The following is a 144,179-nucleotide window of genomic DNA, read 5'->3' as shown; positions in this document are numbered from 1 at the left end:
GAGTGGAGAGAAAAAGGCGGGAATGTATTTATGGGGGGTCATAAACCTCCCCCAACAGGGCAACGTCATGACACCTATCTTTTATTTCGCCATCTACTGTTATATCCAACGTTTTGCCATCTTCCATAAATTGTGGCAGCAAATTCGTCATAGAAATTGTTAGAAAGAATAAGATGAAGCTCCGGTAATATCATCCTGAGACCCAGCAATATATTTTTTTACTCTCTAGTGAACATCAGTTCTTGGTCCGTATCTCTGAGGCCATACAAGCCACTGTATTAAGTCTAATTGTCCCTTTAGAGGACATTCTGGGCTTTTCAATGATATCACATGTGTGGGGGTGTGAACATGCCAACTTTATCTTCCTGGTTCTTTAAAAAAATCTGTCAAAATGTACACATTTTATGGACATTTGAAAAGAAGTGTGTAAAATTATAAATTATAATTTTTGTGAGTTTGATATTTAAATTGTTTCTAGTACTGTAAGTTAATATCTCAGAAATAGTTAAGTGAGTTGTCAGGACTGTGTAATAATTTTTCACATTAAATAATCGCTAAATAAGAGCTTAACAAGAAACGTCCTCTGTAGTGGACACAAGGATGCTGCAGCTAGTTTTTCACCTACTGTACCCATTGACTGTAATGTTCATTTTTTCTTATTTACATCCTAATGACCACTATAGCGGACAATTTTGCACTAACAATAAAAGACAAATAAATAAATAAAAATCACCCCAAACACTTTACATTGTAATGGACATGGTGCAACATTTGATAGGTAGGGTGCTGGCAGGCTTCGGCTGTGGTACAGCAAAGCCAAGTCAGTCGTGCTCATGGTTTCCACAGGGGAAGTGAATTGATAGGCTACAATGACTTTGCTCGTGATCATGCATGCCACAAATGACATGCAACTAACTATAAGTTCCTTGAATTTTCTTTCGCCAGTGCCTTTTCATTAGACACTTGTGGTTTCTAGCTAAAGTTACACCAATCAAAGCAGTGTAGTGGGACAGAAGGCTGTTTGGCTCATCTCAAGTGGTGAAGAGGAAGAACTTTGCAACTGTTTCAATCCCAGCCCTGAAACGAAACATAGGATGAACATTACTTGTACATCATATCATAGGAAAAGACACAGCATTCATACAGATTTGCACAAACTGGGCAATTCGGACTTGTCACTTCAAGCCCAAATATATCATACTTTGACTAAAACAATGACCTATTGACTTAAATTGCTGTGCAACATCATGGGTATGTTCTGGCCATCGTCTTTCAGCTTGAAAAAGTGGATTTCTACTCGTGTGGGCGTTTATGGATAGTGTAAGATTTTAGCAATTAAGTCATTTTTCTACTTACCATAGATTTTTTTTAAATATGGAAGAAGCCATCGATGATGTCACCCATTGTTTCCTATGTGAAGTCTTAGTGCATTTGAAGATCAGGAAGTGTCATTTTTGGAAACATTCCATGCACAGTTTGAGCTACTATATCAAGTGACGTTGCAGGCTAGCTCAGTGCTGCCCCATCTCATTGACTATGTCAAATTGAAGACCTACCGGGGTACTGCAAGCTTCCATTAGCAACTAAATGATCCTTATACATTTGTCTGTGTGTGATTTTAAAGTAATTGGTTCAAATACATATAACTGGTGGAATGGAAGCAACTATTGGTACAATGATTGTGTTTGAATTATTATTTTTTCAACTAATATTGACCACGAAGATCGCCATACACCCAGACTTTAATGGGGATCCTGTTTTTTGCAAGCAATGCCTGCAGTAATCTAGTTAGCCTTGAACTTCAAATCCTCAATGAGAGCGGGGCAGTCGTTCTTCCTTGCTACTTAATCATAGTCAGTTGAACTCATGGATACCATTTTTATGTTTCTGTATGCAGTTTGAAGGAAGTTTCTAGGGCTAGTGCAATGACTGGAAGTCTATGGGAACAGCTACCTTTGCCACCGCTGCTGAAAAAAATCCTAGGCCGAAACACTGCCAGGCCTTGCAGTCAAGGGAGAAGGAGAAAGATAAAGGAAGGGGAAACAGGAACAGGTAATGGCATCTGGCAGACATCGGACCCAGTCGAGGAAGCCCATCACAGCCAATCAAACAGCTTGGCTCCTACAAGGGGATAATTACGTCTAGTCTTATTTTGACAACTGCAATTGATGCAAGCAACTGGGCTCATAGAATCGCATACAATCTCTGATTGCTGGTGTTAGCAGACTAAATATAATAATTTAAAGCCTTGAATTGAGCAGAGATCAAAGGGTCGGGAATACCAACCGCAAACTAACCAAATCAATCTATTAGTCAATCAATGTGCTAATTACCTCCTAATAAGGCATCTCAATGCTTTGAGACGGGTCTGCTGCTTTCATTCACACTAAAGCGATGTGGACAACCCCACAGCTGCCTCTGTCCGATTATCACATTCATTTTTCACAGGCAATGGAGCGCGATTCATAATCCCAATCCATCCCAATGAAACCATATGGAGCCAAAGGATCGCCAGAAAGGGATGCAAGAGAAAGATTATTCCCATATCAAACCCACTCGCCCTGGGTAGGGGGAGAGCTGCAGAAGAGTGGGGACTGAGAATAACGGTACGGCTACGCCGGATGCTGAAGTACAAACGGTCAGGTAAGAAACAGTGAATAGGCAGAAACTATTTTGACAGAGTCACTGTATAAACAAACATCCGAGACAGGAGAAAAGGAGGAAAAGAGAATAGATAATAGAGGACTCAGGTTCGGAAAACCACCTCACACACTCACAGACAGAAAGAAACACACACTGACCCTGGAGCTTCCACTGGGGATGACTGCATGTCTGTGTAAACATTCAACAGTCCAGACAAGACAATGCTGACCAGACTCCATACTGTCTCTGTAAGATATTGGGGTGGCGGTATCCTGGAGGTTAGAGAGAGGGGCCGGTAACCCCTGAGCTGCCTGCGAGGACATCTGCAGGGAGTGATCTGGTATCAATATCCCTGTATACTACATATCACTGTTATGCCCTTGATCAAGGCACTTTACCCCTAAGTGGACCAATAAAGCAAGTATTGTATTGTATATAGAAGACACGAAGGGGAGTGGTTGTTTGTGTGTGTGTGTGTGTGTGTGTGTGTGTGTGTGTGTGTGTGTGTGTGTGTGTGTGTGTGTGTGTGTGTGTGTGTGTGTGTGTGTGTGTGTGTGTGTGTGTGTGTGTGTGTGTGTGTGTGTGTGTGTGTGTGTGTGTGTGTAAGTAGGGATGGCACGGTTATTCGAATATTATGTTAGCCGGTAATAGCTGGCTTTTGTCCAATATATTTTTTTATGAAAAGCAGATAAATAAAATGCCACATGCCAATAGTCCAGGAGAAGAAGAAGAAATCCTATTGGAAATAATGCTTTTTATCTTATTCATTGATGGAAATACAAGTTGATGGAAATACATTTAACTGGTCATGTTTATCAGTCTATAGCTTAATTTGCATAATTTTGTGTAATTAAATTGGCACTTGTGAACAGTATTTTCGTTATGTATCTTATTTATCACACAGGTACAGCATACAGATAGATACAGAGCCTTTGAGTGGAAAATCTGTATGACAGCACAAGAGCTGCTGCTGCAGCATCATGTGGTGCTTTCAAGAGAACTTGGAACTCGGAAAAATGCAGGTCAAATCATGACGTCGGTGATTTTCAGGTCGGAAAGTCGGAGCTCTAGAAAGAGGTACCGAGTTGTAATCCGAGTTGGATGACCGTTCAAAAGATTGTTCTCAGTCAGAGTTCGTTTTTTCTCAGTTCCCAGTGTTCTTGAACGCACTGAGACGGAAGTCAGAGATTTCAGAGTTCCGAGTTCCAGTTGTTTTGAACGTGGCATCAAACAGCAATGGAAGTCAAGCTTCATCAGCATTTTGAAAATATACTTAATTGTTTGAAACCTGAACGTTGTAATACATGTTACGAGTCATGTCTTAGGGCTACCTTGCTTCAAATTAGCCTATTAGATATCCTGTCTTTCTACATTTCTAACAGATATTTTAATCTCTGTCACATGGAACCGCTCGCATGTCGCAGTGCCTTTTTGACAACTGTGTTTTCATGTTAATTGCATTGTGGTCAGGAAATTCGCGCATAGCCTGCCTACTGCTTTGCGCGCAGGGTTGCCATGTCCGCAGTTTTCTTGTCAATCGGCCTATTTTGAAAAAGGATGTTGTGGGTGAAAATGTATTCGTCGCAGGTTGCAGGTTTTTGGGCTACTTCTAATTTGTATTGTGTCCGCCATGGCATTCATTTTTATTATATATATTTCACTGTGACCTGCTGCAGGCAGTGAGGCAACCTGTTTCTGAGTGAGTGAGTGAGTGAGTGAGTGTGTGAGTGGGGAGTGAGTGAGTGCGTGAGTGGGAAGTGAGTGAGTGCGAATGGGAAGTGCGTGTGTGTGTGTTGAAATGGACGTTATGGAACTCCCTCACATGCTTCTGTTTCGGGAAAAAGTCCACAATGAAACTGACATTACATTTGGAGAATGATAGCTGTTGGCCTATGTAGGCTACTGTAGCCTACCATTTGATTCAATAAATATGTTGAAATGACCATATCACTGGAGTTTGTCCCACCTGTGTAGCCAACCTGATTGATTGAATAAATAGCCTATAACTTCAGTTTATTGTTGTTGTAGTCTTGTGTTATTATGCAATTATTAATGGCCATGTTTAGTTAATGAAATTGGAAGTTATCAATTGTGATCATGATCACAGTTCTATTGCAATTGCCATCAGCTGTTATTAGAATGCATTAGATAAGGTAAGAGTCAGTCAGATTAGGCTACAGATAAAATAAAATAAAAATTTAACACTGGCTGTTGTTGACAAGCATTGGCCTATTCAGTTCATATCTATATTATTAATATTTGATTCAGTGATTGACCCAATCCACAGTAGCCTGTTCCAGCAGGGCAACAGAAGCACTCCTTATTTCGAAATTGCCTCGCTATTCATGTTGAATAAATGTGTCTGTCAATTGATCTAAGCAAGCTCCTAAATTGTTCATTTAACATGTTGTCTACATCTTGCCTAGGCTACTGTAGGCTATCTGGAATTAGATGTAGGCCTATCAGGGGCTGTAGGCTACTTGTATCTAGCTAACCAAACCACAATAAAGTTTAATTACAATCATAAACCCAGATTTTTGTCAGTAGTCCTAGCCTATGCCTATTGAAATGACAAATCAATCTCCCGAATGGGTCATTTATAATGGTTTGTAGTCTTAACATCTGGCACATCATAAAGTCGCAATTGCCAGAGAATTGCCTAACTTTCATTGCACAGAGATTTTGAGATCCTCTGTCCAGCTTTCATCCCTCTAACTGTCCTGTTGGATGTATCTATAGTTATGCATATGCAGGGGCGCCGCCAGGGATTTTGGGCCCCGTGAAAAAATATCACATTGGGCCCCTCCACCACAGGCCACACCAACCATGCGCAATTGCTGTAACCACACACCTCCAGAACCCAATCGACCCATTCAAAGCTTTAAATAACTACCTTTGCAGGCTTGCAACTCTCTTGTAGTCCAATATTTAGTGTACGATATTTACTGACAGTGAGCTGTGAAAATATAACACTGTGCAGTCATGCATGCAACATTCTGCATACAGTGGAATTCACTATTTGATGCAAGACTGATACCCTCTATAAGAAATGTGCTAAAGGCCATCTTTTACAGTCTAAATGTAATTTTAATGGGAAAAATCTTGAATGGAAAATTCTCTTAACATTAATGAATAACTTAAAATAAATATAATTTAAATATACATTAATCTCTTCAATAAAAATAAATTAACCAACTACTTCTCAGATAGTTCAGTGTGTCAAATCGGAGGGCCTGTTGTTCGGACCTCTGGCAGTCTCTATGGGGGTGCCACAGGGTTCAATTCTCGGGCCGACTCTTTTCTCTGTATATATCAATGATGTCGCTCTTGCTGGTGGTAATTCGCTGATCCCCCTCTATGCAGACGACACCATTCTGTATACTTCTGGCCCTTCTTTAGACACTGTGTTAACACACCAGATGAGCTTCAATGCCATACAACACTCCTTCCGTGGCCTCCAACTGCTCTTAAATGCTAGTAAAACTAAATGCATGCTTTTCAACCGATCGCTGCCCGCACCCGCCCACCTGACTAGCATCACTACTCTGGACGGTTCTGAGTTAGGTATTTGTAGTTGTCCACATATTCTAGGTGTCTGGTTAGACTGTAAACTCTCCTTCCAGACTCACATTAAGCATCGCCAATCCAAAATTAAATCTAGAATTGGCTTCCTATTTTACAACAAAGCATCCTTCACTCATGCTGCTAAACATACCCTCATAAAACTGAGTATCCTACCGATCCTTGACTTCGGCGATGTCATTTACAAAATAACCTCCAACACTCTACTCAGCAAATTAGATTTAGTCTATCACAGTGCCATCCGTTTTGTCACCAAAGCCCTGTATACTACCCACCACTGCAACCTGTATGCTCACCACTGCAACCTGTATGCTCTCGTTGGCTGGCCCTCGCTTCATATTTGTCGCCAAACCCACTGGCTCCAGGTCATTTATACTCTATACTTTGCTAGGTAAAGCCCCGCCTTATCTCAGTTCACTGGTCACCATAGCAACACACACCTGTAGTACGCGCTCCAGCAGGTATATTTCACTGGTCATCCTCAAAGTCAACTCCTCCTTTGGCCGCCTTTCCCTCCAGTTCTCTGCTGCCAATGACTGGAACGAATTGCAAAAATCACTGAAGCTGGAGACTTATCTCCCTCACTAACTTTAAGCATCAGCTGTCAGAGCAGCTTACCGATTACTGCACCTGTACACATCCCATCTGTAAATAGACCACCCCTTATTGTTATTTATTTTTGCTCTTTGCACCCCAGTATCTCTACTTGCACACCATCATCTGCACATCGATCACTCCAGTGTTAATGCTAAATTGTAATTATTTCGCCACTATGGCCTATTTATTGCCTTACCTCCCTAATCTTACTACATTTGCACACACTGTATATATATTTTTCTATTGTGTTATTGACTGTACATTTGGTTATCCCATGTGCAACTCTGTGTTGTTGTTTGTGTTGCACTGCTTTGCTTTATCTTGGCCAGGTCGCAGTTGTAAAGGAGAACTTGTTCTCAACTAGCCTACCTGGTTAAATAAAGGTGAAATAAAAGAGTATTCATTTTTTAGAAGAAAAAAGCAGGCCTATTTTTTAGTTTTTTCTGGCTGTGTTTAAAATTAAACAAAATGATCTGTGACATTGCTACTTAGCCTACAAGGATATTCCATTACAGTCAACATTTTAATAAAACAGTTTTATGAGACTTTTTATGAGTGCTCCCAATAAAGAAGACGGACCAGTAGCCTACACACGTTATTGTCGGTAGTAGTGAAGTGGGAGATTTCTAATCAATGCAAAGTGGAATAGAACTAAGTTCTATTCCAGGTGGCGAATCGCATCTCTGCATGTCTGGCAGACATATCAGTGTGGATGATGGATCACCACCTCAAGCTGAACCTCGGCAAGACGGAGCTGCTCTTCCTCCCGGGGAAGGACTGCCCGTTCCATGATCTCGCCATCACGGTTGACAACTCCATTGTGTCCTCCTCCCAGAGCGCTAAGAACCTTGGCGTGATCCTGGACAACACCCTGTCGTTCTCAACTAACATCAAGGCGGTGGCCCGTTCCTGTAGGTTCATGCTCTACAACATTCGCAGAGTACGACCCTGCCTCACACAGGAAGCGGCGCAGGTCCTAATCCAGGCACTTGTCATCTCCCGTCTGGATTACTGCAACTCGCTGTTGGCTGGGCTCCCTGCCTGTGCCATTAAACCCCTACAACTCATCCAGAACGCCGCAGCCCGTCTGGTGTTCAACCTTCCCAAGTTCTCTCACGTCACCCCGCTCCTCCGCTCTCTCCACTGGCTTCCAGTTGAAGCTCGCATCCGCTACAAGACCATGGTGCTTGCCTACGGAGCTGTGAGGGGAACGGCACCTCCGTACCTTCAGGCTCTGATCAGGCCCTACACCCAAACAAGGGCACTGCGTTCATCCACCTCTGGCCTGCTCGCCTCCCTACCTCTGAGGAACTACAGTTCCCGCTCAGCCCAGTCAAAACTGTTCGCTGCTCTGGCACCCCAATGGTGGAACAAACTCCCTCACGACGCCAGGTCAGCGGAGTCAATCACCACCTTCCGGAGACACCTGAAACCCCACCTCTTTAAGGAATACCTAGGATAGGATAAAGTAATCCTTCTAACCCCCACCCCCCCTTAAAATATTTAGATGCACTATTGTAAAGTGGTTGTTCCACTGGATATCATAAGGTGAATGCACCAATTTGTAAGTCGCTCTGGATAAGAGCGTCTGCTAAATGACTTAAATGTAAAATGTAAATGTAACTTACGGAGTTAAATTGGCTAAATGAGAAAGAGTAGGCTACAATGCTCCACCAAAATGTAGGCTGTTGTTTTATATGAAGTGAGTTGTTGTAGACAGTGATGGGAAGTGCAGCAAAATAGCGACAATTAGCCACTTAGCTAGCTAACTTAGCTGCCTACTTTAGCTAGCTAGCTAGCTAGCTTCTTTGCAACAAGTTGATGCAGTCAAGACAGGTATTCCCAGATGGTATGATACATACCGTATGGCAGCAACAAGTATGACTAACTAGTGCGAGTTGGTTTGGCTACTTTCTCTCACACAGACCTGCTCCACCCTTCTGCTGAAACAAGCAGTGTCTAGTGCACCAGCTCTCTCTTGAGTTGCGTGAGCAAGTCTCCATTGAAGTTTCAAATAATAATTATTTATTTATTTAAACATGCATTTCGACTATCCGGATATCCCAAAAATTATCATGATATTATTTGAATACTGAAATCATTTCAAATAGACACCCTTAGTTTGTAGATCGACTGAGGTGAATGAAGCTACATCAACCAATAAGATAATGGCTGGGCTCCGAACAGCATGTTAGAAATTTTAAATTGCATAGAAATGCAGTAAATGAGCTTCGACTTTCTTTAAATTTCCCCTTCAGACCTCACTAAAACTCAGACCTTGGCAACGGTGCTGTGTATGTGTGCCTGTGTGTTGTGTGTTTGTATGCATTCAAACAAATGTGTGTGTGTGCGTACGTGTGTGCATCTGTGAGTGTGCGGCTGTGTGCAGTTGTGGTATAGGAGAAGGCATGGTAATCCTGCAAAGCTCTGACGATCGATAGTGTTAGTGAGAGGGCTCCACTCAGGTTATCCCCCCTAAGCCTATAGCGTAGGACAGATCCCCCATGATTACTGTGCTGTGACATCACTACGGACAGCAGACAATAGAAAGACTTGGTGACCAACGTTTTCTCATAATAATAATAATATTATTAACCGTCTGACAGATGCTGTGTGAACGTTTTAATAATGTCTCAATTCCCGAAAGATTTGCTAACCGAGCGTTAGAGGTAAATAGCGTCTGAAAAACCCACACCTCATAAATTTGACCCATAAAGTTGTTTGAAAAGTTCCTTCATAGGTCGCTGAGCCAACCCACTGACGGGCAGAGTGAGACGCCATAGATGTGTGCGCGCGCACTGAATAACACACACACACACACACACACACACACACACACACACACACACACACACACACACACACACACACACACACACACACACACACACACACACACACACACACACACACACACACACACACACACACACTAGGAGGAGAGAGAAGAGCGGAGACTACAGCCCAACCCTGCTTGGTTTGTTGTTTTCAAAACCTATAGGATGTCAGTAGACACAGCAGGGGGGAAAGGAAATCAACCTGTGCGGTGTAGAAAGGTACTTTTAAAATATACCCCATTACTGGTAATATTAGTTGTTTTAGTAGTAGTATTAGTATCACTATCATACGAGAGAATATACGTAACAAGGAAGTGGTGATGGATATTGAGGTTGGCATATATAAAGCCAACCTATGAAAAAACCTGCCTAATCTTTGGGCTTTTGAATGGGTGGGTACCTTAAAACTACAGTAGGCCTCTGTTATTCTAAAGTAATAATAATATAGTATTTTCATAGCGCTTTTCTGGAACCCAAATACTTTAAAAGTAAAAGTCTTCTGTGTGGTATTTTGTTATACTGAAGGTGTGTTCAATTCTGTTTAGTACTGGTTGTTTTATTACATTGGGCATTTTATTGCACAAGGTGTATTGCTTAAGAAGTATTTTACTGCATATCTGGCAAAACATAGCAGCTTGGCAGACCAGTCTACAACCCAATATCAGTCAAACAAGCTCCAGTTGGATCAAACTGGATTGAAAACAGCCAAGGCGAGGCATGCCTTAAAGACCAATCTGATAGTCTTCATGGGTTCCGTTAATAATGGATGTGTATTGGTATGTTTCTCTGACATATTGTCGGCTATTTATCTTTATCAGAAAATACATCGGCCATAACTCAATACAACTGGGTTTTTTTCAGTGTTATGAGAAATGTGGTTAATCTGTAGTTTGCCAATCAAAACTACTATTTGTAATCAGTTTTGATTAAGGATCTGTTTGGTACAGGTTCATTTTTCGCACTTGCGGAAACACACCCCCCCCCCCTAAAAATCCTGTTGAAGAGGGGTGCAGCGTAGAGGGGTAGGGGATGGAGGGGTGGAAGGCTGGGGGGATAGAGGAATGGAGGGCTGGGAATGTGGAGGATTGGGAGAAGAGAGCTCTATTTATCCTTTCGAGTCCCAGCATGGGGGCTCGCAGCAGGCCTTCCTGACCAGAAGGTTGTGTGTGTGTGTGTGTGTGTGTGTGTGTGTGTGTGTGTGTGTGTGTGTGTGTGTGTGTGTGTGTGTGTGTGTGTGTGTGTGTGTGTGTGTGTGTGTGTGTGTGTGTGTGTGTGTGTGTGTGTGTGTCTGTTTGCTTGCGTGTGTTTGTGTGTGTGAGTACACGAGTGTGTGCGTGCATATCTGTAAACTGATGTATTTAAACTGTAGTGCTTCGTTTTTATGTTGTAAATGTCTGAAACGTTGTGTGCTGCTGTTTTAATCTCAATGAGACTAGCCTGGTAAAATAAAGGTGAAATATAGGTAAAATAAAGATAAATAAACATAAAATGTGTGTTTAAGTGTGCATGCATGACTGCACTCGTGCATGTATGTTTGTGTGTGTGTAGTGGGGAACACTTCAGGGAGGGCTGAGGGGTGCTGTCCAGGGGGGTTGGTTTTGTGGGGGTTATCAGTGCACTCCAACATGCCGCTGATTCCCAGAAAAACACAGATCTCTCATTCATTCTCACCTCCTGCTCTGAAGCTTCCATCCCTCCTTCACTCAGCTGAGGAAACGATCAGTGACTGCTGCTTTTAAAAAACAAACATAGATTCTACTATGGAGTCCATGAGCTCAATTCAATCCAATCAGCTTTGCAGTACTGTATTAACACAGTAAGGTCTGTGTACCATGGTCAAATAAAATTACATAAGGGTTATGGTACTGTAAAGACCTTCTACCACTACTAGGTAGACTCCCCTCACAGGTAGCTGCTTCTAGTTCTCTGAATAAGAGGTATGTGAGCGGACAGTAGATTGTAAACAAAGACGCTGGGTAAACATTGCTTTGGCGGGTTCTCCGACTGAGCAGCGATGTCTCTGACTAAACTCCTGTTGAGTCTCATAGTTTACACCAGGGCCGTGTTCATTAGGGCAGGCAACAGAAACCGTTTTAAAACAACGGAAAACAAGAATATGCGTTTATTGGACAAGTCCAGCCATGTTTTAGTTTGTTTTATTCCATTTGGTACTTTATGAGCACAGCCCATGTAAATGGTACTCCACTGTGTGAATGCTGCTTCACTGTTATTCTTTTCTCAAGGTTTATGAGGCCTCAGCTGTTCTCACATACAAATTTGGTAATAAAGCCATGCTCACATAGATGTTTTCACAAATGTTTGGGGATGTGTGAACTATGAATATGAGCTGGCGGGAGTTGGGAAACATTTTCATGATGGCTCAAGAGATCCCATAATAATAACTGGACTTCGGCTACCATGCCACCGTTACAGCATTCATATCAAGAAGTCATGTACTAATATGAATGCCACATTACAGAAATGACGTCCCGGTTATCAAATATGACATAATTCCATGTGACTGAACATGACACGAACATGATTCTTAAAACACTTCCTAATTTCCCCCTCAGTGGTCTGCTACACATTTTTCCTCATTCCTTAATCCTGAGGCATGTCACTAGAAATCCATATCACTCTTTTTCCACACATGAACCGTCGTTATTGAAGTATTCCTCAATGTTCCACAATATTCCACGTCACTCTGGCTAAATCTACATTTGAATATTTCAATATCTCTTGGGACCACCTCTCTTTCTCTATCTCCTCATTGCTCTAAGCCCCTGTGGAAGGCTATCAGTTAATGGGTGATGTAATTTGTCAGCCATGTGCGACGCAGACTTTATTAAATGGTTTAATAGTTCATATTCCATGCTCAGGCCCACCCAGCATATGAGGGGGAATAGAGGGGAATCCAAACATAAATCAGTTCATAGGGTCACTCTAAGCCTGGATCCAAACACACACACACACCCAAGGCTTGAGAGGGATAACCTGCGTGCGCGTGTGCACGGCAGGGCCTGGGAGGGGATATACTGTTGAACGGCCAGCCCCTGTCAGATATATTGGGTCTTTTACTGCCGTTGGCTTGTGTTCCACTTAACGCTCCTTACTTTAACACACACAGTATTTCACTCAGCTGCCTGCCTTGCAGCACACTGCTCCTCGACTAATCCTAAGGGTCACTGCAGAAGCCCCCCAATGTCACTGTAGCAGGGGGCACACGGGCCCAGAGACAGTGTCACACGCAGAGCCAGCACACACACACACACACACACACACACAGACTGAGGACACACACACATGCTCAGCATATAGTACACTGAGTGTACAAAACATTAGGAACACCTGCTCTTTCCATGACACAGACTGACCAGGTGAATCCAGGTGAAAGCTATGATACCTTATTGATGTCACTTGTTAAATCCACTTCAATCAGTGTAGATGAAGGGGAGGAGACAGGTTGAAAAATGAGTTTTAAGCCTTGAGACATGGATTGTGTATGTGTGGCATTCAGAGGGTGAATGAGCAAGACAAAATATTAAAGTGCCTTTGAACGGGGTATGGTAGTAGGTGACAGGTGCGCCGGTTTGAGTGTGTCAAGAACAGTAATGGGTTTTTCACACTCAACAGTTTCCCATGTGTAACAAGAATGGTCCACCACAAAAAAAAGTACATCCAGTCAACTTGACACAACTCTGGGAAGCATTGGAGTCAACATGGGCTAGCATCCCTGTGGAATGCTTTCGAGGGCAACACTAAAACACTTAAACTAACACACACACACACACACACACACACACACACACACACACACACACACACACACACACACACACACACACACACACACACACACACACACACACACACACACACACACACACACAAAGTCATTCAAAGTCATTCAGCCAGCAGACCCTGACTAAGCAGACCTGATGTTGCTACCTCATCGCTCAACAGTGGAGGGAAATTGTAAAAGCCTTATAGGCTGTTTCCATTCTTTTAAGAGGCTCATTAGTGCTGTGGTGAAATGTGTCCGGTGGAGGACATGTGTCAAGATCCCCTCGCAGCCAAAGGCATGGCTCGTTAGCCGTAATTAACATCTTCACACCTTCCAGCCAGGCTGTTAATCCACACACACAGATGCAGAGAACCCCCCTCCCCCCCATTCACACACACACAGGCCTGGCTAATACACCAGGCTGTGTGACACAGGTCTTATATAATGTGAGCTGGTTATGGAAAGCCTGTGAACACGATAGCCCCACTGAGCTGCAGAGGATTGCTGCTGTGCTCAAGCAGAAAGCCACAATGTTTCCCCAGTGACCGATAGCCCTGTATGTGCCCTATCTGTCTGTGTGTGGGATGATGCTTCTCTTAGCTAGTAGTGTGTGTGTGTGTGTGTGTGTGTGTGTGTGTGTGTGTGTGTGTGTGTGTGTGTGTGTGTGTGTGTGTGTGTGTGTGTGTGTGTGTGTGTGTGTGTGTGTGTGTGTGTGTGTGTGTGTGTGTGCATGCCTATGTCTATAGCTCAATCCAAATAACCCCCTTAGCCATCCCTTTCAAGTCGGAGTGGTTCCAATTCAACTTTGAGCGAGGGGTAATGACTTGAAGTGCTTCCTACTGGGTATCATGGTGTTGTCGCTGGCAGTACTTGGAAAATATTTTCTCTCACATTATTTTATTTAAAGTATGTTAGCAGTCTACACAAGAAATAACTAATACTGATAACCCTCTAGATGTCCCCTTGATTCTTCAACGAGTCAGATGCGAAAGGATACACTTCAGACACCCAACAAGGCCAACATCTCCATCATTCGCATGAGAACGAGATGGAGATATCGTGGACGGAGGTCGAGGTGCCTTGTAAGTGGGTAATCTGCCTCTACCATCAGTCCTATTAGACAACGTACAATCATTGGATAACAAAATAGCCGAAATACGATCACAAATATCCTACCAATGGGACAAAAACTGTAATATCTTATGTTTCACCGAGTCGTGGCTGAACGACGACATGGATAAAATACAGCTGGCGGGATTTACGCTGCATCGACATTATAGAACAGCTGCCTCCGGTAAGACAAGGGGTAGCGGTCTGTGTATATTTGTAAACAACAGCTGGTGCACAAACTTTAATATTGAGGAAGTCTCAAGGTTTTTGCTCGACTGAGGGGGAGTATATCATGATAAGCTGTAGACCACACTATTTAAAAATAGAGTTTTCATCTATATTTTTCGTAGCTTCTATTTACCACCACAAACCGATGCTGGCACTAAGTCCGCACTCAATGAGTTCTATAAGGCCATAAGTGTAATCAGCCTGTGTGTAGCTGGTTTGGAGGAGTCAGGCGCAGGACAGCAGATATGAGTAATGAACGTTCTTTACTCAAGAATACAAATATATACAACACAATAAACTAGCCCACAATAACGGACCGTATACATACAATCACTCACAAAAACCATGGGGGAACAGAGGGTTAAATAATGAACAAGTAATTGGGGGATTGAAACCAGGTGTGTAAAACAAAGACAAAACAAATGGAAAATGAAAAGTGGATCGGCGATGGCTAGAAGGCCGGTGACGTCGACTGCCGAACGCCACCCGAACAAGGAGAGGGACCGACTTCGGCGGAAGTCATGACAGTACCCCCCTTAACGCGCGGCTCCAGCAGCGTGCCAACACCGACGTTGGGGACGACCCGGAGGACGAGGCGCAGGGCGATCCGGGTGGAGACGGTGGAACTTCCTCAGCAACGAAGGGTCCAGGACGTCCTCCACCGGCACCTAGCATCTCTCCTCCGGACCGTACCCCTCCCACTCCACGAGGTACTGAAGGCCCTTCGCCCGATGCCCCGAGTCCAGGATGGCTCGAACAGCATACGCCGGGGCCCCCTTGATGTCCAGAGGGGGTGGAGGAACCTCCCACACCTCAGACTCCTGGAGTGGACCAGCCACCACCGGCCTGAGGATAGACACATGGAACGAGGGATTAATACGGTAATCTGGGGGAAGCTGTAACCTGTAGCATACCTCGTTCAGTCTCCTCGGACTTTGAATGGCCCCACAAACCGCGGACCCAGCTTCCGGCAGGAGAGGCGGAGGGGCAGGTTTCGGGTCGAGAGCCAGACCCGGGACCCCGGTGCGAACACCGGGGCCTCACTGCGGTGACGGTCGGCACTCGCCTTCTGCCACCTCACGGCACGTTGCAGGTGCACATGTGCGGCATCCCAGGTCTCCTCTGAGTGCTTAAACCATTCATCCACCGCAGGAGCTTCGATCTGGCTCTGATGCCAAGGTGCCAGAACCGGCTGATACCCAAACACGCACTGGAAGGGAGAGAGGTTAGTGGAGGAGTGGCGGAGTGAGTTTTGGGCCATCTCTGCCCAGGGGATGAACGCCGCCCACTCCCCTGGCCGGTCCTGGCAATATGATCGCAGAAACCTACCCACATCCTGGTTTACTCTCTCCACCTGCCCGTTACTCTCGGGGTGAAAACCTGAGGTGAGGCTGACCGAGATCCCAGACGTTTCATGAACGCTCTCCAGACCCTGGACGTGACCTGGGGACGTGAACCAGGTCCCTCCTGCCGTAGGGAGACCGGGCAAAGGGAGGAGACGGCAGGACTTAGAAAACCTATCCACAAATACCAGGATCGTGGTGTTGCCCTGTGAGGGAGGAAGATCCGTCAGGAAGTCCACCGACAGGTGCAACCACGGCCGTGGTGGAACGGGTATGGGTTGTAACTTCTCTCTGGGCAGGTGCCTGGGAGCCTTGCACTGGGCACACCGAGCAGGAGGAAACATAAACCCTCACGTCCTTGGCCAAGGTGGACCACCAGTACTTCCCACTAAGGCAACGCACCGTCCGACCGATGCCAGGGTGACCAGAGGAGGGTGACGTGTGGGCCCAATAGATCAAACAGTCGCGGACAGCAGACAGAACGTACAGGCGCCCAGCTGGACACTGGGGGGAGTGGGCTCTGTGCGTAACGCCCGCTTGATGTCCGCGTCCAGCTCCCACACCACCGGTGCCACCAGGCAAGACGCCGGAAGTATGGGAGTGTGATCCATGGACCGCTCCTCTGTGTCATACATCCGGAACAGTGCGTCTGCCTTAGCGTTCTGGGAACCTGGTCTGTAGGACAGAGTGAAAACAAAACGGGTAAAGAACATGGCCCACCTTGCCTGGCGAGGGTTCAGTCTCCTCGCCGCCCAGATGTACTCCAGATTCCGCTGATCAATCCAGATGAGGAAAGGGTGTTTAGCCCCCTCAAGCCAGTGTCTCCACGCCTTCAGAGCCTTGACAACAGCCAACAGCTCCCGGTCCCCCACATCATAGTTTCGCTCCGCCGGGCTGAGCTTCTTCGAAAGGAAAGCACAGGGGTGGAGCTTTGGTGGCGTGCCCGAGCGCTGAGAGAGCACGGCTCCTATCCCAGCCTCGGACGCGTCCACCTCCACTATGAACGCCAAAGAGGGATCCGGATGAGCCAGCACGGGAGCTGAGGTAAACAGAGCCTTCAGGTGACCAAAAGCCCTGTCTGCCTCAGCCGACCACTGCAGTCGTACCGGTCCCCCCTTCAGCAGTGAGGTAAATGGGAGCCGCTACCTGACCAAAACCCCAGATAAACCTCCGGTAGTAGTTGGCAAACCCTAGAAACCGCTGCACTTCCTTTACCGTGGTGGGAGTCGGCCAATTACGCACGGCTGAAATGCGGTCACTCTCCATCTCCACCCCTGAAGTGGAAATGCGGTACCCTAGGAAGAAGACGGACTGTTGGAAGAACATACATTTCTCAGCCTTGACGTACAGGTCATGCTCCAACAGTCTACCAAGCACCCTGCGCACCAGAGACACATGCTCGGCGCGTGTAGCGGAGTATATCAGAATGTCGACGATATACACCACTACACCCTGACCGTGCAGGTCCCGGAAAATCTCGTCAACAAAGGCCTGGAAGACTGATGGAGCATTCATCAACCCATACGACATGACGAGGTACTCATAGTGCCCCGAGGTGGTACTAAATGCCGTCTTCCACTCATCCCCCTCCTGGATACGCACCAGGTTGTAAGCGCTCCTGAGATCTAATTTTGTGAAGAAGTGCGCCCCGTGCATTGACTCGATCTCACTGGCGATGAGAGGCAGCGGGTAGCTGTACCTCACAGTGATCTGATTGATACCCCGATAGTCAATACACGGGCGCAGACCTCCATACTTCTTCTTCACAAAAAATAAACTCGAGGAGGCAGGTGAAGTGGAGGGCCGAATGTATCCATGCCCCAGGGATTTGGAGACATATGTTTCCATAGCTGCCATCTCCTCCTGTCACAGAGGATACACGTGACCCCTGGGAAGTGCTGCGTCTACCAGGAGATTTATCGCACTATCCCCTCGTCGATGGGGTGGTAATTGAGTCGCCTTCTTCTTACAGAAGGCGAGAGCCAAATCGGCATATTCTGAGGGGACGCACACGGTGGAGACCTGGTCTGGACTTTCCACCATAGTCGCACCGATGGAAACCCCCACACACCTCCCTGAACACTTTCGTGACCACCCCTTGAGAGCCCTCTGTTGCCACGAAATATTGGGGTCATGACAGGCCAACCAGGGTAGGCCCAGCACCACGAGAAACGCAAGAGTATCAATAAGGACGAGACTGATTCTCTCCTTGTGACCCTCCTGCGTAACCATGTCAAGTGGAGCGGTGGCCTCCCTAATTAGCACTGACCCTAGTGGTCGACTATCTAGGGCATGCACAGGGAAGGGCATATCCACAACAAGGGGGATTCCTAAACTATGGGCAAAAGAACGGTGAACAAAATTACCAGCTGCGCCTGAATCTACGAGCGCCTTATGCTGGGAATGCGGGGAAAACTCAGTAAATTTAACAAACACATACATGTGAGCAACAGGGGGCTCTGGGTGAGCCTGGTGCCAACTCACCTGGGGTGACACGATCGTGTCCTACCTGCTTCCTCGACTCCCTGAGGAACCCCCCAGCACCACCAGTAGTGTGCCCTCTGCGGCCACAGATGGTGCAGGGAATGGCCCCTCCTCCGGTCGCCCTAAGCGCAGCACCTCCCAGCTCCATGGGCTTCGGAGCGGAGGTGCTGTGGGATGGAACTGACAGGCCCCGATCCGGACGTCCGCGGGTAGCCAGCAGGTTGTCCAGCCGGATGGACAGGTCCACCAGCTGGTCCAATGTGAGGGTGGTGTCTCGGCAGGCCAACTCCCGACCGACGTCCTCGCGCAGAATGCACTGGTAGTGATCGATCAGGGCCCTGTCGTTCCATCCCGCGCTGGCGGCCAGGGTCCGGAAGTCCAATGCGAAATCCTGCGCGCTCCTCATCCCCTGCCTCAGGGGGAACAGACGTTCACCCGCCGCTCGATCCTCAGGCGGGTGGTCGAAAACTGCCCGAAATCGGCGGGTGAACTCTGCATAATGGCCACGTCTCCTTCACTCCATACGGTGTTGGCCCACTCCAGGGCTTTGCCTGAGAGGCAGGAGACGAGAGCGGATACGCTCTCACGTCCCGAAGGAGCCGGGTGGACGGTCGCCAGGTATAGTTCCAGCTGGAGTAGGAACCCCTGGCCTCCGGCAGCCGTCCCATCATACTCCCTCGGGAGAGCGAGCCAAATCCCGCTGGGACCGGGTGAAGGAGGTGTGGACAGTGGGGTCGGTGGTAGTGGGGCTGGGTGTGGCACTGGAAATCCTCCTCCTCTCTCCCAACGATCCATCGTCTGCAGCACGCGATCCATGGTGGTGCCCAGACGTTGCAACATGGTCGCGTGCTGCAGGATGCGCTCCTCTATCGCCACAGGGAGGACGTCTGCTCCTGCTCACTCCATTCTTGGGTGAGTGATTCTGTAATCGGCCTGTGTGTAGCTGGTGTGGACGAGTCAGGCACAGGACAGCAGATATGAGTAATGAACGTGCTTTACTCAAGAATACAAATATATACAACACAATAAACTAGCCCACAATAACGGACTCTATACATACAAACAATCACTCACAGAAACCATGGGGGAACAGAGGGTTAAATAATGAACAAGTAATTGGGGGATTGAAACCAGGTGTGTAAAACAAATACAAAACAAATAGAAAATGAAAAGTGGATCGGCGATGGCTAGAAGGCCGGTGACGTCAACCGCCGAATGCCGCCCGAACAAAGAGAGGGATTGACTTCGGCGGAAGTCGTGACAATAAGCAAACAGGAAAATGCTTCTAGTGGACAGGGGCTTTAATGCAGGGAAATTTAAATATGTTTTACCTCATTTCTACCAGCATGTTAAATGTGCAACCAGAGGGGAAAAAAACTCTAGACCACATTTACTCCACACACAGAGACACGTACAAAGCTCTCCCTCGCCCTCCATTTGTCAAATCTGACCATAATGCTATCCTCCTGATTCCTACTTACAAGCAAAAACTAAAGCAGGAAGCACCAGTGACTCGGTCTATAAAAAAGTGGTCAGATGAAGCAGATTCTAAACTACAGGACTGTTTTGCTAGCACAGACTGGAATATGTTCTGGGATTCTTCCGATGGCATTGGGGAGTACACCACATCAGTCACTGGCTTCATCAATAAGTGCATCGATGACGTCCCCCCCACAGTGACCGTACGTAGATACCACAACCAGAAGCCATGGATTACAGGCAACATCCGCACTGAGCTAAAGGGTAGGGCTGTCACTTTCAACGAGTGGGACTCTATAAGAAATCCCGCTATTACCTCAGACAAACCATCAAACAGGCAAAGCGTCAATAGAGGACTAACATTGAATCGTACTACACTGGCTCGGACACTTGTCACACTTGTCGGATGTGGCAGGGCTTGCAAACTATTGTAGATGACAAAGGGAAGCACAGCCACGAGCTGCCCAGTGACACGAGCCTAACAGACAAGCGAAATTACTTTTATGCTCGCTTCGAGGCAAGCAACACTGAAGCATGCATGAGAGTTCCGGATGACTGTGTAATCATGCTCTCCATAGCCGATGTGAGTAAGACGTTTAAACAGGTCAACATTCACTAGGCTGCAGGGCCTAATCGATTATCAGGACGTGTACTCCGAGCATGCGCTGACAAACTGGCAAGTGTCTTCACTGACATTTTCAACCTGTCCCTGACTGAGTCTGTAATGCCAACATGTTTCAAGCAGACCACAGAGTCCCTGTGCCCAAGAACACTAAGGTAACCTGCCTAAATGACTACCAACCCGTAGCACTCACGTCTGTAGCCATGAAGTGCTTTGAAAGGCTGGTCATGGCTCATATCACCACCATTATCCCAGAAACGTTAGACCCACTCCCACTCCAAGCCCCAACAGATCCACAGATGATGCAATCTCTATTGAAATCCACACTGCCCTTTCCCACCTGGACAAAAGGAACACCTACGCGAGGAAACTATTCTTTGACTACAACTCAGTGTTCAACACCATAGTGCCCTCAAAGCTCATCACTAAGCTAAGGACCCTGGGACTAAACAGCGCCCTCTGCAACGGGCCTCCACCAGATGGTAAGGGTAGGTAACAACACATCTGCCATGCTGATCCTCAACACGGGGGCCCCTCAGGGGTGCGTGCTCAGTCACCCATGAATGCATGGTCAGGCATGACTCCAAAACCATTATCAAGTTTGCCGACAACACAACAGTGTTAGGCCTGATCACCGACAACGATGAGACAGCCTATAGGGATGAGTTCATAGACCTGGCTGTGTGGTGCCATGATAACAACCTCTCCCTCAACGTGATCAAGACAAAAGGAGATGATTGTGGACTACAGGAAAAGGAGGACCGAGCACGCCCCCATTCTCATCGACGGGGATGTAGTGGAGCAGGTTGAGAGCTTCAACTGTCCACATCAGTAACAAAAACACCAAGACAGTCGTGAAGAGGGCACAACAAAACCTATTCCCCCTCAGGACGTGGCTGCAGTGGAGCAGGTTGAGCTTCAAGTTCCTTGGTGTCCACATCACCAACAATCTAACATGGTCCAAGCACACCAAGATAGTCGTGAAGAGGGCACGACTAAACCTATTCCCCCTCAGGAGACTGAAAAGATTTGGCATGTGTCCTCAGATCCTCAAAAAGTTATACAGCTGCACCATCAAGAGCATCCTGACTGGTTGCATCACTGCCTGGTATGGCACTCGGCCTCCGACCGCAAGGCACTACAGAGGGTAGTGCGTACGGCCCAGTAACTCACTGGGGCCAAGCCTCCTGCCATCCAGGACCTCTGTACCAGGCGGTGTCAGAGGAAGGCCCTAAAAATTGTCAAAGACTCCAGCCACCCTAGTCATTGACTGTTCTCTCTGCTACCACACGGCAAGTGGTACCGGAGCACCAATTCTAGGTCCAAAAGGATTCTTAACAGCTTCTACCCCCATTCTATCAAATGGCTACCCAGACTATTTGTATTGTCCTATTTTACGCTGATCCTACTCTCTGGTTATTATCTATGCATAGTTACTTTAACTCTACCTACATGTACATATTACCTAAATTACCTCGACTAACCTGTTCCCCTGCACATTGACTCTGTACCGGTACACCCTGTGTATAGCCTCGCAACTATTATTTTATTTGTTATTTGTTATTTTTAACTTATGACATTTTTTACTTAACATTTATTTTTCTTAAAACGACATTGTTGGTTAAGGCCTTGTAAGTAAGCATTTCACTGTAAGGTTTTATTCTGCACATGTGACAAATCAAATTTGATTTGACATGCAGTCTACTACTCAATGGGGAGGTCATGAACGGCAACAACACTGGGACACAGTGCTCTTCGCTCCTGCATGACAAGCACTAATGTCCGGCAACCCTCTAAGCACAGAAAAGCACAAGATTGAACAGTATATATAAATATAAAGTGCATTCAGAAAGTATTCAGACCCCTTTACTTTTTCACATTTTGTCTGTCTGCTTTGGTTTGTTGTCCTGTTGGAAGGTGAACCTTCGCCCCAGTCTGAGGTCCTGAGGGCTCTGGAGCATGTTTTCATCAAGGATCTCTCGGTACTTTGCTCCGTTAACCTTTCCCTCGATCCTGACTACTTTCCCGATCGCTGCCTCTGAAAAACATTCCCACAGCATGCTGCTGCCACCACCATGCTTCACCGTAGGGAAGGTACCAGGTTTCCTCCAGACGTGACGCTTGGCATTCAGGCCAAAGACTTCAATCTTGGTTACATCAGACCAGAAAATCTCGTTTCTCATGGTCTGAGAGTCTTTAGGTACCTTTTGGTTGCTTCCGCCTGGCCACTCTACCATAAAGGCCTGATTAGTGGAGTGCTGCAGAGATGGTTAACATTCTGGAAGGTTCTCCCATCTTCACAGAGGAACTCTGGAGCTCTGTCAGTGTGACCATCGGGTTCTTGGTCACCTCCCTGCCTAAGGCCCTTCTTCCCCGATTGCTCAGTTTGACCGGGCGGACAGCTCTAAGAAGAGTCTTGGTGGTTCCAAACTTCTTCCATTGGGGATCTTCAATGCTGTAGACATTTTTGGTACCCTTCCCCAGATCTGTGCCTCGACACAATTCCTTCGACCTCATGGCTTGGATTTTTTGCTCTGACATGCACTGTCAACTGTGGGAACTTATATAGACAGGTGTGTGCCTTTCCAAATCATGTCCAATCAACTGAATTTACCACAGGTGGACTCCAATCAAGTTGTAGAAGCATCTCAAGGATGATCAATGGAAACAGGATGCAGCTGAGCTGAATTTCGAATCTCATGGCAAAGGGTCTGAATATTTATGTAAATAAGATATTTCTGTTTTTTATTTGTAATACTTTTGCAAAAATTACAAAAACCCTGTTTTGGGGTATTGTGAGTAAAATGTTATTTAATCCATTTTAGAATAAGCCTGTAACGTAACAAAAGGTGGATGTCTGAATACTTTCAGAATGTACTGTGTATTATTATTATTATTTATTTTTTGCAAACAATGTAACAAAATGATATTTGAGTTAATAAAGCCACATACAAATAAGGTCTCTTTTTTGCTTTCTTGAGTAAGGCAGCTCCAAAATGCAGGTGTTTCAGCCTAGCTCAGTGCTTTCTGTGGTGGTAGGTTAGCCAGCGGAACATACATAGTGTAAGGGTTGGTAATGTTCTCTAGTTGCACCGTGATTGGCTCAGTGTTCTGTAACTCATGGGGACACTACGTCACCGCAAAATCTACAGGGAGAGCTAGAAAGTTCAATCCCCTTGGGTGCTGCCATAGATTTACATTAGAAGTGCCCATCAAAGAAAGCTCAAGGTCAATGGCCACAGATAAAATTACGTCAAATCACGTTATATCTACCGTAGCTTTGACTAGACTGATCATGTCAACATCATACTTTCAAAATCTTAGCTAGCAAGCTAGACAAGCAGTCATCATCATGAATCAAGTCGACAATCTACTGGCAAATCCTTTTCAATCCTTGTCATATGAAGAGAAATTATAGATAAAATGTATCAGTGCTCATCGGCCATAAACATTACACAAAAAGTTGGAAAACGCAAATTCAACAATGAGTGGTTTGGAAGGAATCAGTAGCTAACTGTAAGAGTTGCAAAGCAATGACTAGCCTGCTATCCGGTGGAGAGGATGTGTGGTCCAAGTCTGGATTTAAGGATCTCTTTTCCAAGTTTAAAGGATAAACATTCACATGCATCACAATGGGCCAGGAAAAGTTGAATACATTGGCTATGCTGTCAATCCAGCATGGCTTCTGCTGTGTTCAAAACAACTGGAAACTTGGAACTGGGAAATCTCAGACTTCAGTCAGTTCAAGACAACTGGAAACGAGCTCCGATTGGGAAAATACCTTTTGGTCATCCAACTCGGAATTCCAAGTCGGGAACTCGGGCCTCATTCTAGAGCTCTGACCTGAAGATCACTGACGTCATGATTCAACCTTGTTTTTGTTCCTGAGTTCCCAGTTGTCTTGAAAGCACCATAAATCCAGAGAATGCATGACTTTGATGAAAAAGTTTGATGACAAAAATTTGCCCACAGCAAGGACCGCCGTGCCACCTTCCTGTTCAACTGAGCACAGCACAACAAGGTGAGTCCAAAAAAGTATTGTATGCTTCTGCATCAATTATGTAATATCCCAGAAAGATGTGTATACTGTGGCTAAGAAAGTAATACTGCGTAAAGTGTATGCTGTGTAGTAAGCTGTTAGTAGCCCATGTGCCTCACCCTAATAATTTGGTCCCTTACCCCCTCATATATTAGCCTACTGTTCTGACTTGGTGGTGCACATATAGCCTATAACCTGTTTTAGAGAAATGCCATCTGTAACTTCCTGACCAGAGTTCTTATGTGTTTTGCTTGTTTAGTGTTGGTCAGGACGTGAACTGGGTGGGAATTCTATGTTGTGTGTCTAGTTTGTCTGTTTCTGTGTTCAGCCTAATATGGTTCTCAATCAGAGACAGCTGTCAATCGTTGTCCCTGATTGAGAATCATATATAGGTGGCTTGTTTTGTGTTGGGGATTGTGGGTGGTTGTTTCCTGTCTCTGTGTTTGTGTTCTGCACCAGATAGGACTGTCTCAGCTTTCACGTTTGTTATTTTGTTATGGGTTAATGTTCACCGTTTATCTGCTGATTAAACATGTTGAACACTAACTGCGCTGCATTTTGGTCCTCTCATTCATCCCAGGAAGAAAGCCATTACAGAACCACCCACCTAAATCGGACCAAGCAGCGTGAGTACGGGCAGCAGCGACAGCAGCAGTGGTACAAGGAGGAATGGACATGGGAGGAGATTCTGGACGGAGAAGGACCCTGGGCAGAGCCAGAGGAGTGTCGCCGCCCCAAAGCGGAGCTGGAGGCATCTAAAGCGGAGAGGCGGCATTATGAGGCACTAGCAAGGCAGAGCGGCTGGAAGCCCGAGAGGCTCACCCAAAAATTTCTTGGGGGGGAGGGGGCTAAAGGGGAGTGTGGCGAAGTCAGGTAGGAGACCTGCGCCAACTTCCCGGGCTTACCGTGGAGAGCGAGAGTACGGGCAGACACCGTGTTGTGCGGAAGAGCGCACGGAGTCTCCTGTACGTGTGCTTAGCCCGGTGCGGGTTATTCCACCTCCCCGCACTAGCCGGGCTAGAGTGAGCATTGAGCCAAGTACCATGAAGCCGGCTCAACATATCTGGCCTCCAGTACGTCTCCTCGGGCCGGTGTACATGGCACCAGCCTTACAAATGGTGTCCCCGGTTCGCCAGCATAGCCCAGTGCGGGCTATTCCACCTCGCCGCACTGGCAGGGCTACGGGGACCATTCAACCAGGTAAGGTTGGGCAGGCTCAGTGCTCAAGGGAGCCAGTACGCCTGCACGGTCCGGTATATCCGGCGCCACCTTCCCGCCCCAGCCCATTTCCTCCAGTTCCAGCACCCCGCACTCGCCTTATGGTGCGTGGCCCCAGCCCAGTACCACCAGTGCCCATACCACGCACCAGGCTTCCAGTGCGTCTCCAGAGGCCTGTTCCTTCTCCCCGCACTAGCTTTAAGGTGCGTGTCTCCAGTCCGGTACCACCAGTTCCGGCACCACGCACCAGGCCTACTGTGCGCCTCAGCAGGTCAGAGTCGGCCGTCTGCCCAACGCCGCCTGCACTGCTCGTCTGCCCAGCGCCGTCTGAGCTGCCTGCCTGCCCAGCACCATCTGAGCCATCCGTCTGCCCAGCGCCGTCTGAGCCATCCGTCTGCCCAGCGCCAGCTGAGCCATCCGTCTGTCCAGCACCGTCTGAGCCGTCCGTCTGCCCAGCGCCGTCTGAGCCGTCCGTCTGCCCAGCGCCGTCTGAGCCGTCCGTCTGCCCAGCGCCATCTGAGCTGTCCGTCTGCCACGAGCCTTCAGAGCCGTCCGTCTGCCACGAGCCTTCAGAGCCGCCCGTCTGCCACGAGCCTTCAGAGCCGCCCGTCAGTCAGGAGCCGCCAGAGCCGTCCGTCAGTCAGGAGCCGCCAGAGCCGTCCGTCAGTCAGGAGCCGCCAGAGCCGCCAGCCAGTCAAGAGCCGCCAGCCAGTCAGGAGCCGCCAGAGCCGCCAGCCAGTCAGGAGCCGCCAGAGCCGCCAGCCAGTCAGGAGCCGCCAGAGCCGCCAGCCAGTCAGGAGCCGCCAGAGCCGCCAGCCAGTCAGGAGCCGCCAGAGCCGCCAGCCAGTCAGGAGCCGCCAGAGCCGCCAGCCAGTCATGAGCTGCCCTCCAGTCATGAGCTGCCCTCCAGTCATGAGCTGCCCTCCAGTCATGAGCTGCCCTCCAGTCATGAGCTGCCTTCCAGTCATGAGCTGCACTCCAGTCATGAGCTGCCCTCCAGTCATGAGCTGCCCTACAGTCATGAGCTGCCCTACAGTCATGAGCTGCCACTCAGTCCGGAGCTGCCACTCAGTCCGGAGCTGCCACTCAGTCCGGAGCTGCCACTCAGTCCGGAGCTGCCATTAGTCCAGAGTTGCCCCTCTGTCCTGAGCTACCTCTCTGTCCTGAGCTACCTCTCTGTCCTGAGCTACCTCTCTGTCCTGAGCTACCTCTCTGTCCTGAGCTACCTCTCTGTCCTGAGCTACCTCTCTGTCCTGAGCTACCTCTCTGTCCTGAGCTACCTCTCTGTCCTGAGCTACCTCCTAAATCATGTGGGGGCCTTGGGGAGGATTCTTAGGCCAAGGTCGTGGGCGAGGGTCGCCACTCAAAGGACGCTAAGGAGGGGGACAAAGACAGTGGTGGAGTGGTGTCCTCGTCCTGCGCCGGAGCCGCCACCGCGGACAGATGCCCACCCAGACCCTCCTCTTGAGTTTTAGGGGTGCGTTCGGAGTCCGCACCTCAGGAGGGGGGTACTGTAACGTCCTGACCAGAGTTCTTATGTGTTTTGCTTGTTTAGTGTTGGTCAGGACGTGAACTGGGTGGGAATTCTATGTTGTGTGTCTAGTTTGTCTGTTTCTGTGTTCAGCCTAATATGGTTCTCAATCAGAGACAGCTGTCAATCGTTGTCCCTGATTGAGAATCATATATAGGTGGCTTGTTTTGTGTTGGGGATTGTGGGTGGTTGTTTCCTGTCTCTGTGTTTGTGTTCTGCACCAGATAGGACTGTCTCGGCTTTCACGTTTGTTATTTTGTTATGGGTTAATGTTCACCGTTTATCTGCTGATTAACCTCTAACGAGCCTCAACCCCGGATCCGGGATCACCCCCCACCCCCCCCCACACTGATTAGCATCGCTAGCATAGCGTCACAATTAAATAGTAGCATCTAAATATCATTAAATCACAAGTCCAAGACACCTAATGAAAGATACAGATCTTGTGAATAAAGCCACCATTTCAGATTTTTAAAATGTTTTACAGGGAAGACACAATATGTAAATCTATTAGCTAAACACGTTAGCAAAAATCACCATTTTTCTTTGTCCACCATTTTCTCTCAACACCAGTAGCTATCACCAATTCGGCTAAACTAAGATATTGATAGCCACTAACCAAGAAAAAACCTCATCAGATGACAGTCTGATAACATATTTATGGTATAGGATAGGTTTTGTTAGAAAAATGTGCATATTTCAGGTATAAATCATAGTTTGCCATTGCAGCCAGCATCACAAATCTCACCAAAGCTCCTAGAATTACTACAGACAGCAACGTGTATTACCAATTTACTCATCATAAAACATTTCTTAAAAATACACAGCACATAGCAATGGAAAGACACAGATCTTGTGAATTCAGACAACATTTCAGATTTTCTAAGTGTTTTACGGCGAAAACACAATAAATCGTTATATTAGCATACCACATACGCAAACGTTACCCGAGCACTGATTCTAGCCAAAGAGAGCGATATCGTATCATCGCCAAAATATATTAATTTTTTCACTAACCTTCTCAGAATTCTTCAGATGACACTCCTGTAACATCATATTACAACATACATATACAGTTTGTTCGAAAATGTGCATATTTAGCCATAAAAAACCGTGGTTATACAATGAAAATAGTAGCAAAACAAGCCTGGAAATGTCGGTCGCCATCTTTGAGTGATCTAGTTTAATCAAAAGCTAATCATATACTTGACTAAAAAATACAGGGTTGACAGGAATCGAAAGACAAACTAGTTCTTAATGCAATCGCTGATTTACATTTTTTAAATTATCCTTACTTTTCAATACAGGTTGCGCCGAGCGAAGCTATACAAAACAAAATGGCGGCGTAAGCGTGTAACATTTTTCGACAGAAACACGATTTATCATCATAAATTGTTCTTACTGTGAGCTGTTCTTCCATCAGAATCTTGGGCAAAGAATCCTTTCTTGGGTCTAATCTTCTTTTGGTCGAAAGATGTCCACTTGTCCGTCGAAATGCCCACTAACGTACGACCGGGACCCCCAAACGTGCCCAGCGCTTCAAAGTGCACAACAAAGCAATGCCTCAAAATCGCACTAAAAGGATATAAATTGCTATACAACGGTTCAAATTAACTACCTTATGATGTTTTTAACTCCTATAACGAGTAGAAACATGACCGGAGAAATATTACTGCCTACACTAATGCTTGGAAAAAGTGCAGGTCGGTGTCCACCGCGCGCCCGGTGCATCTGGAAAAGAGTTCCTACCTACAGGTTTTTTCCATTTATAGTGGCTGTGATTGCGCAATCGATACCGTTCAAAGCGTCATCACGTAAAGGCATCCAGGGGAAGACGTAAGCAGTGTCCGTATCCTCATAGCAATAACAGTGGCCTTTAAACTGACTCCAGATCAGGGGCCAAAATGTGTGAAATCTGACTCCATGTCAGGGAAATTGCTGTAGAATGAGTTCTGTTCCACTCAGAGACAAAATTCCAACGCCTATAGAAACTAGAGACTGTTTTCTATCCAATAATAGTAATAATATGCATATTGTACGATCAAGAATTGAGTAGGAAGCCGTTTCATCTGTAGAGACAATTATGCTAATTTGAAACAGCACCCCCTATAGTCGCAAGAAGTTAAACATGTTGAACACTAACTGCGCTGCATTTTGGTCCTCTCATTCATCCCAGGAAGAAAGCCGTTACACCATCATTGAATATTGTAAGAGCTTTTATTGTTTGCCTATATGCTCCCTTTATTTATCCTACGGTTCTGATTTGGTATACAGGGAGAATACTGTAAGAACTGCCCATGTTCTGAATTCTGTCGCTGTACATTTCAAATTGCTGAATAAATAGATATATTGACTTCGTCCGTCCTAGCTCGCTCATTAATGTCTTAATCGAAATTACAGATGGCCTCTTATCCGCTCATCGTTCCCTTATGCCATAGTTTGTAAATCTCAAATGTCAGTAGAAACCACATTTGTTTAAGCAAGTCAGCCATATCAGCTATGTTTTTTTTAAAGGCAAATGAGGCGGTTTCGCTGCCATACAAGACAGGTGTAACGGTGGTTAGGATTCACTCCATGGTGAAAGCTCTGCTGTTGGGACAGCTTTATGTAAGCCCTAACAGTTTGTGGGCACCGTTTGTCACCGTTATAGTGCAATTAATGTATTGTATTGTATTGTTTAGCTTTGTGTTGTGTTGTGTAGTGGCTTTGCTGGCATGCATCTAAAAAAAATGTTTTTCCAACAATTGTTTACAGACAGATTATTCCACTTATAATTCACTGTATCACAATTCCAGTGGGTCAGAAGTTTACATACACTAAGTTGACTGTGCCTTTAAACAGTTTGGAAAATTAAAGAAATTTATGTCATGGCTCAAGAATCTTCTGATAGGCAAATTTAGGATGTATTTCAAGGCCTACCTTCAAACTCAGTGCCTCTTTGCTTGACATCATGAGAAAATCAAAAGAAATCAGCAAAGACCTCAGAAAAAAAATTGTAGACCTCCACAAGTCTGGTTCATCCTTGGGAGCAATTTCCAAATGCCTGCAGGTACCACGTTCATCGGTACAAACAATAGTACACACGTATAAACACCATGGGACCACACAGCCATCATACAGCTCAGGAAAGAGACGCGTTCTGTCTCCTAGAGATGAATGTACTTTGTTTTGAAAAGTGCAAATCAATCCCAGAACAACAGCAAAGGAGCTTGTGAAGATGCTGGAGGAAACAGGTACGAAAGTATCTATATCCACAGTAAAACGAGTCCTATGTCGACATAACCTGAAAGGCCGCTCAGCAAGGAAGAAGCCGCTGCTCCAAAATCGCCATAAAAAAAGACAGATTATGGTTTGCAACTGCACATGGGGACAAAGATTGTACTTTTTGGAGAAATGTCCTCTGGTCTGATGAAACAAAAATAGAACTGTTTGGCCATAATGACCATGGTTATGTTTGGAGGAAAAAGGGGGAGGCTTGCAAGCCGAAGAACACCATCCCAACCGTGAAGCACGGGGGTGACGGCATCATGTTGTGGGGGTGCTTTGCTGCAGGAGGGCCTGGTGCACTTCACAAAATAGATGGCATCATGAGGCAGGGAAATTATGTGGATATATTGAAGCAACATCCAAGACATCAGTCAGGAAGTTAATGCTTGGTCGCAAATGGGTCTTCCAAATGGACAATGACCCCAAGCATACTTCCAAAGTTGTGGCAAAATGGCTTAAGGACAACAAAGTCAAGGTATTGGAGTGGCCATCACAAAGCCCTGACCTCAATCCTATAACAAATGTGTGGGCAGAACTGAAAAAGCGTGTGCGAGCAAGGCCTGACTCAGTTACACCAGTTCTGTCAGGGGGAATGGGCCAAAATTCACCTAACGTATTGTGGGGAGCTTGTAGAAGACTGCCCAAATCGTTTGACCCAAGTTAAACAATTTAAAGGCAATGCTACCAAATACTAATTGAGTGTATGTAAACTTCTGACCCACTGGGAATGTGATGAAAGAAGCTAAAAGCTCAAATGAATCATTCACTCTACTATTATTCTGACATTTCACATTCTTAAAATAAAGTGGTGATCCTAACTGACATAAGACAGGGCATTTTTACTAGGATTAAATGTCAGGGATTGTGAAAAACTGAGTTTAAATGTATTTGGCTAAGGTGTATGTAAACTTAAGACTTCAATTGTAGGTCTTCATTGAACGCTATCTACATTGAACGCCACACATTGGCTGCTACTGTAGGCTGAGTGATAGAACAGATATTTCCATGTTAAAATGTTATGGGATGCATTTTCTCCATTCTTTTTGATGGTAGGCCACTCTGGTAGGTCTACATTATGATCAAATAGCCACAGTAGCCTACTTGGCCACTGTTAAAACCGTAACTTAAAGTGGGTACAGCCTCAGTGTTCACAGTAAATGTGCAGCAGAAGTTGCAGAGATTTCAAGTTTGCACTCAGCAGACCTGAAATTTGCTCAGCTACGTAGTAGCCAATATCAGGGTGACAGTCACAGTAAGCACACGCATACAATGCATGATGAAACAGTACACCCATAGTCAATCATTTTAATAAAAAATAAACAATCATCAGTTATAACTGAAAATGTTCAACTATGTGTGTAAAACTAACAGTGAAATACGACTCAGACTCAACCTCTGGTTTAAAAACAGAAGTCCAAACTCTCACGGTACCATAGCTCAATGTATGGTAGTTGCATGGTAAGAAACGTAAAGAAAAAAAACACAGCTCAATCAAAACCATCTAACCTATAGCAGAGCACTTTCGACACACCCACTACTTTCCTTTTGACACACCCACTCGTACTTACTCCAGTTGCCATATTGGGATGCAGCTACCCTCTTCTCCTTGAGTTGACCCTCCAAATTAAGTCGAATTGACATGCAGAATTTATATCGCATGGTTATCCAAACTCCCATGAAGCTCTGCGACCCGAGGCTCTAAAGTGGATACAGGAAGATAGTTGACCAAAATACTAGGATGGAAGCAGAGGTAAGTAATTACAACTTCATAACGAATCGTGCGAAACATACAATTAAGAGTAATATGTAAGTTAATGTACAGACAAACAAGTATGCATATTTTTGGGTGATAAAATTAGTTTACCAAAATTGCAATTTAACAAGCTAGCTGATTAGCTAACATTAGCAAACAAGCTATACATTAATTTGCTATATTGGCATTTGACATTTGTATGAATTGTAATTCATGTTGTTTAAAACCTCTACTTCATCACCCTCCCTGATCCGGGATCCTCCTCATCAAAAAAGCTGACTAGCATAGCCTAGCCTAACGGGACAGGGATATCATATAATATAATTTTCATGAAATCACAAGTCCAATACAGCAAATGAAAGATAAACATCTTGTGAATCCAGCCATCATTTCCGATTTTTTAAATGTTTTACAGCGAAAACACAATATGTATTTCTATTAGCTAACCACAATAGCCAAACGCATATTTTCACAATGTTTCCACCGCATAGGTGGCTTTCACAAAACCGACAAAATAGAGATAAAATTAGTCACTAACCAAGAAACAACTTCATCAGATGACAGTCTTATAACGTGTTATACAATATATTTATGTTTTGTTCGAAAATGTGCATATTTGAGGTATAAATCATAGTTTTACATTGCAGCCACCATCAAAAATAGCACCAAAGCAGCCAGAATAATTACAGAGAGCAACGTGAAATACATAAATACTCATCATAAAACATTTATGATAAATACATGGTGTACAGCAAATGAAAGATAAACATCTTGTGAATCCAGCCAATATTTCCGATTTTTTAAGTGTTTTACAGCGAAAACACAATATAGAATTATATTAGCTTACCATAATAGCCAAACACACAAACACATTTATTCACCGCAAAGGTAGCTTTGGCAAAAAACAGCAATAGATATAAAATTAATCACTAACCTTTGGACAACTTCATCAGATGACAGTCTTATAACATCATGTTATACAATACATTTATGTTTTGTTCGAAAATGTGCATATTTAGAGCTGCAAATCGTGGTTATACATTGTGAATACGTAGCAACATTTCCCCAGAATGTCCGGAGATATTTTGGACACTCACCTAATCTGACCAAAGAACTCATCATAAACTTTACATAAAAATACTTGTTGTATGGCAAATGAAAGATACACTGGTTCTTAATGCAACCGCTGTGTTAGATTTTTAAAAATAACTTTACCACAACATACAGCTTGGGTTATTGTGACATTGCTCACCAACACGGCGGAGAATAGACATCAACATATTACACAGAAATACGAAATAACATCATAAATGTTGTCTTACTTTTGCTGAGCTTCCATCAGAATGTTGTACAAGGAGTCCAATATGCATATTGTATGATCTAGAACAGAGTACGAGGCCGTTTCATTTGGGCACGATTTTTTCCAAAGTGAAAACAGTGCCCCCATATTGACAAGAAGTTAATGTTTTGGGAACTCCTGAGCAATCCACCAAACCAGGCTGTCATCTTGTGAAACCCAGTGGATGTAAAGAATCTAGCTAGCAAGCTGAAGTATTTACTGCAAATTGTATGTACAATTTTGAAAGCTTGCCTTACTGTTCTTTAGAAAATATTTCAAAGTCACTTGTCATTGTTCTTTATTGTAGTAACGTTAACGTTGGAGATTGAAGATATTTGCCAATGCATGTAACAGTGGCTCTTTTCTTGCTTATGGTGTAGTGGAGGATACAAATACCTGTAAGCTATGGATGTGTACCCAGTTAGCAATGAGCACCTGGGAGGCCAGCATCCCTCCAGAGTGGTCGAGCGCCATGCGCCAGCTTTTTTGCCCATTGCCTCATACACGGGTAGCCCGCGATATTGTCAAGCAGCATTTTCCTCACAGCCCACGCACCCTTATCCCGACCGGCGACACTACAACTTCCAGTCGGAGGCAAGACGCTTATTTCAGCGTCAAGCCAGCGGCATACCTTCTCCCTGTCACCACTTACTTTTTATATATCTGTATTATTTAAGATACAATGGATGCCATGTCCATTTGAAAAATGTTTCTGGAAAAGTCCAGTAAATGATTTTGTGTGTGCAAAATATATCAGATAACGAGTGCCAGTCCTGGTCACCTGGATCCACTGGTGACGACAAATCACTTATGCTGCAATGGCAGCATAAGTGACATAGTGGCAGCATAAGTGATGGCAGCATAAGTGACATAGTAATCAAATAAGTAAAAAAGGAAAGCAATCAAATAAGGGGCATTGTAAATATATAACATACTAATAAAAATACTAAATAAACTAAATCAAGTACAAGAGGCATGCAGATGAAAGAAAATAAGATTTAAAAAATGGCCAAATTGGGAAATAGCAGGCTATGGACACATGTACATAGTGAGTGGAATAAGGTACAGTACAGTAGCAGGGTAGAATTATAGGAAACTATATGCATTAGTAGTGCGGTAAGGTGACAACTATTACATTGGTCTGGTAGACCAATTAAATAAATAAAACAATTCTGTGTGTACGGTGTATTAATAAACGGTAAGTGTATGGTAAGGTGTAGTAATCAGCCCAGGGTTCAGCTGTTGGAACAGTCTTGTGGCTTGGGGTAGAAACTGGCTTTGAGACAAGTGGTCAGAGACTTGATGTTCACCCTCACTGCAGTGGATCCCTCTCCCCTGTGTGCCGCCACCTCCTGCCTTCACAATCATAGGCCCCTTTCAGGTAACAGGTGGCCTGAATCTGGACCACCTCATCCGTGACATCCCGCGTTGCAGGCTCTTCCGAATGGCTCCTATACACAAATAAAGAACATTGAGTTACATTTTAAATCGCACATGGTCTTACACATGAGTTTAAGAATTGAGTGTAACAGATTTAATAATGTCAAAACATACTGTGAAGAGTGGTCTTCAGAAACAAGTCCCTGAAACAGGCCTTATACCCTGCCCCAGTCCAGGTTGAGACTATGGCAAGATGATTTGACAGAATGCAAGGTAGCTTCTGCCACACTGTCGACTTCCTCAGGTCATTGGCACGCATTACAGCCTGAAACCTGAGCTACAGTACAATATGCAAAAGAAGTAATAGAAATGACACACTATGTTAACATATTTCCCTCACCCACCTCCTATATTTTATATACATACAGTATATTGGGACAGTCTGTAGAAACAGATGGCCTATACTTCCAATAAGTATGTACATTTAAGTTGGTGACAGTTGTGTTCTTACCTTCAAGCCTGCGGCCCAAACTTGGCACTGCTGGCACAATAACGTTACATTGAAATGAAGTAAATACTGTGCCAGAAAGAACAGATAGGCAAAGTCTCATCTTGGCTAAGTGAATGTAATGTTACATACCTCCATGGCTATTACATCCACATGGTGCTGTGGTGAATATGATGCTGGGGCTGGCCATTGACCTAATTGAAAGACACACCAGATTAGCTACATAAATAAAGAGGCTTTTTTACTCTTCTGATTGAAGCTATATACAGTGCATTCAGAAAGTTTTCAGACCCCTTTACTTTTTCTAAATGTTGTGTTACAGCCTGAATTTAAAATGGATTGAATTTAGATTCTTCTGTCACTGGCCTACACACAATTCACCATAATGTTAAAGTGGAATTATGTTTTTAGATTTTTTTATAAGTTATTTCTGTTTTAGTTTTTTAATACATTTGCAAAAATGTATAGAAAACACTTTTCGCTTTGCCATTATGGGGTATTGTGTGTAGATTGATGAAGAAAACATTTTATTTAATCAATTTTAGAATAAGGCTGTAACGTAACAAAATTTGGAAAAAGTCAAGGGGTCTGAATACTTTCCGAAGGCACAGAATGTGCAAAGCCGTCATCAAGGCAAAGGATGGCTAATTTGAAGAATCTCAAATATAACATATATTTTTATTTGTTTAACACTTTTTTGGTTACTACATAATTCCATAGGTGTTATATCATAGTATTGATGTCTTCACTATTATTCTACAATGTAAAAAATAGTACAAATGAAAACCTTGGAATGAGTCCAAACTTTTGACTGGTACTGTATATATAAAAAAAAATCACCAGATACAAACATTCACGTATGAACATCAACTTACAGACACACACAAACAACAACTACATATCATCTGCCCAGACCCACACGCTCACACCCCCATCCCTAGTGCCTGTATTGTTGTTTGCCTCATGGCCTTAAATTGTACCAATTTGTTTTTCCTCTGTCACCCATGCTATTTCAATTTTTCAATAATAAATAATTCGATTTTTCCATTGTGTTAATTTCCAAGTATTTAGTATACGTGTTTTCAAGATGAGTGATGAGAATCTTCCAGCCCATCTCATTACACCCCCATATGCCATGTCTTGAAATATGCAGACAAATGGAATAAAAGTAAGTTTACATTGTAATACTTCTGACAGCCAACTTTGCAGCTCCGCCCATAACTTTTGGACTTCATAGCATTACCAGAAAGCATGGATTATTGAGTCATTGTTAGCTTTACACTTAAAGGGGAATTTTACCCTGGGGGACTCTGGGCTTGTTTTCATCATGTCTGAGGCATTTCTAGGACAGTGAGATATGTTTCACACATAACTGCCCAGAAGGAAGGCAGGTCAGGGCACCTATTGGCAGATTCATTGCTAAATATACACATTTTTTCCAGTCTCTGAAAGACTACAACTTCTGTTGGGTGGTGCTTCATTCCCCAAGGCGGGGACCAAACAATCCTTCTTTCAAAGCTGAAAAAGATGACCAGATGCAATGGTTTCAAGTGATTCCTCTCATCAACACGAATTCGACAATGGAGCATGTATTAGCTACATGGTGACATTCAACCATACATGTTTCAATCGGAATATGGCAAAGAGGAAACAAAGAGTTGGATTTAGCTAACATTAGAAGCTCAGCTATAGCCAATGCCAGCACCAAGAGGGCAGATGACAAATATGGTGACTACCTAAGTAAGTTATTTTTCCTGCAAGCCACCTAGCTAACTTTAGTTTATCTACTGAAACCAGGAATTGTGTACAGATCCTTGCAACATGGGGCCGTAAATTATCATGCTGAACATGAGGTGATGGCGGCGGATGAATGGCACAAGAATGGGCCTCAAGGTCTCGTCACGGTATCTCTGTGCGTTCAAATTTCCATGGATAAAATGCAATTGTGTCCGTTGTCCGTAGCTTATGCATGCCCATACTACAAGCCCACTGCCACCATGGGGCACTCTGTTCACAATGCTGATGTCAGCAAACCGCTCGCCCACAGACACCATTCACACTGTCTGCCATCTGGTACGGCAAACCGTACCAATATATCCGACAAACACTGGCTTCAAGGGCATTATCACTTTTATACAACAGGTTACCAACATATTTAATGAATGATAGACATATTTTCATTAAAAATGTTATTTTGATTAATTTATTCATACTATTTCATCCTTTCACAAGATATAGTCCCGACACAAATCTAGGGTTGCTAGAGACGCGACCCAGTAGTTCGTTCTTTTTGTTCTGTATCTATTGACGCGACCCAGTCATTCAATCTATAGATGCGACCCAGTCGTTTGTTCTAAATTATTCATTGCCATACTGACTTGCAACGTTCTTATCCCTTGCTTGCTAGCTAGACAACTACGGCTAATTTACAGTCACCTCAAAAAGCAGGCTAGTTAAGATTTATTTGGATACAACCATAACAATGAGCTAATGATGCGCGACTTTGCCTTGCAGAATAAATGTGCTCTCGTCAGGACATTGTTCAGACAAAAGAAAGACAATCCATGATATTCATTTGAGCTGATTTTAATAAATGAAACCATACATTCTCTTTGTTATCCACCACAGCTGACATAGCTATAGCTACTTATTGTATGTCACATTTATCTGTACATTCCCCTGGATTGTGCATTGGTTGAAATATCTGTCGGAGTTTGTGCTACTACTTCTGCTGCCTTGCTTCAGCTTTTTGGGTGTTGATGGTGCTGCAGTGTTCTCTTTGTTTTCAGCCAGGATGTTGCTCCAGCGTTTTCAGTGACCTTCTTATGGCACCAGCTGCAACCGATGGGTGGGTCATTTAGAAACCGGTTGAGCCCACCCCGGAGTGCCAGGTAGCTACTTATGCTGTACTGCTCCCCCTTCGTACATTTCCATAAAACTGACGGAGAAGGATGTTACACTCTTCCTTAGTGACAGTTTTGAAGTCAACAACTTTTTTCTTCTCTGCTAGCCAGCCCTCTAAGCAACGCATAGCCCAGTTTGTATTCTTATTTGCGTTTTTTTCTTTGCGGCTTTTATTCTAGGTCATTCAATGCGGTATCCTCCAAATCTGCATGCCTGGGTATTATTACCATCTCTTTTTCACATTCATCCATAGTCATGCCACTGAAAATATCAAAATAAATGTTCCATTGATCCATTTTAGTTTTCGCAACAAAGTACCGATTTAGCCAGTCAACTGAAAAAAGTGTTGTATGTTGCTATGACAACCAGCTCAAAATGCTGTCAGTGTCGTTCAGACACTTTATATGGGACGGTGGATATCGCAATTCAATATTGAAACGATATTGAAAAGGTTGGAGAGGTTTATACAAATCTCTGCTGTTGAAAACCAAATGGTAGTCTAAAGGAAATGGGAGATAATGTCTATCGCCCGTAGCACTCACTTCTGTCATCATTAAGTGCTTTGAGAGACTAGTCATGGATCATATCACCTCTACCTTATCTGACACACTTCAATTTGCTTACCGCCCCCAATAGATCCACAGACGATGCAATCGCCATCGCACTGCACACAACCCTATCCCATCTGGACAAGAGGAATACCTATGTAAGAATGCTGTTCATTGACTACAGCTCAGCATTCAACACCATAGTACCCTCCAAGCTCATCATTAAGCTCCTGTGTTTCTGGACCCCGCCCTTTTGCAACTGATTCCTGGACTTCCTGACGGGCCACCCCCAGATGGTGAAGGTAGGAAACAACACCTCCCCTTCACTGACCCTCAACACAGGGGCCCCACAAGGGTGCGTGCTCAGCCCCCTCCTGTACTTCCTGTTCACCCAAGACTGCATGGCCATGCATGCCTCCAACTCAATCATCAAGTTTGCAGATGACAGAACAGTAGTAGGCCTGATGACCAACAATGATGAGACAGCCTAATGGGAGGAGGTGAGAGCCCTGGGAGTGTGGTATCAGGAACATAGCCTCTCACTCATTGTCAGTAAAATAACAGCGTAACAGTTTCTGTTTCTAGAAACAGAAACAGAATTCCTTTGCCTGTGTGTGTCATTGTAGCAGAACTGTGTCCTGTGAACTGTATCCCTCTCGAGGGATTAGACATTATGCTGGGATTAGACATTATGCTGGATTTCAATCAGATGACTCATGAGGAGCTGAACGGCAGTTTGATCATGACAACAGTCCTTCCACATCTATACAAGTATTCCTTGAATGTTTCTTTGGAATGGCAATTTCATCATGACCACCTCTCCCATCATCTGCTGATCACCAGTTCTCTTACCTATAGATTTTAGTTTAGTTTAGTTTATTAATTCGACCATTTTAAAAAACAAGCACACATAAAACTTAAAAGCCATACATGCACATGAATAAAATCATTGAGGATAACACACAATAAAGTCTGGGACTTATTTCCATTGTGGTCCTCTTGAGACAAGATGGCTATACAAGATCGAACACAGTATGGCAGTGAAATAATAAAACAAAAACATAGAAGAAGAACTAGATCTATCTCATCATTCCAGTTATATCATAGGGGTTATTCATATGGGCACAGAGGACATCAAACATATTTTTACTTTATTTTTAAAGCTGTCCAGAGAGGACATTGTTTTTATAGGCAGAGGCAACTCATTCCATTTTGAGGCTCCAGTATACAAGAAAGTACCTTTCCCAGCATTACTCCTGAACCTGTATAAGCACACATCAGCAACACCTGATCTGGTGCTGTGATTGTGTGCATCCCTAACACGAGGAAAGAAATCACTTAAATATCTGGGCACAGGACCGTAAATACTCCTGTAAACCAAACCTAGTCTTGGACACCCTAGCCTCAACAGGCAGCCAGTTTAGTTCCTGAAAGTAGCTCCTGCCTATGTGAGTACGTGGACTCACCTTCAAAACTACCCTGATCAACTTATTCTGGGCTATCTGGAGATTCCCCTTCATAAGTTTAGATAAGCCCCCAAACCAGGAAGTACTAGCATAGTCAAAATGGCATTGAATGAGGGCAGTAGCTAGCACTTCATGGAGTCCTTATCAAGTAGCTTGGACTTTCTAGCCAAAAACTTAGTCCTGGCATTAACCTTCCCTAGCACCTTATTGGCCATGCTCACACCTCCCAAGCTTCCATCAAGGATACATCCCAAGTACCTAACAGAGGTTTTAGTAGTCAGCACCTCACCCCCTAACTCCACTCTGATTTCAGACAACCTACACAATTTAGGCCTGGATCCAAAAATAATTGCTTCAGTTTTCCCTAAATGCAGAGATAACTTATTATCTCCAAGCCATTTGCTAATGTTAGTAAGCTCTGTGCTAAGTATGCTCTCCAACATAGTTTTGCTTTTGTGAGACACCAGAAGTGTAGAGTCATCCACATAAAGAAAAAGACGGCAAGAACAAGCATCTTTCATATCATTAATATACAATAAAAACACATAAATAGGTGTAGCACAGAGAATTTTCGACCAACATTAGCGATGCCATCTTCATCCTTTTTCAGAGAAACGGGAGTCTCTTAAAATGGCTGTGTCCAGTTGCAGGGGGTCAGTTTGAATTTAGAAAAAGCTCTGATATTAAAATAAATACTTTTTACACCTTAAAGTAATCCAACAATATGTGACAGACCACCTCTATTCGGTCTTATGCAGCAACATTTGAAATTGTGTTTTTTACATTGGATAAAAGTAGAGACTCCGAGCTAGAAAATGTTATATCATACACTGCAGTTGAGGAACAATGGGAAAATAATTCTGCTTAGAAAGTTGATAAACTTGTAACCTCACTTTTGAGAAAATGGAATGTTTTCATACACCTACTGGAGAGCTCTTCTTTGTCTACACCCATTCAGCATCGTTCACACCCTCTTGAGCCTTAGCCCCACCCATCTATTTTAGGATTCACATGTGAGGCCATGTGGTAAACACACACTGTATGTTTATTTGTCACCTGCACAGATACAGAAGGTGTAAACAGTACAGTAAAATGGTTACTTGCATAGTAGCAATATCAAAAACAAAGTTTCCAGATACAAATATTTTATCATTATTAGATGACACTTACTCGACATACTTGTCCAAATTGATGGGTCAATTGATGGAAATGCTATAACCACCCCCAGTCACATCACTATTGTCTAGACATGTACACATGTTCATTAAATACAATAGATGGCTGTAATCACCCCCAGACACACCTGGCTAACTTGATGAGTCTTGTAATAATCTGGCCGAAGTGAAGTCTTTTGTTTAAACATGAAGCTAGCTAGTTAGCTAATCAATGAACCGGCATAATCTCAACTTCTACTACTAACCAGTGGTGTAAAGTACTTAAGTAAAAACACTTTAAAGTACTATTTAAGTCGTTTTTTGGGGTATCTGTACTTCACTATTTATATTTTTGACAAGTTTTACTTTTACTCCACTACATTCCTAAAGAAAATAAATGTACTTTTTACTCCATATATTTTCCCTGACACCCAAAAGTACTCGTTACATATAGAATGCTTAACAGGACAGGAAAGAACATCCCTGGTCATCCCTACTGCCTCTGATCTGGCCGACTCACTAAACACAAATGCTTCATTTGTAAATTATGTCTGAGTGTTGGAGTGTGCCCCTGACTATCCGTAAAATAAAAACAACAAAATTGTGCCATCTGGTTTGCCTAATATAAAGAATTTGAAATGATTTATATTTTTACTTTTGATACTTAAGGCCAGGCACCACAGGTTAATAGGGATTTTTTTCCCTTTACTCTCATAAGACTGAAAATGTAACATTTGAAAGTATACTTAAATACAAAATATTTTTGTATTACAGGTTTTATTTATTTTAAAATTAAAATATGCAAACGAGGCATAACCTCCTTAAATATTTGTTAATTTGCATATTACGAGAATCTGTTTTTCAACACATTGCGTCAAGGCAGATTTTTTATTTTATTATTGTGATAAGACACTCAATTGTCAGACTTTTACAAAACAGTTTATCAAAATATTCACATGTATGACAGATGCATATTTTGCATATATTCACAGATAAAATGACGCTTAAAATCAAAACGACAAAATATTTTAAAAAGCCTCTGTATTAGTCCGACTATAAGACCTAAGAACCTGTGTTTGGAATAATGTGAATGTATGTATCATTTGACATCCTATGATATACAGATACCATTTTCTGTGCAACCTCTCTATTCACAATTGTATGGCCTCCATGTTTTTTTTGTCACCATTTTCTAGGGCTCGCTGGTATCAGCACCAATGCACACACCTATACCGTAGTTGGAAGTGATTGCTCTCTTGTGCCAAGTGCCATCGAAGGATACGTCAATGTCTATGATGGCATCCTCATCCTCCTACAGCAACTCTGCTACAGTTTTTCTGGGTCAATGTCTACTTATGCTCTTCTAATTTGCTTTGCAGCACTCTCCATTGACTGTAGCCTTCTCTGAATATCTGCAACTAAAGTGGAGGGGGAAAGTACTTATGTCTGTCAACATTACAGTCATAACTGCAGGACTAAATATCAGCATATTACCCTATGTAAATATTAGCATATCAGCATGTATTTACTTTAAGTAAAGCTAATTTCTAAGTAATCACAGTAGGCTACATCCCTATAACAATGTAGGCCAATGTGACAGTCTCATTGTATAGTTATGTTTTCCTATCACTCTGTTTATTCATTGAATACATTTGCTGGAACAAGGAAATAAATATTATTTATACACAGCAAGTCACCTGACAATAATGGTCTACTCTCCCTTTTTATTTACCTGTCACTCTCTGGTCATGTCTCTGATAGGAGCGGAGACGGAAGGAAGGAATCCCTATGACTTTGCTTATTTTCTTTAGAGTTGCATAACCAAGTCCAAGGTCGTGGGCTAGAAGAACCATCCGCACATTTATATCAAATGCCACATCTCCCCTGGAGCACTTCTGCAGCCTGGAGGAAGTGTAAACGCTCCTAAATCATGACCACCTTCACAGTGTGCACATTCTAACATGACAGAATCCCTGGTTGGTGGGGTCTACGGTGATTTTCAGACCAGCGTTTAGACACTTAGGGCATGGACAAGTTGCTTTATTTGTGACGTGTGGAATAAAAGTCACTGTTGGCTGGTTGGCTGCTGTCTGGTTAATCGCTGCTAGCTGTCATCTTCATCTCAACTGCCGGCTACCTCCTTTTCCTCCTCTACCTATCCTGGCTAACTGAGATCGCCTATTTTTATTCACATACTGTAGGTATATTCTTCGAGATTTTCTAATTTTGTCTCTTTACGTGGATTTTTCGCGGGATATATTTTCAAACAAGGAATTGCTGCACGGCACGTGAGGTTGCAGGAATGGGCCTTTAAATGCCAGTAACCAATCGGATGTCAGGAAATGACTAATCTTTCAGCACGAAGCACTATGTCTACAAAGGATATAGCCATGTATGGACTAGCTAACTATATGCTCCGGAAAACAAGGTTTGAATGGTATATGATTCAACATGGAGTTTTAAAAATAGTGGTTGAAGTTCTACATGAAACATGCTAACAATAACAACAATTTTGCTAGGTGTAGTTGACGGAGTTGGGATAAAATTATACAAATCAAGTATTTATTGCCGATTTTACATTTTATGAAAGTATGGAAGTTATAGTTGGAAAATATCTCCAAATCTGAAAATGTACAGAAGCAAAATCAAAAGTTTTGCCTGTGGTGCCTAGCCTAAAGTATATTAAACAATCAAATACCTTTTGACTTTTACTCAAGTAGTATTTTAACGGGTAGCTTTCACTTTTACTTGAGTCATTTTCTGTTAAGGTATCTTTATTTTTATTTAAGTATGGCAATTGGGTATTTTTTCCACCACTGCTACTACCAATACAAACATTGTCATAGCTGTAGTATGAATCTGCAGGTAGCTAAATCTAACAAACTAGGTTCAATGTTAGCTAGCTAACATTAGGCTATAACTAACAATGCAAATGGATTTCTGATTTGAATAATATTACCAAACAGATCATACACGTAACGTTAGCTACTGAGCCAGCAAGCTAACATTTGCTAGCTAACTAACAGTACGCTTTAACTTGCAATAAAAACAACTTTCTGACAAAATTAGAAACTTATATCTGTAAATGTAGCTAGACTTACCCGCATACATGGATGAACCCTTCACAGCAGACTGGAACCAATTATCTCTTGTTTGTAGTTACATCTTGTTGTGCAGAAAGTAGCCCATGCCCTTTTCCAACTGATCTGTCGATAGCGCCTGTTAAATTCAGAGCATCAATGTTGTTGAGAAAAGTAGCAACACTTTTGTAGTTCTCGATGGCTAACGTTATATCTTTCAAAAACGTCACGGTAGAAAGGACTGTCAACACAGATGCATGCTACATGGCAGACCAATCCAAACTCATCTCCCGGCATGTCCAACCCATCCATTATCTCAGCCAATCATGGCTAGCGGGAAGGTTCCTTTCTTTTTCCATGGCTAAACCAACTAGGCTCGTAATTTAACAATCATATTTATGGATAGAATACACATTTGTGATTAATGCACATGAAAGTTCACATGTTCCAGAAGGCATTTCTGCCAAAAAACACATTTTGACAAAAAAATAAATGTTTACGTTCAAATGCCGCTTTGGGGTAGACACCCACCTGTCTCGATCAATGAGAGAAGACTTGAAATAGACAAGATGTCAGCAAAAATCTTTGGTTAAATCACATTATCTGGTCTAACAATTTGTAGCTACAGTTCTCTGCACTCGTGTGTCTCTACACCTGAGTAGCACATGGACACACTGAACTATACTACAATGTTCATCTATTTTTTTTGTAAGTTACTTTTACCATATAACATTCTTGTTCAATACCCAGTTCTCTTGAGTTGGCATTAAATAGTATACACTCCCCTGTATTTTAGAATTTGACAAATAAACAAACATTCTTTGGAAATCTGAATGTCTAGCATCTGTTTGATGCTACAGAAAGCCCTGTACAGCTTATATAAATATAGTCTGTGAATCCATAAGGGCAGATCAATTTCAAAGATTGATAGAAAATATCCATAGACATTTTTTGGTGGTTCTACATAGGGCTCACCAACCCTGTTCCTGGGGAGCTACAGTCCTTTAGGTTTTCACTCCAACCCTAATCTAGCACACCTGATTCTAATAATTAGCTGGTTGATAAACTGAACCAGGTTAGTTACAAGTGGGGTTGGAGCAAAAGCCTACAAGAGGGTAGCTCTCCAGGAACAGGGTTGGAGACCACCTATTCTACATGGTCTTAAGGTGAGCCACACTGGCTGCGTTAACACAGGCAGCTCAATTCTGATATTTTTCCCAATAATTGGTCTTAAATCACATCAGATCTTTTTCAGAACTGATCTGATTGGTCAAAAGACCAATTAGTGAAAAAAATATCAGAATTGGGCTGCCTGTGTAAACACAGCCATAGTACTTTATCCAGCTTCATAACACTGACAATTGTGTTTGGCATGGTGGGCTGGGGAAGCTGAGACTCTTTGTGCTTATGGCGATGGGCCTGTTCTGTCTGCGGTGAACAGCCAGCTGGATAAGACTCTGCCAAAAGCATTGTCGGCCTTCTTAACCACCAATTGTTTGGACCTCTCGCAGAAGAGACTGCCAAAAGCATTGTAGGACTTCTTAACCACCAATTGTTTGGACCTCTCGCAGAAGATTTTCTGGTAGATAGCCTTAGGAAGTCAGTTTATACATTTACATTTTTGTGTATGGGAGATTGAGGAGAAATTACACCTTAATCGCTCTCATACACAATAATACATTTACTGTCTAAGCACAACCCTGCACAACCAAAAACCCTTCCTCATCTCAAAGTACTCTCAGTAAACCTCCCACAGCACATTACCAGATCATTCTTGTCAATAGTAGCACTTTGCAGGGGAATTTTGTAGAGATGTCTTTGTAATGTGTTTTGAGAATCTGCAGAGAAGAATGAGGTGGTTGTGTCATTGCTGTTGTAGTCTTGATTTTATACCTTTCAGTTTCCCTTGCTGGTTTCTGTCCCACAATCTTGTTGTGCTCCATAACCACAAGGCCTGTATGCTCCCTTGTGCTTGTGTACCCAAACTGTCCCCGCTTTGGGGTATTTTTCAGCAGGGCACTGTGGAATGACTCCAGATAAGATACGTTTTACAAAAAGCAAAAGGTACAAAGAGAAGAGGGGTTGACTAAATTGATTACATGGTCTGGAAGGTACTCTGTGGTCCTGATGCTACCTCTAACCACCTGTAACCCATAACACAAACCATACAAACACTACCCAATTCATGTATACCATGCTTACTGTAAATTGAGCTATCTTAGCTGATACAGTAGCTTGTAAATATTTTGGCCAACTTATCTTCACCTTGTGCAGAGCAAGGGGTTTGAAGTGCACGTTGGTGGAATCCGATTCTGTACCACCTACAACAAAATACAGACCAATACACAATTTAACCACCCCACTAATTGTATTGATCTCTATTAGACTGGCTAGCTAAGCATTCCAAACATGGACATTTCAGTATTGTCAGCTTGCTGTTAACTAACTTGCATCACTAAATTGGCAGCAAGATTGCTGGCCTGCTGAGATTGGCTGAGAACCAACTAGTCAACCATAGACGATTTACACACATTCATCATTGCTACCAACACACAGAGAGGGAGTGAGCTAGATGTAGGGTGAAGTAGATGGCTACCAAATTGAGTAATAAGAGTAAAATTAGCTAGCTTACTTTAGCTAACGTCAGTCAAAGATGGAACTAAACAAACAAACAAACAATGTTTACTCTGCTGAAGGTAGCTACCAGTTGAAATTGATTGACAGTATGTATACCAAAAGATAGCTATATGATTTAGTTGATGGCTTTCAGAGTTCAATACAGGACTGTAACGTCAGCAAGCTAGCTAACTTACCAGCTAGTCCAGCAAGCTAACATTTTCAAATAAATCTTACCTAGAGAAGTTCTGAGATGACTGTGTTTTTATTTATTTTATTTCACCTTTATTTAACCAGGTAGGCCAGTTGAGAACAAATTCTCATTTACAACTGCGACCTGGCCAAGATAAAGCAAAGCAGTGCAACAAAAACAACACATGGTTACACATGGGATAAACAAATGTACAGTCAATAACACAATAGAAAAATCTATATGCAGTGTGTGCAAAAGTAGTAAGATTAGGGAGGTAAGGCAATAAATAGGCCATAGTGGCGAAATAAATACAATTTAGCATTAACACTGGAGTGATAGATGTGCAGATGATGATGTGCAAGTAGAGATACTGGGGTGCAAAGAGCAAAAATAAATAACAATATGGGGTGGGATATTTACAGATGGGATGTGTACAGGTGCAGTGATTGGTAAGCTGCTCTGACAGCTGATGCTTAAAGTTAGGAGGGAGATAAGGCTCCAGCTTCAGTGATTTTTGCAATCCGTTCCAGTCATTGGCAGCAGAGAACTGGAAGGAAAGGCGGCCAAAGGAGGAGTTGGCTTTAGGGATGACCAGTGAAATATACCTGCTGCTATGGTGACCAGTGAGCTGAGATAAGGCAGGGCTTTACCTAGCAAAGACTTATAGATGACCTGGAGCCAGTGGGTTTGGCGACGAATATATAGCGAGGTCCAGCCAACGAGAGCATACAGGGCGCAGTGGTGGGTAGTATATGGGGCTTTGGTGACAAAACAGATGGCACTGTGATAGCAAATTAGATGTAGTCTGAGTAGAGTGTTGGAGGCTATTTTGTAAATGACATCGCCGAAGTCAAGGATCGGTAGGATAGTCAGTTTTACGGGGGTATGTTTGGCAGCATGAGTGAAGGAGGCTTTGTTGCGAAATAGGAAGCCGATTTTAGATTTAACTTTGGATTGGAGATGCTTAATGTGAGTCTGGAAGGAGAGTTTACTGTCTAATCAGACACCTAGGTATTTGTAGTTGTCCACATATTCTAAGTCAGAACCGTCCAGAGTAGTGATGCTAGTCGGGCGGGCGGGTACGGGCAGCAATCGGTTGAAAAGCATGCATTTAGTTTTACTAGCATTTAAGAGCAGTTGGAGGCCACGGAAGGAGTGTTGTATGGCATTGAAACTCGTTTGGAGGTTTGTAACACAGTGTCCAAAGAAAGGCCAGATGTATACAGAATGGTGTCGTCTGCGTAGAGGTGGATCAGAGAATCATCAGTAGCAAGAGCGACATCATTGATATATACAGAGAAAAGAGTCGCCCCGAGAATTGAACCCTGACAACAGGCCCTCCGATTTGTCACAATGAACTCTATTTGAGAAGTAGTTGGTGAACCAGGCGAGGCATTTATTTGAGAAACCAAGGCTGTTGAGTCTGCCGATAAGAATGAGGTGATTGACAGAGTCGAAAGCCTTGGCCAGGTCGATGAAAACGGCTGCACAGTACTGTCTTTTATCGATGGCGGTTAGGATATCATTTAGGACCTTGAGCGTGGCTGAGGTGCACCCATGACCAGCACGGAAACCAGATTGCATAGTGGAGAAGGTATGGTGGGATTCGAAATGGTCGGTGGTCTGTTTGTTAACTTGGCTTTTGAACACTGTAGAAAGGCAGGGCAGGATGGAAATAGGTCTGTAACAGTTTGGGTCTAGAGTGTCTCCCCCTTTGAAGAGGGGGATGACCGCGGCAGCTTTCCAATCTTTAGGGATCTCAGACAAGTTTGTGGGCACGCCCCATCTAACTATGCCGTGGCAGAGCCAGGATTAAATTCCCCTTTAAGTCATGACTCTGCTGTTGTGCTGTGGAATTTGTGATTTGTCTCTTGTATAATAATTTCTATACATTAGTTTATACTGGATTAAGTGTACATTTTTGTTAACTGCAATTTTGTAAGTTATGCTCAAACTCCATCCTCCATTTTATGCCAACATCAGTTATTTTTATGTCTTGGTTCCAATAGTTTATATTTTTTTCTAAGAGATTGTCAGTTGGATATGCTCTCTGCAAGGTTTTGTATACCTATCATATGAAAATCATTTTCTGACTCCTATAAGATTCCCTCAAGGTTGCTCTGATGTCCAAAAGATTTGTAAATTTTAAGTTGCATGTATTTGAACCTATCTACATTGGTCAGTCCAATATGTCTTTTTAATTCTGTCATGGAAATACATGTACGGTTTCTATGCCTTTAGTTTTCCACGTGAACCAATTTATTGGTGAATTCTGAAAGCTATCCAATGATTGTTCCATAGGGTTGTGTTTTTAAGGAGTGGTATTGGTTCTTGTAGAATAAGTTTCCTACCAAAGGTGATTCTAACATGTATTGACTCAGGGGTTTGAATACTTATCTAATGAAAATATATTAGTGTTTTATTTTTCATGACTTTATTATAATTTTTTTTTACATATGTTCACATTTTTCTTCCATTTTGAGATTATAGTATTTTGTGTAAATCATTGACAAAAAATTACAATTAAATACATTTTAATCCCATTTTGTAAAAATGTAGAAAAAGTCAAGGGGTGTGAATACTTTCTGAAGGCACTGTGGCTAAAATGTTAGTCAATGTTAGCTAGCAAACCATCTAAAGTTAGCAAGCTAGCTAGCTAAGTAACTCAGCTAGCACAATCCACCTGGTGGAGAGAGATTGTAAGACAGAAATAGCACGCTTTATGCTGTACGTTACGACATGACACGTCACGATGTAACGGAGGGTCCGTTTTTTCAATTTTTCTCCAATACTATAGAGCCATTACCATGTCGATCAACGCTTGAATAGAAACCTAGTTCACACCCTCGATTTTGAAGTCAACACAGTCGCTACAGTCCCATTAGTTTTCTTTGTAGCCTCGTTTGAATGTTGCGGTTGTGCACATTTGTACGGAATGGGGTGAGTTAACGTAACTAGCTAGGCTAGCTGGCATTTTTTTGTCCTCATTGACGTTAACGTTATGCAAGTAAATCTACTCACAAATGAAGGAAACCAGTAATGTTATTTCCTTAAGTAAACAAACTTTGCATTCCAGTCTGCTGCATGGACAAATGAGAACTAAAAACTAGAAAAATAAATAAACACTTTGGTAAAAACTTTCAAGTATCAAAGACAGGTTTGAAAATTTGATTGAGCATTTTAACAAAGATAACTTCCTGCTGAAGCTTTTTGGCTTCTTCTGCGCGATTTAAGAGGTGCCCCCACCTAGTGTACGCAGGTCCCCAGTGTCGGGTCTGGAGCGTGAAGTCATGAGCTCTGCTGGTCAGCTACTGCGTAGCAACCTAGCAGTGCTTAAAGCCCTGGTCTGCCCTAGAAAGCTTATGTAAATTACGTTCACTAGAATGGCGAAATAACTTTTTGGGGGGACGTCCGTTTTAGGCTCTAAAATGTGTTTATTGTGATTAAGTTTGATCCCCACTGTGAATTATTTTAAAGTTAGCTAGAAATCAAGATATTTAATGAAATACTAATCCATTCCGAATACTACATTTGTAATCACACGGGACCACGTGCTGACACAGATCAATCACGGGCCCGGCAGGCTACGAGGAGGCTCGCGCCCTCATGCACGCTCTTTACACGTGCGTCTAAGGGGTTGTGGTGTTCTTATAGGTTGACTCTCTGAGGCAAGACGAAAACAACTACATCAACCATGATCCTTTGCTACTGTAGTTACGGCCAACTTTCACCATGATACTTAGCGTTTTTTTGGTGCTTCAAATTATAATACTTCAAGCACCATTGGGAGTTTTCCATAGGAATATGTGGATGATGTCAGCGCTATCACTATCTACTGGTTCTATGACTGTACGTAGTGATCAGCACTTTTCTTCAAGTGGGTGAGGCGGTTTAGGGAGTGGCATTTATTGCTAGAAAGGAACCGTTTGTATTTCCTCAAATATATAGTATATTAAATCCATGGCAAAAATGTAGGCTATTCTTGGGAATAATCATCCATATATCATTAATCTACTTAAACTGTCAATTATTAGGTGTATCACTTTTTTGCATCATCCTCAATGACAGGACTGCATTATGTTCACATGTGTGGTTGTATTAGGTTTTTAAATTGGCAAATAAATCTAATTAAAATCACAACAAATCTAAGGTGTTTAAAGAGACAACAAAAACTGCTTGCAGCCTCTGGCTGGCTGTGGTCAGCTAGAAGGTGGCACGCCCAATTTGAGATTAGAGAAATCCCTTGCTAACGGCAAACTCCATTCGCCCGCTGGTGGTAGGACTTTGTACTGCCCAGTACATCACTGGGGCCAAGCTCCCTGTCATCCAGGACCTCTATACCAGGCGGTGTCAGAGGAAGGTCGCAAAAAATTGTCAAAGAATCCAGTCACCCAAGCCACAGACTGTTCTCTCTGCCACCACACAGCAAGCGGTATCAATGCAGTCTGGAACCAACAGGACACTGAACAGCTTCCACCCCCAAGCCATAAGACTTATTACCAAGACTGCTAAACAGCTAATCAAATGGTTACCCGGACTACCTGCATTGACGCTTTTTTGCACTAACTCTCTTGCACTGACTCTATGCACACACTGGACTCTACCCACACATTATTACACTGACACCCCAACACACACACACACACACACACACACACACACACACACACACACACACACACACACACACATCACATACTGCTAGTCACTTTACCCCTACCTATATGTACAGTACATAGCTACCTCAATTACCTTGTACCCCTGAACATCGACTAAGTACTGGTACTCCCTGTATATAACTATGTTATTTTCCACTCCCTGTATATAGCAATGTTATTTTCCATTCCTTATTTATAGCCAGGTTATTTTCCACTCCCTATATATTACCATGTTGTTTTCTACTCCTTGTATATAGCCATGTTATTTTCAACTTCCTGTATATAGCCATGTTATTTTCCTCTCCCTATATAAAGCCATGTTATTTTCCTCTCCCTATATAAAGCCATGTTATTTTTACTCGTTATGTTTTTTCGTTATTCACTGTGCCACTATTTCTATTATTATATATACATTTGAAAAAGGACCAATAAGTAAGCATTTCACTGTTAGTCTACACCTGTTATCTACGAAGCATGTGACAATTAAAATGGTATTTAACTGTATGTATAGCCTTGGACGTAGGGAAAAGCGGAAAATAGCAAGCAGGGGGAAATGTTTTGCTATCTGTGTAGCTATGTAGCTGATTTGTGTAGCTATGTAGCCGACCCTAAAATGTTTGGTATAAATATTAGTTCAGAACAGTGGTTTTAATTGTTCTAATGCTTCAACGAGTAATGACTGAGTGACTGTTAACGTTACATGTCAAACTCCTATGGAATGAAAGTCCTGCTTCAGTATAACTCCACATTGAACCACAGCCAGAGGGAACATTGTTGTTCTACTGCTCTCATTTGTTGCTCATAGGGTAAGTACGTATTTGTTGCATGAGAAATACAAAGAATTTATAACAGCCCCCAGTACAGGCATTGTGAAAACACAAGGCTCATCGTCAATGAATTGCGTGGTATCCATTGGCAGTTTCTGATGTGCCCGAATGATGTACTGTAGTGATGTCCCTTTCCATAGGCCTTATTTAGCTCTCCCTACCACTAGTTGCTCTGTTTGAGCAGTCCTCGTTGGGGTATTGGACTGCTCGAAAACAGGGGGAGGGCTAAGGGGGGTATTGGGATTGAGCCTATGTGTGTGTGTGTGTCCTCACTCACTCTGCTTGTGTGGCATATCTATTGCATCCTGGGTCTTCCCTGTCTGGTAGCAGCTGGACTCAGGCTGAACTGTATCCTGCAGGACCACTACAGTGTCTGTCTGCTGCTCTGCTCTAAGCACTGAGTCTGGTGGGTCTGAAGATTCCAACGGCCCAGTGTTATTGTTTCCAAGGAGGCTGTTGGACGGCTGGTGGAAGGCTGGTGGACGGCACGACCACAAGGCCCTTTGTTGCCCCGTCTCCTGTGGTCTGACTCTTAAAGTAGAGTCACAGTGGAGTCTGGAGTTTCTGATTGAACGTACAGAGCTGTGAAGTAGTGTGAGTGATGTGATTATCGCAGCTAGGGGGAGAAGAAAGGGAGAGGAGGGTGGGAGATGGAAAGAGAGAGGTGAGGGTGAACAGAGAGAAGAAGAGAGGAGGAGAAGATGGAAACTATTGGACAGAGAGGAGGAAAAGAAGGGACACATGGAGAGAGGAGGAAAAGAGTGAGGGAGAGATACCACACTCCACATCCGGGGCCCATAAAACTCCATCCATACTTATATAACTATTCCTACAACCATAAGAATTATAATACCAGGGAGAGGAAAAGGGAAAGGAGGTGAAGCATGACTGTATTACTCTACCTCCTCTCCATGTCCCTCCCTCTGTGGTGTGTATGGGTCTATTACGTAGTATACAGTACAGTACACAGACCCTAATGTCACACACCAACATAGCCCTGTCATTTTTTTATAGAAACCGTCTAAACAGGACATTACCATAAGCACCACCACAGGCCCAGAACACACCATGACAAAGCAGGGGCCTATTGCAACTAAACAGATACGGTACACAAACAGGGTCAAGCAAATAAACAGGTTAACCAGCACAAATAAATAACCCCCACTAACACTACAGTAAAGGTAGGCTGTTTTCCTTTCACAATGGTGTGTGTGTGTCAAAGAAGGTTGGCAGCACCTTAATTGGGGAGAACGGGTTCCTGGTAATGACTGGAGCGGAATCAGTGGAATGGTATCAAATACATCAAACACATTGTTTCCAGGTGTTTACCATTCCATTTTCTCTGTTCAGGACATTATTATGAGCCGTTCTCCCCTCAGCAGCCTCCACTGGTGTGTGTGCACACGTCACCTCTGGATCTCTATGGTAGCGACTAGCGAGGAGCGATATACCATAAAAGAAATCCCCGGCATCTGATTTGAAGAGGGCCGTCGGGGAGTCTCTGCTTTCTACTGGATACATAAACAATGAAGCTTTAAAGTCTCAATGCCTTTAACAGCCCAGCTATCCAGCTACTGCCTTTTGGCCAAGACTGGGACAATGTCCCAAATGGCACCACATTCCCTATTTAATGAGCCCATAGGGCTCTGGTAAAAAGTAGTGCACTATGTAGGGAATACAGTGCCATTTGGGACACAGAGTGGGACTGTTTCCCTGCCTGCCGCCTCCAGGTTCTGAATCCTTCTAGTCGTCCATAGCCCACAAGCAGCCTACAGTAAGGAGAGCCAGCTCCTAAAGTGACCAATACTCTAATACCTGAAATTCTGCAGGTCTTTGGATGTTAACTGTTGAGGTGCCACCATTGGTTCTGTTACATTACAGTAAAACTGTACAGCAAGTTTATGTCATATATAGGTGCGGTTAGATTATACATTGTACATTTACCATTGTACATGGTTGTCAGTGTTTATGGTATGCATCATATCTCTGAAATAGGTATAAATCAATGTTTTGGAAAATGCTAAATTACAGTGGACACGCACCAAAAACCTACTGTATGTGTGTCTATTGCTAACAGGAGAGTTAGAGAAAAAAAATGACCAAGAGAAACAGAGAGGGGTGGAGGGGGGAGAGAGAGAGAGACACACACAGAGGGAGAGAGAAAGGAAGGTGTATAAAATTAAAGAGACAGATTATTAGAGAAGGGGTGAGGGAGGAAGGACAGTGTCACGCTCCTCTGCAAGTTCTCAGACAGGAAGAAGACAACACCAGACCTTGTTAAATATATTTACTTCTTTGAAGGAACTCATTGTTTTTAACAAGGCTTAAAGGCCCATACAGAGTGGAGAAAATTCAACTTTGTTTTAATTTGACAGAAAAAGGGAGTGTGAGGGAGTATTTCCCCCTGATGCGTTCCAGTTAGACATAGTGCTTTTATTAGGATTGATAGTATTGCTCTGTGTCTGTGGTGTGTGTGTGTGTGTGGTTTAACTATCCTTGTGGATACCAGAAGTCCGGTCCCCATGAGGAAAAATGCTATTTTAGGCATAGGGGTTAGGTTTAGGATTGGGGTTACAATTAGGATTAAAATTAAGGTTAGGGGTTAGGAGTTAGGGTTAGGTATAGTTTTAGGGTTTGGGGTTAGGTTTAGGGTTAAGGTTAGGGTTAGGGATTTTGGATAGGAATCTATTATTTGGTCCGCACAAGGATAGCAATACAAAACTGTGTGTGTGTGTGTTCGCGTGTATGTCCATATATGTGGTGTGTGTGTTTGTTGTCCTGCCTGCGTGTGTGTATGTGTGTTTACACAGCTGGAAGCTGAGAGTAGATTCACTTCACCTGGCACGCGTTCCAGCAGGGGAGAATGCTGCCTGCTACAGTGCTGGGATCCCACTTTGAGGCAGACAAGGTCTGGCACCCACTCCCCAAAACAAAACGACTTCACGTACCCAAATATCCTGGCATTAAGGCTTAAACGTTAGGCCAAATCCCTACAAACCCCTGCCGGTTTTACTTAGTGTGGCAAATGGTTCCCTCTCTAAACTCTCTGATAGCTGATTGCTCTGGCAGGACTCAGGTGGATCTGCAGAGTGGCCCCCGGCCCAGTTTCCACTCCATTCAAGTTTCCACTCAGACCCAGACTTGGGTCTCAGACTCCCCCTCTCCCTCCCTATTCCTCGGACAGCCAATCCACCCTCTCCTCCCTCAGCTACCCAAGTAAATACAACTCAACCTTGATCTACCATCCATTCATCCACACACCCATTTCCCTCCCTCCCTCCCTCTCCCAGTCTGTTTACCACTGTAACCCTTCTGAGACTGGAACTTCCTGTTGGGACATAGTTGATGGTTCTCGGAGGAGGAATTAATGTTACGCTGAGCACCGTCACGGTGGAGATCAAAATGGTCTGAACTTCCCCCTCGCCAATTCATCCATCTCTCTAATGGCTCTATAGCTCACGGACACAACAGAGGTTATAGAGAGCCTATCTGCGTGTGTGTGTATATGTGTATGCTTGCATGTATGTGTAGTACAGTAACAGGCCTGCCAGCATTACGCCTTCCCTCCACAGCAGAACCAGCAGGAGCACAGTAGTCTGTCTGGAGGTTCCAGGAAAACATAATGGCCTCACGGTGACACCACGGGAGGGGGTTTGACCGATGATGTATATAAACCCTGGATTACAGACGCTATGTATTGGCCATTGAAATGCGTTGAAGCCACTGTTCTACCATATTGGCACTCCGCTGTAGGAGCAGTCCTCCATTAGGAATGAATGGAATTCTACAGTATTTCAATTAAATGTTTAAAGGATAAAATTACAGTTGAAGTCGAAAGCTTACATACACTTGTTTTTCAACCACTCCACAAATTTCTTGTCAACAAACTATAGTTTTGGCAAGTCGGTTAGGACATCCACTTTGTGTATGACACAAGTAATATGTACAACAATTGTTTACAGACAGATTATTTCACAATTACAGTGGGTCAGAAGTTTAGATACACTAAGTTGACTGTGCCTTTAAACAGCTTGGAAAATTCCAGAAAATGATGTCATTGCTTTAGAATCTTCTGATAGGCTAATTGACATCATTTGAGTCAATTGGAGGTCTACCTGTGGATGTATTTCAAGGCCTACCTTCAAACTCAGTGCCTCTTTGCTTGACATCATGGGAAAATCAAAAGAAATCAGCCAAGACCTCAGGAAAAAAAATGGTAGACCTCTGGTTCATACTTGAGAGCAATTTCTAAACGCCTGACGGTACCACGTTCATCTGTACAAACAATAGTACGCAAGTATAAACACCATGGGACCATGCAGCCATCATACCGCTAAGGAAGGAGATGCATTCTGTCTCCTAGAGATGAATGTACTTAGGTGCAAAAAGTGCAAATCAATCCCAGAACAACAGCAAAGGACCTTGTGAAGATGCTGGAGGAAACAGGTACAAAAGTATCTAAATCCACAGTAAAACAAGTCCTATATCAACATAACCTGAAAGGCCACTCAGCAAGGAAGAAGCCACTGCTCCAAAACCGCCATAAAAAAAGCCAGATCGTACTTTTTGGAGAAATGTCCTCTGGTCTGATGAAACAAAAATAGAACTGTTTGGCCATAATGACCATTGTTATGTGTGGAGGAAAAACGGGGAGGCTTACAAGCCGAAGAACACCATCCCAACCGTGAAGCACGGGAGTGGCAGCATCATGTTGTGGGGGTGCTTTGCTGCAGAAGGGACTGGTGCACTTCACAAAATGGATGGCATCATGAGGATGGAAAATTATGTGGATATATTGAACAACATCTCAAGACATCAGTCAGGAAGTTAAAGCTTGGTCGCAAATGGGTCTTCCAAATGGACAATGACCCAAAGCATACTTCCAAAGTTGTGGCAAAATGGCTTAAGGACAACAAAGTCAAGGTATTGGAGTGGCAAATACCACACAAAGCCCCTTATCACAAAGCCCTGACCTCAATCCTATAGATAATTGGTGGGCAGAACTGAAAAAGTGTGTGCGAGCAAGGAGGCCTACAAACCTGACTCAGTTACACCTGCTCTGTCAGGAGGAATGGGTCAAAATTCACCCAACTTATTGTGGGAAGCTTGTGGAAGGCTACCCCGAAACATTTGACCCAAATTAAACAATTTAAAGGCAATGCTAATTGAGTGTATGTAAACTTCTGACCCACTGGAAAAGTGATTTAATAAATAAAAGCTGAAATAAATAATTCTCTATTCTATTATTCTGACATTTTACATTCTTAAAATAAAGTGGTGATCCTAACTGACCTAAGATAGGGAATTTTTACAGGAGTTAAATGTCAGGAATTGTGAAACTGAGTTTAATGATAATATGATAATACTTCCATGACATTTTTTTATATACTGAACAAAAATATAAATGCAACATGTTAAGTGTTGGTTTCATGAGCTTAAATAAAGATCCCAGAAATGTTCAATATGCTCAAAAAGCTTATTTAGCTAACATGTGGTGCACAAATTTGTTTACCCACAGATGCATATCAGTTTTCCCAGTCATGTGAAATTAGGGGGTAATAAAACATTTTCTATTGATTGATTTCCTTATATGAACTGTAACTCAGTCAAATCTTTGAAATGGTTGTATGTTGCGTTTATATTTTTGTTCATTGTAATTTTTTTCATTTTATGTTTAGCTCACATAATATATTTTAAAAGTATGCATTAAGGTGTCTATAATAGAATAAACGTGTCAAAAACAAATGACTGTTGACAAAGACTGTTGACATCTAGTGGAAGCCATAGGAATTGCAATCGTCGAGCTAGAATTGCATAGGACCCATAGCTTTCCATTATAAGAGTCTGGGACCTCAAAAAAAAAAAGAAGTTCCGGTTGGTTTTTCTTTGGATTTTCGCCTGACATATCAATTGTGTTATAGTCTAATACATTACTTTAACATTTCTAGAAACTTCAAAGTGTTTCCTATCCAATCCTACCAATTATATGCATATCCTGGCTTCTGGGCCTGAGTAACAGGCAGCTTACTTTGGGCACGTTAGTCTGGCAGAAATTCAGGAAAATAGACCCTAGCCCTAAATGGATTTCTATACCTTTTATAATGGAGGAGTACCAAGATGGCTGTGCGGTGGCTTCAACACAACACCCCGTTAGTCATCCAGGGTTTATGCACATCATTGGAACTGACAAGGCTCTGGGACACACACAAACACAGACACACCACAGTCCTCCGAGCCTGACATCAGCCACCAACCGCTCTGCTTCTAAAAGACCTACAGATTTAGAATCTTAATTTGCTGTAATGCTGGATATGTTAAACTTGTGTATTTGAGGTTTCAAAAGTTTTTAGAAGATTGTCATTTCCACTTTGAAATTTCAGACTTGAATTTCCCTTACGAAAAATGTATCAACCCCTACAAATATGTCCAATATTTGATTGTAATTAACCAATTAGTCAGTCATTTAAACATGTGCTCACATCGCATCACTACAGCTCTGCTTAACTTCCAAAAGACTTTCAGCACATTAAGATGAAGCAGAATCAGAATGGCTGTATTGCACGGTCTGACTGTATCCACATGATTCATGATAGGAGAAAATGTCTCTGAACCACACCAACGCAACAGATCAGGTGGGTTACTTTTCTCTTGTGTATTTAAGAATTGACAGCCAGGAAACTGCAACACACTAACAAGACCTGAACTAAAACCTATTAACCATTACGAAGTTCTCCAAACTGGTTCTTCCCTAATGTATTCATTTGGTTGACATATAACATTTGGATGTTTGAAAGAGAAGTCTCCATACCTGTGTGACGTTCTCTACTCTCTGACAGGGGACAGGTCAGCTGGGACTGTAAGAGAAAAAACATAACAGGTTCGTGATGATGATGATGATGATGGGTTCACTGGAGAAAAACAACAAAATGAAAACAAGAGTTCAATTGGAAAAGTTCATATAGTTATGGAAGTTGTCAGACAAACATCTCATAACACTTGATGTGTGAGTGAAAGTATTCAGACCCCTTGACTTCTCCCACATTTTGTTACGTTACAGCCTTATTCTGAAATCTATTAAATAAAACATTTTCCTCAGCAATATACACACAATAACCCATAATGACAAAGCGAAAACAGGTTTTTATAATTTTGCTAAAAATTTGTAAAACATTTAAAAAACTTTGCTATGAGACTCTAAATTGAGGTCAGGTGCATCCTATTTCCATTGATCATCCTTGAGATGTTTCTACAACTTGATTGGAGTCCACCTGTGGTAAATTCAATTGATTGGAAATGATTTGGAAAGGCACACACCTGTCTATATAAGTTCCCACAGTTGACAATGCATGTCGGAGAAAAAACTAAGGCATGAGGTCGAAGGAATTGTCCGTAGAGCTCCGAGACAGAATGTAGAGGCACAGATCTGGGGAATGGTACCAAAAAATGTCTGCAACATTGACGGTCCCCAAGAACACATTGGTCTCAATCATTCTTAAATGGAAGAAGTTTAAAAATGCCAAGAATCTTCCTAGAGCTGGCCACCCGGCCAAACTGAGCAATCGGGGGAGAAGGGCCTTTGTCAGGGAGGTGACCAAGAACCTGATGGTAACTCTGACAGAGCTCTAGAGTTCCTCTGTGGAGATGGGAGAACCTTCCAGAAGGACAGCCATCTCTGCAGCACTCCACCAATCAAGCCTTTATGGTAGAATGGCCAGACGGAAGCCACTCCTCAGTAAAAGGCACATGACAGCCCACTTGGAGTTTGCCAAAAGGCACCTAAAGACTCTCAGACCATTAGAACCAAGATTCTCTGGTCTGATGAAACCAAGTTTGAAGTCTTTGGACTGAATGCCAAGCTTCAAGTCTGGAGGAAACCTGGCACCATCCCTACAGTGAAGCATGGTGGTGGTAGCATCATGCTGTGGGGATGTTTTTCAGGGACTGGGAGACTAGTCAGGATCGAGGCAAAGATGAACGGAGCAAAGAACAGGAGTGGCTTCGGGACAAGTCTCTGAATGTCCTTCAGTGTCAAAGCCAGAGCCCGGACTTGAACCCAATCGAACATCTCTGGAGAGACCTGAAAATAGCTGTGCAGCAACGCTCCCCATCCAAACTGACAGAGCTTGAGAGGATCTGCAGAGAAGAATGGAAGATACTCCTCAAATACAGCTGTGCCAAGCTTGTATCATCATACCCAAGAAGATTTGATGCTGTAATCGCTGCCAAAGGTGCTTCAACAAAGTACTGAGTAAAGGGTCTGAATACTTATGTAAATCTGATATTTCAGTTTCTAAAAACTTGTTTTTGCTTTGTCATTATGGGGTATTGTGTGTAGATTGACGAGGTAAAAAAAAACAATATAATACATTTTAGAGTAAGGCGGCAACGTAACAAAAAGTCAAGGGGTCTGAATTCTTTACGAAGGCACTGTACATGTCCTATGTCACTACCATTACATTTCTTCAATTTCACATTATTTTCTCCGGTTGCATGCCTATTGACACAAAACCAGCGTAGACCATTACTCAGTATATCGATCTAACACAGTATATGGCCCGACAACATCATCTTTACAGTGCCTTGCAAAAGTATTCACTCCCCTTAACGTTTTTCCTATTTTGTTACATTACAACCTTTAATTTAAATGCATTTCTATTTGGATTTCATGTAATGGACATACACAAAAATTGTTGAAGTGAAATGAAAAAAAATAAAAATATGGAAAAGTGGTGCGTGCTTATGTATTCACCCCCTTTGCTATGAAGGCACTAAATAAGATCTGGTGCAACCAATTACCTTCAGAAGTCACATAATTAATTAAATAAGGTCCACCTGTGTGCAATCTAAGTGTAACATGATCTGTCACATGATCTCAGTATATATACACCTGTTCTGAAAGGCCCCAGAGTCTGCAACACCACTAAGCAAGGAGCACCACCAAGCAAGCGGCACCATGAAGACCAAGGAGCTCTCCAAACAGGTCAGGGACAAAGTTGTGGAGAAGTACAGATCAGGGTTGGGTTATAAAAAAATATCAGAAACTTTGAACATCCCACGGAGCACCATTAAATCCATTATTAAAAAATGGAAGAATATGGCAACTCAACAAACCTGACGAGAGGGCTGCCCACCAAAACTCACGGACCAGGAAAGGAGGGCATTAATCAGAGAGGCAACAAAAATACCAAAGATAACCCTGAAGGAGCTGCAAAGCTCCACAGAGGAGATTGGAGTATCTGTCCATTGGACCACTTTAACCCATACACTCCACAGAGCTGGGCTTTACGGAAGTGGCCAGAAAAAAAGACGTTGCTTAAAGAAAAAAATAAGCAAACACATTTGGTGTTCGTCAAAAGGCATGTGGGAGACTCCCCAAACATATGGAAGAAGGTACTCTGTTCAGATGAGACTAAAATGAAAACGCTATGTCTGGTACAAACCCAACACCTCTCATCACCCCGAGAACACCATCCCTACAGTAAAGCATGGTGGTGCCAGCATCATGCTGTGGGGATGTTTTTCATTGGCAGGGACTGGGAGACTGGTCAGAATTGAAGGAATGATGGATGGTGCTAAATACAGGGAAATTCTTGAGGGAAACCTGTTTCAGTCTCCCAGAGATTTGAGACTGGGACGGAGGTTCGCCTTCCAGCAGGACAATGACCCTAAGCATACTGCTAAAGCAACACTTGAGTGGTTTAAGGGGAAACATTTAAATGTCTTGGAATGGCCTCGTCAAATCCCAGACCTCAATCCAATTGAGAATCTGTGGTATGACTTAAAGATTGCTGTACATGAGCAGGAACCCATCCAACTTGAAGAATGGGCAAAAATCCCAGTGGCTAGATGTGCCAAGCTTATAGAGACATATCCCAAGAGACTTACAGCTGTAATTGCTGCAAAGGGTGGCTCTACAAAGTATTGACTTTGGAGGGTGAATAGTTATGCACGCTCAAGTTTTCTGTTTTCTTGTCTTATTTCTTGTTTGTTTCACAATAAAGAATATTTTGCATCTTCAAAGTGGTAGGCATGTTGTGTAAATCAAATGATACAACCCCCCCCCCCAAAAAAAAATCTATTTCAATTCCAGGTTGTAAGGCAACAAAATAGGAAAAATGCCAAGGGGGCTGAATACTTTCGCAAGGCACTGTAGTCCTTAGCACGGGTACTTCCTGTTTGAGTTGCCGCCTATAGGAAAGGAGGAGCAAAATGGAGTCACGGTCAGATTTGCCGGAAAAAGGGCAGGGGAGGGCCTTGTAGGCATCCCGGAAGTTGGAGTACTAGTGGTCGAGTGATTTAGCAGCGCGAGTACTACAGTCTATGTGTTGATAGAACTTCAGTAGCCTTTTCCTCAAATTTGCTTTGTTAAAATTCCCATCTACAATAAATGTAGCCTCAGGATATGTGGTTTCCAGTTTGCATAAATTCCAGTGTTGTTCCTTTAGGGCCATCATGGTATTGGCTTGAGGGGGGATGTACACGACCATGACTACAACCGAAGAAAATTCTCTTTGGAGATAATATGGTCGGCATTTCATTGTGAGGTATTCTAGGTAGGGTGAAAAAAAGGACTTGAGTTCCTGTACATTATCACAATTACACCAGTCGTTAATCATTAAACATACATCCCCGCCCTTCTTCTTCCCGGGGGAGGTATTTAGTCCTGTCTGTGCGATGAACTGAGAACCCAACTGGCTGGACCGACTCACAGTATATCCCAAGAGAGCCATGTTTTCGTGAAACCCCAGTATGTTACATTCCCTGATGTCTTTCTGGAAAGAAACCCTCGCCCTGAGCTCGTGAACTTTATTATCCAGAGACTGAACATTAGCGAGTAATATACTCGGGAGTGGTGGGTGGTGTGCGCGCCTCCTAAGTCAGACTAGAAGACCATTCTGAGTACCTTTCCTCCACCGGCGTTGTTTTGGGTAGGCCTCTGGAATCAGTTCAATTGCCCTGGGGGGTGCGAACAAAGGATCTGCTTCGGGAAAGTCGAATTCCTGATCGTAATGCTGGTGAGTTACCGCCCTCTCTGTCGGCGCCATTTTAAAATAATTAGAAGAAACAATGGCGTTAAGGAGTGGTAAGGAGAGCTGGATATGGCTTTAACCTAAGAGATGCTATTTTCTACTCGATTGAGTCGGGACATATATTCACCAAGCATCTCAGAGTGAATATAAATATGATTATATGGACTGGGGGGACCTGATCCTAGATCAGCACTCCTAGTTTTGCCTCACCGTTATTATGCCTTGTCTGGGAATCGGACTGGAGCCAGAGATGTTAAAGCGCACTACACTTATTTGACAATGGGGGAAACGGTGATCACCACCACTAAAGTTTCCTTATCAATCAAAATCACTACTGTATCATCATAAACAAATCATTGTTTATCATTCTCCACTCTGATACGCACACACACGCACATACACACACACACTTTTTCCACTATCATAAACAATCCATTGTTTCACATTTTCCTCAATGATGGAAAATCCACTCAAATGTTCATGACTGCTATACAAACAGTTGAACTCTTTAACTCAGGCCTTTCCATGACTCTATGAGTTTTGCAAGTGTGTGTGTGTGAGACGGTGTAATGCTATGGGATCGTAAACTCAGTCCAGGAGATCCACGTAAATCAGGTCTATGTTGGAAAGGAGAATTTCATCTCAATGGACTTACCTAAGGATATACAGTGCCGAAAGTATTCACCCCTCTCGGCATTTTTCCTAATTTGTTGCCTTACAACCTGGAATTAAAATAGATTTTGGGGGGGTTGTATCATTTGACAACATGCCTACCACTTTGAAGATGCAAAATATGTTTTATTGTGAAACAAACAAGAAATAAGACCAAAAAAACATCTAGCCACTGGGATTTTTGCCCATTCTTCAAGGCAAAACTGCTCCAGGTTTTGGTTGGGTTGTGTTTCGGAGGACGCATGGATCTCGACCTTCGCCTCTTCCAAGTCCGTACGGGAGTTGCAGCGATGAGACAAGACTCATCGCTCCCCCTTTTTTGGGGAGAAAAAAGGGGTGAAAAATACAACAACAATAAATAAATAAAATGAAACTTCCACACAGAAACCCAAACACATATATCCCCCCCACACACACAGGACTTAATACAGGCTAGAAGTTGATACATGTAGTATTAACAAGTGCCTAAGTATTAACCAAACGGCAGGTGTCTGAGCACATACTTTGGATGTACAAGCAAACTCAATTAAATTCAATTCAAGGGGCTTTATTGGCATGGGGAAACATATGTTAACGATCCCAAAGCAAGTGAAGTAGATAATATACAAAGTGAAATGAACAATAAAAATGAATAGTAAACATTACACTCACAGACGTTCCAAAATAATAAAATACATTACAAATGTCATATTATGTATATATACAGTGTTGTAACGATGTGCAAATGTTTAAAAAATAAATTTAAAAAAGTACAAAAGGGAAAATAAATAAACATAAATATGGGTTGTATTTACAATGGTGTTTGTTCTTCACTGGTTGCCCTTTTCTTGGGGCAACAGGTCACAAATATTGCTGCTGTGTTGGCACACTGTGGTATTTCACCCAGTAGATATGGGAGTTTATCAAAATCCGGTTTGTTTTCGAAATCTTTGGGGGACTGTGTAATCTGAGGGAAATATGTGTCTCTAATATGGTTATACATTTGGCAGGAGGTTAGGAAGTGCAGCTCAGTTTCCACCTCATTTTGTGGTTAGTGTGCACATAGCCTGCCTTCTCTTGAGAGCCAGGTCTGCCTACGGCGGCCTTTCTCAATAGCAAGGCTATGCTCACCGAGTCTGTACATAGTCAAAGCTTTCCTTAAGTTTGGGTCAGTCACAGTGGTCAGCCATTCTGCTACTGTGTACTCTCTGTTTAGGGCCGAATAACATTCTAGTTTGCTCAGTTTTTTTGTTAATTATTTCCAATGTGTCAAGTAATTATCTTTTTGCTTTCTCATGATTTGGTTGGGTCTAATTGTGTTGCTGTCCTGGGGCTCTGTGGGGTCTGTTTTGTGTTTTGTGAACAGAGCCCCAGGACCAGCTTGCTTAGGGGACTCTTCTCCAGGTTCATCTCTCTGTAGGTGATGGCTTTGTTATGGAAGGTTTGGGAAATGCTTCCTTTTAGGTGGTTGTAGAATTTAACGGATCTTTTCTGGATTTTGATAATTAACGGGTATCGGCCTAATTCTGCTCTGCATACATTATTTGGTGTTTTACGTCGTACACGAAGGATATTTTTGCAGAATTCTGCATGCGGAGTCTTAATTTGGTGTTTGTCCCATTTTGTGAATTCTTGGTTGGTGAGCGGACCCCAGACCTCACAACCATAAAGGGCAGTAGGTTCTATAACTGATTCAAGTATTTTTAGCCAGACCCTAATTGGTATGTTGAATTTTATGTTCCTTTTGATGGCATAGAATGCCCTTCTTGCCTTGTCTCTCAGATCGTTCACAGCTTTGTGGAAGTTACCTGTGGCGCTGATGTTTAGGACAAGGTATGTATAGTTTTTTGTGTGCTCTAGGGCAACGGTGTCTAGATGAATCTCTCTCTCCCTCCCTTCCTATCTATGTTTTCTGTCTCCCTTCCCCTCTGTCTCTGTCTTTCTCTCTGGACGGCAGGTGGCCTAGTGGTTAGAGCGTTGGGTCAGTAGCCAAAAGGTTGCTAGATCAAATCCCTGAGCTGACAAGGTAAAAAAAGCTGTCGTTCTGCCCCTGAACAAGGCAGTTAATCCACTGTTCTTAGGCTGTCATTGTAAATAAGAATTTGTTCTTAACTGACTTGCCTAGTTAAATAAAAAAATCTAACTCCCCACCTATTGCCTCTCTCCCTTCCTTTCTATTCTATCTCTTCTCTCTCTCTCTCTTACTCACTCACACTCTTCTTCTCATCTCACAAAACCACAACTGTGAGCCCAGTCAAGGTCCAACCTCTGGTGCCAAAGGTTGTATGTATATTTTAAGCCTATCCCAAACCTTAACCCTTAACCATTCAGAGAGAGACAGCGGGAGAGCTGTGTGCTGTCCTGTTTAATTAGGCAGTGAGTTCAGCGTTAGAGTAGTGTGCGTGTATCTGTTTGTGCGACTGCGTATCTACACGTGTGTTAATGTGTTTGCGCGTGCGTGAGAGAGATCGGGTCTGCTCAGAAGCCCCTCTGCCTGAAGCCTTCTTGGAACGCACACATGGAACATGTAATTAAATGAGGAACGGCCTCTCGCTGGATCGAGACATTTTTCTGGCGCTGCAACCTAAGCATGAGGTCGGTGTGGGCTTTAGTGTTTCGCTGCTTTCATTATGCTTTCTGCACTTTTATTTGGTTATCCCCCTCTCAGTGTGTTCATCTACATCATCCAGGGGCCAAGGCATGCGTAATGTCAATAACTTATGAACAGTATGTCTATCCTTTTAGATACAAAATAATATAACATCAGATAGAATAACTAATGAAAAAGATTGCATTTCCAAGTCACAGAGGCTGGCGGGGTTTCCGCGGCTGATGCTGGAGAGCAGTACTCCTGCACTGTGTCTGCTGACAAGATGGAGGATTGTTTGTTGGGCTCCTGGTCTGCACTGCTTTATCACACACACGTGGGTGAGCGGTCACACACTGAGGCACTCACACAGAAGGGCATGAGCACCGGCACAAACACACACTTTTTCTTCTATCCTCGAGGGGACGTCAAATGTATTTCCTTTCAAAATCTTATTTTCCCTAACACCTAACCCTAACCTTAACCCCTAATCCTAATGCCTAACTCTAAACCTAACCCCTAACTCTAACCCTAATTGTAACCTTAACCCTAACCCCTGATCTTAAAATAGGGATTTTAGGTCATTATGCTAATTGATTGCATCCAAATTGGCCCTTTTCATTTATAAGATGAACATAATATTCAACAAATATAGTACCCAACATCCGATTTGGACGAAACATCTTCTTACCGTTGAGTAAGACATGAGGAATCTAATGAAATGGTCAAATGCCATCCACGGACCCCCCACGCCGATCCCCACCCCAACAACCAGTATACAGTATCGGTTCTCTATGTCTGTCAAGTAGTATGGAGCTGCTGCTTGGAGTATTGCTTCTTCATCCTTTGTAATGCATTTCCTGTGAATCAGGTGATGTTTTCCCTTGTTCAGAGATATTAGCAATTTAAGTCACTTTACCATAAATGAGTGTGAAAGTACCAGGTTTTGCCTGCTAGATGCCAGTGTTTATGCTACTGCCACCACACCCTTTTACACATTTTGCTGGTCTCTTTTTATTAAATGGATCAAAACATTTTCTTTGCAACTTTAGGTCGAAAAACCAATAGCTTTTGCTAAAAATATATTGTGTGATAAATTGTGTGGTCAAGCCAGTCCCCTATTAAAACAATTCAGTTTGTCCTTCTCTTAGCAACCTACTTCTTCAAACCAACTCTCCTTGAATAGTCCAACACATGGCAACTTTCTGAGAGGACTATCCATATAATGCAATTCTCATATGAAAAGTGTTCCTACAAGCCCAAAACTTTGATGGAGAAATCGGTTACTAACTCAAATGTTGTGACAACCCTAATAAGATAATAACATTATAAACCATTGCATTGCAGTCACATGTGTTTCAATAAACATTTTAGATGATTGTTATTCATAATAAGGGTTACATGGACCTCTGAAATTGAAATGGATGGCCCTCCCTTCAGCAAAATATATTTGACCTAAACTCTATAGTAAAATCATTGCATGAATCTATCATTATATTTGCAGGTCCGAGAAAGAATTGCCTTTCATAAAAATTTCATGCAATTGTATGTCATTTTACATATTAGCCAAATATTGTTTAACACCGCACAATTACAGGCTAAGAATGTACAGGGAAATAGTATTGTGTTCATCTTATCATATTTCTCCAATGCCAAATCAGTGTGTCTTGTTTGCAATGAAACTGTCCCTGTTTGCAAATAATTAAATATGAGACATCATTAGGAATCTGAGCACGGTACTTTCAAAAGTTAGGCCTACCTTTCCACGCCAGCCGGTAGACCTACCGATGCAGAAAAATGTAAGCTTTAACTGCTGGCTACTCAACTTTCATGACCTAACCCAATGAGAGAAGGTCACTAAAAGCTGTATGGGTTTAAACATATTCTATGTGAACAGCTTAATCAATTGATAGTGACAGAATTAGAATACTTCCCAAGCAAAGTCCATTTTTTGTCTCCTCGGCTATAGAAGATTGTAGCTCAGCCTCTGAATGTCAAATAAACTAAATGATATCCCCATATGCGTCAGAGTCACGTCTTTCCAGGTATTTTACAGCTGTTTCCAGCATAAAGCACTGTTATAGATCACTTTATACATTATAATCAGATCTGTTTATTAACTTAGCCTACCTCCATGTCAGTGAAGGGCTGTTATTTAAAAAGTGCATGGTGGGTGGAGGAATTTACCGACAAATCACAATATGTAGCCTACAGTATATACAGTAGAAGCCTATAGCCTAATTTCATCTGTGAAATAGGTTGGCCTACCTCTTATTTCTTCTTCGGGATCGGTGTCCCTTCTACGGGACGGTTGAGCTAAAGTAGACTAATGCGATTAGCATGAGGTTGAAAGTAACAAGAACATTTCCCAGGACATAGACATATCTGATATTGGCAGAAACCTTAAATTCTTGTTAATCTAACTGCACTGTCCAATTTACAGTAGCTATTACAGTGAAATAGTACCATGCTATTTTTTGAGGAGAGTGCACAATTTTGAACATGAAAGGTTATTAAACAAATTAGGCACATTTGGGCAGTATCGATACAATAGTTTTAACAGAAATGCAATGGTTCATTGGATCAGTCTAAAACTTTTGACATACACTGATGCCATCTAATGGCCAAAATCTAAATTGCACCTGGGCTGGAATAATACATTATGGCCTTTCTCTTGCATTTCAAAGATAATGGTTCAAAACAATACAAAAGAACGTTTGTTTTTTTATTTGTATTATCTTTTACCAGATCTATTGTGTTATATTCTACTACATTCCTTTCACATTTCCATAAACGTTGAAGTGTTTCCTTTGAAATGGTACCAAGAATATGCATATCCTTGCTTCAGGGCCTGAGCTACAGGCAGTTAGATTTAGGTATGTCATTTTAGGCGAAAATAGCCCTCTTATTGTTAGTAAAGTCTAATTAAAATTAAAATGGTTTAAATGAATTATGCCTACTCAAATTTGCCTACCTTCAGCACTATGAGCTGTCCATTTCCAAATGATTGTGCCGTGACTGCTGCTTCAAGCTTCAGCACACAACGTCAGTTACTCGAATCTGGCTTATTGTGAGGTCAATACCTCTGATAAATACATCATGGGCAAGAAACATATTGTTTCTATTAAAATAAATTATAGTAGTAGCAAACTATCAAAGTTGACCTCCAGTCCTCCTTCTCATCTTCACGCTCTCCTTCTCAAACTGAACTGATCATAGGCTCGTCCGCGATTGCATTTTTTTTGTACTAGGCCTAATCTAAAATAATTTCCGTAAGAATTCTTTCACTCTCCTCCTGAACTGCCACTATAGCACTACACCGCACATTATTAATTAGGCAGCACAAAATGTAGTTTTTGATCAACAAGAGCAGGCCGGGGCTCAGGGATAGAATATCCGTTGTGTAATACAGCCTAGTTTTATTTACACCATCCAAGCAGCTATTTTAGAACTTTGCTCTGTGCTTCTCCGAGCATGCACTTCGTTGCACACTTGATATTGAGCGCCAAGCAGAGAATCAGAGATGAGGAGTGGCATTGGGCACACACTGATATATAGCCTAATGAGTTCCTCTGTCTAAAACACTGAGAAACGTAGAAATGTCATCAATTACAAACTACATGGCCCTCCCCTGGACTAGATTTAAAAAATACTAAACCCTCCCCTTGACTGAAATGTGAAAATCATAACCCTACCCTATTTTCCTCCAATTTTGATCCATCTCTTAGTGACATTTACCATGAAACCCAACCCAATACCATTACCATTGCAAAACACTATACTATATATGCTTGGGACTTTTACATTTTTTACATTTTTTACATTTTAGTCATTTAGCAGACGCTCTTATCCAGAGCGACTTACAGTAGAGTGCATACATTTTTATTACATTTTACATTTTTACATATTACATACTGAGACAAGGATATCCCTACCGGCCAAACCCTCCCTCCCGGACGACGCTATGCCAATTGTGCGTCGCCCCACGGACCTCCCGGGTTGCGGCCGGCTGCGACAGAGCCTGGGCGCGAACCCAGCCCAGCCTGGGCGCGAACCCAGAGACTCTGGTGGCGCAGCTAGCACTGCGATGCAGTGCCCTAGACCACTGCGCCACCCGGGAGGCTTTTACCATTGAAGACCATTAGAAAACATGAAATTAAAACCATTAGATCTGCTGTAGCCTAATGGTTTGCTTGTTTGCCAGGAATGGTCTAACTAATCACATTTTTTTTTTAAGGAAAAACACTCAGAGGGGCCGTTTCCTAGACACAAATTAAGTCTAAGCGAAGGACGAACAGAATTGCTTTCATGAAGGACTGGTTTGTATTGTAAGAATGACCAAACAATTTATTTTCATCATGAGCAAAAGCTATTGGTTTTCTACCCTAAGATCCATTTAATAAACACAAGAGACCAGCAAAATGGATAAAAGTAGCAGGAACAGCGGCATCGAATGGGCAAAACATATGTACTTTCACACAAATTCATGGTAATGCAAGCAATTTCAATGACTAATTTCTCTAAACAGAAGAAAAAAACATCACCAGATTCACAGGGAATACATTATGAAGGATGAAGAAGCAATACTCCAAGCAGCAGCGCCATACTACTTGACAGACATAGAGAACTGATACTGAATACTGGTTGTTGGGGTGGGATTGGTGTGGAGGGTCCGTAGGTGGCCTTTGATCATTTTATTGGATTTCTCATGTCTTTCTCATTGAGTATGGTTACATGCACACAATAATGCAAAGTAAGATTAATATAATAGTTTGATTGAAACGTTTACATGCTTTGCAAGAATAAAGATTTCCATAATAATCCTGTTTACATGTGTAACGGCTTTCTTCCATAGGTGAAGGAGAGGACCAAAGTGCAGCGCGGCTAGTGTTCAACATGTTTAATACAAGAACAAGTGAAAACACTACAAACAACATACAAAATAACAAATGTGCAAAACCGATACAGACCTATCTGGTGCAGAACACAAACACAGAGACAGGTAACAAACACCCACAAAATCCCAACACAAAACAAGCCTCCTATATATGATTCTCAATCAGGGACAACGATTACCATCTGCCTCTGATTGAGAACCATATTAGGCTGGACATAGAAACAGACAAACTAGACACACAACATAGAATTCCCACCCAGCTCACGTCCTGACCAACACTAAACAATCAAAACACATAATAACTCTGGTCAGGACGTTACAACATGGACACATCTGAAATCAGGCTAGCACTCTGATAAATGCAAAAACAAATCGGCAATCAAAATACACGTTCTACCACAGAGGCCATATTATTTTTGGGAAGCATATTTGATTCTGAGTTGGGACATATAAAGTGTGTATGTGAAAACTACTTCTAAGATGCATACATTGTTGTTCAGAACTCACTTCACTCGCGCTAAAGATCAAATGCACTGCTGAAATGCCGATTAAGGTGTTTACATGTCCTAATCATTTGAAAGATTACTCAGAAAACCAGGTGTTTTAATCTGCATATTCTTACTTCAATGTTGACCTTGATGCCGATTAAGATAAGCAGAATAAGGTGTTTGTATTTATTATGGATCCCCATTAGTTCCTGCCAAGGCAGCAGCTGCTATTCCTGGGGTCCGGCAAAATTAAGGCAGTTATACAATTTTTAAAACATTACAATACATTCATTACAGAATTCACAACACACTGTGTGCCCTCAGGCCCATACTCCATTACCACATATCTACAGTGCAAAATCCATGTGTACATGTGTGTATAGTGCGTATGTTATCATGTGCTTGTATGCAAGTGTCGGTGCCTAGGTTTGTGTTACTTCACAGTCCCCGCTGTTCCACAAGATGTATTTTTACCTGCTTTTTAAATCTGATTCTACTGCTTGCATCAGTTACCTGATGTGCAATAGAGTTCCATGTAGTCATGTCTCTATGTAGTACTGTGCAACTCCCATGGTCTGTTCTGGTTGCATGTCTTATGGGGTGGGTGTCTGAGCTGTGTGCTAGTATTTTAAACAGACAGCTTGGTACCCTCAGCTTGTCAACACCTCATAAGTAATGAGGAAATCAATCTCTCTTCCGCTTTGAGCCATGAGAGATTGACAGGCATGTCATTAATGTTAGCTCTCCGTGTATTTTTAAGGGCCAGCCGTGCTGCCCTGTTCTGAGCCAACTGCAATTTTCCCAAGTCCCTGAACAGTAGTCCAGGTGCGACAAAACCAGGGCCTGTAGGACCTGCCTTGTTGATAGTGTTGTTAAGAAGACAGAGCAGCGCTTTATTATGGACAGACCTCTTCCCATCTTAGCTACTGTTATATTAATATGTTTTGACCATGACAGTTTACATAATCAGTTTAATACTGACATAATCAGTTTAATATCGAATTATAACTGTGCATGTAAACATACTCATTGTTAGGAAGAATTATAGTCGAAATCAGTTTGATACTATATTTATTGAAGATAATATGAATCCTATAAATTAAATGAACAATTTTGCAATCAATTTGCTTAATTTATCAGAGATCAAATTATACAGTTGAAGTCGGAGGTTTACATACACCTTAGCCAAATACATTTAAACTCAGTTTTTCACAATTCCTGACATTTAATCCTAGTAAAAATTCCCTGTCTTAGGTCAGTTAGGATCACCACTTTATTTTAAAAATGTAAAATGTCAGAATAATAGTTTCGAGAATGATTTCTTACAGCTTTTCTTTATTTCATCACATTCCCAGTGGGTCAGAAGTTTACATACACTCAATTAGTATTTGGTAGCATTGCTTTTATATTGTTTAACTTGTGTCAAACGTGTCGGGTAGCCTTCCACAAGCTTCCCACAATAAATTGGGTTGATTTTGGCCCATTCCTCCTGACAGAGCAGGTGTAACTGAGTCAGGTTTGTAGGCCTCCTTGCTCGCACACACTTTTTCAGTTCTGCCCACAAATCTTCTATAGGATTGAGGTCAGGGCTTTGTGATGGCCACTCCAATACCTTGACTTTGTTGTCCTTAAGCCATTTTGCCACAACTTTGGAAGTATGCTTGGGTTCATTGTCCATTTGGAAGACCAAGCTCTAACTTCCTGACTGATGTCTTGAGATGTTGCTTCAATATATCCAGATAATTTTCCTGCCTCATGATGCCATCTATTTTGTGAAGTGCAACAGTCCATCCTGCAGCAAAGCACCCCCACAACATGATGCTGCCACCCCCGTGCTTCACGGTTGGGATGGTGTTCTTCGGCTTGCAGGCGTCCACCTTTTTCCTCCAAACATAACGATGGTCATTATGGCAAAACAGTTCTATTGTTGTTTCATCAGACCAGAGGACAATTCCCCAAAAAGTACGATCTTTGTCCCCATGTGCAGTTGCAAACCGTAGTCTGGCTTTTTTTATGGAGGTTTTGGAGGAGTGACTTCTTCCTTGCTGAGCGGCCTTTCAGGTTATGTCGACATAGGACTCGTTTTACTGTGGATATAGATACTTTCGTACCTGTTTCCTCCAGCATCTTCAAGCTGTGTCCTTTGCTGTTGTTCTTGGCACAGTCAACTCAGTAAACTTCTGACTCAGTGGAATTGTGATACAGTGAGTTATAAGTGAAACAATCTGTCTGTAAACAATTGTTGGAAAAATTACTTGTGTCATGTCCTAACTGACTTGCCAACACTATAGTTTGGTAACAAGAAATTTGTGGAGTGGTTGAAAAGTGTATGTAGACTTCCGACTTCAACTGTATTTCAACAAAATAATGTTTCAGGAATGCTAATCTGATCTTTTTCAAACTACAGAAACAATCAAAATCCTCTTTCGTGTGCTTTTTGAGGTGGAATGACCAGGTATCATCTACCTGTGGCTCCTCACACTCTTCTCTACCCACTATCATTTCATATACAGATTGGACACCGATGCCAGGTGTATTTGCATAGCCAAGTAAGAGGTAGTCATTAAGAAGATGCAAACAAACACACACGCGCTTACATACACTCACACAAACGGATGCAAGTTTTAATGTGTGTGCCAGGCCAGGCAGCTAGGTTTGACACTGCTTGCTGTGATTTACAATCCTCAGCCACAGAGAAATAAACCATGTGTGTCAACAAGCTCTTAGTTTTATTTGTGTTTTAGTAAGCTGACTGCCACAATCAACACAAGCAACAGCACATTTCTCATTTCACTAACTCCCTGTGAAAAAGTGGAATTAGCATCAAGACGAGTCCAACACTCAGCTTGAGAGGGATCTCAATCAAGGCTCTAATGTCCATGATCTGAAATTATTCCATATGAAAACCATAGGAGGAAGTAAAATTGAACTTAATCTCTTAATAAAAGATCTCTATGAGCACACACTAGTTGGACCAACGTTATTTCAATGAAATTACATTGAACCAACATGGAATAGACGTTGAATTGATATCTGTGCCCAGTGGGATAAATGTGTCAATAACGAAGCCAATCCTCAGTCCTGTTATAGTTAAATATACTGTGGCTCTATTTGTCTTTATATGAAAACTGTAGAGGAGAATAAGATTGAATCTCGTTGGAATCTCTTTTAATAAGAGATGAATGTGTCAATAGCAGAAGCCCATCCCTAGTTCTGTGTTAAGATTCATAGACATCTGTGTGAATCTATCTAACTGTTTCCATTTTGATGGGAGGTGGTGTTCCTATGGGGTTTAACAATGGCCAGGATCCATACGTGCAAACATTAAGAGTAGTGTGCCCTGGCTGCTGCTGAAATCTATTTGGGCATTTACACCTGTAGGTCTAAGCACTTAAATTGCAATATCTACTAAGCTAACATATGGAATTGTTTTAAAATGGTCATAAAATGTATAATTTACCAATTTGATTTGGAATTGTAGGAACCTTTTACAGTAGGTATTAAAACATATATATAAAACAAATATTTGATGAAACATTGAATTTGGCCTTTACTGCTATAGCCCATAGAACACACATTGAATAACACATTCATAAATGGCAAAACAGAAAGTCAAAAAGTAAATCATAAGTAACAAGTGTCTGTCCAATATCTGAGACATATAAGAAAACTTAATTTCTCTCAAATGGTGTACACAAATTTGTTGACATCCTTGTTAGTGAGCATTTATGCTTTGCCAAGATAATCCGTCCACCTGACAGGTGTGGCATATCAAGAAGCTGATTAAACAGCATGATCAATACACAGGTGCACCTTGTGCTTGGGACAATTAAAGGCCGCTCTAAAATGTGCAGGTTTGTCACATAACACAATGTCTCAAGTTGAGGGAGCCGGCAATTGGCATGCTGACTTCAGGAATGTCCACCAGAGCTGTTGCCAGATAATTTAATGTTCATTTCTCTACCATAAACCGCCTCAAACATAATTTTTGAGAATTTGGCAGTACCTCCAACCGGCCTCACAACCGCAGACCACCTGTAACCACTCCAGCCCAGGACCTCCACATCTGGTTTCTTCACCTGCGGTATCGTCTGAGACCAGCCACCCCGACAGCTAATGAAACTGAGGAGTATTTCTGTCTGTAATAAAGCCCATTTGTGGGGGAAATACTCATTGTGATTGGCTGGGCCTTGCTCCCTAGTGGGTGGGCCAGTCTCCCGAGTGGGTGGGCCTATGCCCTCCCAAGGCCACCCATGGCTGCGGACCTACCCAGTCATGTGAAATCCATAGATTAGGGACTAATATTTTTTTTTAAATTGACTGATTTCCTTATATGAACTGTAACTCAGTAAAATCATTGAAGTTGTTGCGTTTATATTTTTGTCCAGTATAGTTTGTAGCTACAACAGTACAGTCTGGACGGTCGGTTTTGTGAGAAGACCTCTTCGAAATGAGGACATCCGCGACAGAGAGTTCAGACAACTGCGGTAAAGCTTGTGGATGTCGTAGAACCGAACAACTGACTCTGTCCTGTTCTTGAGTGTCTTCCCTTTTGATGATATTGACATATTAGTTTGGACCCCACTCGGTTCCAGTTTTACAGACGATTTCATGACGATTTCCTCGCCCGGGTCCTCTGATGTGTAGAAAAAGGCCACTTTCACAAGCCCCATGTTATGGAAATGGGGCAAACTTTATATCTACGGAAAGAGGGGATTGAGCTGCAGCCACTAGAACTACAAGAAACGGTAAGTCTCTTGCATAAACACACAGGGAGCTATTCAATATAAAAACAGGTGTGTCAATCGACTCTAGGGGGTGTAAGAGAGTTTCCCCGTTCCCCCCTTTTCACATTCTAGGTTCTCACACACAGTCTTACAGTCACACACACAGTGAATGGACTCACAGAACTGTGTATTACATGAAATAATGCACACACACCTGCAGATGCATGTGGGCATGCTCATGCACACATGCACACACACAACTCAACCTACTGGCCACTTCAAGTCTCTCAGTCCTCGGGAGTCCAGTAAATGACAGCCCAGAGTGCCGCAGCGCCATGGCAATGGCTAGGCCTGGGAACCAATGGTTACGGATGTAACAAATGCACGAGCCGTGCCGAGAGGTGGCAGCCACTCAACTATGAGCACAGCCTTTTAGGGAACGTATGTGTGTACAAACGTTCCCTTTCCCCGTTCCTCTGTAGCTCTATAGCTACACCGAGGCTTAGGTTTCAGTCCAGTCAATTAAAAATCACTGTCACATGTTCCAACGATGAAAAGTGCTGAAAACTTGAACGGGAGTCATGATAAAAATCGAATCCCTCTTCGATGAAGCTACATATGTGTGTGCGTGTGTTTGTGTGTGTTTAAGCCTAAACCCCTGTCAGATGTAACTCCACCATACCCCTATTGTACACCTACCTGCTGTAGTGAAGTAATGGCTAAACCTGCAGGACCTCCTGTTCCTAATTAGAGCCTGATCCTGCTTGATCACTAACCATCACTAACTACTAACCCGCTGAGTGTGGTTTCCCCTGTATCAGCCACACACACACACACACACACACACACACACACACACACACACACACACACACACACACACACACACACACACACACACACACACACACAGGCTTACAGCAAGCAGCCCAAGCCCACCCTGCAGCAGGGACACATGCTCTCAGACCTACGTACTGACCCGCAAGTCTTTAGCACTGCCTCATTGTTAAGCCGATATGCAACTATTTACCCCCTCATATCACCACTTTAATTGGAAGCACATTGTAAGCACATTTCAGAATGCAGGGCTATTTAAATATAATTGTAATATATGCGCACTGTGGAAAAAGCCGATCGATAACAGAGAATGAGGGAAACAAACTATTATAAGCAGCAGAACAATAGCTAGAGGTTGTTTTCTGATGGCTGGGATACAGTGTTTAAGATTGCCAAGAAAGCTATGCTAATCTGGTTAGCTAAACACGGTTAATCTATGGCCTAAGGTCACAAAGGCTTCCATGAGAGTTTCTCAACCTGCCGCTTCTAATGTCACCCTGAAAGTTTACTTAGATATGTTTCTCCACAAGACAAAGACTTGTCATATGTTGAGTCATCCTTTTCTCACAGTACACACAATTTTATCCATAGATAGAGATTTGACTTTGACATTATTGGCAACAGATGGATACCAAGCAGTAGAGGCTCCTCAGAGAAGGAAGGGGAGGACCATCCTATTCAGTGAATTTCAGAAGAAAAAAAACAAGAAAAAAGAGAACATTAACCCCCCCTAGAGTCTAAATCCCCATCAAAATCCATCAGTTTAAGCTAGAAATATGTTTTGCATTGAATGTGTCTTAATCCACCACATCCGCTGATGTCGCATTTACGCATCTGCGGTAAAAGGTGGCTGAACTGTGTTTGTCAGACCATGAGACGTCCCGAATATCGGTCTTCTCACGAAAACGTCTGTAAGGTCCGAACTCTTATTCTCCGTTTTGCTCTACAACCCCTACTCGTCTGAAGTCGGTACAGCCGATCTGCCAACTTCTGTCTGTAGTGCCGGAACAGTTTGGGCTATACACTAACATGAGGTGAGTCTCTCACGAACATGTACATGTGGGTTGTTTTGCTCTAGGACGCCCACAGGCCTCACAAAACTCATCTGAAGGTCCCCCGGTACCTGTTGAATAAATTAATGGAAGTATATATTGAGAGTGTAAGTGCCAAAAGTAAGGGGTTAAATACAAGTAAAAATACAGAATAAATGGGCCTCCCGGGTGGCGCAGTGGTCTAGGGCACTGCATCGCAGAGTCTCTGGGTTCGCGCCCAGGCTCTGTCGCAGCCGGCCGCGACCGGGAGGTCCGTGGGGCGACGCACAATTGGCCTAGCGTCGTCCGGGTTAGGGAGGGTTTGGCCGGTAGGGATATCCTTGTCTCATCGCGCTCCAGCGACTCCTGTGGCGGGCCGGGCGCAGTGCGCGCTAACCAAGGGGGCCAGGTGCACGGTGCTTCCTCCGACACTGGTGCAGCTGGCTTCCGGGTTGGAGGCGCGCTGTGTTAAGAAGCAGTGCGGCTTGGTTGGGTTGTGCTTCGGAGGACGCATGGCTTTCGACCTTCGTCTCTCCCGAGCCCGTACGGGAGTTGTAGCGATGAGACAAGATAGTAATTACTAGCGATTGGATACCACGAAAATTGGGGAGAAAAGGGGCTAAAAAAAAATTATTTTAAAAAAAATTAAAATTAAATTTTTTAAAAAAAAATACAGAATAAAAATGTTTCCTGATCTTTCTTATATGTTCAGAACAAACTTCCTTAAGATTTGTTTTTGGGGACAATCAGTTGTTCCATGTGTTTGTATGGGCTAATAGCAGTATAGCAGGCCAAATACACATTTTCATCTAATATTTGTTTATTTAATTTTTTTGATACACTTAAGTGGTCTTAAAATTCTAAATCATAGCAGAATTATCATTGACCTTCTCATTGACCCTTCTGGCTTTGACTCTTATTTTCTATGCCAGAATGGCTAGCTAACGCTAACGACAATGTAGTGGATTTTTTGTTGAAGAAGTCATTTTATTGACCACATCAGATTCAAGGTTCTGGGAAAAAGATGCATCTGTCATGTAATGGACAAAAGTCTGTGTATTCAAACTGCTTAACACAACAAGAAGGTAAGAAGAAACAGGGATGTTCTCAAGCACCTTATCGACACTACTGCATTTTTGGGCATATAAGAGTTGGCTTTTAGGGGGCACGATGAAAGGGAAAGTAACGCTAACAAGGGAAACTACAAGGAGCTTGCAGAGGTAATTGTACATTACCATACTTGCTGAGCATGTGGAAGTTTCTACTGTCTTCTCTGGGATGTCGAAATAAATTTGATAGCTTCCTACGCATCATCCATTAAAAGTGAGAATAAAAGAGAGGTTGAGGATGAAACCAGACATCAGCTGTCACTCACAGTTGTCAATTATCGTCAGGTATGTGGATGATCAGGGCTATATTCAGGAAGGTGGATTCGGCTATTTCAGCCACACCCGTTGCTGACAGGTGAATAAAATCGAGCACATAGCCATGCAATCTCCAATTAACTAACATTGGCAGTAGAATGGCCTTACTGAAGAGCTCAGTGACTTAACGTGGCAGCGTCAGAGGATGCCACTTTTCCAACAAGTCAGCTTGTCAAATTTCAGCCCAACTAGAACTGCCCCAGTCAACTGTAAGTGCTGTTATCGTGAAGTGGAAACATCTAGGAGCAACAACGGCTTAGTCGTAAAGTGGTAGGCCACACAAACTCACAGAACGGGAGCGCCGAGTGCTGAAGCGCGTAGCGCTCTGCCCTCGGTTGCGACACTCATTAACAAGTTCCAAACTGCCTCTGGAAGCAAGTCCCCACAGAAATGGTCCAACATATAGTGGAAAGCCTCCCTGAAGAGTGGAGGTTGATACAGTAGTGAAGGGGGGACCAACTCCATATTAATGCCCCTGATTTTGGAATGAGCTGTTCGACGAGTAGGTGTCCACATACTTTTGGTTAGGTAGTGTATTTGTGTCTAGGACCCCTTCTGTTCCATGATTTAAGAGGGGATAACCACTCCTCTCCATTACCAGTGTCAACTGTCTCCTGACATGAACTGAAGGCATGTCTCAAGTGCCCTCTCATCCACTAGCACATTGAATGTTTCCTCTCCATGCACTGCAAGATGCCCTGTAAATGTTAATCATTGCCTGGACAAACTCGTTCTTAGCTCTTTTGTCAAACTGTGTTGTGTTATTCAAATCCTGTCCTGCCCTGGAAAAGTTGAGCTCTTCTCTAACACCATTCATCCATGATGAGCCTGTCCTGCACTGAAGCCTCTGAAAACCATAACCCCTGTCCTGCACTGAAGCCTCTGAAAACCATAACCCCTGTCCTCACTGAAGCCTCTGAAAACCATAACCCCTGTCCTCACTGAAGCCTCTGAAAACCATAACCCCTGTCCTCACTGAAGCCTCTGAAAACCATAACCTCTGTCCTCACTGAAGCCTCTGAAAACCATAACCCCTGTCCTCACTGAAGCCTCTGAAAAAACCATAACCCCTGTCCTCACTGAAGCCTCTGAAAACCATAACCTCTGTCCTGCACTGAAGCCTCTGAAAACCATAACCCCTGTCCTCACTGAAGCCTCTGAAAACCATAACCTCTGTCCTGCACTGAAGCCTCTGAAAACCATAACCTCTGTCCTGCACTGAAGCCTCTGAAAACCATAACCCCTGTCCTCACTGAAGTCAAGCCTCTGAACACATCAATGCATGCCTCATACCCTCATTCAATCACTGCTATGATCCCTTATCAACATTGTGTAAGTAGCCTTCTCATGCTTGGATATATACCATTGTAGAGCAGCAACTAACAAAATATAATTATTACACATTTACATAAAAGATTTTACTCCTTGCTTAGACTAACTGATTCTTTGCTATTTTGTCTATCTGTGTTGTGTTATTGTTTTTTGTCTTCCCAGTAAAATCCTGCCCTGCCCTCATTGGAAATGTTGAGTTTTCCAACATCATCCATCCACGATAAGCATGTCCTGCACTAAAGTTAGGTCTTTGAACACCGCAACTCATGCCTCACAACCTTATTCAATCACTGCTGTGATTCCTTCCCAACACTGTAAGTAGCCCTCTCATTCACATTCCCCATAATATTTTACTATAAATGTCTTTCAGCCTCCACTGATACCAAGCTACCCCATCTGCTTGTACATGACATCAGAGCTACATAATGTTATAAAAACAAATTTCCACTGATTCACCAAGTGCAAAATTAGTTCAAATGAAAATAAAAATAAAACATTAATCATGTTTTTTTAAGCAGCTTTTTCTTCCTATCAGCAGCGCCAATATGGGGCCTTTGTTTTGAATGGCGGCCAACCAAACAAGAACATATATCCTCAGGCGGCATGGTTATCGTGTTTAATCAGATCACGATATTGGCAAGGTATCCCATGTCAAAACAAGTTTGAAAAATATTAATCCTCTTGTTGATGTACGGTACTCTATATATCGTATTCAATCAAAGTAAATTACGGGACTCTTAGTTTCCCCCCTTGGGATATGTTCTCTTAGATGCTGTGCTGTGTCCTGTTTGTGTGCTGTTTGTGTCATCATCCCCTATGGACTAACCGCATCCTGGATGAAGATCCCGCTCCGATCCAAACCAACGTCCCACACAGAGCCAAGAGCCATGACTGCAGACTGGAGCCAAATCACACCACATAAACAAGAAAGATGGCAGTAGTCAGCACGGGAACAACACAAAGACCAACAACAACCACACCACAGCACTGACTAAGCTAATCACATACCCCTTGGCCAGCAGAACTAGAGCTGGACTAGGAGAACTGACGTAGCCGACACAGTCTAAACTCTTAACCCAAAACCACAACTCTTCTCTATGGAGAGAGTATAAAATAAACGCAAATCCAGATGCACATGACACCACTCTTTCCCCACCTGAGATGGGAGCTTAAACATATGTAGAAGTAATCATAAATAATAATAATAACTGTGCTGCAACCATATAACGCTCTGTGTTACTTGAAAAAACATTGTAAAAGAAAAATACTGAGGGCCTCGAGCAGCCAAGCTGCTACCTGCAGACAAAAGGTTAGCCTGCAGACTCACACATTACACTCACGCTCGAAATCTAACCGGTGTATTTTCGTCATGAGCAAAAACTATTGCTTTTCTACCCAAACTTGCAAAGAAAATGTGATCCATTTATTAACAACAGAGACCAGCAAAATTGATAAAAGGGTGTGGTGAAAGTAGCAGGAACAGCAGTATCTATCTTCATCAACCTGGCCAAGGCTTTCGACTCTGTCAATCACCGGATTCTTATCGGCAGACTCAACAGCCTTGGTTTCGCAAATGACTGCCTCGCCTGGTTCACCAACTACTTTCAGATAGAGTTCAGTGTGTCTAATCGGAGGGCCTGTTGTCCGGACCTCTGGCAGTCTCTATGGGGGTGCCACAGGGTTCAATTCTTGGGCCGACTCTTTTCTCTATATATATATCAATGATGTCGCTCTTGCTGCTGGTGTCTCTCTGATCCACCTCTACTCAGACGACACCATTCTGTATACTTCTGGCCCTTCTTTGGACACTGTGTAAACAAACCTCCAGACGAGTTTCAATGCCATACAACACTCCTTCCATGGCCTCCAACTGCTCTTAAATGCTAGTAAAACTAAATGCATGCTTTTCAACCGACTGCTGCCTGCACTCGCCCGTCCGAATAGCATCACTACTCTGGATAGTTCTGACTTAGATTATGTGGACAACTACAAATACCTAGGTGTCTGGTTAGACTGTAAACTCTCCTTCCAGACTCACATTAAGCATCTCCAATCCAAAATTAAATCTAGAATCGGCTTCCTATTTCGCAACAAAGCATCCTTCACTCATGCTGTCAAACATACCTTCGTAAAATGGACTATCCTACCGATCCTTGACTTCGACGATGTCATTTACAAAATAGCATCCAAACACTCTACTCAGAAAATTGGATGTAGTCTATCACAGTGCCATCCGTTTTGTCACCAAAGCCCCACATACTACCCACCACTGCGACCTGTATGCTCTCGTTGGCTGGCCCTCGCTTCATAATCGTCGCGAAACCAACTGGCTCCAGGTCATCTATAAGTCTTTGCTAGGTAATTCCCCGCCTTATCTCAGCTCACTGGTCACCATAGCAGCACCCACTCGTAGCACGCGCTCCAGAAGGTATATTTCACTGGTCATCCCCAAAGCCAACTCCTCCTTTGGTCACCTTTCCTTCCAGTTCTCTGCTGCCAATGACCGAATCGAATTGCAAAAATCATTGAAGCTGGAGCCTTATATGTCCCTCACTAACTTTAAGCATTGGAAACCAGATTACATAGTGGAGAGGGTACAGTGGGATTCGAAATGGTCGGTGATCTGTTTGTTAACTTGGCTTTTGAAGATTTTAGAAATGCAGGGCAGGATGGATATAGGTCTATAACAGTTTGGGTCTAGAGTGTCTCCCCCTTTGAGGAAGGGGGATGACCGCGGCAGCTGTCCAATCTTTGGGGATCTCAGACGATATGAAAGAGGTTGAAAAGGCTAGTAATAGGGGTTGCAACAATTTCGGCAGATAATTTTAGAAGGAGAAGGTCCAGATTGTCTAGCCCAGCAGATTTGTAGGGATCCAGATTTTGCACTTTCAGAATATCAGCTGTCTGGATTTGGGCGGAGGAGAAGCGGAGAGGGGGGCTTGGGCAAGTTGCTGCAAGGGGAGCTGAGATGTTGGCTGGGGTAGCCAGGTGGAAAGCATGGTCAGCCGTAGAAAAATGCTAATTCAAATTATCGATTATCGTAGATTTTTAGGTGGTGACAGTGTTTCCTATCCTAAGAGGAGGTGCTGTTATTCTCCATGGATTTTACAGTGTTCCAAAACTTTTTGGAATTAGTGGTACAGGAGGCAAATTTCTGTTTGAAAAAGCTAGCCTTAGCTTTCCTAACTGACTGAGTATATTGGTTCCTGACTTCCCTGAAAAGTTGCATATCGCTGGGGTTATTCGATGCTAATGCAGAATGCCACAGGATGTTTTTGTGCTGGTCAAGGGCAGTCAAGTCTGGGGTGAACCAAGGGCTATATCTGTTCTTAGTTCTACATTTTTTGAATGGGGCACGCTTATTTAAGATGGTGAGGAAAGCACTTTTGAAGAGCAACCAGGCATCCTCTACTGACGGGATGTGGTCAATATCCTTCCAGAATACCCCGGCCAGGTCATTTGACCGCGGACCCATTACGCAAGCAGGCAATGAGGCAGTGATCGCTGAGATCCTGGTTGAAGACAGCAGAGGTGTATTTAGAGGGCAAGTTGGTTAGGATGATATTTAAGAGGGTCCGCATGGTTACGGATTTAGGGTTGTACCTGGTAGGTTCCTTGATAATTTGTGTGAGATTGAGGGCATCTAGCTTAGATTGTAGGATGGCTGGGGTGTTAATAGGGATAGCCCCCTTTTTTTCAATTTTCAATTAAATGACATACCCAAATCTAACTGCCTGTAGCTCAGGCCCTGAAGCAAGGATATGCATATTATTTGAAAGTAAACACTTTGGAGTTTGTGGAAGTGTGAATTGAATGTAGGAGAATATAACACAATAGATATGGTTGAAGAAAATACCAAGAAAAAAACAAACAGTCTTTTTCTACCACCATCTTTGAAATGCAAGAGAAAGGTCATAGTTATAGCCATCACTCTGGTTGTAATTCCGATAGTGTGAAAAGTTTCAGATGGATAACTTGAAAAATGAGTGAACAACAAGACTTTTAGTGTGAAGTCCCCAGGTACATTTGGGCAAATCGTGAGGAAGACATTCGCATTCATATTCCATTTTTCTGCAAGAATATCGTCAAATCTGTATACTTGGACTTTGACTTCGCTGTCCAAGTATTAGTAGCCATATTATAAGTTCAACATTTGCAAAACAAACTTCATAACTCTAAATATCCTTATAATTTTTGTCCAAAATGAAAAGGCATGCTGTCGTACAAGGTTAGAAGCTACATTTTACGACATATACATGGTTTCCGGATACTCCCGTAAAGCCCAGCTCATTGGCTATCTAGCTAGTTTTGACCCCGATTGGTCCTTATTCGACAAAGATACAATTGTTCAAGTGATGGCCGCCCGCGTCATCAGCACGCCATGAAGGCGTCGCTCTCTGACCAAATATGGTGTCCTATAGGATATACTACACCCCTAATGATATAGGGAAGTCTTGTTACTTTTCTAGGATATCTGAGGAATAGATACGAACGTGATTTGACTCGTTCAAACAAGGTTTAGGGTGAGATTTTAACAGATTTCTTTCTTTGCAAATTGAACGAGTGGAAATACAAAATCTATTGTGCGTGCTATATGGACCTTTTTAGGATATGAAAAAGGATTTTATCTAACAAAACGACACATCATGTTATCTCGGGGACCCTTTGGATGATACATCAGCGCGATATTTCAGAATGTAAGTACACATTTCACCTTCAGAGGTGAATTTATCAAACCTATCGCGTTGAAAAAGGTGTTTTGTTGTTAGGAGCTCTCCTCAAACAATAGCATGGCATTTTTTCACAGTAATAGCTACTGTAAATTGGACAGTGCAGTTATATAAACAAGAATTTAAGCTTTCAGCCGATGTAAGACATGTACAGACATTTGTTGTTACTCTAAAATCTGTGATCTTGATATAAAGTGTGGCATGATTTACAACTGTCCCGTTGAAGTTTTTTAAGCATGTCCCAGTTTAGGTCACCTAACAGTACGAACACTGAAGATAGATGGGGGGCGATCAATTCACATATGGTGTCCAGGGCACAGCTGGGGGCTGAAGGGAGTCTATAACATGCGGCAATGGTGAGAGACTTGTTTCTGGAAAGGTGGATTTTTAAAAGTAGAAGATCAAATTGTTTGGGCACAGACCTGGATAGTATGACAGAACTCTGCAGGCTATCTCTGCAGTAGATTGCAACTCCGCTCCCTTTGGCAGTTTTATCTTGTCGGAAAAGTTTAAATAAAGGTGAAATAAAAAATCTATCAGAATTTACTTTCACACTAATTTATGGTAGATACTGCAAGCGACTTCAACAATTAATTTCTCTAAACAGGGGCGAAAACCATTACTAAATTCACAGGGATTACATTACGAAGGATGAAGAAACAATACTCCAAGCAGCAGCTCCATACTACTTGACAAACATAGAGAACTGATACTGTATACTGGTTGTTGGGTGTGGGGGTCCGTGGGTAGATTTTCATAATTTTATTGGATTCCTCATGTCTTACTAATTGTTTTGAAAAATGATGGTCCAAATTGGATTTTAGGTACTATAATTATTGAAGATTATATGAATCCTATAAATAAATGGAGATCAAAAAACAGGAATGATAATTTTATCTATTTCTAACTACAGAAACGATTTCAGAACAATCTAAGATGGTGGGTGTCGAACTCCTCTTTCTTGTACGTTTTGAGGTGGAATGACTCAGTAGGGATTGGTTCTGGGCTCCTAACAATAGTCCTGAGCGATTAGTGCTTTTTGTGGTCATAAATTTTTTTATCACAGTCTTCGGTTTCGATTATTTGGGTTGAATGCTGTAACACAGAATAAAACAATTAGTAAAAGTCCCATGATGGTAGTGATTGCCCATTGCTTATCACTTATTAACCATAATTTATTCACATTAATAAAATATTCCATTTGTTGTGTATATTATATTTGTTTTATTTGATAACTATTCATTATTTCCAAGTCATCGTCTCATCTCTATAGCGCTGCAGCCTATGCTGTCTGACAAAATCACTATTTTGTAGTTCAAAGTAAATAAGGCATACTTTTATGACTGCTGAATACCAACTATCAATCACTTAGATCATATATTTTCAGGTAAAGATACCTCACGAAGCAACAGCTGCTCTCTATTTCACCTCACCATTGTGCATTCTTGTCTCTTCTGTAGCAGGCGAAAAAGAAACAAAGACTACACAAGTAGATGCGCAATGGATTATGGTTATTGTACTTAATTACCCTATTTTATGTGCAAAACTATGTAGAATATGGGCCTGTTGGAAATTACAACTCCCTAGTACATCGCACAGTTCAGGCTGGATCTGATTTATCTCTAGAGAAACTGCAATGCACACATTGAGCTCACAGAAAACATTTTGGTTCATCGCTCAGCACTATATATCAAGGCCCACTCACACAGACAGGACTTGCATGGACACCTGCAGAGGAATAGGAACTACAGTGCAAACATTTTTACACTGACACAAACTATACTGTGCTGCCTACACTATTTTATTTTCATATTGTCCTTTCCAGCAATTATAGGGGATTTGTAACCAAGTCAGGACAGTACAGCTTGGCTCAGCTAGGTAGTGTGAAAAGGGTTTAGGACAACAGTCCTGTCAGAGCAGGGCTGGTAAGGAAGGCTTAAAGCAGTATAAAGTGTCTCTGGAGGCCAATAGAGGCCTTGTAAGCCTATTTTGATATGGTGACTGCCATCAAGGTTTGTAGAACCAGGCTTTGATAGACCAGGCTGCCTTCAGTCTCAGATGATAGTAGTGAGTAGGAGAAAGAGATGATAGAAGTGAGTAGGAGAAAGAGATGATAGTAGTGAGTAGGAGAAAGAGATGATAGTAGTGAGTAGGAGAATGAGATGATAGTAGTGAGTAGGAGAAAGAGATGATAGTAGTGAGTAGGAGAAAGAGATGATAGTAGTGAGTAGGAGAAAGAGATGATAGTAGTGAGTAGGAGAAAGAGATGATAGTAGTGAGTAGGAGAAAGAGATGATAGTAGTGAGTAGGAGAAAGAGAGTGTCTAGGTGTATGTTTGGAAGGCCTTGGGAGCTCTACTCCAGTGGCTCTGAGAATGTTGGAGGATATCTGGCCTATGTCTCTCGAAGACCACTATGAGGTTCTGTATTTAGCAAAACAAGACTGCCGTTATGACAAAGTGAAAGAGATCATCAGTACATCCACTGCAATGACCCACCAAGATCTGTTTTACCCTTGATATAGTCCTCAGCCAAAAGAGCTGAGCCAAGCTGAGCTGTAATGGTCTGGCCTGGTTACATATCCACCATAGTTGTTGAAACCATGCTGGAAAGGGCAAGAAAATATCAGTCAGCCCTCTACGGTTCAGGTCAGCCCTAGGGTTTTGTGACACAAACTAGTCCACGCTGTGCTGGTCTGTCTAGGAGTCTCTGAAAGGATTCCCTCCACTTTCTGTAAACTCTTTCCAGAGAGGAAAGACAGGGGAAACAAACAGGTTTGAGTTCATGTTGACTTTATAGAACCAGCACCCAATAAATCTGTCTGAATCTGACGAGGGAGAGCAGGAAAGAGTATAAGAAGGAAGCTATGTGCACACACATCATACACACTATTGTACACACACACACACACACACACACACACACACACACACACACACACACACACACACACACACACACACACACACACACACACACACACACTGAGCAGCCAAGGCTCATTACACTCTGACTGTTATCACCTGGTATTGCTAGCATTAGTCATTCTAAACCAAGGAAAAGCCCACAAAGAAACTGAACTGAAGACATCATGATTTCAGGCCAATAGACAATATTGGAACTATTGTTATTATGTCAAGCGACAGCGCCATTCATTTCACCATGCCATTTTTGACGTCCACATCTCGTGTGTGACAGTCATTAAACATTTTCTATTAATTTAATATGTTCATTCAATATTGGGTAATACACTTGTTTGGAAGATCCATGTATTCATTTCGGCATCAATAGATCTGCCAATGACAACAACATGACTTCCTGACATAATAATGTAATATGGCATATATTATGGGAGGGTGAGTCTGATCCAGGTCCCTGCTGATCGGCTACTGCAAAGCAACTTATTGGTGCCAAAAGCCCTAGAAAGAAATTACAACCTCCAGAACACCCCAAAAATACATATTTTACCCTTGTTTTTTTTAGCTAACTTAATTTATGATCAAGTTCGATCCCCACAGTGAATTGCATTGAAGTTCCCTACAAATCGAGACATTTCATCAAATAGTGATCCCTTCTGACTACTACAGTACATTTGTTGTCACACAGGACCACGTGCTGACACAGACCAATAACGGAACGGCAGGCTACGAGGAGGCTCGCGCCCTCATGCACGCTCTTTACACGTAACTCTCAGTAGTATTCTGGTAGTTGGATACTGTGGGGGTGGTTCTCTTTGGGGGTAGTAGTAGTCTTGTTTTGGGGTGGGGGGTAGGATTCAGGTAGCATTTTGATTGGTGGCATTTTGATTTGGTAGGGGACAGGGCCATGCTTAGCGGGTGATGCTGTCATTTAAGGAACCTCATTTAGATAGCTGTCACTCCCCATGAGTGGCTGGGGGTTGTGGTGCTGGGGGCCTGTGGGTGGGCTATGAGGTGGGCATATCATGGGACAAAGCGGAGCCCTGTCTCTGCGGGGATGGTGGGAGATGGTGAGACATTGGTGGCAGTGGGATTGATGGGGTGGCGATGAGAGACAGATGTGGTGGGAATAGACACCCACTCAGACTGGTGACCAGTGGGAGAGGCCTACTGGGGAGGCTCTGGGGCCCATCATCACCTAGATCTCTGTGGCCAGGATAGACGTCCGCATGCTTCCCATCCAAAACGGTTAGGAACAGTTTGTGTATATATTATGACATTTTGCAACGTTTTTGTTCGTTTTGGTCTTCGGCAAGTTTTTTTTCTCCTGTTTGTGCACACACATTTTTTGGTTGAGGCAAGCCGAAGTCGGTAGCCGAAGTCTACACCCCTTCGTCAGTGATTGGTCAACAGTAGGATTTCTTCAATGAAGTGTATGTTGTCATTCAACGAGAGACTAATAACGTTCATGCAAATTTTTCACTTGAGAAATACAGCACCAAACATCTTAGTTAAATGCAAAATTGTGCGACTAAGATCTCCTCTGCAAAAACAACAAAATGAATGACAGATTCTTTTTGAGTTATCTTAGATGAATTAAGACTATATTGAGGTTTCGGCGTCTCAAGATAGACAAGCAGTACTATTACCGCTTTTTTCACATTTTTCAAGCGAAGGTCTTTGAAGGGAGTATGCAAGCACACTCGTTCGGCAGCCCCTACCCCCCTTCAACCCTTTTAAGGTGTCAGCATGCTTCGGTTCGGCTGGGGCCGAGATCGGCTAGGTTGATGGGGGGTAGGGGTGCGCCAGAGGAGGGCCCCCAAATCATGACACTGTGGGTTTATTATTCCAGCGTGTGACCTGATTCCATCTGTGAGAGCTTCACCACAGAACCTGTTTGTCCACAGGACCAATATGCTGCTGGGAGTCAATTACGGGTCTATGCTGGGCTAGACTGGCAGTCTACCGCGTCTACATCTGCAGCTACCGTGTGTGTGTGTGTGTGTTGGTTGGTTGGTTCTTCTATCCTTGTGGGGACCTAAAATCATCCAAATTCCCAACAAGGAGAGTAAAACAAGGAAAATTCTCCCTCCTGGGGACATTGGTTGGATGCGGGTTTATGGAAAAGTCCCCCACACCACCGCTGTATAGGCCTACCATTAAGGAGAGTTAATTAAAGATTCATCATTGAAGAGACATTTTTCCTGATATTTCTTATGCCTATCAATGCCTTACACAATCAATAAAATCAGCAGCCTTTCCACAATAGGCCACATTATTTTCTGCAGATAAGCCTATGGCTATCAATCTACTGCACATCCACACACAACATGAGCAGATTAAATTGGTAAAAAATGTTAGACTATTTATTAAAGACGATCAGAAAGAATGTGTTGTAACTCTGCAGTATAACTTTTTATTTTGAATGAAAGCCACAAAACTAGCACATGAATGAGTCACCCATCTTTATGCTGACAAATATCACACTTTACTCTCATCATTTAATAGGCCAAAAGAAAATACCTAAATAAAATAGCAAAATAGCCTACTAAATAGTCCAAGCCTAAACAAAATAAATTATATTGCCAAAACAAACTAGTAAATTGAATAAATAAAACTATTAAATTAAATAGCTTGAAACAGGTCTTGAAAATATGGGCGCGCCCTTTTCCCCTCCGTATCTGCAATGTGCATAAATGAGGCACATACAGACAATTTGCCTGTCGGTTTTTCAACCCTGTACTCTCTTTCATTCAGTTTCTTCTTCACATCAGCTAAGAATGACTCAATGTTTCAGAAACTCATTTTATATAGAATAGGCTATCATTATTTTCCACTGCGTATGTCACGCTCGTCGTTGGAATGAGAAGAGGAGGACTAATGCGCAGCGTGGTAAGTGTCCATATTGATAATTTATTATCATGAACACAAAATAACGAGAACGAAACGAAACGATACAGTCCTGAACGGTGAATACAAAAAACACTGAACAGAAAATAATCACCCACAAAACACAATGAAAAACAGGCTACCTTAATATGGCTCCCAATCAGAGACAACGACTGACACCTGCCTCTGATTGAGAACCATACTAGGCCAAACGCATAGAAACAGACAACCTAGACATACAACATAGAATGCCCACCCACATCACACCCTGACCAAACAAAACATACAAACATACAAAGCAATCTATGGTCAGGGCGTGACAGCGTATCCCTCCTCTCCCACAACAACTAGGCCTATAGTGCTGTTTTGTCACAAAATTATATTGACACATTTGGTTTGATGAAAGGGGACCCCCTGACAATCATTTAAGATAATAAAATGTAAGTGTGTGCAATTTTGCGTGTGTGCAAACTTGCATTTATGTTGTTTTGGAACTAAACTCTTCAAATATAATTTCGGTTCAGGTCAGTATTCAAATATTTTCACACCGATCCGAAGCTCATGGACACCAGGTGGGATCCGATGCGGGATACAAGGGTTAACTCCAAAACGTGGGATCCGATCCGGTCGAGATAATAATCTTGGGTAATCGGGTTAGGGTAGATCTGTGAATACCTCTAATTCAGAGGGGAGAGATTAAGTGAATATCCATATGTGATAGTAGAAATTGGACCCGGGGTACCTAAACAGTTAGCTACTCTCACAGAACTCTACCTGTACAATGTACACAAACAATTTCCTTTCCACAGTACAAAATGGATGTACACAGTTCATGCTGTAAGATTCCAATGCTCCAAGTCCTTTACCTTAAAACAGGTGAGAAAACTGACAATACGTTGATATATAATGGCAACCTAAAATACAGTACAAGTTGATGCTGGGAGTCAACTACGGGTTTATGCTTGGCTAGACTGGCCAAAAACAGCTATCCTGTGTGTCTGCATGTTTGTTTCCCCACGTGTGTGTGTGTGTGTGTGTGTGTGTGTGTGTGTGTGTGTGTGTGTGTGTGTGTGTGTGTGTGTGTGTGTGTGTGTGTGTGTGTGTGTGTGTGTATCTCCTTCTCATGGTGCACTCTCTCCCAGTGGAAGGTTTTTTTCATTCCTTTCTCTGCCTCCTTCCCTGAATTATGGCACAGACAGAAGGACTGACGGATGAATCAGCCATTGTTTAGGATGTGTGTGGCGAATCAGTCAGGGACCAGGTAACCAGATACAGACCCCTCTCTCTCCACATCCCCACCAGGGGGCTAGGGTCTGAGAAACCCTAGTCATGTTCAAATAAATTATTCCGTTGCCATGGAGTGGGCTGGGGGTAGTTTACAGTAATTTGGAGCCTAGATCATGCTGGAATATGGTTAGTTACTCAGTTACACATGGCTAGAGATAACACTTATAAGAAGCGGTATGAGTTGAATTGACTGGGCTTGAGTTCCACTAGTTGTCACATTAATTCAGATGCACAACTACTTCACCTGCTCTGTTGAAATGAATAACAGCAATGTCACAAGTCATTTGTAATATTAGGACAGTATATGAAAAAGTATCTAAACAGAAGTTAAGAACTGTCTCTCCTCCAAGTATTGCATTCTACAGGCTGTCAGTGCATAACTTTACTGACAACAACAACACTGCACAACAATAAAGAGGGTAGTCAACTTTCATTTGTTTGGGGAACATATTTAGCCTATATGTCTTTTTTCAGTGGTACCTGTGGTCAGGGTTGTAGGACTAGTCTTTATTACTCTGTCATTATGACCACATACAGTACCTGTTACCTGGGCAAGGTGAGCAAAAACACCACATCGTTTTAAGATAGGGTTAAGTAGAGATCCTAACCCTGTGGTAACCCTACGCACTGCCTACCATCCAGAACCAAGCTGCATAGTGCATCTGGTCCTGATCAAAAGACAATTGTCATCCTCGCCACATCCAACAGAGCTAGTGGTGTGTATAACCCTCCCTCCCACGCCACCCATTGGGCTGAGGTGAACTATAACATGCCCTCAAACAATAATGCTAACACCTAGTCCAAACCGGCTGTGCGCGTGATCGTGTGCTATCGTGCATAAATGTATTTTGCCCCCCCACACCAAACGTGATCACGACAAGCAGGTTAAAATATCAAAACAAACTCTGAACCAATGATATTAATTTGGGGACAGGTCGAAAAGCATTAAACATGTATGGTAATTTAGCTAGTTAGCTTGCACTTGCTAGCTAACGTTAATTTGTCCTATTTAGCTAGCTTGCTGTTGCTAGCTAATTTGTCCTGGGATATAAACATTGAGTTGTTATTTTACCTGAAATGCACAAGGATCTCTACTCCGACAATTAATCCACATATAAAACGGCCAACCGAATCGTTTCTAGTCATCTCTCCTCCTTCCAGGCTTTTTCATCGTTTAAATTATATGGCGATCGCATCTAAACTTTCATTGTATTACCACGACTACCGGCAAAACATTTAGTCTTTCTATCACCCACGTGGGTATAACCAATGAGGAGATGGCACATGGGTACCTGCTTCTATAAACCAATGAGGAGATGGCACGTGGGTACCTGCTTCTATAAACCAATGAGGAGATGGGAGAGGCAGGACTTGCAGCGCGATCTGCGTCAGAAATAGGAACGACATCTATTTTAGCCCTTGGTGTCGCAGACGCTCGTTGGCACTCGCAAGCAGTGTGGGTGCAATAAATGAATAACATGGATTTATAAATTTATTTTGCGACGCTCGCTCACGCGACGTGTCCGGTCTGGTCAGCATGTAAGCTAGCTGAAATAGTCTGACTCCATTTCAAACAATGACGTACATTGGCATGGTGCCCCAGCCTTCATTTTATGCAAGAACGGATCTAATAAAGTCTATCCCATCTACAGTAGAGAATGAAAACACTCTGACTCTGCCGTGTTCAGAGGTAATGAAATGAAACACACATGGACAGACACGCCGCAGACACAACGTTGAGACACTCTCCCACCCTCTTTACCTTTCATGTACTCCCAATCTAAATTGTCAGCACCCATTTCCGAATTCCAATGTCTGGAAATACAGTTCTCAATGGAAGCAAAGAGGCATTCTTCCCTGCTTAAGGTCTGCGATAGGGCAGAATAGAGGATGTGTTGGAGCTAATCCACGCAACAAGTACTTCTCCATGCTACTGACCTGTCCACTCTGATCTGGACTGAGGTAGGAAGAAACAAGTCATTGTGTAGAGAATCATTGTACCATCTAAACCGCTGTAAAATATATTTTTCATAACCAAAAATATTGTATGTTCAGCTGTTTGAAGCTGGTGTACAAAAACAAAACGTAAGAACGGGACGCATAGGAATAGTGCACATAGAACATATCTAATGCTTCTTAGACTTGCTTTCAATGAGAATGACAGATCTATAACTCAATATTTCTATGTGAATTTGGTTGGGTCGCCCAAAAAGTTACATATTGCAGCGTTAAGGCAAAAACATATTGTACGGTTTGCAAATTTGTAACACGTCATACGAAAATGGATGATAGACATACTCAAATTAATAAATGCCATGCTAAATGGATTGTCTCAGACTTACATACAGAATAATATGAAATGCTCCGAGACCAGGATGCACCCATTGTTGGTCCTAGACGTTTCCACTTCACAATAACAGCATTTACAGTTGACCGGGGAAGCTCTGACGAACTGACTTTTTGGAAAAGTGGAATCCTATGACGGTGCCACGTTGAAAGACACTGAGCTCTTCAGTAAGGCCATTCTACTGCCAATGTTTGTCTATAGAGATTGCATGGCTGTGTGCTCAATTTTATACTCCTGTCATCAACGGTTGTGGCTGAAATAGCCGAATCCACTTATTTGACGGGGTGTCCACAAATTTTTGTATATATAGTGTATATCAAGGAGCGTGGAGGGCACAATCTTACAAAGTTGCAGTGCAGAAATAATCGCTTTACCATCTATGCAAAAAGCCTGGGCCTCTAATGGAGACTGTAGAACTGTCATCAATGCATACTTCAGTATTTCCCTTTCTCTTTAGGAGCATTTGTGTGCCCATACCCCATAAGTGTATCGAAAGGATCCCACCCTGGTCACCAATGTAGCTGACCGATGTAGAGAAAGACAAGTACCTTAGCAGAATGCAATCTAAAGCTTGTGTGGTTCAGAGACAAGCACTCTACCATCTATGGCAAAAGCCTGGGCTCCTGGCGGGGATAATAGAATTCTCCCCACTGCATGTTACAATAGTAAAATAATCTGTCACCTGTTAAACTGATTCTACATTGAATTTAGTCTTTGAGATACTCAAACAAGCACGTGTATCTGTAGTTGGTGTTCTCCAACTTTAAAATGTACTAGACTGTGTGAGACACAGAAAAGACAACAGGCAAATGCATATGTGGTCCCAATGTCTAAATAGCTCAAACTGCAGTAGGATGGTTCTCCTCATAGACAAGTGAACCAGCTCATGCTTTATGAATAGGACTTGGTTGATCTCTGGGAGCAGGACACAGGGGAGCTGAATAGATCATGTGAGTCAAAAGTGACAGACAAAAATGTATACAATAAATCATCACAGCAAAGTCATTTTGTTTGTGAGCTACGAAATGAACATCCTGACCGTCTGAAGCAAGGGGCTTCCAGCTAGTGAACATAAAAGTAAGTATTTAGAAATAATTTGCAAGAATTGACATTGTCAACAAATGTAAATGTATTCAGAATAAATAGATAAATATACACAATATGTAAAAACCATCTCCTCCCTCAACAGAGATTGACAGAGATCCCTCAACAGAGATCTCAAAAACTAAAGCAGATAGCTTGCCATGGCCCACCACCTCCTACACGTGAAGTTTCAAGTTTTAATGTCACATGCACAAGCACAGTGAAATGCCTTTTTTGCATACTCAAAACCCAACAATTCAATAATCAATAACAATGTGATTCTAGAAAAAAAAACATGAGAAATAAGAAAAAATATGAAGAACTCAATAAGTAAGTATGTAAGCATACTATATACAGGGTCAGTTCCAATACCATATTTACAATGTGCAGGGATACTAGAATGATGGAGGTAGATATGTATAGGGGTAAGGTGACTAGGCAACCGTATAGAAGATAAGCAGAGTAGCAGCAGCTTGTATGTGAGTGGGTATGCGTGTGTATAAATGTATGAGCATATTATGTGTGAGTGAGCAGATGATAATGTGTGTGTGTGTGTGAGTGTGTAGGGCCCTGTGAGTCAATAAGGATACAAGGTTAACTCAGATAGTCCATGTAGCTATTCAGACAGACACATCGGGGATGCAACAGCTTGCGTCCCTTATCGAATTCTGAGGCGCACTTTGAAGATGTTAGAAGAACTGTCCACATTCACTTTACGAACAGCAAAATCACTAGCCTATGTCAATCTACTATCCCCCATTGTAGAAAAGTTGACCTATTCTATTGCTCATCTTTTTGTTCTGTGCGGGGGAAAAAAGATTCCAAACAGACTCTGGGACAGTTATGGGACGATAGATCCCAAATTCATACATCCACTGTATATCAAAAAAACTTTAAAAGCAATTAGACTGATGCAGCATAAGAACTTTTAGCTTTCTGATAAACTATTTTTTCTTCACGTTATGAGAGCAGCAATGCACACACGCCAGTAAGTTATACGCACAAATGTGGTGAGGTGAGTTTCCCCCTACTATGTAATGCGCTTTGAGTACCTCAGTTAGTAGAAAAGTGCTATATAAATCCAATCAATGATTAATTATTTGGATTAAACAATTCCGTTTATGGTTAAATAGTTTTAAAATGCTTACTGCCTCCGCTCAGATTCCAAGGTGGTTGATGTTTGCGGTGTGCAACAGGCACTGGCCTTTCTCTCCACTCTTGTGACCATTTGATCTAAATGAACCGTGCATTGAGTATTTCGATAGTTTGTCAACAGAATCAAGATTTTAATGTTAATGACGTTAATGTTAATTATCCTACATTACATTTGTCAAACATGACTTGTGTTTGGCCTACATATAGGCCTATGTAATTAAAAGTGTAATTAAAGTTTGACTACATTTTCTAGCACCTCCCTTATGTCAGCAACAATGTGTTCATCTCCTACAATTTGATATGTAGGCTAATTATGTATTTTTATATTCACTTATATATTTTTTTAACAGAATACCTAGTGTTTCTAAGCAATGTAATTGTCTATTTTGGTTCTTGGCTTTGGTGCCCTGACAGATTGGGCACCTCTTGAAGGCCAAATGACCTCGCCCCTAAAATTACGAAATTCCAGGCTTGGTTAATAGCCTATTACCACTTTGCAGAATCATGATTATTTGCATCAATCCAGTGGCCATTTGTTTTGAAAACTCCATCCCAAGTGCGCTACAGAAACACCTCTAGCCAAACACAACAATCACATTTTGCTGTTACTGTAAATCTATCCAAATCAATGTAAGAACAAAAAGGCATGCTAATTTAAAAGATGGATAGTCAATGTTAGCCTGCTTCTGTATGGAATGCAGGCACATTATGTTACACAGGTAAGGTCATTATTAATTATAAATTATTTATAAAAAAATTGGTGCGACCAAATCATGTGCTGGTGCCACCAACTGAAAAAGTTGGTAGCACCAGTGCGACCAGTTGAAAAAGTTAGTTTAGAACCCTGTGGAGCGACCAAGTTCCATAGAGAGACTACACCAAATGTGCTTGTTTGTGAAAGAGGCCTGCAGCATTTCTCCATGCAACTGTACCTGCCGTGACCAGCCCGCTAAGTGATTATTACTATAAATCTTGACCCAAACGGGACAGTGGAGCAGTCGACTTCTTTATGGGGTTTCCCCCACCAGTTGAAAATGGCCAATCACCACACAGAACAAAATAATCAAATATGCGAGCGAGAGCACTAGGGCAGTCAATCTCTCCTCTGATCTGCTTGAGAGACAGAAACACATCTTGGGTCAATAAAATGCAAAAGTAATGAAGTGCACAAGGCGACGTCTGCCAGTGGAATAATGTGGATATGCGGTGTGGGGAGAACAGAAAAGAACTGGGCCTGAACTTCCAACTGAACAGTGTTGCTTTAGGTCCTGAACAGTGAAACATAGTGATCCATACTGAAACACAGAACGCGGCAGGAGCGGGGCTGATCTGGGCTGTGAAGAATAAGCTGGAATAGGTAGGAGTGACTGGCCGCTGAAAGATAGAGTGCTGGAGGAACGAGCATGTTGTTTTTGTGACTCCACTCCTTGGAGAAGGGTAGGATCCAAAAAAACGTGCTTGTGGAAACTTGTTTTTTCACCTCAAACTCACAGTGGTTTCAGCATCTTCCCTTATTTAACCATGCGCTAGCCGACATGGAACTCAGACATGCAGCAAGCTCCAGGTGGACACACCCATCGGAGAGAATCCAACCCCCTTCTCCAGGTATCACTAAATCAACTCTAACACACACGGCACACACACAAACATACACTGGGTGCTACAAGGTCACTTAAGTGCATATTGACAGTACTGCTCTACCCACCACAACTACTCTCTTTCTGATTGTCAAAATGTCTCACACACATTCTAAACTGTGTATACACTCCGAATTCTGTGTATCCAAGAAAGCCCAATAAGTGTTCGCAGACTGGTATCGTTACATACTGCCTTTTTCAATCTCAATCCAGCCTGTGTCAGCCAAGGCTTAAAAAAATACAGAATTTATTTAAAATAAACTACAATAGCAACCTGCCAAACCACTGAAATCAATTTGTCTCCTTCAAAGACTGTGTTTTGGAGTCAAAATCTATTTTTATTTTAACGTGAGAGAGCCGGTGCTCTGGAGGAGAGAAAAAGGCATGATCCATTGGATAGCATTGGAGGTCAAGAGGAAGAAGACAAGGATTAACCCAACGCTAGAGATTATCAAAACAAGTTTTAAGTGATCAAAACAGCTCTTAACACCACCTTAGAACGTTGCCTTTCCTTTCACCTCTCTCCTCGACGCCGCCTCCGGTCACCTTTGGAACCTCCCCAACCAAATGGCACGACACAAAGTGTGCGAGGGGTTAGGGCTTGGAGATGGGATTTGCATTTTTGCACACGGTCAGAGTTAATGATAACGTGTGTATTATTTTGTACCTTGAGCCTGTTTGTGATGGCTGGTGGAAGCCAAGCCAAGCATCCATAGCTCCGTGTACAATCTGGCTCTGTTTACCCAGGTCTGATGTGGTCCAGATGGGCTTCATCTGCCTCTCCTCTCCCCTCTCTGGGCCTCGGTCTGGACCACTGGGCCACACTGGCCTAGCTACTCCGTAGTGATGTACAGTCAGGTCCGAAATGATTGTCACCCTTGATAAAGATGAGCAAAAAATGTATGCGGCAGGGTCTACAGGCAATTAACGACTACAAAAAGAAAACCAGCCACGTCACAAATACTGACGTCTTGCTTCCAGACAAACTAAACACTTTCTTTGCCTGCTTTGAGGATAATACAGTGCCACTGGCGCGGCCCGCTACCAAGAACTGCGGGTACCCCCTCTCCTTCTCCATGGCTGACGTGAGTAAGACATTTAAAAGTGTTAACCTTCGCGAGGCTGCCGGCTCAGACGGCATCCCTAGCCGCGTCCTCAGACAATGCGCAGACCAGCTGGCTGGTGTGTTTACGGACATATTCAATCTCTCCCTATCCCAGTCTGCTGTCCCCACATGCTTCAAGATGGCCCCCATTGTTCCTGTACCCAAGAAGGCAAAGATAACTGAACTAAATGACTATCGCCCCATAGCACTAACTTCTGTCATCATGAAGTGCTTTGAGAGACTAGTCAAGGATCATATTACCTCCACCCTACCTGCCACCCTAGACACACTTCAATTTGCATACCGCCCCAATAGGTCCACAGACGATGCAATCGCCAACACAGTGCACAATGCTCTATCCCATCTGGACAAGAGGAAAACCTATGTAAGAATGCTGTTCATTGACTACAGCTCAGCATTCAACACCATAGTACCCTCCAAGCTCATCATTAAGCTTCAGGCCCTGGGTCTCAACACCGCCCTGTGCAATTGTGTCCTGGACTTTCTGATGGGCTGTTCCCAGGTGGTGAAGGAAGGAAACAACATCTCCACTTCGCTGATCCTCAACACTGGGGCCTCACAAGGGTGCGTGCTCAGCCCCCTCCTGTACTCCCTGTTCACCCATGACTTCGTGGCCATGCACACCTCCAACTCAATCATCAAGTTTACAGACGACACAACATTAGTGGGCTTGATTACCAACAATGACGAGACAGCCTACAGGGAGGAGGTGAGGGCACTCGGAGTGTAGTGTCAAGAAAACAACATCTCACTCAACGTCAACAAAACAAAGGAGATGATCGTGGACTTCAGGAAACAGCAGAGGGAGCACCCCCCTATCCACATCGACAGGACAGCAGTGGAGAAGGTGGAAAGTTTTAAGTTCCTCGGCGTACACATCACAGACAAACTGAAATGGTCCACCCACACAGACAGTGTGGTGAAGAAGGCGCAACAGTGCCTCTTCAACCTCAGGAGGCTGAGGAAATTTGGCTTGGCACCTAAAACCCTCACAAACTTTTACAGATGTACAATTGAGAGCATCCTGTCGGGCTGTATCACCACCTGGTATGGCAACTGCACCGCCCACAACCACAAAGCTCTCCAGAGGGTGGTGCGGTCTTTACATCGCATCACAGGATGCAAACTACCTACACTCCAGGACACCTACAGCACCTGATGTCACTAGAAGGCCAAAAATATTATCAAGGACAACAACCACCCGAGCCACTGCCTGTTCACCCCGCTACCATCCAGAAGGTGAGGTCAGTACAGATGCATCAAAGCTGGGACCAAGAGACTGATAAACAGCTTCTATCTCAAGGCCATCCGACTGTTAAACAGCCATCGCTGACACCGAGAGGATGCTGCCTACATACGGACTCGAAATCATTGGCCACTTTAATAAATGGATCACTAGCCACTTTAATAATTTTACATATCTTACATTACTCATCCCATATGTATGTACTGTATTTCATACCATCTATTGCATCTTGCCTATGCAGCTCGGTCATTGCTCGTCCATATATTTATATGTACATATTCTTATTTATCCCTTTACATTTGTGTGTGTTAGGTATTTGTTGTGGAATTGTTAGATTACTTGTTAGATATTACCGCACTGTCGGAACTAGAAGCACAAGCATTATAGCTACACTCGCATTAACATCTGCTAACCATGTGTATGTGACCAATACAATTTGATTTGATTTGGTCAGTTGACATGAAAATAGAGCTTTTCGGCCACAGACACCAGTGGTGGGTTTGGGAACAAAAAACTGAACCATCATTTTTTTTTTTTATTGGAGCATACAAAATATACTGTAGCTCATTATTTGTATTATTTATTTTATACAGTCTGTACAAAATAAATAACTCTACTGTTTACACTTCATGGGGGGTGGGTTAGGCTATAGCTGGGGGTCTGGCTCAATCATTTCTCAGTCACCAACCACAGGAGCATAGCTACTAGCCATCTTTTTACCACTTACAATCTGGGAGTTAAAACATCAACTTAAAAACACCCCCACATCCCCATTCTGAACTCCCTCTTTGAGTGGTGCCTCTCTCAGGGCAGATCCATCTGGCCTTCTGCCCTCGGCGGGTTCGTTAATTTAAATGTAAAATTCACAGCCTATCCTCTTCACATGGGGGGGACACTCCCCCATGTCTCTCCAGTCTTATAGGTAATCACTACCATGTGCTCAAGCCCCACACTACAAAGTAACTGAGAAGTCAGGTACCGGTTTACAATGCCAACTATATTCAACCAGAGTCAATCTATCACGGAAGGTTAAGCAGCCCTTGACATAGCTACAATGAAAACAACCGCCATTCCTCAAGTCAATGGAGGAAGTGAACTGCTGTCAAGGCCCACATTTGTAAAGGATACAGCAATTTAAGCATTTCATTTGAGACAGATTTGGTGTAATTGAATAGCTTCCAAATAACGGCAAGTGGGATGAAAACACACCCAGACTGTGATACTACAAGCCCTGATTTTCCGCCCAACCCCATTATTGTGCCACAGGCCACAGCTAATGTCAATGTTACTGACTATTGATAACAACGATAGGAAACCCATTCAATATGCTCACATACCATAACAACAAGGACACATAAATACACACATGCTCGCTCGCACACACACATGCACAAAAGACACACACACACGCAAGCACATATGCACGCACAAAAACACACACAGGCACACAAGCAAGCACTCAAGCATAGGCATGCACGCACAAACACACCGACTGTAGGACTACACAAGGGATGCGCACATAACAATTTTGAAATCAAACTATCCCGGCCTTGAAACTTGAACTTATTGGTGACTTTCCCAGAAAGAGTTGTCTATTGGGTGAGTTAAAACAGGTCATAGGTCAGATCATAATGATTGCTCTCTCTTCTGCACACAGTGAAGAGCAGTGTGTGTGTGTGTGTGTGTGTGTGTGTGTGTGTGTGTGTGTGTGTGTGTGTGTGTGTGTGTGTGTGTGTGTGTGTGTGTGTGTGTGTGTGTGTGTGTGTGTGTGTGTGTGTGTGTGTGTGTGTGTGTGTGTGGCGACAGTAATTCTGATTAGAAGAGCATCCAAAAGTGTCCAAGGCTGAAGACATACATTTATTATTATTACTATCATCTACCATAGAGTACAACAGCATTTTATTACACACATCTTAACAAGAAGTTCCCTCACGGGAAACGTTATTCTCTGTCCTGAAGAACACAAAAGTAACTGTCACGCCCTGACCATAGAGAGCCTTTTTATTCTCTATGTTGGTTAGGTCGGGGTGTGACTAGGGTGGGTAATCTAGGTTGTTATATTTCTATGTTGGCCTGGTATGGTTCCCAATCAGAGGCAGCTGTTTAGCATTGTCTCTGATTGGGGATCATATTTAGGCAGCCATTTCCCCCCTGGGTTTTTGTGGGGTCTTGTTTATGTGTAGTTGCCTGTGAGCACGCCATAGCTGTAACAGTCGTCGTATGAAGAAGGTGTGGACTAAAGCGCAGCGTGGTAAGTGTTCATGATTATTTATTTTAAAAAACTGAACACTGAGACAAAATAACAAAATAACAAAATGTAACAACACGAAACAGTTCTGTTTGGTGCAGACACAAAAACAGAAAACAACTACCCACAAAAACCATGTGGGAAAAAGCTACCTAAGTATGGTTCTCAATCAGAGACAACGATAGACAGCTGTCTCTGATTGAGAACCACACGCGGCCAAACAACAAAGAAATACAAAACATAGAAAATGAACATAGAATGCCCACCCAAATCACACCCTGACCAAACCAAAATAGAGACATAAAAAGCTCTCTGCGGTCAGGGCGTGACAGTACCCTCCCCCAAAGGTGCAGACTCCAGCCGCAAAACCTGAACCTATAGGGGAGGGTCTGGGTGGGCATTTCACCGTGGTGGCGGCTCTGGTGCGGGACGTAGACCCCGCTCCACCTCTGGCTTGGCCCACTTAGGTAGCGCCTCTAGAGCGGGGACACTCGCCGCCGACCCCGGACTGGGGACCCTCGTAGCGGGCCCCGGACTCTGCGGTCAGGGCATGACAATAGCTTCACGTGTAGTTTGCGCTTTATTGTTTTTTTGCGTTTCACAAATAAAAAGATGTGGAACCCATATCACGCTGCGCCTTGGTCCAAATGTTATTTCGACGATCGTGACAGTAACAGCTCTAGCCCACACTATAATTCTGATTAGCCTGACCTTCAGTACGTACATGCATGGAATACAATAATGAAAAAAAAAATGACATTTCTCTTACTCTCTGCTCTACAGTGATTGTTGTCTGTATGGGGCGAACTCCCATTCAAGTAGAATTTTGACTTAGTCTCCCATTGACATCAATGCATGACTAAGTGAAAATCAGCCTTGATTTTCCGCCCAAGCCCATTATTGTGCCACAGGCCACAGCTGATGTCAATGTTACTGACTATTGATAACAACGATAGGACAAGCATTCAATATGCACACATACCGTTACAACAAGCACACACATTCATGCACAAATACACACATGCTCGCACACACATCATTGGACGGTGTATACCATGTGTATCCTGTACATACAACTAATAAAAAGCATGAAACTTGAAACACACACGTATGCACACACACAAGCACTCAAACTATCCTGGCCTTGAAACTCAAGCTTATTGGTGATTTTAAGACTAATTTATACTTAGTCTCCCATTGACATCAATACATGGCTAAGTGAAAGTCAGACTTAAGTTGAAGTTAGGATTTGCCCCTTAGATTGTTTTCCCAGTTTAGATGTCACTTCTATACTGTAAAAGCCCGAATGAATTATGGTGACACCCATTACATACATGTTATTCTGATACTTCAGTAGGCAAGCCAAAGTTCTTCTGATACTTCAGTAGGCAAGCCACCAAAGTTCTGGGATCACAGAACTGGGAAAGATTTGGTTCTGGGTTTGGAACTGGGTATAAGTCTGGGTTTGGGTCCTGCACTGGTAGGAGGCTGAGAAAAAACACAAATCACATTCACATGTGACAAGAGAGTGTGTAATTGTGTGTGTGTGTGTGTGTGTGTGTGTGTGTGTGTGTGTGTGTGTGTGTGTGTGTGTGTGTGTGTGTGTGTGTGTGTGTGTGTGTGTGTGTGTGTGTGTGTGTGTGTGTGTGTGTGTGTGTGTGTGTGTGTGTGTGTGCTATGGCCTCTGGAAACGAAACTACATATTTGTTTTGTCCCTTTTTAAATCAGCATGACCTGACATTAAAAGTTGTGACTTTTTTTTACTATTTTGGCCCAGGTGAATAGTTGTTTGTATCCATTGTCTATTGAGAAGACATCTCTGTTTGAAACCACACCCCATAAACGTTACTGAGGCTATCAATTTGTCAACACACAGCCAAAGTAGTAATCGCAATACCTGGAACTAAATTAGCCTAGTTGCCACAGTATTGGCAGTATTGTAGGATTTATGTGAAAGCGCACACCCTGTGGCTGAAGACATGATTCTAAAACGGGGTTCAATCTGAGGGGGGAAAAACTGCTGTTTTGTTGTTGTTTCGGCACAATCCCACGTCTCTATCTGATGACGTCACAATGAGCGATTGACTCCAGCCACCATTTAACGAGAAAAATGGATGTGCGTCAGTCATTAGAGCAAGGTGGAGCATGGGGTCTGAGGGGTACACACACATACACACAAAGTTACACTTTCCATCCATTCCCCAGTCACCGTTACTTAACACCCATGTGTGTACACATGCCGGGTTGGTTTACAACTAATACCCAATGGGCTGTGGCAGAGACCTGTGTCTATACCCAGGTCAGGCCACACATAAGGGGTAAAGGCATGCCCAGACAAACCGAAAGCCAGACGTGGTTATGTCATGGCTAAATGCATACAGTCTGTCCATGTGTCTCTCTCACTCATTCCTTCTCTCGCTCTCTCTTTTTTTTCTCTTTCTGCCTCGCTCTATTGCTCTCTCCTTTTCACTCTCTGCCCCTATCATGCTCTCTCTCTGCCTGCCCTTTTCTCTCTCTGGCTCCCTCTCTCTTTTTCTCTCTCTCTCACACACTCTCTCTCTGTCCCACCCATTGTCAACCTTAACTCTTTCTTCAGTTGCAAGTGTTTCAGGTTGATATAGCATGAACACTATGGCTGTCCCCTTACAGGGATTAAGTTGACGTTATCAGACAGCGATTGTTGATACAAGATCTGTGTTTGATAGAGGGATGCAGTGATGTAACTAGGTGTGCATCCCAAATGAATTTTGACCATGGCCCATAGGGCTCTGGTCACACGAAGTGCACTATATAGGGAATAGGGTGCCATTTGGGCCACAGAGTCCCTGTTTCCAAGGGCAACCACATCACTGTCATGCTCCAAGATAACAATGGAAGGATTGGATCTTCCTGAGCCACCAACCCGACTCAGAAATTCCATTTGTAGGAGAGGAGGGAGAGAATAGAGAAGATATTGTTCTTTCAGGCTTCCAATACAAATACAGTAAGCGATCCTAGCTAACGCTCTGCAGTTCACTGAGACATTGAGTCCCCCAGTCTGGGACTGTCCTGGTAAGGCCAACAATCACATAAGTCAGTCTCTTTACCTTTCTCTGTTCTCTCCCTCTATTTCTGTCTCTTGTCTCAATATTTTCCTCTCCCAGAAACTCCCTAGTTTGGCTGACACCTAACTCAAAGTCCTCCTGGCTTCAGAGTCTGGAAATGCCGTTTTAATGTTGTCGGCACGATGCATTGATAATGAAAGGGGCAGTGCTTTTACTGGTTGGTTCTCCTCTGTGTCTTTCCCACTCAAACACCCACAGCTACAGCCAAACACACCCCCTGAGCGCCACCCACTTACATTATAACTGTTGGATTTTTAAATCCAAACAACAACAGGTCTCAACCCCCCAGGATTTCTTATTTTTTAGAGAACCAATCAATTCGCTCAGTTTCACTCAGTTTAATGTGAATATTGCATTAAGAAACGACCTCCTGTCCAGACCAGTGAGTCACAGCTCTTCCTCGCAGTGTGGTCACATGGGTCGTGTCAGCCAGGCTAAACATTCCCACCCTGCATCTCAGTCTATCTCCTTATTTGACCTCTGGCCGCCCTCCCTCCTTTCGTCCCTCGGTCCCTCCTTTTCACCCCTTTTCCCTCCCTCTCTCTCTCTCTCTCTCACTCTTCTTCTCGTCTCACAACATCACAACTGTTAGCCCAGTCAAGGTCAAGCATATGGTGCTAAAGGTTGCATGTTTGAATCCAGCGATAGAAAGTTGTATTTGAGATTTTTATTTTAAGCCTATCCCAAACCTTAACCATAACCTTTAAAATGTGGAGTTAATGCCTAAACCTAACCTTCAACACTTTGAAATGTACAAGATGTACAAGATGGCGTACAAGATAGTACAAGATGATGCCGACAGAGATGGTCACCTCGCTTCGAGTCCTTAGGAAACTATGCAGTATTTGTTTTTTTTATGTATTATTTCTTACATTGTTACCCCAGCAAATCTTAACTTAAAGAAGACTCTGAAAACAACAGTCTCATTCCCATATCATTGTTGCACTTTCAACTGTCTTAACCAGCCCTAACTGTCTCAAAGCATACCTTCAATGGACCATGCCTAGTGTAACTTTCTGAAAGTATGCCTATTCCTTGAAGGGACAGTGATTGTGATGAGACGAAACCTTTTGAGGAGCCAGAGTTTTTTAGGCATGAGTCAGTGTCTGAGTGAGATATGCGATACAGTTGCTTTGTGAGGAATCCTGCATGCAGTGTGCAGGGAGGTACATATAGGGTGGGGAGCTCTGCTTTTGTACAGACTCACCTGTGTGGGAGAGATATGAGGGTGTCCCAATGAGCAGCACCAGTTCTGTACAGTTTGTAGTTTATCCCGTAGTTACAGTAATTGCAGTGTGTTTGTCGGTCGGTCTGTGTGTGTGTGTGTGTGTGTGTGTGTGTGTGTGTGTGTGTGTGTGTGTGTGTGTGTGTGTGTGTGTGTGTGTGTGTGTGTGTGTGTGTGTGTGTGTGTGTGTGTGTGTGTGTGTGTTTGGTTGTGTCAGGGACCCAGTGTACTGCACAGCTTGTAGTTTGTTTCCCCTTCCTAATAACCTGTAGTTCCAGTAATCACAGTGTGTGTGTTTGTGTGCATGCATTTGTGTGTCTGTGTGACGGAGAGATTATGAATGTAAGTATTGTTCTGCTTCCCTGCTGCATGTTCACTAAATTAACATGATTGCCTAAATTTCCACCTCAACCAATCACTTTCAACATGCCATCTGTGATACAGCGCAACACAATTCACAACACAGCAGGCAGAGCACAGCTACATCTGGGCCCGTACTCACAGAGTGTCTCAGAGTAGGAATGCTGATCTAGGTTCAGTGTTTGCCTTTTAAATCATAATGAATAAAAGGGGTGACCTGGGGCCGTATGTATCAAGCATCTTGGAGTAGGAATGCTGATCTAGGATCATTGTTGCCTAGTAGATCATAAGGAGTAACAAGGATAGTGAGGACCTGGTCCTAGATCAGCATTCGGACTCATAGACTCTATGAATACAGGCCGTGTTCTGTCAGATCAATATGATGCTTGTACCTCTGGAGTCTGCATTGCAATCTCCCCATCTCTTTAACGACCTTAATGACACGTGCAAAGTTGGATCAGTCTGTAGAGTTACTGTACATGTACAGGAGACAAAATTATTATCTGACACAATGATGTTATAAAGCAAGCATATGTTGTACACATCCAGGCCAATATTAACAGTAGGGGATATTTAATTGCATTTCCACAGGAAGGTTATTTCTCATTGGATGCTGCCAACTGTAAATACTATATGAAGCACCTCGAATCAATTGCGTTTAATATCTTGCTCATTAGGCATTATGGGAATCATGTGCATGCACGCAGACACGCACACATACACACACGCACACACGCACACACACATGCACACACACACACACCATAAAGGGCCTTTCCACATATTTAGCGTATGCCTCATATCACGGCCCTAATGATAGATGTGATAAAACCCTGGATAATCTCCACCACATTATCTCAGTACATACACATTTATATTATAAAGTTATGAAGTCAATATTTCCAAGAACATATCAACGAACCTGCCTCGACACCACATAATGATATATTCCATAGATTTCATTTTTGTGGAAAATTTATCGGACAATGTACTTTTACGTTCTTTTTGTTGCTATGGTCATCTGTGTAAAGTCAAGTGAGTGTAATTTCCAATATCCTGTGTGTGTGCTTTGGAGAGGTGCAGAGGGCCGCCAGAATCTGTCTGATGCTTTCAGGATGTGCCTGTGGATTTATGAGACACTGCAGTTCACCCACACACGCTGACACACTCCACAAACACACACAGGCTGACACACTCCACAAACACACACAGGCTGACACACTCCACAAACACACACAGGCTGACACACTCCACAAACACACACAGGCTGACACACTCCACAAACACACACAGGCTGACACACTCCACAAACACACACAGGCTGACACACTCCACAAACACACTCAGGCTGACACACTCCACAAACACACTCAGGCTGACACACTCCACAAACACACTCAGGCTGATACACTCCACAAACACACACAGGCTGACACACTCCACAAACACACACAGGCTGACACACTCCACAAACACACACACAGGCTGACACACTCCACAAACACACACAGGCTGACACACTCCACAAACACACTCAGGCTGATACACTCCACAAACACACACAGGCTGATACACTCCACAAACACACACAGGCTGACACACTCCACAAACACACACAGGCTGACACACTCCACAAACACACACAGGCTGACACACTCCACAAACACACACAGGCTGACACACTCCACAAACACACACAGGCTGATACACACACACTGCTCCAGATCTGTTGCTGTAGCAATCCCTGAGAAACCCACCATGTGCCATTTCTCCACTGAGGGCCCTACACACACAACTGGGCATGCTGTCTTTCCGCTGAGAGTTCTTCACACTATGATCACTCTGGATTGTTCTAGAACAATCTTTCCACTTACTGTCCACTTGTTTTCCTATCGTCTTTTTACTGTTTGTCCATTGTCACACTTTGGTTGTCAGATAGGACCCTTGAGGGAAAATCCGCTCCTTTATGTTTCTATTTGTGGAGCTTCACTCCTTAGAATACTGTAGAACCTTGCAGGTCTAAGACCAATTTGTAACCTCTAATTTTTTTTATAAAAAAATGTCACCTTTTTTTAACTCTGCAAATCAGTTAAGAACACATTCTTATTTACAATGACGGCCTACCGGGGAACAGTAGGTTAACTGCCTTGTTCAGGGGAAGAATGGCAGATTTTTACCTTCTCAGCTCAGGGAGTCGATCCAGCAACCTTGCGGTTACTGGCCCAACGCTCTAACCAATAGGCTACCTGCCGCCCCCTTATGATCTATGATGCTCACAGACAAGCCTCATATCATAAATACTGTCACTCCTAACTTAGAATTTCCAATAAACATTTGTTGCTTATTGTCACAAGGTAAGCTGACTATTCCAAAGGACAAGCGCTAGATCCCTAGATACCCTTTCACCTCTGACATCATTCTCTACAACATTCAATTATTCATCTGAGGCCCCATCCCTCATGTTGAAAACAGACCATGGAAAAGTGTTAACAATCCATTGGCTATGCTTATTTCATACACATACCCCTTCAAGTGAATGCCATTATGGTTGATGAGAGATGCATAGCAACGTGTTATTCATTACTTATCATACTTCGCACCGAAACAAAGACGTATGTTTGCAATAAGGCTAATCTGTCTTCATTTGTGTTTGAACTTGTTGAACTCTCATTTTCAGAAAGGGATTCGAGCTATTGGCTGGCATCCCAAATGACTCCCTATTCCCAACATAGTACACTAATTTTGACATGCTCTGGTCAAAAGTAATGCACTTTGTAGGGAATAGGGTGCCATTTGGAATGCATCCATACTCTTATTCACACATCATATGGTCTGGACGGCGCCATTCCTAATTCACTAAATTTTCCATTCCTTCGTGGTCCCTCCATCCCGCACAGGCAAGCAGTGCTGCTTTCCTAACGTGATCTCAGTTAGATAGAAAAACAATCGCCTGCACGTTCACATCTGATCTCCGATGGAGCTCTTACAACCGGTCAGAGGAGAACAGGATGTGCAGAGTGTATTTTCACTCAGGGATAGAGGGATGGGGGATAGAGGAGTGGAGGGGTGCTCATCTGCTCACGACTGTCTGTTATATACCCATCCAAGATGGAGAAACACAGCTGACGACTGTGTGTGTGTGCGTGATCTGTGTGTGGGTGCCAACTCGGTGTGTGTGTTCAGCCACTGTGGGTAGTACCAGCTGTGGCTCTAGGCGGGTGTCAGTCGCAGCTAGCTCTCAAAGTCTCAAGTCAGAATTAGACATTCATCAAGGTTTCTCAAACGTCAAGTTTTAAAAGTTCTTCCAAACGTCAAATTCAAATCAAATCAAATGTTATTGGTCACATACACATGGTTAGCAGATGTTAATGCGAGTGTAGCGAAATGCTTGTGCTTCTAGTTCCGACAGTGCAATAACAAGTAATCTAACAATTTCACAACTACCTACTACACACAAATCTAAAGGGGTGAATGAGAATATGTACATATAAATATATGGATGAGCGATGACCGAGCGGCATAGACAAGGTGCGATAGATGGTATAAAATACAGTATATACATATGATATGAGTAATGTAAGATATGTTAACATAATTAAAGTGGCATTGCTTAAAGTAACTAGTGATCCATTTATTAAAGTGGCCAGTGATTGGGTCTCAATGTAGGCAGCAACGTCTCTGAGTTAGTGATTGCTGTTTAGCAGTCTGATGGCCTTGAGATAGAAGTTGTTTCTCAGTCTCTCAGTCCCAGCTTTGATGCACCTGTACTGACCTCGCCTTCTGGATGATAACGGGGTGAACAGGCAGTGGCTTGGGTGGTGGTTGTCCTTAATGATCTTGTTGGCCTTCCTGTGAAATCGTGTGCTGTAGGTGTCCTGGAGGGCAAGTAGTTTGCCCCGGTGATGCATTGTGCAGACCGCACCACCCTCTGGAGAGCCTTGCGTTTGAGGGCGGTGCAGTTGCCGTACCAGGCGGTGATACAACCCGACAGGATGCTCTCGATTGTGCATCTGTAAAAGTTTGTCAGGGTTTTGGGTGACAAGCCAAATTTCTTCAGCCTCCTGAGGTTGAAGAGGCGCTGTTGCACATTCTTCACCACACTGTCTGTGTGGGTGGACCATTTCAGTTTGTCTGTGATATGTACGCCGAGGAACTTAAAAATGTTGTCCCTTCGATGTGGATGGGGGGATGTTTCCTGAAGTCCACGATAATCAAATCAAATCTATTTATGTAGCCCTTCTTACATCAGCTGATATCTCAAAGTGCTGTACAGAAACCCAGCCTAAAACCCCAAACAGCAAGCAATGCAGGTGTAGAAGCACGGTGGCTAGGAAAAACTCCCTAGAAAGGCTAAAACCTAGGAAGAAAACTAGAGAGGAACCAGGCTATGAGGGGTGGCCAGTCCTCTTCGGGCTGTGCCGGGTGGAGATTATAACAGAACATGGCCAAGATGTTTAAATGTTCATAAATGACCAGCATGGTCAAATAATAATAATCACAGTAGTTGTCGAGGGTGCAACAGTTCAGCACCTCCGGTGACGAGGTCAGGGTACCATAGCCGCAGGCAGAACAGTTGAAACTGGAGTAGCAGCACGGCCAGGTGGACTGGGGACAGCAAGGAGTCATCAGGTCAGGTAGTCCTGCGGCATGGTCATAGGGCTCATGTCCTCCGAGAGAGAAAGAAAGAAAGAAAGAAAGAAAGAAAGAAAGAAAGAAAGAAAGAAAGAAAGAAAGAAAGAAAGAAAGAAAGAAAGAAAGAAAGAAAGAAAGAAAGAACGAAAGAAAGAAAGAACGAAAGAAAGAAAGAAAAAGATAGAAAGAAAGAAAGATAGAATTAGAGAGAGCATACTTAAATTCACACAGGACACCGGGTAAGACAGGATAAATACTCCAGATATAACAGACTGACCATGGCCCCCTGACACATAAACTACTGCAGCATAAATACTGGAGGCTGAGACAGGAGGGGTCAGGAGACATTGTGGCCCCATCCGATGATACCCCTGGACAGGGCCAAACAGGCAGGAAATACCCCCACCCACTTTGCCAAAGCACAGCCCCCACACCACTAGAGGGATATCTTCAACCACCAACTTACGATCCTGAGACAAGGCCGAGTATAGCCAACAAAGATCTCCGCCAGGGCACAACCCAAGGGGGGGCGCCAAAACAGACAGGAAGACCACGTCAGTGACTCATCCCACTCAAGTGACGCACCCCTCCTAGGGACGGCATGGAAGAGCACCAGTAAGCCAGTGACTCAGCCCCTGTAATAGGGTTAGAGGCAGAGAATCCCAGTGGAGAGGGGAACCGGCCAGGCAGAGACAGCAAGGGCGGTTCGTTGCTCCATTGCCTTTCCGTTCACCTTCACACTCCTGGGCCAGACTACACTCAATCATAGGACCTACTGAAGAGATGAGTCTTCAATAAAGACTTAAAGGTTGAGACCGAGTCTGCGTCTCTCACGTGGGTAGGCAGACCATTCCATACAAATGGAGCTCTATAGGAGAAAGCCCTGCCTCCAGCTGTTTGCTTAGAAATTCTAGGGACAATTAGGAGGCCTGCGGTCTTGTGACCGTAGCGTACGTGTAGGTATGTACGGCAGGTAGGAGCAAGCCCATGTAATGCTTTGTAGGTTAGCAGTAAAACCTTGAAATCAGCCCTTGCCTTAACAGGAAGCCAGTGTAGAGAGGCTTGGACACTGGCTTCCTGTTAAGACAAGGGCTGATTTCAAGGTTTTACTGCTAACCTAAAAAAGCAGAGGCTACGATCATCTCCATTGTTTTCTTGACATTGAGTGAGATGTTGTTTTCCTGACACCACACTCCGAGTGCCCTCACCTCCTCCCTGTAGGCTGTCTCGTCGTTGTTGGTAATCAAGCCCACTAATGTTGTGTCGTCTGTAAACTTGATGATTGAGTTGGAGGTGTGCATGGCCATGCAGTTGTGGGTGAACAGGGAGTACAGGAGGGGGCTGAGCACGCACCCTTGTGGGGCCCTACTGTTGAGGGTCAGCAAAGTGGAGATGTTGTTTCCTACCTTCACCACATGGGGGCAGCCCATCAGAAAGTCCAGGACCCAGTTGCACAGGGTGGGGTTGAGACCCAGGGCTCAAGCTTAATGATGAGCTTGGAGGGTACTAGGTTGTTGAATGCTGAGCTGTAGTCAATGAACAACATTCTTACATAGGTATTCCTCTTGTCCAGATGAGATAGGGCAGTGTGATGGCGATTGCATCGTCTGTGGACCTGTTGGGGCGGTATGCAAACTGAAGTGGGTCTAGGGTGGCCGGTAAGGTGGAGGTGATATGATCCTTGACACGAACAACAGGTATAGGCCAATTAAAAAGGTTCTTTATTATAAACCAAAACTATTAACTTTAAACAAAGAAAAAGGAATGAGGTGTGAAAGTGCAGGGATGCGTGAATCTGTGTGTGTGTGTGAATATGACTGAGTGAAAACTATGTACAACTACAAAGGAACAAACAAAACAGGATCATACCTGGAGGAGCAGAGAGAGAGAGAGAAGTGATTAGTGAAGCAGTTTAAATACCCTGAGCCCAGGTGGCTCCAATCACTAACGACCCTGCAATGCAGAGGGGCCGTGACACAATTCAACGGCTCAGACACGAGACGCATGTGGCAGGGTCTACAGGAAATCACCGACTACAAAAAGAAAACCAGCCACGTCACGGACATCACGCTTCCAGACAAACCTAACACCTTCTTTGCCCGCTTTGAGGATAATACAGTGCCATCGTCGCGGACCGCTAACAAGGACTGCACCCTCCCCTCTCCTTCTCCGTGGCCGACGTGAGTAAAACATTTAAACGTGTTAACCCTCGCAAGGCTCCTGGCCCAGACGGCATCTCTAGCCGGGTCCTCAGAGCATGCGCAGACCAGCTGGCTGGTGTGTTTACGGACACATCCTTCAAGATGCACAGCATTGTTCCTGTTCCCAAAAAAGCTAAGGTAACTGAGCTAAACGACTATCGCCCCCTAGCACTCACTTCCGTCATCATGAAGTGCTTTGAGAGACTAGTCAAGGATCACCCTAGACCCACTCCAATTTGCTTACCGCCCAAACAGGTCCACAGACGACGCAATCATAATCACACTGCACACTGCCCTAACCCATCTGGACAAGAGGAATACCTATGTAAGAATGTTGTTCATCGATTACAGCTTAGCATTTAACACCATAGTATCCTCCAAACTCATCATTAAGCTCGAAACCTTGGGTTTCGACCCCGCTCTGTGCAACTGGGTCCTGGATTTCTGATGGGCTGCCCCCGGGTGGTGAGGGTAGGAAACAACATCTCCAGCCTGCTGATCCTCAAGAGTGGGGCCTCACAAGGATGCGTGCTCAGCGCCCTCCTGTACTCCCTGTTCACCCATGACTGCGTGGCCATGCACGCCTCCAACTCAATCATCAAGTTTGCAGTCAACACTACAGTGGTAGGCTTGATTACCAACAACGACAAGATGGCATACAGGGAGGAGGTGATATAACTTTTTGAAGTTTTCGTCCGACGTTTGCCTGCATCTGCGCGAGCGTTTGGACATGTGTACTACACATGCTAGCAAAATTAGCTAATTGGACATAAGTAATGGACATTATCGAACAAAACAACGATTTATTGTGGAACTAGGATTCCTGGCACTGCATTCTGATGAAGATAATCAAAGGTAAGGGAATATTTATGATGTAATTTCGTATTTCTGTTGAGCGCCGTTTCAGATTATTGCATGGTGTGCTTTTTACGTAAAGTTTTTTTTAAATCTGACATAGCGGTTGCATTAAGAACAAGTGTATCTTTAATTATATGTAAAACATGTATCTTTCATCAAAGTTTATGATGAGTATTTCTGTTATTTGACGTGGCTCTCTGTAATTACTCCGGATATTTTGGAGGCATTTCTGAACATGGCGCCAATGTAAACCGAGATTTGTGGATATAAATATGCACATTATCGAAACAAAACATAAATGTATTGTGTAACATGATGTCATATGAGTGTCATCTGATGAAGATGTTCAAAGGTTAGTGATTAATTTTATCTCTATTTCTGCTTTTTGTTACTACTATATTTTGCTGGGAAAATGGCTGTGTTTTACTGTGGCTATGTACTGAGCTAACATAATTGTTTGGTGTGCTTTCCCCGTAAATCCTTTTTGAAATCAGACATGTTGGCTGGAATCACAACATGGGTAGCTTTAATTTGGTGTCTTTCATGTGTGATTTCATGAAAGATAGATTTTTATAGTAATATATTTGAATTTGGCGCGCTACATTTTTCTGGATTTTGGCCAAGTGGGACGTTAGCGTCCCACATATCCTAGAGAAGTTCATAATAAAAAATTGGATATAAAAAATGCATCACTACTCACTTTAAATAATGACACTTTATATAATGTTTACATACCCTACATTACTCATCTCATATGTATATACTGTATTCTATACCATCTACTGCATCTTGCCTATGCCGCACGGCCATCGCTCATCCATGTATTTATATGTACATATTCTTATTCATTCCTTTACACTTGTGTGTATGAGGTAGTTGTTGTGAAATTGTTAGATGACTTGTTAGATATTACTGCACAGTCGGAACTAGAAGCACAAGCATTTCGCTACACTCGCATTAACATCTGCTAACCATGTGTATGTGACCAATAAAATTTGATTTAAATTGATTTAGGAGGAGCGAAAACCCAGAGACACTTGGCCCTCCGTGGAATGAGTTGGACACGTGAGTTAAATGCTCTCCTTGTCACTGGGTTGTTGAATTGAAGACCCGCAGCCTTAAAGGAGAAGTTTGCTTTTTTACAAACCAAATCTCTATTTTTTATGTAAATGGTTGTCATAGAACGGTCCAGACACTTTCTTTGCGATTTCACCTGTTTTTGACAAACTTACCTAACCAGCAATTCCCTTCCTCATCCTCATTGTGCAGTACGCAGGCTAAAAAACATAAACAAATGCTGCAAAAATACCCAAATACGTCCTTTAAGAAACAGAAACGCTCTCAGTATAGTGATGCAGGTCTTTAGATGTTGTACACATGAATCTGTGTCATTCCAAACTTTATCCACAACCTTATATTTCATTTTGTGCGACTCAAGCCGTTTCCCCTATCCAGCTGTTTTATTGTCTGTGCACCCCGCTGCTAGAATGGAAGGAGAGGTATTGCTCGAGTCCATTGCTCGAGTCGCAACGGATCCCCGTACTGCACAAAGAGGATGAGGAAGTGAATCGTTGGGTGGGGTAAGTTTCTCAAAAACAAGTGAAATTGCACAAAAAGTGTCTGGACCCCTCTATAACATGCCATTTACATCAAAAATAGAGTTTTGGTTGCAAAACAGAATTCTCCTTTAAGGTAATAACACAGAGGCCTGACTGTCTGTTGTGTTAGCACACTATACGCTCTGTCTCTCTCTCTCGCTCTCTCACTCTCCCCCCTCTCGTTCTCTCTCTACTATGCCATAGAACCACAGTGAAACCAGACTAAGAAAACACTGTCAGATTAATATCAGCAATCCATTTGCCCCAGTCACTCACAAACATTGATTCAAGGGAGAGAGAGACTACACACTCCGAACTGTGGCCTTCCCCCTTGCGGATAAAACAGTATTACTAGCTCAACTCATCAGCTGAGGAAGACCACATGAGACAGACAAATGCAATAACATTCACACAACATTCATATAACATTGCCCAACACGAGTCCACACGACAACGCAAATGATACACACAAAACTTACAGACACACCCAGGACCTGTAATCACAAAGTGTCTCAGAGTATGATGGCTGATCTGGTAAAATACCAAGTCTATATTATGGCAAGAACAATTAGTTGTGTTATGGTGTTGTGACAAGGTACGGGGGTATACAGAAGATAGACCTATTAAATTGGTAATTTTATCCATAAAGAATGTTATTTTTTATATATTAGTATACTTGAGTTTAACCATAATATAAGTTGTAAGATTTTCTGGAGAATAAAATTTAAATTGTAATCAGCTCAAATGAGAAGCTGTAATCTGTGCAAAGGATGAGCCTTTCTTAATAATTTACTGGAGAACCAGTTCGGATTTAGGTATAATTTATGAGTGAATCTTTTTTGAATAATTTCAGCCCACCAAACTCATGTTCATGATATCATTATATCATTCAGCTAAAGATGGCGATGACAAAGAGGACTGCCTCGCTTCTAGTTCTTAGAACACATTGCAGTATTTAGTTTTTTTAATGTATTATTTCTTACATTGTCAGCCCAGAAAATGTTATGTGTTATTACATACAGCAGGGAATAACTATTGGATATCAGAGCGGCGGTAACTCACCAGCACTACTAGCATTACATCCAGGAATACAACTTTCCCGAAGTGGATCCTTTGTTTGTTCTACCCAGGGCAATTGAACTGATTCCAGAGGCCGACCCAAAACAACGCCAGCGAAAAAGAGGGAATCGGAGTGGTCTTCTAGTCCAATTTAGGAGACGCGTACACCACACACTGCTTCCGAGTATATTACTCGCTAATGTTCAGTCTCTGGTGTTATGACTCTCCTGACAGTGGATCACAGGACCCATTAGCTAGGCCAATGCTTGAAGATAGCAAGACCCCACAGAAGAGGGGAAGGGGGGGGCTGTGCCGGTCTTGACACCTTAACACTGGTTTGTAAATTTAGAGAGAACTCTCTATCTTGCCCTGCAGTATTGGAAGACTGAAACTCCTTTATTACAGATTGACTTTTGCCGGCAAAACCTTTTCTCTCCAAGAGAATGAACTTTGAAACAATATTCATAAGATAGGAATGTTAAGAATGGTTTGTGGGGATCTAAAGAATAATCCTGTCATATGTTTTATTATTTTGTGATGTGATTAAGGATGATATGTCAAAGTAACTAACTTATGAAGTTTACATCTAAATGTTGTATGAAATATATGATTAAATATGAAAATACTTTTGTGAAGATAGCTATGTGATTTTAGCCTTCTAAATTCCCAGTCAGTAACCAAACCCAAGTGAGCACAGACATTGTGTCAGGGTGATGGAACGCCCTCTTTTGGCCAGAGTGCTTAAAAGGACTCGTTAACAAAATGTACATTAGACCAGCCAATGTACAGCACGAGCTGAACGTGACAACTGGTTTAACCTCTCTGGGGCAGGTGGGACGCAATCGTCCAACCGGCCAATAGCCAGGGAAAATACAGCGCGCCATATTCAAATAAAATGATATAAAAATCAAACTTTCATTAAATCACACATGTAAGATACCAAATTAAAGCTACACTCGTTGTGAATCCAGCCAACATGTCAGATTTCAAAAAGGCTTTTCGGCGAAAGCATAAGATGCTATTATCTGATGATAGCACAACAGTAAACAAAGAGAGAACCATATTTCAACACTGCAAGCACGACACAAAACGCAGAAATAAAATATAAATCATGCCTTACCTTTGACGAAATTCTTTTGTTGGCACTCCAAGATGTCCCATAAACATCACAAATGGTCCTTTTTTTAATTTTAAATTTTACCCCCTTTTCTCCCCAATGTTCGTGGTATCCAATCGCTAGTAATTACTATCTTGTCTCATCGCTACAACTCCCGTACGGGCTCGGGAGAGACAAAGGTTCGAAAGCCATGCGTCCTCCGAAGCACAACCCAACCAAGCCGCACTGCTTCTTAACACAGCGCGCCTCCAACCCGGAAGCCAGCCGCACCAATGTGTCGGAGGAAATACCGTGCACCTGGCCCCCTCGGTTAGCGCGCACTGTGCCCGGCCCGCCACAGGAGTCGCTGGAGCGCGATGAGACAAGGATATCCCTACCGGCCAAACCCTCCCTAACCCGGACGACACTAGGCCAATTGTGCGTCGCCCCACGGACCTCCCGGTCGCGGCCGGCTGCGACAGAGCCTGGGCGCGAACCCAGAGACTCTGGTGGCGTAGCTAGCGCTGCGATGCAGTGCCCTAGACCACTGCGCTACCCGGGAGGCCTCAAATGGTCCTTTTGTTCGATTAATTCCGTCGATATATATGCAAAATGTCAATTTATTTGGACCGTTTCATCCAGAAAAGCACAGCTTCCAACTTTCGCCACTTCACTACAAAATGTATCAAAAGTTACATGTTAACTTTACCAAAACATTTCAAACTACTTTTGTAATACAACGTTAGGTATTTTTAAACGTTAATAATCGATCAATTTGAAGACGGGATGATCTGTGTTCAATACAAAAAGAAAACAAACGGACGCAACTTTTTTCGTAACGGCCTCTCTCAAAGAATTTACTTCATGTGACCCTCATTTACGATAGCCCTACTTCTTCATTACACAAAGGAATAACCTCAACCGATTTCCAAGGACTGGTGACATCCAGTGGAAGTGGTAGGAACTGCAAGCAAGTCCATTAGAAATCTGGTGTCTCTAAGAAAACTCATTGAAAAGACAGTGACATCAAAAAAAAAAAAATCTGAATGGTTTGTCCTCAGGGTTTTGCCTGCTACATAAGTTCTGTTATTCTCACAGACATGATTCAAACAGTTTTAGAAACTGTCAGAGTGGTTTCTATCCAAATCTACTATTAATATCCATATCTTATATTCTGGGGATGAGTAGCAGGCAGTTGAATTTTGGCATGCTATTTATCCGAAAGTGAAAATGCTGCCCCCTGCCCACAAGAAGTTAAACTCTAGAGACCAAGCAGACAGACAGACCAAAACATGCCGGGTTGCTGCTGATGTGTAAAGTGGTCGGGAGCTGAACCATGAATAATCAACCATTTATACCAAAAGACGGGGTTAGACACTCTGAAGCTTTCAACCTCAACACGAGTGAAGAAGATCACCTAGGAGACCAGAAACGTAAAAGTGGCCCTAGCACTTTGACTAAAGACACAAGATGGGAAGGAGAATCCCCCACAGACAACCATTAGTAAGTCTGAAGTTTATCTTCTAACAAACACTCCACTACCAGAGAAGCTCTACAAAGAAGAAGGACATTTTGACCTCTGATTGACAACCAGAGCCTTACATCGAGCCACTACCCATAGACGGATAGATTGGTTATAACAGAGAGACGACAGAAAGAGACAGCTACGCGTAAATATATATTGCATTTCTAATCCGACTGAGCAGTGGTTAGGGTGCTAAGTATTCTGGTTACTGTGAGCGTAGTTTCCAAATGTATGGATGTATGTACGATAAGTTGATTGTCTTTATTCTCTCCCTCTCCTTATCTTTCCCCACCCCTTTTCCATTGTGTAACAAGCCGTCATATCATGTCAGTCCACTAGGGACTTTTATCTCATGTAAGTGTGTATGTGTATTCTGTGTTATTATTTAGGTACTTAATAAATAAATGATCAAATCAATTTGTGTAGTACTGAATATTCAGATGGGCTAGGGTTCTTATGGATCCAAGGATTATACAACGTTCAGAATGAGACTGATGAGGTAATAATTAATAGCTGACTGTTATCGATGTAAGAGATATCGATATCTTTAGAGTTTAAGTCGGGAGATAGTAACTCATTAAACAGCTTTTCCCGTGGTGCCCCAAATTCCTAATGAGTTAATTGTTAAATGATTAATTTAATTGAGTAACAATTAAACATAGTTATATTGATTCGATAAATAACAGTCCTCAGATTAATGGTAGTCACGTCACGACACTGGATAACAAAGTTGACGAGATCAGAGAGACATCAAGGATTGTAACATACTCTGTTTCACGGAAACATGGCTCTCTCGGGATGTACTGTCTGAGTCGGTCCAGCCATCTGGATTCCCAGTTCATCGCGCCGACAGGAATAAACATCTTTCTGGGAAGAAGAAGGGTGAGGCGAGGGTGTATATTTCATGATTAACGACTCATGGTGTAATTGTGATAACATAGAGGAACTCAAGTCCTTCTGTTCACCTGACCAAGATTACCTCACAATCAAATGCCGACCATATTATCTCCCAAGAGAATTATCTTTGATTATAGTCCCAGCTGTGTATATACCCCCTCATGACGACACCACCACGGCCCTCAAGGAACTTCACTGGACTTTATGCAAACTGGAAACCATATATCTGGAGGCCGCATTTATTGTAGCTGGACATTTTAACAAAGCAAATTTGAAGAAAACGATGGCCAAATTCTATCAGCATATCGACTGTAGTACTCGAGCTGCTAAAACACTAGACCACTGTTACTCCAACTTCCGGGATGCATGCAAGGCCCTCCCCCGCCCTCTCATCGGCAAATCTGAACATGACTCCATTATAGGCAGAAAGTACCCGTGCTGAGGACTATTCAACGCTGGTCTGACCAATCGGAATCCACACTTCACGATTGTTACAATCACGCAGACTGAGATATGTTCCAGGTAGCTTCCAGGAATAATATTAAAGAATATACTGAAACGGTAACTGCCTTTATCAAGTGTATAGGAGACGTTGTACCCACTGTGACAATTGAAATCTACCCTAACCAGAAACCGTGGATAGATGGCAACATTCGCAGAAAACTGAAAGCACAAACCACCGCATTTAAACATGTCAAGGTGTCTGGGAATATGGCAGAATACAAACAGAGTAGTCATTACCTCCGCATGGCAATCAAACAGGCAAAACGTCAGTATAGAGAGACAAAGCGGAGTCGCAAATCAACGGCTCATATACGAGACAAACAGTTGAAGTCGGAAGTTTACATACACCTTAGCCAAATACGTTTAAACTCGGTTGATCACAATTCCTGACATTTAATCCTAGTAAAAAATCCCTGTCTTGCTCAATATGCCTTAACCAACCATGTTGTTCCGCCTCCTACATATGCGATGACATCACCACGTCTCTAGAGACTATATCTCTCTCATCATTACTCAATGCCTAGGTTTACCTCCAATGTACTCACATCCTACTTTACCTTTGTCTGTACACTATGCCTTGAATCTATGCTATCGAACCCAGAAACCTGCTCCTTTTACTCTCTATTCCGAACGTGCTAGACGGCCAGTTCGTATAGCATTTAGCCATACCCTTATCCTACTTCTCCTCTGTTCCTCTGGTGATGTAGAGGTTAATCCAGGTCCTGCAGTGCCTAGCCCCACTCCCACTCCCCAGGTGCTCTCATTTGTTGACTTCTGTAACCGTAAAAGTCTTGGTTTCATGCATGTTAACATTAGAAGCCTACTCCCTAAGTTTGTTTTACTCAATGCTTTAGCACACTCTGCCAACCCGGATGTCTTAGCCGTGTCTGATTCCTGTCTCAGGAAAACCACCAAAAACCCTGAAATCTCCATTGTCAACTATAACATTTTCCGCCAAGATAGAACTGCCAAAGGGGGCGGTGTTGCAATCTACTGCAAAGATAGCCTGCAGAGTTCTGTATTACTATCCAAGTCTGTACCCAAACAATTCGAGCTTCTACTTCTAAAAATTCACCTTTCCAGAAACAAGTCTCTCACTGTTGCCGCTTGCTATAGACCTCCCTCTGCCCCCAGCTGTGCATTCGATACCATATGTGAATTGATTGCCCCCCCATCTATCTTCTGAGCTCGTACTACTAGGTGACCTAAACTGGGACATGATTAACACCCCGGCCATCCTACAATCTAAGCTTGATGCCCTCAATCTCACACAAATTATCAATGAATCTACCAGGTACAACTCCTAATCCGTAAACACGGGGACCCTCATAGATGTCATCCTAACTAACTCACCCTCCAAATACACCTCTGCTGTTTTCAATCAAGATCTCAGCGATCACTGCCTCACTGCCTGCATCCGTAATGGGTCTGCGACCAAACGACCACCGCTCATCACTGTCAAACGCTCCCTAAACACTTCTGCGAGCAAGCCTTTCTAATCGACCTGGCCGGGGTATCCTGGAATAACATTGGCCTCATCCCGTCAGTAGATGATGCCTGGCTATTCTTTAAAAGTGCCTTCCTCACCATCTTAAATAAGCATGCCCCATTCAAAAAATGTAGAACTAGGAATATATATAGTCCTTGGTTCACTCCAGACCTGTCTGCCCTTGACCAGCACAAAAACATCCTGTGGCGTTCTGCATTAGCATCGAATAGCCCCCGTGATAAGCAACTTTTCAGGGAAGTTAGGAAAAAATATACACAGGCAGTTAGGAAAGCTAAGGCTAGCTTTTTCAAACGGAAATTTGCATCCTGTAGTACTAACTCAAAAAAGTTCTGGGACACTGTAAAGTCCATGGAGAATAAGAGCACCTCCTCCCAGCTGCCCACTGCTCTGAGGCTAGGAACCACGTCACCACCGATAAATCCACTATAATTGAGAATTTCAATAAGCATTTCTCTACGGCTGGCCATGCTTTCCACCTGGCTACCCCTAACGCGGTCAACTGCCCGGCACCCTCCACAGCAACCCGCCAAAGCCCCCACCATTTCTCCTTCACCCAAATCGAGATAGCTGATGTTCTGAAAGAGCTGCAAAATCTGGACCCCTACAAATCAGCCGGGCTAGACAATCTGGACCCTCTCTTTCTAAAATTATCTGCCGAAATTGTTGCAACCCCTATTACTAGCCTGTTCAACCTCTCTTACGTATCGTCTGAGATTCCCAAAGATTGAAAAGCTGCCGCGGTCATCCCCCTCTTCAAAGGGGGTGACACTCTAGACCCAAACTGCTACAGACCTATATCTATCCTGCCCTGTCTTTCTAAGGTCTTCGAAAGCCAAGTTAACGAACAGATTACCCACCATTTCGAATCCCACCGTACCTTCTCCGCTATGCAATCTGGTTTCAGAGCTGGTCATGGGTGCACCTCAGCCACGCTCAAGGTCCTAAACAACATGATAACCGCCATCGATAAGAGACATTACTGCGCAGCCGTATTCATCGACCTGGCCAAGGCTTTCGACTCTGTCAATCACCACATTCTTATTGGCAGACTCGACAGCCTAGGTTTCTCAAATGATTGCCTTGCCTGGTTTACCAACTACTTATCTGATAGAGTTCAGTGTGTCAAATCGGAGGGCCTGTTGTCCGGACCTCTGGCAGTCTCTATGGGGGTGCCACAGGGTTCAATCATCGGGCCGACTCTTTTCTCTGTATACATCAATGATGTTGCTCTTGCTGCTGGTGATTCCCTGATACACCTCTACGAAGACGACACCATTCTGTATACTTCTGGCCCCTCTTTGGACACTGTGTTAACCTCTCTAGGGTACAATAGACGTTAGCGTCCCACCTCTTCAACAACCAGTGAAAGTGCAGGGCGCCAAATTCAAAACAACAGAAATCCCATAATAAAAAATTCCTCAAACATACAGTAGGGCAAAAAAGTATTTAGTCAGCCACCAATTGTGCAAGTTCTCCCACTTAAAAAGATGAGAGAGGTCTGTAATGTTCATCATAGGTACACTTCAACTATGACAGACAAAATGAGAAAAAAAAATCCAGAAAATCACATTGTAGGATTTTTAATGAATTTATTTGCAAATTATGGTGGAAAATAAGTATTTGGTCACCTACAAACAAGCAAGATTTTCGGCTCTCACAGACCTGTAACTTCTTCTTTAAGAGGCTCCTCTGTCCTCCACTCGTTACCTGTATTAATGGCACCTGTTTGAACTTGTTATCAGTATAAAAGACACCTGCCCACAACCTCAAACAGTCACACTCCAAACTCCACTATGGCCAAGACCAAAGAGCTGTCAAAGGACACCAGAAACAAAATTGTAGACCTGCACCAGAATGGGAAGACTGAATCTGCAATAGGTAAGCAGCTTGGTTTGAAGAAATCAACTGTGGAGCAATTATTAGGAAATGGAAGACATACAAGACCACTGATAATCTCCCTCGATCTGGGGCTCCACGCAAGATCTCACCCCGTGGGGTCAAAATGATCACAATAACGGTGAGCAAAAATCCCAGAACCACACGGGAGAGAGCTGGGACCAAAGTAACAAAGCCTACCATCAGTAACACACTACGCCGCCAGGGACTCAAATCCTGCAGTGCCAGACGTGTCCCCCTGCTTAAGCCAGTACATGTCCAGGCCCATCTGAAGTTTGCAAGAGAGCATTTGGATGATCCAGAAGAAGATTGGGAGAATGTCATATGGTCAGATGAAACCAAAATAGAACTTTTTGGTAAAAACTCAACTCGTCGTGTTTGGAGGACAAAGAATGCTGAGTTGCATCCTAAGAACACCATACCTACTGTGAAGCATGGGGGTGGAAACATCATGCTTTGGGGCTGTTTTTCTGCAAAGGGACCAGGACGACTGATCCGTGTAAAGGAAAGAATGAATGGGGCCATGTATCGTGAGATTTTGAGTGAAAACCTCCTTCCATCAGCAAGGGCATTGAAGATGAAACGTGGCTGGGTCTTTCAGCATGACAATGATCCCAAACACACCGCCCGGGCAACGAAGGAGTGGCTTCGTGAGAAGCATTTCAAGGTCCTGGAGTGGCCTAGCCAGTCTCCAGATCTCAACCCCATAGAAAATCTTTGGAGCGAGTTGAAAGTCCGTGTTGCCCAGCAACAGCCCCAAAACAGCACTGCTCTAGAGGAGATCTGCATGGAGGAATGGGCCAAAATACCAGCAACAGTGTGTGAAAACCTTGTGAAGACTTACAGAAAACGTTTGACTTCTGTCATTGCCAACAAATATTGAGATAAACTTTTGTTATTGACCAAATACTTATTTTCCACCATAATTTACAAATAAATTCATAAAAATCCTACAATGTGATTTCCTGGATTCTTTTTCCTTATTTTGTCTGTCATAGTTGAAGTGTACCTATGATGAAAATTACAGGCCTCTCTCATCTTTTTAAGTGGGAGAACTTGCACAATTGGTGGCTGACTAAATACTTTTTTGCCCCACTGTACATGTATTTTACACCATTTTAAAGATACACTTGTTGTAAATCCAGCCACAGTGTCCGATTTCAAAAAAGCTTTACGACGAAAGCAAACCAAACGATTATGTTAGGTGAGTGCCTATTCACAGAATAACACAGCCATTTTTCCAGCCAAAGAGAGGATTCACAAAAAGCAGAAATGTAGATAAAATGAATCACTAACCTTTGATGATCTTCATCAGATGGCACTCATAGGACTTCATGTTACACAATACATGTATGTTTTGTTTGGTAAAGTTCATATTTATATCCAAAAATCTAAGTTTACATTGGCGCCTTACATTCAGAAGTCACAAAACATCCTTTGATTTTGCAGAGAGCCACATCAATTTACAGGAATACTCATAATAAACATTGCTAAAAGATACAACTGTTATGCATGGAATTTTAGATGCACTTCTCCTTAATGCAACCGCTGTGTCAGATTTCAAAAAAGCTTTACGGAAAAAGCAAACCATGCAATAATCTGAGTCGGCGCTCAGAGCCCAATCAAGACACAAATATAGCCGCCATATTATGCAGTCAACAGAAGGCAGAAGTAACAATATAAACATTCACTTACCTTTGATGATCTTCATCAGAATGCACTTCCAGGAATCCCAGTTTCACAATAAATGTTTGTTTTGTTCGATAATTTCCATCATTTATGTCCAAATTCCTCCTTGCTGTTCTAGCGTTCAGTACACTTTCCAAACTCACGACGCGCGGGCAGGTCCAGCGGAAAGTACGGACGAAAAGTTAAAAACGTTATATTACAGTCCGTAAAAACATGACAAAGTATTGAATCAATCTTTAGGATGTTTTTAACATAATTCTTCAATAATGTTCCAACCGGTGTCACGCCCTGACCTTAGAGAGCTTTTTATGTCTCTATTTTGGTTTGGTCAGGCTGTGATTAGGGTGGGCATTCTATGTTCATTTTTCTATGTGTTGTATTTCTTTGTTTTGGCTGGTATGGTTCTCAATCAGGGACAGCTGTCTATCGTTGTCTCTGATTGGGAACCATACTTAGGTAGCATTTTCCCACCTGTGTTTTGTGGGTAGTTATTTTCTGTTTAGTGTTTTCTGCACCTGACAGGACTGTTTCGGTTTCGTTTTACACTTTGTTATTTTGTTCTAGTGTTCAGTTTAAATAAAAGTCATGAACACTTACCACGCTGCGCTTTGGTCCAATTCTTCCTCTTCAGACGACGACATCTGTTACAGAACTATCCACCACCAAAGGACCAAGCAGCATGGCAAGAAGGAGGACTGGACATGGGAGGACATTTTAAATGGCAAGGGATCCTGGACGTGGGAGGAGATCCTGGCCGGGAAGGATCACCTGCCCTGGGAGCAGGTAGAAGCAGAGAGGAAGGCGAAGGCAGCAGCTAAAGCGGAGCGGCAATGTTATGAGGGAACACGGCTGGCAAGGAAGCCCGAGAGGCAGCCCCCCAAAAAATGTTGGGTGGAGGCACACGGGGAGTTGGCTCAGGTCTCCAACCTGACTCTGCCACACTCCCCGTGTCCCCCCCCAACATTGTTTGGGGGGCTGCCTCTCGGGCTTCCTTGCCAGCCGTGTTCCCTCATAACATTGCCGCTGGCGAGCATGTGACTGGTCAGGCCCCGTGCTATGGGGTGATGCGCACTGTGTCTCGGCCGAGCATTCACAGGCCGGTGTGCTCGGTGCCAGCGTCCCGCATTTGCCGGGTGGAAGTGGGCATCCAGCCAGAATGGGTGGTGCCAGCTCTGCGCTCGAGACAACCAGTGCGCCTCCCAGTGTATCCGGTGCCTCGGCCAAGGAAGAGGCCTCCTGTATGTCTCCCCAGCATGGTGGCGACGCCCTCCAGTCTGGAGCCTCCAGAGTCGCCCTCCAGTCCGGAGCCTCCAGCTACGCCCTCCAGTCCGGAGCCTCCAACGAGGGTGCCCAGTCCGGGGCCCGCAACGAGGGTGCCCAGTCCGGGGCCCGCAACGAGGGTGCCCAGTCCGGGGCCCGAAACGAGGGTGCCCAGTCCGGGGTCGGCGGCAAGGGTCCTCACACTAGAGGCACCACCTAAGTGGGCCAAGCCAGAGGTGGAGCGGGGGCTACGTCCCGCACCAGAGCCGCCACCGCGGAGAAATGCCCACCCAGACCCTCCCCTATAGGTTCAGGTTTTGCGGCCGGAGTCCGCACCTTTGTGGGGGGGGGGTACTGTCACGCCCTGACCTTAGATAGCTTTTTGTATGGCAACTGCTCCGCCCACAACCGCAGGGCTCTCCAGAGGGTGGTGCAGTCTGCACAACGTATCACTGGGGGCAAACTACCTGCCTTTCAGGACACCTACACCACCCGATGTCACAGGCAGGCCAAAAAAATAATTGAGGACAACAACCATCCGAGCCACTGCCTGTTCACCCCGTTATCATCCAGAAGGCGAGGTCAGTACAGGTGCATCAAAGCTGGGGCCGAGAGACTGAAAAAAAGATTATATCTCAAGGCCATCAGACTTTTAAATAGCCATCACTAGCACAGAGAGGCTGCTGCCTATATGCACAGACTTGAAATCATTGGCCACTTTAATAAATGGAACATAATAATGTTTACATATCGTGCATTACTCATCTCATATGTATATACTGTATTCTAGATTATTCTACTGTATCTTAGTCTATGCCGCTCTGACATTGCTCGTTCATATATTTACATATTCTTAATTTCATTCCTTACTTAGATTTGTGTGTATTGGGTATATGTGGTGAAATTATTAGATATTACATGTTAGATATTGCTGCACTGTCAGAATTAGAAGCGCAAGCATTTCGCTACACCCGCAATAACATCTGCTAAACACGTGTAATGTATGTGACCAATCATTTATTTATATATTTGATAAATAGGCAAGTTTAATTTTGTCTGGCTTAGCATTCCAAATAAAGTGAAATATGTTCTGCTCATATGATTTAAGAAACAAGTTGTCTGGAGTAGGCAGAGTCATAAGTAAATAAGTAAACTGTGATTGGACAAAAGAGTTAATCAATGTGATTTTTCCATAAACATACAGGTACTGTATTTGCCTCTCCATGATTGCAGAATCGTATCTATTTTTGCTAACTTTCTATTGATATTGGTTATATCTTTAGAGATATGAATACCAAGTATTTCTACTTCAGCATCAGCCCATTTAATTGGTAAACTACAAGGTAAACATTGTCTCTTTTAACATTCCAATACGTAATATGGTACACATGATTTCGATCTTAATGAGACCGTGCAGGGATCCAGATTGCAGACTTAAGAGGAAACTTGAGTCATCGGCATACCTTGTCACTTTTCTAACCCCTTGATGTTCTTGTTGGATCTGATTTTAAATAGCTGGCATTTCGATGGCCATAATAAATAAATATGGAGACAAAGGACAGCCTTATTTTACTCCTCTTGACAGCCCAATACTTTCTGAGAGGTAACCATTATTTACTATTTTTACCTGGGGTTGCTATACATAACTTTATCCCATTGTATAAGATATTCACCAAAATTAAAATATTCCAGGCATTTATATATAAATTCTTGTCATATTTTATCAAAAGCCTTTTCCAAATCTGCTATCAATACCTGGCCTGTTATCTTTGATATTCAATCATGTTCTATTCATTCAAATAATTGTTGTATATTATCTCCAATATATCATCCATGTAAAAAACCTGTCTGATCAGGATATCTGGTAAAACATTTTTTATTTTTTATGCTTTGCATTTCACCAGGAATTCAACATCAAGACACTGAAGTGTAAGAGGCTTCCAGTTTTTTTTAAATGGACTGGATCTTTTTACTTACCACCTGGGTCATGTTTCAGTAATGGTGAAATCTGAACTTGCTCATTACCTGATAGTCTACTATTTTTATAGGAGTAGTTAAAACATGCTAATAATGAATATTTGAGTACCTAAAAAAAGGTCTGATATACCTCTACTGGTATACCATCAAGCCCTCGTGTTTTTCCAGACTGAAAATATTTAATTGCCTCAAGAAGGCTAAGAATGGAGCAGGAGAAGAGGGGGCAGCTCTCTGGACTGTGGTCCCGATTACAGGGAGTGCATGCTGTGTGTTGGAGAGGATGGATGGGAGAAGTGTGTAATGGGCTCTCTTACCCTCTTAGCAGGGTTGGTACAGGGGCCTGATATTGTTGATCATCACTGTGGAGGCTTTGCCTTGGCATAAAGGCAGACTTTATGTCTGTCTCTTTCTCACCATTTCTCTCATCAGACAGTCCCTTCCTAAAATGTACAGAGTACTTTCCAACTTTACACTTTGCTATCACTCCAAAGTATCTCTGCTCAGTCATGAGAAAGCGATGACATAATGAAAAGACAATGAAAAGTGTTTCATTGTATCTCTGTGTGCGTGTGTGTGCGCCCGTGTGTGCATGTGTGTGAGCATATGTGTGTGTTGCCACTTGCTTACATGTGTGTGTGTGTGCGACTATGTATCTCTGTAACTGTTCTACCATGACAGCCTTGTCACGTTGTCATCTAGTGCCAACCCTCTGAGAGGAGTTTGCATGGCACCCCGGGGGGTTTGCGCCAGTCAGAGACTTTAGCCAGCTGGAAGCACAAAACATGTCAATAACAACAATAAGTAATCATTCTCATCACCAAGCCTCCCTGCCTATGCCACCTCAGTCAGCTCACAGCCTCAAACTCACCCTCACAGAAGGCCCAGAAAGAGAAAGAAGAGACAGAGATCCCAGAGAAATCAAAACAGCATGACAAGGCCATGACAAGGCCTCTCTCTCTGCAACCAACATGATTCATTAGGACTATTAGGTTGTTATTGTTGCCCTCGAGATGGATTCCTTTACAACCAGAAGCAGCGCTGAGACAAATGCTAATTTCATCACTGTAACACACACATGCATGGGACCAGGACGACTGATCCGTGTAAAGGAAAGAATGAATGGGGCCATGTATCGTGAGATTTTGAGTGAAACCTCCTTCCATCAGCAAGGGCATTGAAGATGAAACGTGGCTGGGTCTTTCAGCATGACAATGATCCCAAACACACCGCCCGGGCAACGAAGGAGTGGCTTCGTAAGAAGCATTTCAAGGTCCTGGAGTGGCCTAGCCAGTCTCCAGATCTCAACCCCATAGAAAATCTTTGGAGCGAGTTGAAAGTCCGTGTTGCCCAGCAACAGCCCCAAAACATCACTGCTCTAGAGGAGATCTGCATGGAGGAATGGGCCAAAATACCAGCAACAGTGTGTGAAAACCTTGTGAAGACTTACAGAACACGTTTGACCTCTGTCATTGCCAACAAGTATTGAGATAAACTTTTTGGGATCATTGTCATGCTGAAAGACCCAGCCACGTTTCATCTTCAATGCCCTTGCTGATGGAAGGAGGTTTCACTCAAAATCTCACGATACATGGCCCCATTCATTCTTTCCTTTACACGGATCAGTTGTCCTGGTCCCTTTGCAGAAAAACAGCCCCAAAGCATGATGTTTCCACCCCCATGCTTCACAGTAGGTATGGTGTTCTTTGGATGCAACTCAGCATTCTTTGTCCTCCAAACACGACGAGTTGAGTTTTTACCAAAAAGTTCTATTTTGGTTTCATCTGACCATATGACATTCTCCCAATCTTCTTCTGGATCATCCAAATGCTCTCTAGCAAACTTCAGACGGGCCTGGACATGTACTGGCTTAAGCAGGGGGACACGTCTGGCACTGCAGGATTTGAGTCCCTGGCGGCGTAGTGTGTTACTGATGGTAGGCTTTGTTACTTTGGTCCCACCACAATTGGTGGCTGACTAAATACTTTTTTGCCCCACTGTACATACATACATACATACATACATACATACATACATACATACATACATACATACATACATGTACACACACAGGCATGTACACACGCACGCACACACACACACACTCTATCGTTGCCCACCCCTCTGAAGTCACGTTGTTTATTCAGCTCGAGCAGGTGGTAGCTGCTACTATATTCATCTCTCTGCAGCTGCTCTTCCTCAGGCCTGATTGGCTGATCCTCCCCTTCAATCGTCCTCCCCCTTCGCTCTACCATTAAAGCAGGGTTTCCCAAACTCGGTCCTAGGGCCCCCCCTGGGTGCACGTTTTGGTATTTGCCCTAGCACTAAACAGCTGATTAAAATAATCAAAGCTTGATGATGAGTTGGTTATTTGAATCAGTTGTGTAGTGCTAGGGCAAAAATCAAAACATGCAACCCCTTCTACTCCCCAAAAACAGTCAGGTGTGTATTTCATTCAGCAGGCCTATAAACACAGGTGTTTATCCCGTCTAGACGGTGGGTGGGTGACTGGGGGACTTGGCACAGTCAGACGCAGTAGCTGGGGGCATCCTGAGTCTAAGTGTTAGAGTAGAGTGGTACACCTCTCTCTGGTTAACCACAGATGAGATGAGCACTTGCCACTCCACCACTGTCATTTACAGCCATAAATCAGCCCACGTTCTCATAAACAGTCAGGCAAAAAAGCCCTTATCAGAGGCAGGGCGTTGTGAAAGAAAGCCACCCGATGAGTGATCCAACCCTAGACAAGTGTTTCACAGCGTTAGCAACGATGTAAAGGAATTCCTTCCTGGTCTAGGCTACAGTCTCTTTCCCTGTCTTCATGTTTCTCCCTCTCCCACACACACACACACATTTCTCAGGGTAATTTGTATGGACAATAAATTGTGGATTATGAGACGAGACACAACAGACATGGTTCTTGTGTTTTCTCAGCTTATTGGCCAGGGTCAAGGTATGGTGAGACTGGCGGGGAGTTGAAGATGTGTTTGCTGCACTGGCCTGCACTGTTTAAAAAACTGCACTCTTCAACTCCAAGCAAATACTGCACTAAGCTGACCAGAGCTAATATTGCACTATGCCACATTGACCTATCTGGGCAAATAAGATTGCTTCTCAGACAATATGGACAAGGTGTTCTTGTTAACTTTGGGTGGTCGACACATACAGAACACACACTCACACATACACACAGAACAGAAACAAAAAAGTTGTAGTACAAACCTGCTGCTCACTCACACACACACACACCCTTTACCGTGTACTCGATTGCATACTCAAATGCATCTTAACATCCCAATCACACATGCTAAGACAAGTGGACTGAGATGCAAAACAGTACATGCAAAGGCATGCAGTTATGTAAACTGATTGGCCCAAAGTCACAAACCATCACATTCACAAAGTCTTACGCACCCATGCCTAAACCCAATAACCCTGTCCCCGACACACAATGACAAATGGACTGAGACCCAGATGCACATTAACAAATCCGCTCACACAAAATACTTATGTATACACAAACTCACAAACAGACACACGCTGATGCTCAGCATCTGTACACATAGAGCTGAAGTTGCAGCCTGTGCCTTTGGCACTGGCAAGGCTCCACCCTAGGCTCCAGCAGCAGAAGGAAGGAGAGCAGACCTGTCCAAATCCAAACGACAGGAATATCCAACCCCACCCAAGATAAGCAGGTTTTCGCTAATAGCAATGCACAAAACACAGCCCTGGAAATAGCAAGGGCCAATCATACGCAGAGAAAACACAAAATTAGGTGCTTTGCAGCTTTTTACAGGCCTGGGTTCCGTCTTGGGTCAGCTCTCTCTTTAAGTGCCAGCCATAAAGGCTGGTTATCTTTAACTCAACCCATACTTCCTGGCCCATCAGACAGAGGGCATGGTCATTGTATATTGTGGTGTTGCAGAATTTCAGCCATGGGCTCCCTGCCATGTTTTATTTAAGCATTCCCATTACGCCGTTTAAACGACTATCCATCACCACTCAGCAGCCTGAAACACCACTGTATCCAGTTACTAGGAGGGAAACATTAGAGCAGGTCCCAGTGCTGGGAACTAGGAAAGATCTGACCCCCAGTAGACGTACACATACACAGACACTCAGACAGGCACACACACACACATACAGTATATACATACACACATTCTCTCTCTCTCTCTCTCTCTCTCTCTCTCTCTCTCTCTCTCTCTCTCTCTCTCTCTCTCTCTCTCTCTCTCTCTCTCTCTCTCTCTCTCTCTCTCTCTCTCTCTCTCTCTCTCTCTCTCTCTCTCTCTCTCTCTCTCTCTCTCTCTCTCTCTCTCTCTCTCTCTCTCTCTCTCTCTCTCTCTCTCTCTCTCTCACAGAGAGAGAGAGTAGGATGTAAGCCCTCAGACAGGAATCGCTCCCAGCAACACTAATGCACCTCGTAAATCACAGGGTGACTTTGGGTAATGATCCATTGAGGAACAGTGGTGAACCCAACCCAACCCAGGCCCGTACACACAGTGCCCCCTTTCAAATCCCCAACACCACACCAGAGATGCTGCACCTGCCCCCTAATGGTTCTACCTCCTGTCCAGCACCCCTATCAATAGGGTGACCACATGTGGGTGACCACATGTGTGGGACAGTCCCACATTTTGGCCCTTTACCCCGCATCCTGTAACCAAACAATCATGTCTCACATTTTATCCACAAATTCAAAACATCACTAATTTAGAAAAAAAGGTTTTCCCATACTGTATTTCAGTCAGACATTCCAACCTGTCTCTTGCATTCACGTTGCGCTTATGAAAATATATCAATCATAAGGATGTGGTACTGGTGATGTTAAACAAATCTCCAATCATAGCTGAGATTAGCTGAGGAACGCTGAACTCTGTTCTCTCATATCAAGGCGGGAATTGAGTTTTGATAACTGGTAGCGGGATTTCCTAGCAACAACACTGAGTTACCATCAGTCGAGTCTTGTAAAAATGTCAATTCTAAAAATGCTTACCTGTACCTAAGTATGTTTGTCCTGTACAGTCGTGGCCAAAAGTTTTGAGAATGGCACAAATATTAATTTTCACAAATGTTTGCTGCTTCAGTGTCTTTAGATATTATTGTCAGATGTTACTATGGAATACTGAAGTATAATTACAAGCATTTCATAAGTGGCAAAGGCTTTTATTGACAATTACATGAAGTTGATGCAAAGAGTCAATATTTGCAGTGTTGACCCTTCTTTTTCAAGACCTCTGCAATCCGCCCTGGCATGCTGTCAATTAACTTCTGGCCACATCCTGACTGATGGCAGCCCATTCTTGCATAAAAAATGCTTTGGAGTTTGTCAGAATTTGTGGGTTTTTGTTTGTCCACCCGTCTCTTGAGGATTGACCACAAGTTCTCAATGGGATTAAGGTCTGGGGAGTTTCCTGGCCATGGACCCAAAATATCAATGTTTTGTTCCCCGAGACAGTTAGTTATCACTTTTGCCTTATGGCAAGGTGCTCCATCATGCTGGAAAAGGCATTGGTCATCACCAAACTGTTCCTGGATGGTTGGGAGAAGTTGCTCTCGGAGGATGTGTTGGTACCATTCTTTATTCATGGCTGTGTTCTTAGGCAAAATTGTGAGTGAGCCCACTCCTTTGGCTGAGAAGTAACCCCACACATGAATGGTCTCAGGATGCTTTACTGTTGGCATGACACAGAACTGATGGTAGCGCTCACCTTGTCTTCTCCGGACAAGCTTTTTTCCGGATGCCCCAAACAATCGGAAAGGGGATTCATCAGAGAAAATGACTTTACCCCAGTCCTCAGCAGTCCAATCCCTGTACCTTTTGCAGAATATCAGTCTGTCCCTGATGTTTTTCCTGGAGAGAAGTGGCTTCTTTGCTGCTCTTCTTGACACCAGGCCATCCTCTAAAAGTCTTTGCCTCACTGTGCGTGCAGATGCACTCACACCTGCCTGCTGCCATTCCTGAGCAAGCTCTGTACTGGTGGTGCCCCGATCCCGCAGCTGAATCAACTTTAGGTCCTGGCGCTTGCTGGACTTTCTTGGGCACCCTGAAGCCTTCTTCACAACAATTGAACCGCTCTCCTTGAAGTTCTTGATGATCCGATAAATGGTTGATTTAGGTGCAATCTTACTGGCAGCAATATCCTTGCCTGTGAAGCCCTTTTTGTGCAAAGCAATGATGACGGCACGTGTTTCCTTGCAGGTATCCATATTTGACAGTGGAAGAACAATGATTCCAAGCACCACCCTCCTTTTGAAGCTTCCAGTCTGTTATTTGAACTCAGTCAGCATGACAGGGTGATCTCCAGCCTTGTCCTCGTCAACACTCACACCTGTGTTAACGAGAGAATCACTGACATGATGTCAGCTGGTCCTTTTGTGGCAGGGCTGAAATGCAGTGGAAATGTTTTGGGGGGATTCAGTTATTTGCATGGCAAAGAGGGACTTTGCAATTAATTGCAATTCATCTGATCACTCTTCATAACATTCTGGAGTATATGCAAATTGCCATCATACAAACTGAGGCAGCAGACTTTGTGAAAATGTATATTTGTGTCATTCTCAAAACTTTTGGCCACAACTTTACAACTGCAGTCCTTCCGCAGGGTGCTGAAATTCATACTTTGAATAAAAACTTTTCTCAAATACAACCACTGGCTTTTTCCTCATTAAATGAAGAAAAATAAAGATTTTGTCGCCCAAGTCAGCGTGAATGTGTTTGTGCGAATTGAATCTCATTTTACGTAGTATGTATTACGAGCAAGACAATGGTAAGCATTTTCAGATTATTATTTTCTTTTACAAGAGTCACCTGATGGTGACTCAATGTTGTTGCTCGTAAATCCTGCTATCGGTTATCAAAACTTAAACCCACCTCGATATAAGAGAATGGAGTTACGCGTTCCTCAGCTATGCTGAGATCTGATATTCTGAACAGCGCAAGACGAGATGTAGGCCAATGTCATAGGCCTATCGTCAATCAATCATATTTCTCAAATCCAGCTAAACTTGGAGAGGACAGTTGCCTAACAATTTACAAAAAGCGCGCTTCTGACGAAGAGCTTCAAAATTACGTAAATAGCCGTATTAGACTGAAAGATACAGTATACTATAAGTTAATTTCGTCAAACTTGTGAAGCTCTCTATGCTCATTAGTTACTCATTCAACATATTTGCTGTTACTTCCCTCAGTTCCGTTTTAGAAGTCTCCATTCCTATCTATTTATATTCCCTGGCTGAGGGGAATGTAAAACCAGAAATGTTTCCTTGACCAAATATTCCCAGGTTTTCATAAAACAGTCACATGTGGTCTCTCGTTTCTACATGACCAAATTCTGCGCGAGGCAAAAGAGTAGTTTATGTGCGCTTCAATTAGCTTACTCAGTGCAGCAGGAGTAGGGGTGTAGTGCTTCTGGAGCTCACCCAAGCATTGCTCTGCCACTTTTCACAATGGTGCTCGTTTAGTAAAGTTCAAAGCATAATGATCACATAATGATTCATTAGTATTCTAACGTAATCAAATATAATAGCATAGTATAATGTTACTAAGACACAAAAAACACCACCTTAGTAATTTCTTATGAGATTTTAGGATGGCTAGCTGAATAGGTCAAACATTTTCACATTGGCCAAAACAAGTGCTCTCCACTAGGCTGAATTTGCTTGGAATTAAAATGGATTACATAGATTTTTTTTTCTTCACCCATCTACACACAAAGTAAAAACATGTTTTTAGAAATGTTGGCAAATTTATTGAAAATTAAATACAGACAATTATTTTACATAGTTATTCACACCCCTGAGTCAATACATCTTAGAATCAAATCAAATCAAATCAAATGTATTTATATAGCCCTTCTTACATCAGCTGATATCTCAAAGTGCTGTACAGAAACCCAGCCTAAAACCCCAAACAGCAAGCAATGCAGGTGTAGAAGCACGGTGGCTAGGAAAAACTCCCTAGAAAGGCCAAAACCTAGGATGAAACCTAGAGAGGAACCAGGCTATGAGGGGTGGCCAGTCCTCTTCTGGCTGTGCCGGGTGGAGACTATAACAGAACATGGCCAAGATGTTCAAATGTTCATAAATGACCAGCATGGTCAAATAATAATAATCACAGTAGTTGTCGAGGGTGCAGCAAGTCAGCACCTCAGGAGTAAATGTCAGTTGGCTTTTCATAGCCGATCATTAAGAGTATCTCTACCACTCCTGCTGTCTCTAGAGAGTTGAAAACAGCAGGTCTGGGACAAGTAGCAAAGAATCACCTTTGGCAGCGATTACAGCTGTGAGTCTTTCTGAGTAAGTCTCTAAAAGCTTTGCACACCTGAATTGTACAATATTTACTCATTATTATTTTAAAAATTATTCAAACTCTGTCAAGTTAGTTGTTGATCATTGCTAGACTGCCATTTCCATGTCTTGCTATAGATTTTCAAGACGATTTATGTCAAAACTGTAACTAGGCCACACAGGAACATTCACTGTCTTCTTGGTAAGCAACTCCAGTGAATATTTAGCCTGGTGTTTTAGGTTATTGTCCTGCTGAAAGGTGAATTTGTCTCCCAGTGTCTGTTGGAAAGCAGACTGAACCAAGTTTTCCTCTAGGATTTAGCCCGTGCTGTTCCGTTTCTTTTGATGCTAAAAAAAATCCTTAGTCCTTGCCAATGACAAGCATACCCATAACATGATGCAGCCACCACCATACGTGAACATATGAAGAGTGGTACTCATTCATGTGTTGTGTTGGATTTGCCCCAAACATTATGCTTCATTTTTTGCCACATTTTCTGTAGTTTTACTTTAGTACCTTATTGCAAACAGGATGCATGTTTTAGAATATTTTTATTCTTTACAAGCTTCCTTCTTTTCAGTCTGTCATTTAGGTTAGTATTGTGGAGTAACTACAATGTTGTTGATCCATCCTCAGTTTTCTCCTATCACAGCCATTACATTCTGTAACTGTTTTAAAGTCACTATTGGCCTCATGGTGAAATCCCTGAGCGGCATGGCCGTGGGAAGATGTTATGGGATGAGGGAGCTGTCAACTTATTTTTTTTTACCCATTTACCAATAGGTGCCCTTCTTTGTGAGTTATTGGAAAACCTCCCTCGTCTTTGTGGTTGAATCTGTGTTTGAAATTCACTGCTCGACTAAGGGACCTTACAGATAATTGTATGTGTGGAGTACAGAGATGATGTAGTCATTCAAATATGTTGTTTTACTCCCGAATTGATGTAGGCTTGCTATAACAAAGGGGATTGAATACTTAGAAACACTTAAAAAAACATAATTCCACTTTGACATAATTCCACTTTGACTCCGTCCAGGTCTCATGTAAGATGGCGCCGACAGAGATGGTTGCCTCGCTTCGCGTTCTTAGGGTATTGTGTGTGGGCCAGTGACACAAAATCTCAATTTAACCCATTTTAAATTCAGGCTGTAACACAACAAAATGTGGAAAAAGTCAAGGGGTGTGAATACATTCTGAAGGGACTGTAGTTTGTTCACACCATCTGCTCTAATTCGCTCAGGAAACAGTAATTCGAGAATATCTAAATTCATATTCCCATGAACCTGATTGAGTTAAAATGATTGTAATGGAGATGCAGTTTGGCGGTTTCACTGGTAAAACGTGAAGAATGCGGCCAACATTTTGTATTCATGTAGGCTAGACTGTCCTGCAAAATCATCCTGTTGTCCTGCATTTGGGTATTTTAAACATGGTCACCCTAGCTATCACTTACACAATTATCCCAATCAGCCCTCAGCTGTGACACACTCAACCCACACTCACCCACTCACACATAACATTACATTAGCAAAGCGGCAGACATGCTTAGAGAAGCCAAGAAGTCAAGTGATTGACAATGCCTACATTGTTGCTGCCATATGTAGTACTAATCTCACTTACAGCTTAGTGGTGAAGTAGCATTCTTATATAATAACCTGAGGACCTGCTGAAGCCTTTATAGATCAGGGTCTGTATTCCTAAAAAAAAGTGTCTCAGAGTAGAAGTACTGATATAGGGTCGGTTTTCCCTTTCAGATCATAATGAATGATAATATGGTGCTGAGATGTTTTATGAATATGGGACCAGTGGTTTGTACTGTAACCAGACCTGTTAGTAGCTTAGAGAAAGAGTGATCTGATCCTCAAGCCCAAGGGGGAACTCTGTTCCTGCAGGGCCAATCTGTAGCCTGGTTTTCATTTTCCTCCCATTTCCTCCATGTTAATGTCTTCAATTATATATTTACCTGCCTTACATCCAGTCCTGTGTGCCTATTGTTTACAAGCTAAAGTATGGGCCACAGAGGATATCATATCTGGTAACAATTTTGAGCCTCAGACAAACTGGAGCATGAGCATATAAACAGTCCTGTGGAGTTTGAGTTTAAGGTTTGAGCCCCTGTCCCTCCTTTTTCAAAGACCTTCACTTCCCTTAGCCAAGTTTGTGTTTGTGTTTCAACATACTGCCATGTCAGCTGCTGGTAAAATAGATACAGGCTATATAGAGATATAGGCCATATAGTGTTGTGTGTCTGTAGGTCTGTCCCATCCCTTTGTTACCTCTCGTCCCCTACAGCATGGTGAGAGGGACAGGGCTGTGCATACCAGGGTTTGGATCAATTCCTCCTCAATTTAGTACATTTGGGAAGTGAATTGACCTTCAATTCATGAATTCATGATAGATCCTCATAGAAAATTACAGGTACTTTTCAATAAAATGTATCTTATTCATTCATCACTTCCTAAACTGATTGAATTAAAATGTAATTGACCCCAAACCTGTTCGGCAGACTTCCTACACCATGTTTCTCTCCACCATGGAGAAGCACACACAGATGATGTGATGTGAGTCCCTCTTCACTAGTGAATGTATCACTCACCGTTGGCTATAACTCCACACACACTGCTCCAACAGCTCCACTAGTCCACAGACTCCCATGCTACCTTCCTCTCTCTCGACCAATGGGCATAAATCTTGGGATGTATTTATGTCAGCTTACCCTCGTTCTCTCACTTGCTGTTTTTCAGCAACAGTTTTACAATGACGAGCATTGCCTTCCGTGTTGATGTATCATGCCAGACCCCAAAATCTCCCGAGGGAGAGGACACTTTCCAGTGATCGATCTACGTGCACTGCCAGGTGATCCAGGGGAATTGTCCATGATTAGGATTTCCCAGAGAAGAAGTGAGAGAATGGCCATTAGGCAAGTGGACGTATTTTCCGACACTTAACTTTTGAGAATTCTGTCCGAAAAGGGCATCACAGTGGTTCCATCCATATCCAGCCCTGAGTTCTTCCGACTGGCTACTAATTAATGTGCTTGGCTCATCTCCACAACTCCCAGATGACGGCTTCCCTTTCTCGGGAGAAGAGGTTGGTTCTCCCAGAGGGAGGAAAAGGCTCCAGAAATCGCCTTTGCCAGTGAGGTGGAAAACTCCAAGATGTGAGCCTATGGTGGTCTACGGTCAGGCTGATCCTTTTTCCTCCGCTGCAACTCGCACTGAGGCTAACTCCACCGGCTGCGACCGGACCCTCTTTTGCTGTCGAAACCAACAACCCGGTGCTGCCGGCTATCCAACCATCTTTAAAACCTATGATCCCAGGCTACAGAGTATCCTTTCCATCGCAGAATGTGTGGTAGCATTTAGCATTTGCCATGTTGTTTTTTGCTACATGTTTTCCCCCAGGAGAAGAAAGCTTGATCAATTACATCTCTAAGATTTAAGGCCGTGGTTAGCCGTCATCCCACGTTGACATACAGATTAATTCACTTCAGCTAACAGATCTGGTAAATGTTCATTTTATTCATGATGAACACTCAACCATATGGGCTTTCTTTACATTCACTATTATGAATATAACTCTTAAGGATCGTACCCTTTTTTTAAATGTTCTCCTAAAATGACATACCCAAATTTAACTGCC

Source organism: Salvelinus namaycush, chromosome 9 (genome assembly GCF_016432855.1).
Source record: "Salvelinus namaycush isolate Seneca chromosome 9, SaNama_1.0, whole genome shotgun sequence".
In the NCBI taxonomy this organism is placed as follows: domain Eukaryota; kingdom Metazoa; phylum Chordata; class Actinopteri; order Salmoniformes; family Salmonidae; genus Salvelinus; species Salvelinus namaycush.
Note: the sequence above shows the minus strand (reverse complement) of the source record.